This window comes from Peromyscus californicus, unplaced genomic scaffold (genome assembly GCF_007827085.1).
Source record: "Peromyscus californicus insignis strain IS unplaced genomic scaffold, ASM782708v3 Scaffold_7__1_contigs__length_154581171, whole genome shotgun sequence".
Taxonomy (NCBI): domain Eukaryota; kingdom Metazoa; phylum Chordata; class Mammalia; order Rodentia; family Cricetidae; genus Peromyscus; species Peromyscus californicus.
The window spans coordinates 60,593,717-60,737,895 of record NW_026294595.1 but is presented as its reverse complement, the minus strand read 5'-3'; the positions used below and the strand labels follow the sequence as shown (position 1 = coordinate 60,737,895).

General features: G+C 39.7%; 2 protein-coding genes, 2 long non-coding RNA genes, 1 other non-coding gene and 1 pseudogene across 5 annotated transcripts in view; 2 read left to right on the top strand and 4 right to left on the bottom strand.

Annotated features, from left to right (window-relative positions):
* Positions 1–470, bottom strand: part of LOC128102304 (uncharacterized) — a 22,783-nt gene extending 22,313 nt beyond the window's left edge. The window contains exon 1 of the long non-coding RNA XR_008215379.1: positions 1–470. This exon is cut by the window's left edge and continues 431 nt beyond it. This is a non-coding gene — a long non-coding RNA (uncharacterized LOC128102304).
* Positions 471–43,237: 42,767 nt separating this feature from the next.
* On the bottom strand, positions 43,238–52,908 carry LOC128102192 (uncharacterized). Its single transcript, XR_008215345.1, has 2 exons — positions 52,802–52,908; positions 43,238–43,281 (listed from the first exon to the last, which is right to left on the bottom strand). It is a non-coding gene; the product is annotated as an uncharacterized LOC128102192 (long non-coding RNA).
* A 225-nt stretch (positions 52,909–53,133) lies between these two features.
* On the top strand, positions 53,134–70,828 carry Zswim2 (zinc finger SWIM-type containing 2). Its single transcript, XM_052725755.1, has 9 exons — positions 53,134–53,368; positions 54,542–54,618; positions 56,415–56,455; positions 60,638–60,848; positions 62,123–62,374; positions 65,077–65,161; positions 66,539–66,648; positions 67,565–67,718; positions 68,675–70,828. Exons 1-9 carry the CDS (start codon positions 53,204–53,206, stop codon positions 69,482–69,484), a joined length of 1,905 nt encoding a protein of 634 aa, XP_052581715.1. The 5' UTR covers positions 53,134–53,203; the 3' UTR covers positions 69,485–70,828.
* A 20,122-nt stretch (positions 70,829–90,950) lies between these two features.
* On the bottom strand, positions 90,951–143,281 carry Fam171b (family with sequence similarity 171 member B). Its single transcript, XM_052723008.1, has 8 exons — positions 142,936–143,281; positions 109,258–109,491; positions 107,306–107,398; positions 104,082–104,240; positions 101,372–101,542; positions 98,683–98,799; positions 96,140–96,263; positions 90,951–95,284 (listed from the first exon to the last, which is right to left on the bottom strand). Exons 1-8 carry the CDS (start codon positions 143,162–143,164, stop codon positions 93,937–93,939), a joined length of 2,475 nt encoding a protein of 824 aa, XP_052578968.1. The 5' UTR covers positions 143,165–143,281; the 3' UTR covers positions 90,951–93,936.
* Positions 98,806–101,365, top strand: LOC128100613 (prohibitin 1-like; annotated as a pseudogene).
* LOC128102741 (small nucleolar RNA SNORD60) lies at positions 99,325–99,400 on the bottom strand. The gene has a single exon (XR_008215505.1). It is a non-coding gene; the product is annotated as a small nucleolar RNA SNORD60 (small nucleolar RNA).
* Positions 143,282–144,179: the final 898 nt, after the last annotated feature.

The following is a 144,179-nucleotide window of genomic DNA, read 5'->3' as shown; positions in this document are numbered from 1 at the left end:
CTCAAATTATCCTCCAAGTATTTATTGAAAGCTGTGAGCCAATTTTGTGTTAAACATTAGAGATATCATGAACCAGTCCTTAGAGTTTCTAACTGTGGAGTCCTAACAGCAGATTGGAGATGTAATGGGCTAAGCATCATGGTATAAAACAAGGAAGATGTCTTCAGTGTTTTTGATCTTAGCCATTCTGACAGGCGTAAGGTGGTATCTGAGAGTTGTTTTGATTTGCATTTCCCTGATGATTAGGGATGTTGAGCAATTCCTTAAATGTCTTTCAGCCATTTGAGTTTCCTCTGTTGAGAATTCTCTGTTTAGTTCTATAGCCCATTTCTTAATTAGACTGTTGGGCATTTTGATGTCTAATTTCTTGAGTTCCTTATATATTCTGGATATTAGTCCTCTGTCAGATGTGGGGTTGGTGAAGATCTTTTCCCATTCTGTAGGCTGTCGCTCTGCCTTGTTGACCGTATCCTTTGCTCTACAAAAGCCAAACAAATGGAAACACATGAACTATGAACCAATGGCTGAGGGGTCCCCAACTGGATCAGGCCATCTGAATGGGTGAGACAGTTGATTGGCTTGATCTGTTTGGGAGGCATCCAGGCAGTAGGACCGGGTCCTGTGCTCATTGCATGAGTTGGCTGTTTGAAACCTGGGGCCTATGCAGGATCGCTTGGCTCGGCCTGGGAGGAGGGGACTGGACCTACCTGGACTGAGTCTACCAGGTTGATCTCAGTCCGCGGGGGAGGCTTTGCCCTGGAAGAGGTAGGAATGGGGGGTGGGCAGGGGGGAAGGTGAGGGGGGCAGGAGCGGGGAGAACAAGGGAATCCGTGGCTGATATGTAGAACTGAATTGTATTGCAAAATAAAAACAAAATTTAAAAAAAAAAAAAAAAGGAAGAGGGAAGCAGAGCAGGCAGAACGGAGACTTGTCCCAGGAAATGTGATCCCAATGAAAGAAGTTCCATGCAAAGAAAACAGTACAGGGAATTGGACAAATTCAAAATAAGTTAGCCACAGGACTCTGTAAGATATTTGATATGAGAAACAGGAGGAAGGTGGACAAGACCTTAAGTTAAGTTGAGGAACTGAAGCTTTGTTATGAGTAAATCTGATACAGTGATTACAGGAAAATGAAATATCTTGTGAATTTTACCAGTAGCTCCATAGAACTGCATGGAAAGAGGCCACAATGTGGGTAAGATACTTACAATGACTGCTTCAGTACCTAGTGTAGAAGCAGTGAGCTGGTTAAAGGACACAGGTGTAGTGGTACTTGAAAAATAGAACTGTTAAAATGGATAAGTAATAGGATTGTATATGTCATATATATGTATATACATATATGATAAAAGGATGAGTCAAAACCCAGCTAGATAAAATATCATCTATAAGATACAAAATAATAAAGAAGAGGGTCTAAGTAAATGAATGAAACATAAGTACATTTGATATTTCAGGAGAAACTGTGTTAGTCCTAATCTTAAATCCAGATATTTTGTAGTTTGACTAAAGATAAGGCTGTTTTCAACAGCACTGTGGAGAATGAGTGAATGGAATGACTATTGTAAAGACAGTGTGATATTCCCAAGGACTGGAGTGCAAGTAAGAATGAGGAAACGGCCTTTCGAACTTGGGCCTGGCAGAAGGCTCGCTCAAATAAAGGTAGGGAGAATTAGAAGGACCTTTCTGCCAGAGGAGATGGAGGACACCAGGAGAACAAGGCCCTCTAAATCAACATGAGCAAAGCTCATATGAACTCGCAGAGACTGAAGCAGCATGTCCAGGACCTGCCTACATCTGCACTGGGTTCTCTGTGCATATATGATGGCTTCCAGTTCAGTGTTTTTATGGGATTCCTCAGTGTGCAAATGAGTGAGTCCCTGATCCTCGTGCCTTCTCTTGGGCTCATTTCCTTCTGTTGGTTTGTCTTGCACAACTTTGATGTGATCGTTTTTTTTTTTTTTTTTTACCTTATTGTATTTTATCTTATTATATGTTTTAAACAACTAGTAATTAAAACCTAGCCACTAGGGTAAAGGTTAACAAATTAGCTGTCACTTATACGTGCTGAGAGAGAGAGAAATAGTTTTCTCCAATACAGTGATACTGAGTAGGCATATCAACCACTCCAGGATGGGCCTCATGTTCAGGAGTAGTTGACCAACACATAACTGACTCCACAGGAGTTTTCACGCTTTTGTTTAGTTACAGTTTAGGGTCTTAGTGGGAGTAGGTTTTTTTTTTTTTTTCCTTTTTGGATGTGGTTTTATTTTGTTATCTTGGTTTTTGGAGGTTTTGTTGCTGTATTGGGTTTTTTTTGTTGTTGTTTTTTGAACAAGGACTTAAAGTTAAGTGGGCAGAGACAAGGAGAGGATCTGGAGGGACTTGGGGGAGGGCAAGAATATAATAAAAATGTATTTGAATTTGAAATTGTTTTAAATAATAAAAAATATAATATACAATTACATATTTCAGATTTTTATCCATACATTATAAAAATAAGATCATTTACAGTGGCAAACCTATAGTATTTATAAAATTAAAATAATTGGTGACTTCTTATAATTCCTTGGGGAAGAGAGTATCAAATCAGTAACCTATAAAATATATTATATATAAAAAGCAGTCTTCAGACTAAATAAAGAATCATTTGTGAACTTTGACATGATTGACACATAAGTTTCTTTTCAGGCTCTATATACACTTTGTAGACACTGTCTAGGAAGCTGCCATTCATCTTTCCCACTTCATCTTCCCCAGCATTTACTTACCTGAAGCCAGTTTATCAAGATTTACAATGGGAAGTGGCAAATATCTAGAAGTTTGTACCTGGTTCCAAATATCCACTGTTGGTTCCCACTAGTCAGTCCACAAGAGAAAAACAAAATCTAACATAATATTACCAGACAGCTCTAAAGAGAAACCGCTTATGATTACATGAAAATGCTGGTGTGTGGCTCCGAAGGACCCTTCCTTGCATTGAACAAGATGGGCAGAATGAGGTCCCTGGGTTTTCAGTAGATGAACAGATGAATCCTGTGTCTGGGACTCATCTTACATAAAAGCTTTTAAGTAGTTGACATAACTAAGGAATTTTTATCTTTACTTTTAACATGGGATATACTTGGAAATTGTATGTTATGCATGGTTTTAGGGGCTTCAGGGCATTCTTGCTCTTCGATTCTGTTTGTTTTGCTTTTACGACCTCTCTCCAGACGTTTTTGGTAATTTTCTCAAATGTGATATGTAGCTAGAGTTTTTCTGCCTGGCCCACAGTCAGGATAAATCTCTCTCACCTGCCAGTCCCACAGCCGCTCAGACCCGACCAAGTAAACACAGAGACTTACATTGCTTACAAACTGTATGGCCATGGCAGGCTTCTTGCTAACTGTTCTTCCAGCTTAAATTAATCCATTTCCATTAATCTATACCTTGCCACATGGCTCGTGGCTTACCGGCATCTTCACATGCTGTTTCTCATCTTGGCAGCTGGCAGTGTCTCTCTGACTCAGTCTTCCACTTCCCAGCTTTATTCTCCTCCTTGTCCCGCCTACACTTCCTGCATAGCCAATGGCCAATCAGTGTTTTATTTATTGACTAATCAGCAACACATTTGCCATACAGAATATCCCACAGCAGTGATATACTTATAAATTCCCACATACCCTGTAAACATGATTAGCTGAAAAAAAACTGCAGAATTCAATTTCCAAAGTATGTTTAGCTAACAACCTAAACCAAAGTAACCAATAAAACTTTGTACTTATAATCACAATAATTTAAATTCAACTTAAAGTGGGTTAAAAATTAGATTGTGACTACAAGATACATTTATAAGTGCAAGGGGAGGATGGATTAATCATGGTGTGAGTATGATAAACCAAAAAGGCAATTTTTGACCCATCCAAGCAATGTCGAATAGATAGGTTTACTAGCCAAGACAATCCTATTGTATAGAGGCTGTTAAATCCTCAAGTCAAATACGTAACCTATTCTGATATCAAGTGCCCCAAGTCTGTTCCTGATTGTTTAGATGAAGAATGCTCTGGTGAGAAGAAAAGAGTGTTGGTTTACATTGTGTGGCTTTATACTGGCTGTTGCATTCTTCATGTAAAATGATACAAAGCCGTTCTTGTTTCTGTATTTCAGTCTTGTACGAATTCAATCAATGTAAGTGGTCTAACACATTTGACTAACTGTAAGTTATTGACATGATTAAATCTTTGGTTCTATTAAGCTAGGCTGGAGAAAAAGAGTCAACATTTTACTTATACTCCCTGCTGCTTTTTGACTTTTTGGAATTTGACCATTTGACTGGGTAGCCTTCCTAGCTGAAACAATCGTAACTTCTATAACAAAAATTGTGTTTATAAGAAGAGATTATATACAACATTAACAGTCAATAGGTTCCTCTTGGCCAGTGAAGATGCTTCAGTGTGACCAACAGAACATTATAATTTGAATCTTTGAATCTTTGCTTCAAGATTTTCTCCTTACATCATCACTATGAAATTCTTTTTATCGTAGCAATGCCATTATGAAACCTAAATCCTTGTGTTTTCTACAAGTCAAACTTTCTTGGGCATGATGGAGAAAAGTAGAGACATGTGGTATGTCCGAAGTAAAACATTTTGAGATAGTTTACTGCTATGGCACACAACCAGGAATGGGTAAAACTTGCAGCCCGACCTCCTTCCTCCCTTGTTTGGGTGGCAGGATGGAGACATGGAAACAGACACCAGGGCCACGAGCAGAGTGAGACTGGAAGGATGACTTTGTTAGAGAAGGCCCAGGTCACCCAGGGTGGGTCTTTGCTTAGATTATCAGGAGTGTGACTAGCAGACCCATGGCAGTCCCTACTATCTCCTCCTCCCTTCAGCTTCACTGTCTACTCACACAAACAGGCCTGAGTATAAAAATCGAAATCTCAGGACTTTCTGAGTTACAGCATGTATACAAATTTTTCAAAGTTAGAAAAAACAATTGTCCCAGACAAAATTACCAGGCAAGTTTTTAAAGTGAAAGTAGAGAGGGAGCAGAGCTTAAACACATGCCTTTCAAGGATTAGAAGCCCTGTTCATTTCACTGTGTCCAAACAAGGTGCACAAGTGATGAGTAGTCAAGAGGGAGCTTGCAGAAGCAGAATTGGCACAGGGTTGGTGAGCTGAAGATCTCCCTAATGTAAAATGTAAAGTCAAACTCTCACAACTCAGACCCAGGTAGACCTGATTTCATCTACAATTAGCTCTATGGCCTCTAATTGGTTTTTAATTTTCTAATTTATGAAATGTATGCAGATATGTCTATGAAAAATGTTATAAGTAAATAAGTATCCCAAACTCCACATTAGCTGGCATAAAGTAGGTCCTCTGTAAATTTGCTTTTAAACCATACACTCTTGGTTGAACTGAGAATTTATCCGACCTGCACTATTCACAATAATCATATTGTATAATCATTCTAGGTGCACACCAAGAGATGAATGGTCTAAAATAGATGTATGTTGTGCATTGGGATATTTATTGGCTGTAAAAACAAAATTATGTCACCTACAGAAAAAGTGGGTGCAAATGGAGCATGTCATGATAAACAGCATTAGCCAGTAAAGAACTAATTCATGTTTGTCTCAATGTGTAGAATAGAAAGAGTAAAAAGAGGGATGGGGAAGGGCAGAAAGAAAGAGGAGAAACACACCTTAAAACAGAGGACAAAAGTCTAAGGAAATGGAAAGGAACTCATAGGAGGAGAGAGAGTGAGGACACAGTAAGGAGAACAGATGAATGCTACCAAAATGCTCAAGATACACAGCACACACACAGAAAGTCACAGTGAAATCCATTAATTTGTGCAATTAATTTCAATAAAGAAAAAAGAAGAGTTTATCTAAAAGTAACCCAGATCTCTTCATGCTTGGTAATGGTTTACTTTGCATTTTAATCTGTACTATTTTATGTAAGAATAATTTCATTCTTTATTAGTTACTTACTAAAAGGTCACCCTGCTGAGAACTTAATTTCTCCATAGCAACCTAAAACTGGGTAACTTTCACATTTACCCCTTACTATCAAAACTTATGAGTTCCTAAGAACATTCATTTGGGATCAATCTAGTAATCAATGTGTACTAAACCATCTGTCCTGAGGTAAATATTCTTGCTCCTGGTCACTAGATCAGTTATTTCTTTGTCATGAAATATACACAAGATTCTCTTGTTGTCTAAATATTAATTTTATTCAACATCACCATCCCTTTACAACTAAGCTCGCGCCAAAGGTTACACAGCATTGGATTATCTCATCAGAGAATTGTGAAATGAGGAATTGTCCTGCCAGCAGTTCCTTGTAGGCAGCAAGTCCAACACTTGGCTAGTGACGTCGTGTCCTCAGCAGCTTTCTTTTAAGACACCAGTAGAGAAAGCCACTCAGCAAAACTTGACTCACATGACATTTTAGCTAGCCGTCATTCCGAATAATTACTATTTTCTCACATTCACATGAACATACAGACAGTTCGTGAAAGAAAAATCACTATGATAAGAAAAACTTCACAAGAATTATCATTAGAAAATGTGAGGTTCATTCTGATTTAATAAATTCTAAATTGTGGCTTGTAAGTTACTCAACCAATTTCTTCTCTGTGGATTATACCTACGTTCTAGTGTGGTGGAGAAAATAGGGTACAGTGTCTAGAGGAGACTGGCCTCTCATAACTACTCAAAAAATGCTACTGCACTTTTGACTTCTCTTTCTTTTTAATACTAATGACTGCCTAACTAACCTGCTTGATAGATGCTGTGAGACTAGGAAGAATCTGACCAAAGGAAACCCTACATGAAAAGCTCAGTGTTGTTCATATGCCATTGATTACATTCATTTGGCTATCTGATATTAGTCTTACTCGTAGAGAATATTTATACATCTCAAAGAGCTATGAGGAGGAGAACAGAGTGATTTTCCAAAAACGTTTTTTGTGCGTGTGTGTGTGTGTGTGTGTGTGTGTGTGTGTGTGTGTGCGCATAATACATAGGTGTCTATGTGGGTATGTCCACAACTATGTGTGGATGTATATGCATGAGTGTGCAAGTGCATATAGTGACCAGAAGACAATATCAAGTGTATTCCTTGATTGTTCTCCACCTTATTTTTTGAGATCTCTCATTGAACCTGTAGCTCATGGAGATAGCTAATCTGGCTAACTAATGAGCTACAGAGACCCTACCACCTCCCTCTACCCCACACCATAGCACCAAGGTTGTAGACACATCCCATCATGTCTGATTTTATGTGGGTGCTACAAATCCAAATTTAGGATAAATGCCTCATGCAGCAGGCATTTACCAACTGAGCAATTTCCCTAGCCCCTACCCCCAAGACTGTTTTGTTTTTTTTTTTTTTCAAGCATTTCTATGGCTGGAATTTAAACAGAGAAATGAGTTTTCATGTAAATATTGCTCACTAAAATTTAATTAGTATGTGAAAAACGCATGTGCTTAGTAAATTGAATTACACATACACCCCACAGATATTCTTAAAATCTAAGTAAATCTCTTTGGTTGAATCTCTCACATCATATTTTTATCCTTTGGTTTGATTTGAACAGATTTATCAAAACTGAAGCCTCTTGTTTCAAATCAGAAGATATCATTAATGGAATAAAATTTTATGCACCAGTATGAAAACACAATAGTGGCTATTAATTTTTCCACTTATCAATACAAGAATACGCTAATGGAATAATTGCTAAGCTATCTTATCATTTGGCTTAAAGTTTTCTATGAAAATCTATATTTGTAGAAACCTCATAAATGGCCTCAGAGTTTCTGTTCTTTTAGTATTCTGTTGCCATTCTTCCATTTCTTCTGGTGAAAGGCTTTAGAAATGCAGTCCATCATCACTGTGGGCGAAACTTCTGATGTCATGTGCAAGCTCTTCCCCAGGGGAGACTGAGGGAGGAGAAAGAGAGGAAGAGGAGGAGGGGGAGGTGACCCAAAGTAGACTGAGCAATAATAAAATGTAATTAATGTCCTTGGATCCACAAGAACATGGACTAATAATGTTTCTGCAGAGCGTAACAAATACTGTCTAACAAACTGCTCTTTGAGCTTGCACAAGGACCAAGTCCTTAGGATGCTGAAACATCTGCTCGACAGTTCACAGAAAACTAGGCTAAGTTCAGTGAGGGCTTCAAAGGTGTTCCTAAGGAATTATATAGGAGGACTACCGTGTATTCATGAAACTCAACACTTGGATTAATAAAACATCTGTGGAACTTTAAACTGACAGCTAAGTTTGGGATCCTTTTCAGAAACAAAAGGTAAGTGTTTCAGTTTTTGTTGGTTGTGAGGATCCTGCAAGTTCCTGGAAGATTTTTCACCCTATCTGACAGCTTCTAGCTGCATACACAGGATCCCAGCGAGAAGCAAAGCCTCTTTTGACATCAGGGTAAACACAGCAGGTTACCAGCAGATCTCAAGAGATTGCTCCTCAAGCTTCTCAGGGTTGGAGCGGGAAGCAGAAATAATGTACCCTTGACCTGCACCCACAAACCAAGAGCTCCAGTATAAGCACTCCACCCACACACAGCTGCATGGCCCAATTTTAAGCATGTGATCTTGAGAGGAAAAAGCTGGGGAGAAGAAACAGTGTGGTTGCACAATTCCCCAAATTGTTGCCAAAGTGCTCTACGGCTAGCCCTAGACACCCTCAATCTGGCTCTAGACAGGCCAGAGGGCTTCCCTTGATCTCCACAAGGCCAGAAGGAGGGCAGTGCTGGAAGCCAAATGACTCTCCTGGGTCAGTCAGACTCAAGTTCAGCAGCTTTGTAACATCTGGATGCAGCAAAGACTCTTTGTTGCTTGTGTGGTATCAGCCCAACACAAAGCTGAATGAACTAAGTAATAGTCGGCCTTTTGATTGTTCCACGTGTACTCTTCCCGCGTAAAAAATGGCTTATTTTCAATCAAACTGGAACAACAGGCTTCTCTCCTATAATTGTGTCTCTTCAAAAAATAATTAGCTGGGAAAAAGCATTAAACTATATGTAGTCAATGGAAAACTCTTGTAAATATGGCCTTAAATGCAAAAACATTGATTTTACCTGCACTGGGGAATGATAAAACCCTGAGGTCAGCATAAATTTAGTCATAATAAAATTAATGAGTATGTCATTATATCTATGGGGATAAAAAAATACTTCTTTGTTTCATATTTTCCCTGTGACATTGTATGTGTGTGTGTGTGTGTGTGTGTGTGTGTGTGTGTGTGTGTGTGTGTATGAATAGCTTCAAATCCTTTTTTAAAGCTGGTTTTGAAGTCTTCACCCTTAAACAAATAAATATATGGGAAGAGATGGAAGAAACAAACAAGTGGTAGAGAAGTCAGAGGGCTAGGAGTGGAGCCCAGAGACAGAGCACTTGATTAGCGTGCACAAGACCCTGAGCACAAGACCGCAAAGGGGAAACAGAGAAAAGAGGAAGAATAAAATAAAGATCACATTTACTTTCTAGGTATCAGAGGGTACATAATAATGCTCCTGAGATGAGAGCAACCACTCACCGATGAAGATAAAGTGGGCATAAGATATTTGGTGCATCATGTCAGATTATGGTGATCGATGTGCGACTATGACAATTCTACTTGGGCCCTAACAGGACAGGATGTCTTAGGTTTCTATTGCCTTGATAAAACATGGACCAAAACCAACTTGGGAAGGAAAGGTTTCTTTCCTCTCGAAGATTATAGTCAGACATCAAAGGAAGTCAGGGCGGGAACTCAAGGCAGGAACCTGAATGCAGGAACTGAAGAAGCAGCCGTGGAGAAATGCTGCTTACTGGCTTACTTCCAAGGCTGGCTCAGCTACCTTTTCAACACAATCAAGGACCACATCCTCAGGGTGGCTCCACCCACAGTGGGCTGGTCCTCCATATCAATCATTAATCAAGAAAATGCCCCACAGACTTTCCTACAGGCCAATCAGATGGAGGTTATTTTCTTGATTGAAGTTCTCTCTTCCCAGATGTCCTTGGCTTATGTCAGGTTGAGAAAAAAAAAAAAAAAAACTAACCAGCACACTACACAAATGGCATTCTTCCCATACAATTAGACACGCGGAGATTATATTTAGCCCAGGTAAGGATGTAACATGACCAAACAGGAAGGTACTCTTCAAGGACTTGGGAGTAATATTAGCACCTTTGGTAAAGTGCTAGACTTGCAAAGACAAGGGCCTGAGCTCAAGTCCCGGGACTCACATAAAAATGCAGGCTATGGTGGTATTTATTTATAAACTCAGCTATAAGGACTCAGCAACTGGAAGATCCCTGGGACTTCCTTCTCAACCAGTCTAGCCTAATTGGTGAGCTCCAACTAGAAACTCCAATTAGAAATAAAGGAGGTTAGGTGGTATTTTTTTTTTAAATGACAACCAAGTCATTTTTAATCTTTTCAATGGAAAGGATTTGAAAAGGATCCTTCACACTTCAACAAGTTGTAAAACTATATTGATAGTTCACTCTACCTATACCCACTACAGTCCAAATAACAGTTTCAAACAAGGTGACTGTCCTTAAGCAAACATATGCACCCCCGAGGAAAGCAAGCTCTTCTGTTTTCAAAAGGCACACTTTTTTATTCAACAGCAAAAGCAAAACCGCACTGTGGAAATCCCTTCACTATTTTTGAAAGAAGTGGTTTTTATCATACAAAACAAAAGGGGACAATTTCAGTTATTAAGAGCATTGTAATTGTATTTTTGGAGGAATCTTAGCACGTCATAATGTTTTTAATCTTGCTGTTATTTTTGTATTTTAATGTCTGCGATCATCGTTCTAGAGAGAGAAGGATAGGGGCACTTGCATTTCCTCGGTGTCTGCAGATTTCTAGGTACTCAATGCTGAACTCTGATTGCCTATCTCCATTCTGTGTGCTATATTATTAGCAGAATATTCTCCGAGCACAGCTCCGCCAACTCTGAACCTGTGGACACTTTTCCTGTATTTGTGCTTAGCTTCACACAGCCAGCTGCAGCTTCCTGTGCGATGGTGATAATGCATGCCAGGCTTTGTTGTTGGCTGCTGGGGTGAAGGGGAAGGCAGTGCCCTTTGACCTGAGAGAAGTACAATACGACTTATCAGATTCTCACCAGATATCATTAAAGGAAGTGAGTGGAGGAGGCCCCCTCAGCGGGAAGCATATATTTCAGAAAGCTGTCACTGCTAATCTTCTGTGTTGTGGCACTAGACAATTGTCTCTGCAAATATCAGTCTTTGCAGACAATGAAACCCTCCTAAGGTAAGCTACAGAAAGCAGCAAGGAAAGCCTAGCAGGCCGTAAATTACTCTCGCCAAAACAATATTCTCTTCATTATTGGAAATTAAGTCTGAAGTCCATTAAGTAAAAAGGTCAATGCCTAATGTAAATTTTATAAACTTTAAAAAGAAGGGTTCAGTGTGTGTGTGTGTGTGTGTGTGTGTGTGTGTGTAAGGATGTTTTGCCTGTATGTATGTCTGTGTACCACATGTGTGCCTGGTGCTGTGGAGGCCAGAAGAGGGCGTTGGATCCCGTGGAGCTACAGACAATTGTGAGCAGCCATATTGGCGCTGGGAATCTTTCTCTGGAAGAGCAACGAGCTCCCCTAACTCCTGAATCATCTCTCCAGGCATCTACTCAATTTCAAACTGTTGTTACCTTAGACCGGTTCAATCCACTCCTACAGATTTTCAACTTATTAGGACAATTCCCGAAACAGGTTTCTGTACAAAACAACACAATTTTTGAAATATTAACAATAAATTAAATTTTTTATTTTTACAAACATTGAACTAAACAAATGAAACAGACAGCTGATTTTGTTCCCAGGGCACTATTATGTACCTTCTAGTCTAGGACAACCCCAAACAACACCACACAACCCTCCAGCATCACATGTAGTTCATTTGGGGGTGTAAACTGTGTCTCCCTTTTTAAGAAGTTTTTTAAAATACTGTGAGAAAAACTGGATCAATAGCTGCAGAGCTTCCTTGTACCTGCCCTGAAACCAAACAAGAGCAGATCTCTAGACTCAGTTCTGCACCTCAGGGTCATCTATTGGTGATTACCGAAGCCTCAAGGGGGGTTGGAACTTCCAGACCAAAGCTGGAATGGCTACCCACTACAGTGATCACTAAGTGCTCCTGAGAGTGCACTAAGTTCTAGTTTTACTCTCATGAAATGAGTCAAATTTATAAGGATTTGGGCAGAAAATCATGACCATAGAAGGGATTTGTATTTGTTAAATGTATATACAAGCATGAGCCTTTCTACTCCCAAGTCTGGTAACTGAATCGGGATTTGTGTTTCAAGTTTAAATTTGGACAGAATTCTTTAAAGATTCTCTATTAAAACCTTAAAGTTTAGAGAACTAGAAACTCTAGGGAGTCATGCTGGTTACTTCAGAAGATCCCTAATATAGCAAACAGAGGCCAAGTGAACTCAAAACCTTTCCCACATGAGAGGAAGAAAAGAGCAGGGAATTTGTTCCGACTTGATGGTTGGTAGACTTTCTGAAGAGCTGCTGTATTTCTCCATCTGGGCAAATATGCAGGAGGTCCTGGCATAACCTGGATACTTAGAGCCCACTGAAAGCAAAGGACAAGAGCTGATATGCTACTGTTCTCAAGGATCCAGACAGAGGCCTACAGGCCTTTCAGGCAGGAAAAAGATGTTCTAGCTTTGGGGAAAGATCCATGAAAGATGTGTTTCTATCAAGCCTAATTCACAATGCTAGTAAGACCCTGCATGTTCTGGAGGCCTGAAAGCCACAGAGAACAACAAAGTTGGGTAGCATGCCACTTCCTGAGGGGACTTGTGGTAAAGCAAACCAGTACAAGAGAGGAAGTCATTCAGAACATCTAAGAAAAACAGGCAGCTAACTCTAGCGAGAAATATACATGAACCAATTCTGAGCAGGGCACAGAAATCTGCAACATCTCTAGCCAACCTCAAGGCTATAAAATCCAAAGACCAGCCAATCTAAAAATCTATAAAAACTAGTAAAAGATACTGTATTTTCAAATCAACAGAAAATTACAAGGAAAGTGAATAAAAACAGTAAATGACTGATCAAAAAATATAGACTATTGTAATTATTCAGAAACTCAATATAAAAGAATTTAAGAATCTTAATCACCAGCAAACACTTCTAAATAAGCTTTATAAGGCTGCTCAGTAAAGGCCGATGACATGGTTCAACAGGTAATAGTACTTGCCAGGTCACACAAGCTTGACTATCTGAGCTTGCTGGCCAGAATCTATGGTATAAGAAGAGAACCTAGTCCTGAAAATGCTTCTCTAAGCTTCACACATGTACTGTGGCACTTGAGTAACACACACACAAAAATAAAATAAAATAAAAATTCTTAATGAGATGAAGAAAAATTACGCGTTGACAAATGAGAATTTTAAGAGAGAGAATGTTTTATTTTCTTAATTGGAGCTACAGAATGTAGTAAGTGAATAGAAATTTCTCTAAAGAATCCCAGCAGCAAACCTAGTAAAGCACTTTTTAAAAAACAAACAAAAAAAAAATCCAGGATGAGCCATTTTAAATTACCCAGTCAATGGAACAAAGAAAAAACAAAACAGTAAAGGAGATGTAAGTGGGTCATAAAAGTCCATCATGTGGACAATACACACACCATAGAGGTTGCAGAGGAAGAAAGAGAAAACAATGAGCATGAAGTTCTGTTTATTTTTAATGGCTGAAAACTTTCCAAATCTAGGGAAAGGGATGAATATTCAAGTTCAATAAGTTTTGTGCATCCACATAAAGATGATGCAAACAGGTGCACACCAAACCACACAATACCCTAAGTGAAAATTCAAAGATAAAGGGAAAAGAGACTTATCACATGAAGTGAGAACTCAGACTGTCAGGGGAGCTCTCTATAAAACCCTTGCAGAGCAACAGGGAGTGTGAAGATATATACAATGGGAGTGGGGGACCAAAGACCAATACTGAATCTACAGAATGATCTTTCAGAAGTAAAGGAGACATAAGACTTTCTCAGAAAAACAAAAGCTGAGCATATCCACTTGCATCAGATCTGCTTTGTCAGATGTGGTTAAAAAGAGTCCTTCAGGTGGACATAGAAAGATGAAGAATAATAAGAAAGCATGTGACCATATAAATGGTGAAAAGGTTAACTACTTACACAAATATGGGATACCATAATGTGCTTACAAGGGTACATGGAGGATTTTTAAACTCTGGGATAGAGCTAAAAGACATAAGTATTAAAATGTTTAAAAAAATACGCAGCAAAACAAGATGTAATTTGGAACCTCAAAAAACATAAAGTGGGGACTGGAGAAATGGCTCAGTGCTAAGAGCTCTTATTGCTCTTGCAAAGGACTCAGTTTGGCTTTCATAACCCACATGGTTGATCACAACTACCTGTAAGACCATCCCTAGGGATCCAACAACCTCTTCCTGCCTCTTTAAACAGCTGACATCATCATCATCATCATCATCATCATCATCATCATCATCATCAAAGACAGTAATATAAAGTAGAAAAGAGCAAAAGTATGGTTTCTATATAATTGAACTCAAGTTGTTATCAACTTAAACTTGATTGTTATAAATATAAGAAATTTTAGGGTAGTTTCATGGTAACCAAAAAGAAAACAAGAAAAACAAAGGACTTATAAAGGTATTAACTCATGACCCTACCAAAAAAAATATCAGTGGGAAAAGCAAAAGAAAAACAAAAGAACCTTATACAACAGAAACAATTTAACTGTGGTGATATATTGTGTACCCTAATAAAATTTACCTGAAGATCAGAGAACAGAACAAGCCACTAGATTTTGAGGCCAGACAGTGGTGGCACACACCTTTTATGCTGGCTTTCAGGAGCAGAGATCCATCTGGATCTCTGTGAGTTCAAAGCCACCTTGAACTATATGAGATTGACTCAGTCTAGGAGAGAAATAGAGCCAGACAGTGGTAGCAAACACCTTTAATCCCAGTACTTGAAAGTCACATGCCTTTAATCCCAGCACTAGAAAGGTTGAGACAGGAAATTACATGGCTGGGCAGAGAAAGGCGTGAGGAGACAGGAACTAAAGTCTTTTAGCTGAGGGAAGCTTTTCAGGCTGAGGAGTTCTAGAGGTAAGAGGTGACTTGTTCCTTTGTCTCTCTGATCTTTCAGCATTTACCCCAATATCTGGTTCCAGGTTTTTTATTAAAAGATCATTTAGCAATTTGTATTACATTTAAGAAATAGAAATAAGTCATTCTCTGTCAATAATTAGGTTGGGAAACATAAGTAGAAGTTTCTGTCCACCAGCAACTTCCAAATAACTAGCAGAGGCTTCCCAAATTACCATAGGGAGGCTTATATTAATTATAAATGCTCAGCTGGTAGCTCAGGCTTATTACTAGCCAGCTCTTACACTTAAATTAACCCATAACTCTTACCTATGTTTAACCATGTGGCTTGGTACCTTTTCTCAGTATGACATTCTCATCTTGCTTCCTCTGTGTCTGGCTGGTGATTCCTGACTCTGCCCTTCTTCTCATCCTTCTTAGTTTGGTCATCCACCTATACTTCCTGCCTGGCTACTAGCCAACCAACATTTTATTAAACCAATTCAAGTGACAAATCCTTACAGCATACAAGAGGATTATTCCACAGCAGGTGGACTAAAGAGGTAGCTCAGCAGTTAAAAGCACATATTGCTCTTACAGGGGACCTGAGTTGGTTCCTAGTACCCAGGTGGGATAGCTCACAACCTCCTATAACTCCAGCTCCAGGGGATCAGAAGCTCTGGCCCCTGCACCTGCACATACACCAACATAGACACACACATACACAGAACTGGAATAAGATCCAGAGCAGCTGGATGCTCCTAAGGAAATAGTATCTTCCAGGCACAACAGGAGTGATGCACATATGCGTTCACAGAGACTATAGCAGTACACACAGGTCCTGTACAGGTTCAAGATAGAGGAGGTCCCAGCTCTCAGAGCAGGAAGCAGACACAAGCTTCCACCACTAACCAAGACACAATTTGCAATTGACATTCACTTGTAAGGGAAATAGTTTTCTCCAATGGAGTCTCACTTGGTATATTACCAACATTTAAGAGTAGGCCCCATGCTCAGCAATAGATGGCCAACAAAAAAAGGAATTCAGTGGTATTTGGGGAATTTTTGTCTCATATTTCTTTCATTTTTTTTATGTGGTTTCTGCTTTCGTGTTTTTATGGTGTGTGTGTGTGTGTGTGTGTGTTTCTAGCATTTTTTCTTTTATTTTTCTTTAATTCAGTTTGTTTACCAGTTTATTTGCTAAAGAGAAAGAAAGGGCATGGAATCAGATGGATAGGAAGGTAGGGAGGATTTGGGAGGAGTTGGGGTAGGGGAAAGGGTGATCAGAATATATTTTCTGAAGAAATAATTTTAATTAAAAAAAGAAGTTGTTAATACAATTGTAGTTATATAAGAAAAAATGGAAAAATAAAAATAAAGGGAAAAATTAAAATAAATCTCTAAAATATAAGTATAACTGTTTTAAATATTTAAATGTATATTAACTAAACTCACTAGAGAGTAATCTTACTGTTTTTAAAACTGAAACAAATTCAACTAGAAGCTGTCTACAAAAGAGTCACTTTAGAGTTAAAGACATATGCTGAAAATTGAAGAAAAGAATTCTAGGCATACAGAAGCAAAAGGAGACTAAAAATGGTCAAACTTACAGCAGACAAAAGAGACAAGTCAAAAACTATCTCAAGAGACAAAGAAGAGCAGTTGTAATGACAGCAGGGTCAACCCACGAGGAAGAGGCAGTGGGGGCAGCATGTGTAGCAGCATCAGAACACCTGAGCTTATGAACCACACTGCTGGGACCCTAGGGAAAGTCAAACAACAGCACAGACGTGCAGGACTTCGACGCCTCGCCTTCAAAACTGGCAGAAGAAGATAAAGAGAAGTCCTGAAAACCAGTGCAAACCAAATGCTGCCAATCTCTCTCTCTCTCTCTCTCTCTCTCTCTCTCTCTCTCTCTCTCTCTCTCTCTCTCTCTCTCTCTCTCTCTGTAACAAACATATGAATATGTCACACAATTCTACCAGAACATACAATCTTTGCAACTTGAACCATTCTCCAACATAGGACACACATGAGGACCCGAAACAGTTTCTGAACAAAGTAAAAAAAAAAATTGAAATTATTCCAAAATCATTTCCAGTTATAATGGAGTGAAATCAGATATCAATTGCAGAAGGAAAATAGAAAATTCGCAGATATATGGGATTACACATACTACAGAATGAGTGCTTCAAACAAGAAATCAAAAGTAAAGTTAGAAAATACTTCACAATGGTTGAAAATGGAAGTAGAGAATAGGAAAATTTACAATACACACACACAATGAAACAATACTAAAGTGGAAGTTTACAGCAATAAATGCCTACATCAAAAAGATGAAGTATATGAGTGCAATCCCATTCAATGATGGGACTGTAAAATGAACAAATTAGGTCCTAAATTAGGAAAGAGTAAGATAGATAGATAGATAGATAGATAGATAGATAGATAGATAGATACATAGATACATAGATAGATTCATAGATAGATAGATACATAGATAAATACATAGATAGATACATAGATAGATAGATAATAAGATCAGATGCAGAACTTATAGAATAGAAAAAGACAATAATAAAAATTAACATTTTGAAAAAAACATCAAACCTTTAGATCAACTAGAAAAAAAAGATAAAAGTGTCAAATAATAAAATCAGACATGTGAGAAGCAGACAACTGGTACCACCAAAATTTCTAGGGCATAATGAACTACTATGAAGAACAATGTGTTAAAGCTTTGAATAACTTAGTAGAAATGATTTCATTCTAGACACAGCATCCTAAAAAGACAGGTCACCAACAAAGAGATTGAATCTGTTAAAAAAACATCTGTCCTCCTATAATACATGACGGCAATCCTAGTGAAGTCTTTAAACGAAGTAGATTGAACCCCAACTGGCTGTCTCTTGTCACCAAAGGAAGCTTCCAGTACCAGGACTGAGTTTCATCCAGTTGAGTTTTTGGCCAAAAAGGGTCCCATGAAAATCCCCAAACAACCCAGGCTGTTGCCAAGACAATAGGTTGCTCTCCACAAACTGATAACAAAGCCCCAATGCTGAAGACAACATGAACGCAATTCATTGAACATGGAGAGTTTGAGCTGGTGCCCACATAGACCCTTCACCCCCATGTTGTAGTGTCTATGACATGGAAACAAACTCTGCAGGATACCAAAAGATAAAGGTAACTACCAACCCAAACACAAAACCTTTTATCTACAATCTGTCCTTCCTGCAAAATATGCTAGGACTATGGTGGCATAAATTTTGTACGAATAACCAGCCAATGTCTGATTTGACTTAAGGCCTACTCTATGAGATTGAACCCATATCTGACACTGCTTGCTTGGGTGACCAAGAACTAGATAGCTCAGAGACATAGGGTAAAGCCAAATACTACTGGTCTAAAAAAACAGTAACAATAAAAAGACTTCTAATAATATTCTGCTGTACTCATAGATTATGAGTACCTATTTTGCCATCATCAGAGAAGCTTCCTCCTGCAGCAAATGGGAACAAATATAGAGATCCACAGCCAGACATTACAGAGAAGACCTGGGAACACACAGCTCTAAATGAGATGTCTTTATCAAGTCCCTTCCCTCAGAGCTCAGGGAACCCTACAGAAGAGGAGGCAGAAGGAGTGGGGAGATAGAGAGGATGGCAGACACCAAGAGAACAAGGCAGTCTAAATCAACTGAGCATTTGGCACATATGAACTCCCAGAGACCAAAGCAGCAATCACAGGTCCTACATTGGTCTGTTGCAGGTCCTCCGCATATGTACTATAGCTTTCAGTTTAGTGCTTTTATGAGACTCCTAAATGTGTAAACGAGTGGGTCTCTGATTCTTGTGCCTTCTCTTGGGGCTCTTTTGTTTTCCTGTTGGCTTAGCTTGTCCAACTTCAATATGATGGCTTTTATTTTATCTTACATTTTATTTTGTTATCTCTTAGAAGCCTGTTCTCTTCTAATGAGAGAGAGAAAGGAAGTGATTCCAGATGAGAGAAGAGATGAGGAAGAACTTCGAAGAATAAAGGGAGGGCTGTATGCAGGTTATATTGTATGAGAAATAATCTGTGTTTAATAAAAGGGCGAAAGAAAGAACAGTACTAGAAAAAGCTTTAATTGTCCATTTAGGATTTTCTTCACAACATCTCTAGAGAAATTTGAAAAATAATCTGTGAAAGAAAAGTCAGGACCTGATGATTTCACAGCTGACCTTATGCAAGCCTGTAAAATACTGAATGCAACCCTTCTAAGGGGTTCTGAAAAGAAGGAAGTCTAACTCTCTAACTCACACTGTGGGGCCAGCATAAAAGAATAGTACATTCATTTCTACAGAGAAGGGAAATCTGCTATATGCAACCACAGAGATGAATCTTAAGGAGAGTATGCCAAATAAAACACACTGATCTCAGAACAAATATTGATTAATTCCATTTATATGAGGTTCTCAAAATAGTGAAATCCATCAATGTGAAAAGCATACTGACTTTTGTTAAGAATAGGAGAGTAGAGATAAATGCAGAGTTGCTACTCAATGGATGCAAATTTTTGGTCACGCAATATGGAAACACTCTAGAAGTCAGTTCCCAACAAGAGTTGAATGTGTGCTTGAGAAGGTGAAAACAAGCCACAGTGGTTACATAGCACGTGCGTCACTTGGATGATTTAGCCACAAGCCAACAACATAATCAAAAAACTAATCTTTGGAACATTTGTGTGAAATGTCTAGTTTTCTTAGAGTCAGATGAAATGCAGTTCTTCCTCTGACGTGTATCCTGCAGGACTTGATGTATTTTGACATCTTACAAGCAACCAATTAGAAGACAGCATCTTTCACCTGGGAACTCCCAACAATTGACACCCCACTCCCAACTCTTGGGTTCTAGAATAGCTTTAAAATTCTGAGCATAAATCTAGCACTATACTCCAAATTTCTGGATTTACATATGCTTGTACTATTAGATCTCCATTCTCTTCATTTTTTTCTTTTCCCTATAAACCATCTTTTAAATCTCTAACACAGTGCTACCATGTCAGCTACTCCATATGCATCTTGTGGACATAGCTTCAATAACCTATAAAAACCTTCCTGCAATCTCTACTCTTGATACCAATCTCCCAACATTTAATAAAAAGCTCTTTTTGTTTAAGGAACAAACAAACTCAATTTATGCAAAAAGGTTCAGACATTCTATGGTAAATTGCATAGAAACTACAAGTACAAAAATTGTGTTCTTATAGAAAACCAAACCTAGACACTGGCAGCTGTCGATATTAGCTATTTCTCTTTCTTCCAGGAGATATGAGTCCAGCTGTCACTATCAAAGTCCAAATAAATCATTATTCCACCCCCTTATGAGCTATGTGACTTTAAATAAACTATTTATTTTAGCTAGGCTTTATTTTGAGTGAAATGAAATGAAAAAAAAATGTCAAAATTTTACCTCCAAATAATGCTGTTAGGATATTGGGAATGCAAAGTTCTTAGAATGGTGCCTGTGGGCAGTAGGTGTTCAAAGATATCAGCTATTGGAATGGCCCTGCTTCTTCCTGTGTGTGTTTCCAGCCACTCCAGCTGACCATGGCTTCCATTCCATAGTTTGCCATCACAATACTCAGTCCTCCTCCTTGAGTGGCTCCTTCTATTTGCACCATGAAAAAACATTAATACATCTGACATTGGATTAGCTCTCCTTAGTAGCTGAAATGATCAATGGCTAAAGCAAGGCTTGTGAGGTACAGAGTATGAGCCACTTCCATACACTGGACCTTACAAACACGAAGTTCTGAATCTACACACTACGTGTTTGTGATCAGTTACTGGATGTAGTTACTGTCATTTTTCTGCTGATGTTTCCAACAGTTTGGTGGCGCAGACAGAGCTAGATACAGAATGACTCATTTCTGTTTGATAGCCCATTTTGCTTATGCATCAATGCAGCTAGCTATTCTACATCAGGCAAGTTATTTCTCCTCTCTAGTCATTGGTTTCTCTAATGTGTAATGTGATTTAATACAAATCAGTGTTTATCAAACCATTTCTTCATATGTCAGACATAAACAGCAGAGATATAGCAGACATTCTCTCATGAACTGTAGAAAACAATAAGGACAAAAGAATATCTACAAATTCTTTTGTTTTCAACTTCAGAAAAGAGTATACACATTAGTGGGTGAATCAGCCTCTTTGTTTCTGATTGATATGATGTGGAAGGCCTCTTTCATTCAGACAGAACTCAAGTTCTGGGAGACCCCTTCAGGCATGCTCAAAACCTTTGGCATTACAACACTTTGCTATCTAAACAGTGCACTTTCAAGAACCTGCAATTGTGTTACCAAAAAAAATGCAAAATTTTCATGTTTTAACTAAGTTTGTGATTTGGTGTTGGGTTGAATGCTAGCTCTCTTCAGCCCCATGAGGTGCCATCTGTCATCTGGCTGCAGGTTGAACACTCCTGCTAGATAATCTAATCACAGATAGCAACTGAGATTCTCCATTGTTATAACACTCATTCACATGGAGGAAGCAAAGATTTGGAGTAAGTACTGTCAAGAATGAGCCTTTCATATGCACTAGAAAAAAAACCATGATGACTGTTCTGTGGGCTATCTGAAGGACTAATAACACAAAACTGTTGCTTAGTTATTTATAGTTGCTGAATATATGGACAAAGATATGTGGAGGTAATTACTCAATTTCAAACCCAGGCTACATTTGCACTGTTAACAGTAACTTTTAAAATATCATGAGTATCTCAATTATATAACAATTATTCATTTCTGACAGCACTGAAGTTCACTTTGGGGTAATAGCTGAATATGGACCCTTCTTGAGTTAAAAAAAAAACAAACAAACAACTTTCAGTCTCTTTACAGTGATTTTGGCATAAAACAGACTTAACGCTAAAGCTATTTTCAATCTAAATCACTAGGATAAAAATGTTTTATTAACAAAAACATTTCATGTCTTATCTTATTGCACTATGTGTGCGGGGCCAGTTACCCTCCTGGGCTATTCCCGGGGAAACATGCCTACATTAATGGCAAAGAGAACAATTCTTTAAGCGCAGGATTTCCTGTTGAGTGCCTGCAAATTCACAAGGACCTTGATTTGGAATAACTTTGAGCCAAGTACCAAATAACAAGTAATAATAGCATATATTTGACAGACTCCAAATAAATATGCAGGCCTACGTACAAAAATAGTTTCCATTCATTTCAATTTGTTTTAAACACATTCACTGATATTTCCTCAGTTCCACAGAGTAAATGATACATCATATTCTCTTTTAAATGCATATTCCTTCTTTCTTCTCTCTCTCTCTCTCTCTCTCTCTCTCTCTCTCTCTCTCTCTCTCGTTCTTTCTTTTCTTCAAGTATCAGGAACCAAATCTGGGGCTGTTTTCCTGCTAGACAAGTACTGTACCACAGATTGAGATAACTTCACAACCCCTTAATGGTATATATTCATATATCCTTTTTTATGATAGGCTAGACCTCAGGCTGGTCTCAAAGATCATATGTATCCAAGAATTACCTTGAGCTACTGATCTTCTTGCTAGTTACATGCTGAGATTGCAGGCATATATCACCACATTTGTTTTTTGTTTGTTCATTTTCCTTTATTTATTAATTATTATTATTATTATTATTATTATTATTATTTACATCCTAACCACAGTTTCTCCTCCCTCCTCTCCTCCCTCTACCCCCTCCTTCCCTCTGCCCCCCACATCCACTCCTCCTCCATTTCTCTCCAGAAAAGGGCAGGCCTCCCATGGATATCAACTGAACATGCCATATCAAGTTGCAGTAAGACTAGGCACCTCCCATCATATTAAGGCTGGACAAGGCAACCCAGTATGAGGAAAACGGTCCCTAAAGCAGTCAGAGAGTCAGAGGCAGCCCTGGCTCCCACTGTTAGGAGTCCCACAAGACCATGCTACACAACCATAACATATATGCAGAGAGCCTAGGTCAATCCCATTCAGGCTTCCTAGTTATTGGTTCAGTCTCTGTGGGCCCTTAGGAGCCCATGTTAGTTGATTCTGCCCTACACTTGTTTTATATGGTGCTAGAGATCAAACCAAGACCCCTTGCATTCTAGGCAAGTACTCTATTAAATGGGTTACATCTTGAGCCAAAGAGTAGATATTCTTAACCTAAGATAAAAAATATAACCATTGACTAAGTCAATTGTTAGACTATAAAGATAGTATGGCTAGTGTGCTCTTGTTCATTGAATTTTCTAGTTAACGCTTCTTTTTTACAAAATGATATGAAAATCATGCTTAAATTTAATTTTAAAAGAATGATGTCACATCTTGACCAGTGAACATTATGATTTTCATAGATTTGAAACCAGTCTAGAAACACTAAGAGGGTCCAGGGGTGGGGGAATTCTTTAAAAGTGATGGATTGGGATTCTCCCAGGAAAGTGCTAGGGACCAACTCATGCCAAGTACAACATGAAGCTACTCTAGAAAGTACAGGTAGCGACTGTCTAACTAAGGCACACAGAATGTTAAAACTGTGAGCCCCAAATTCTGTAAAGCAACTCAAATGAAAGCTACTTCCAACTGTTACCTAGGAAGACATCGTGAAACAAGCTGTTCTAAGGTTTGCTAGTTAATAATGACAAGCTCGCAGGACTTTCTACGGCTCTTTTTTTTTTTCTTGCATCCTTTTCTTTTTCAAAATACCATCCAAGTTATTAGATATAGTTAGGACAGTTTTTAGCCAAGTAGTCTTTCTAGATCTCTGGCCCTCATTCCCTCCACTTTCTGCCACCCCTGATGAGTTATTTTTAGTCTTTTATATTCTGTATGTCCTTGGCCTCTCTCCTATCATTTTTCATCTAGTTTTGCCCTTTCTCGGCCACCTTTCTAGCTTTTAAGGCTCAGCACACATTTACATCCAGCCATACACATACATGTATGCATTGCCGGGTAGAATCAACACATAAGAAAGGACGTGCAGCTTTTGTCTTCATGAGCTTTGATCACCTTGCTTGTGCTCTGCACTTCCAATAACTTTCTTGCAAATTGCATAGTTCCATTTATTCTTTATAATTGAAAAAAGCCCCATTGTGTATATGCACCACATTCTCACTGTCCATTCATCTGTTGATGGACAGCTCTGTTGATTCCATTTCCTTACTATTGTGAATGGGGAAGTCATGAGCATAGACATGCAAGTGTTTCTGTGGTAGAATCTGGAATCTTTGGGGTTTATGCTCAGGAGTGCTATATCTGGGTCATACAGTATTTTTAATTTTGAGGAACTTATATATGGATTTTCATAAAAGCTGTACTAATGTACAATCCAATCATCAGTCAATAAGTGTTCTTCTTTCCCCACACCCACACAAGCATTTGTGATCAAGTTCTTGATGACTGCCATTCTGACAGGGTGAGGTAGTATCACCAACTAGCTTTAATTTGCACTTCCCTAGTGGCTAGGAATGTTAAACACTTCTGTAAATATTCATTGACCATTTGTGTTTATTCTTTTGAATTCAGTTCATTAGCCCATTTGTTAATTAGCAGTTTCAAGGATTTTGGTGTTGAATTTTAACAAATCTTGGTAAATTCTGATATTAGCACCTCTGTGTGAAATACAGTTGATAAAGATTCTTCCCCATTCTGTGGAAAAGAAATACTAAGGATAGAGAACACAGAATATGTATCACAATGCCTGAACACAAAATACACTACAGAGCTATTGTGACAAAGACAGCCTGGTGTTGGCCTAAAAACAGACAGAAAAAATCACTGAAACAGAGTACAAGGTCCAGTGATAAATCAACAAAGCTATGGCCATCTAACTGTTCTAAGGTACCAAAAACTTATGGGGGAGCTGGAGAGACGGCTCAGCAGTTAAGAGCACTCGCTGCTCTCCCAGAGGTCTTGAGTTCAGCTCCCAGTAACCACATGGTGGTTTATAGTCATCTACAGCGGGATCCAATGCTCCCTTCTGGTGTACAGATGTACACACAGACAGAGCACTCATACATTAAAAACAAAAACACATGGTGGACAAAAAGACAGCCTACTAAACAAAGAGTGCTGGCCAAACTGGACATCCACCTACGAAGAGTAAAATTAGATCCATATCTTTCACCCTGTAGAAAGTCAAGTTGAATAGATTAAAATTTTTAATTTAAAATCAGAGATTCTGAAGCTTCTAGGGGAACATATATGGAATGCACTTAAAACTGTAGGTTTAGACAAGAACTTTCTAAACAGAACCCCTGCAGCACAAGAGCAGGCCATGAGGACCAACAGGAGTGAATACATGGAATTTAAAAGCTTTTGCATAGCCAAAGAAACTATCCTCTGAGCAAACAAAGTGTGTGTTTGACATAAAACAAATGTAACTCTAAAATAATTTTTAATCTGTTACTAGACTAAACTGTTCTATTAACAAAATATTTCATGTCTTATCTTATTCCACTGTTTGTGTATGACTAGTTACCCTCTTGGGCTATTTCTAGTGGATGTATCCCAATGTTGATGGCAAAGAGAACAAAGCTTTGAGTACAGGTTTTCCCTTGGGTGTATGCTGAGCCATTCAGCTGGACCTCCATAGCTCTCTAGACACTTCCTCCATAGTGGCAGTAGGACATCTTTATCTCCAGATGCCCCTGATCTAAAGTTAGGAACCTGGAAGTGAGCAATTAATGGGAGCATAATTTGTGTCCCCCTGCAGCCTCTCTACAACAGATGAAACCTCTATGCTAAATATTCTCCAGCAAAGTCACCCTTACTTCATACTTGCTTAAACAGTCACATGGCTGTTTCTGGTTGTACAGGAATAAAGGAAATAGACTACTTGCCTAAGGAAAGTAATTGCCCTGAATTGTCTCAGAACACTTTTAAGTCTTGGATCCCATAAGCATTAAAAGGGGTAAGTCTCTGCAAAAGGGAAAAAAATAACTATTAGTATAGGCAATAACATACATAATATTCAGAAGCACCATGCTATATGAAAGAAACCAGACATAAAATCCACTGACTATATAATCTAAGTTAGGATATTCAGAGAAAAGCAAATCTGGAGGTCTTGTTATCTGACATCACATCGGGTTTGGGGAAGAAGGCTGGCCTCAAAGCAACGTGGAGGAGAATATTTCTGATACTATAAGTGCTTTCCATCCAGATCAATCACACTTACCCACTACAAACATCACAATAGTCATAAAATTGCACCCCTAAAAACTGTACCCTATATTATGTAAATCACACTAAAATAGACTAAAACAACAATTGATCTTTCTCTTGTTAAGTTAAGCAGCAGCATGTTACAGCTCCCTCTTTCTCCCTGGTATCCTCACTGTATTTATTTTGAAACTGTCTTGGGATCTAGAATGAAGTCTTTTTGCTTAAAGATACTCCCAGAAAAGTAGCCTCATTCTGGAAAATCATGTCAACAGAGACCAATTAGTTTAGAAGACATCCAGGTGCTCCAGAAAGCTCCTGGAATAATCTTAGCATTTGTGTCATCCAAAATCTGTTTCCCATGGCCAGCATCGAAGTGCAGAGCCAGAGTTGGCCAGAAAAACGGTCCCCTGGCTGTGTTCTCTGTACAGAGCATCCAGAATCTTGTGTGCCTGTGGAGGATGGCTAATTAATACAAAATGGTGATCTAATGCACATAATAGCAGTGGTATTTCAGTAAGAAACCCTTCAGAAATGTTAGCCTTACATAATTTTATTGCATGGAAATTTCTTGCTTAAAACACTGTATTTTAATTCTAAGTTCTGAGACTTTTTATGCTGCTTAAATTATATTAATGTTCTAGATCAAGAAAGTGAGATACTAAGTGTTTTCTTGTAATGAAGACATCCCACTACTTCCTCTCATTGACAAGGATATCTTGTTTTTGGTGTAAAGAATACTTCCTCATTGACACCTAAGACACACTACTGGATAAATTCTATGTGTATTTCTGAATGAGCATAGCCACTGAGGTAATGGCACAAGGTTGATAAATAAAACGCTGATTGGCCAGTAGCCAGGCAGGAAGTATAGTATAGGTGGGATAAGCAGAGAGGAGAATTGGGGGAACAGGAAGGCTGAGTCAGGAGATGCCAGCCTGCCGTCCAGGGAGCAGCATGTAGTGGCACAAGGTAAAGCCACAGAACACGTGGCAACATATAGATTTACAGAAATGGGCTGAGTTTAAATATAAGAGCTAGTCAGTGGCAGGACTGGCGGGTGAGAGAGATTTGTCCTGACCATGGGCCAGGTGGGACACAGGATTAGTGTTTAAGTGAAAGCTGTGTTGGCTTGATGAGAAATGTACAAAGTAACCACAGAAATCAGACCACAGTCCTAGGGCTGATGAGTGACTGTCTCTGTAACATGGAAGTACTTGTTTCCCTGTTTGGTTTGTTTTCATTTTTTGTTTTTAAAAGCCACAACAGTAAATGTGAACACAATCACAACTTTTATCCCCTTTTCAATCTCAAAAATCTTAAATATTCGATTTGTAGAATTTTTTTTGTTACTTTATACAGATAGTTTGAAATGTTAGAGAAAAATTAGGGATGAGAAATAATGAGACCAAAATAATCTGAGTGGAATTTTTATTTTAAGGCAGTTTTGAGACAGTTGTTAGACATCTGAATGAGTATTTGTCCTTATTGAAACAATGGACAATCTCTGTGTCTACTTCCACAATTTAAGTAGTGACTTGCTACGGGCGTCCACCCGTTCTTTAAATGTAATTAATCTTGGGAGGTCAGAGAGGGAGCACTCAGTGAGTACTTTTTTGGAAGATCATATAGAGAGCACCCAATGGGTGCTTTGACTTTCAAAATGTGCAGCAGCTCCTGTGTCCCACCAGCTTCCCTCGTGAAGATCACCCATGAAACCCTGAGAAACACAGTGGTTCTGCTGAGTAACCCAACTTAAACTCTCAAAACCAAGCATTTCTATTAAAATAACTTGTTTGGCACATCATTAGGGTTGTGCTATTATTAGTTTTAGCAAACAGATGTCTTCCTGGATAAAATCCAAGCCAGGACTTTTTTTTTTTTTTTTTGGCAAGAGTATAACATGTTAAATTATACTTTTTTTCCAGAACTTACTAACTTTTTAGCAAAAAAAAAAAGTTACAAGGAGGTTAAAGAGACGCTTTCGCAGACAAAACAATTTCAGAAAAGTATTTAGCTTACTAATGTTACAAAAGCTGTTAATATTTATGCTCGTGTTTTTGATTTAGAAAATAAAAGTAATTTTAATTCAAAAAAGGGATGCAACCGTGCAATTCCGTTGGAATCAAATTTTCATACACCCCTTTGTAACAGATGTCAATAATTTTATTAAAATAATATAATTTAATTCTTTATAAAAGCGATATAGTGAATAGTAGTAACTTTTCTTAAAAGTTAGACAACTATAATCACTTAATAGCATGATTTTCACTCCTTAAAACCTGACAAACAGCCGGGCGGTGGTGGTGTTGCATGCCTTTAATTCCAGCACTCGGGAGGCAGAGGCACAGGAGGGTCTCTATGAGTTTGATACCAGCCTGGTCTACAAATCAAGCTCCAGAACATCCAGGATTATTAACACAAAGAAATCCTGTCTCATAAACAAACAAACAGAAAACTGACAAATGTGTGTTAACATTATTCCTAAAACGTGCATACTAATGTCAAAAAAATAAAGCAACTCCCAAGAGAATCACCATGTACAAAGGCTTCTAGACATGAGACATGCTGAAATGTCCTAATACAAGCAAATTTCCTTTTCCATTTTTCCACACAAAAACACAATTTAACATGTTTTCCAGAGTAAAAGTAATTTTTAACATTTACTCAATAAATGTTTGTGAAACTAAAAGAAGTGTAGGGACGAAGTATCCAGACTACTATAAGCTCCTCCTTCCTTTTGAAAAGAGTGCTCCTAAATTTGCATCAATACATGATTACCCAAATAAATGCCACTGTCCCATCACCAACAGCCACATTCCAGCCTATGGAATACAAAAGGAAGGATGGGGACACATTCCAGATCATTTCTTTAAATTTCTTATTTAAAAAAAAAAAAAAAAGATCCTCTATTTCTCTTCTTCCCTTCCCCAGGGTTCCTGCCAATGAGCCAGTTCACCCTTGGCAGACAGGAGAGACAAAGCAGAAGGGACTTGAAATCCTGGTTGACCTTAAAGAGAAGAGCCACTTAAATCCCCTAAATTGCTTGCCTACATCTAGAGAGTTCCTAGGGAGACAAGATAATCCCAGTCACTGTGCATTTTGTTGTGTTTTTTAATGTCTGCTTCACCTATTTGATGCAACAGAACTGACAGTGTGGTTAATTTATGTATAGAGTATGTGAAATGTTTGGGGGGTTACATTACTTTGCTTATTAATCAACTGGGGAGGATTTTTTAAAATAAATAGTAAATTTATTTGTTGATTTATTTATTGTTTGTTTGTTTGTTTATTTATTTATTTATTTATTTATTTATTTTACATCCTGGCTTCAGTTTGCCTTGCCTCTTCTTCAGTCTCTCCCACCTTCCCCCTCTATTCCCACTCCCCAAACCACTCCTCCTCTGTTTCTGTTTAAGAAAGTGCAGGTCCCCCATAAGTATCAACAAAACATGGCATATCAAGTTGCAGTGAGACTAAGCACTTCCTCATGTATTAAGGCTGAGCAAGGAGACCCAGTATAAGGAGTAGGGCCATAAAAGCCTGTAAAAGAGTCAAGTTGGAGACAGTCCCTGTCTAGGAAGGATCTTTAATTTGTAGTTCAACTACAAATACCTCTATCACTAATAGCTATGGTTTGGAAGGGTGCACTCCATAATTCATGTTGAAGCTCAATTCTCCAAACCATAGTAGTAAAGGCACAGGCCTTGGGAGATTACTAGGTCATGAAGTCTACTTTTGTGAGTAGGATTAGCATCGTGTAAAGAGATTCAAGGTAGAAGGAATCAAGCACTTGCAGTTTTCTCCCTTCTGAGAAATGAACACACACATTCCTCCCTTCCGGACGAAATAGAAAATAAGAACTATTTAGGAAGCATAGATAAAAAGCAGTCCTTACCAGATACCAAACTGCTAACACTTGATCTCCGACTTCCCAGTCTCCAGAAGGTGTTTCTATCATTTGTAAGTTTTCCTTCTGTAGTCATTGTTAGGGCAGTACCAATGAACTAACACACTGTTCCATGAAAATAAAGAGAGCCCCACTATGTCAACTTAGCAACGTCGTGTGTGTGTGTGTGTGTGTGTGTGTGTGTGTGTGTGTGTGTGTGTGTGTGTGTATGTGTGTATGTTTTACTTGGCATCACATCCAATGCCCTACATATGTCATACAGAAGATTCTACCTCTAAGCTACATCTCAGCCTCTAAGTAACTCGGCTAAAATAACTGTGAATTATAATCACTTAATGAAAAAACATTAAGCTAAAAATAGTTCTTAACTTCAGCATCATCCCCATGTTTCCAAGGACAGCAGCTGAAGACTACTGTTAATCTTATGTTACAGGATCTTTCAGTCTTACTCCAGAGGCTTAATCCATGACAATTTTATCTCTGTCATACCAAGTCACATTAACTCTTTTTGTTTGTTAACATCTATGTTGTTATTCAAAGAAACAGTCTTTCCTTTTATACATGGTTTAATTCCAGTGTATAGAAATGTGATTAATGATATTAATTTGAAATTATAATTTTTGTTTTTTGATAGTATACGGAAACTTTCAAATGAAATAATCCTCACCAAAAGTTAGACAGCTGAGCTGAGGATATGTTTCAGGTTGGTGAAGTGTTTGCCTACTGCCCTAGCCCCAGATTTGATTCCCAGCACTATATAAACAGGCATGGTGGTACACACCTGTAATCCAAAAAAAGCTGTGGACACGAAAGCAGGAGGATCAGAAGTTCAAGGCTGGCCGGGCTGTGGTGGCGCACGCCTTTAATCCCAGCACTGGGGGGGGGGGGGGGGGGACACAGAGCCAGGCAGATCTCTGTGAGTTCAAGGCCAGCCTGGTCTACAGAGCAAGATCCAGGACAGGCACCAAAGTTACACAAAGAAACCCTGCCTCGAGGAAAAAATAAATAAATAAATAAAAATAAAAAGTTCAAGGTCATTCCCAGCTATATGACAAGTTCTAAGCCAGCCTAAGTTACATAAGACCCTGTTGTAGTAGGTAGCCATTCCAGCTTTGACCTGGAAGTTCCAACCCCCACTGAGGGTTCGGTAATGGTCACGCCTACAAGGCCGGGCTGAGAGAGGATGCTGAAGACCCAGATCTGGATGCACAGGCTCGCTTGGTTCCTGGACCCTGGACGCTGAAGGTAGACTGAGCACAGTTCTCCAGAGAACACCACCGGACTGCGCTACACCTTTCCCAGACCCTGCAACCTATCCCTTCACTTGTAAGTTACCCCACAAAATAAACCTCCCTTTTAACTACATGGAGTGGCCTTAACTGGCGGATCTCTGTGAGTTCGAGGCCAGCCTGGTCTACAAAGCGAGTTCCAGGAAAGGCGCAAAGCTACACAGAGAAACCCTGTCTCAAAAAAAAACCAAAATAATAATAATAATAATAATAATAATAATAATAATAATAATAATAATAATTTCACCAATACCGTTTCAAAAATAACAACAACAATAGTTAGCCAAACTGGGTCTACTAAGTGAAGACTTGGAAATCTTGTCTCCCCTCTACCTACTTCCATTTCACCGCCGATTCATTCAACAAAAAACATTGAGTACCCTAAGCCATTCAAAGTTCTCAACAAAGATAATGATACACTGAGGACATCAAACAAACTGCTATCCCTCATGAGAGACATGTACTGAAACCTGTTAACACTGCAACTATACAATAGCAGGGTTCGGCAGGATCCATCCATCACATGTCTTGTGGCGAATCCCAGGGAGTCTTCATTCTCGCAGAAAAACTAGTCACGGGATATTTGGTTTCTCTGGACAGTTGACATCACTTGATGACTCCTATTCTATCTACATCATAAGACTTCTCAGTTCCTGAAGATATTAATGCCATTCTCATGATTTGGCCATTTCAGTACAAAAATGCAGGTCCCCCAGTGGTCTCACTTCTTCTGTGTTCTCATTCTCATACCTCCCAACCCATCCAGCTGCTTAGCTCCTTCTTATCATTTTCCCCTTGTACTCTGTGAGGTTTTTTTCCTCTTAATTTATTCTATGTAACAATTAATAAGCCTTATAGTGGATGGCAGTGTTCAGCCTGAATTTAATGACTAGGCTGGACATAGCAATCCTTGCTCTGTGAGTTAAATCCGGCCTAGTCTAAATTGAGAGCTCCAAGCCAGCCAGGTCTACATAATGAGATCTTTTTTCAAAACAAAACAGGTGAACTAATTATTATTTCCTTGTTTTTATGCAACTGAGAAAAGTGTAACAGTGTAGGACGGGACAGATGGGAATCAAAGTTTGGGTTCTACCAATATAATTCAACTATTGACCTCAGTTCAGGTTATAAGCCAAAAATCACAGTCATATTATGGGAAAAGTGAATCATAATGACCTATCAGTTCCTTCAACTGTTTTGAAAACAAAGAATTAGAAAATCCCTTTTTCAGTTGCTTTTTTTATTTGTTTCTGTGACAGTTGCAGCCAGAGCCTGAAGTGGCGGTCACATTACAGCTGTCGTCAGGAAACAGAGAGGGATAAATACCCATCTTCAACTAGCTTTGTCTTTCATAGTTAGTCTGCAATTGCAGCCTATAGGTGGGTGCTGCCTATATTCAGCCTAAGTCTTCCCTGTTCAGTTAAAGCTCTCTAGAGAGAGCCACACAGACAAACCCAGAGTTGTCCCCCGCATGTTTCTAAATCTGTCAGGTTGACAGTGTAGATTAACCGTCACAACACCTAATTTCACTTTCAGAAAGACTTCTTTCTGGAAACTTGGAGGCATTCACTTTATTATAATCATTACAAGTTTTTCTTTTGATCAATGTCCCCGGAGTACATTTTGTCAACCAGTTTTGAATCATTATGACAAAAATACCAGAATTTGCATAATCTGAGGAAAAGTTTATTTTGTTCATAGTGTCAGGGGCTTGGGTTGCCTGGCTCTACTGTGTTTGGTCCTATGGATGGCACGTGATGGAACAAAACTCCTCACCTCATGATGCTTGTAAAGCATCAAAAGATGTAAGAGATACTGAAGTTCCGATTTCCCCAGAGGGACCCCACTTCCCTCCACTAGGCCCCACTTTCAAAGATTCCACCTGCTATAAATAGTGTCACCCACAATCTGGGACCCAAGCTTTTAGCTCCTGTGCCTTCAAGAACTGAAGATACAAACTGTAAGAAATATGAAATCTAACTTTGCTTCATGAAATGATAAAACTGTGATTGCAAGTCAAAGTGTGGGAAAAAAATAAAAAGTTTTTAACTTGAATTCTCAGACTGATTCGTTTTAGGAAAGAGTGTGTATGGAAGTTGAGGAGCTAGACCCTTAGCCTTTTTATATTATCAAAGCCCATGCATTTGGTAAAATCTTGCTGGAGCTCAGCAATGCACATATGTATGTACAAAGATTGCTGATCCATTATCCCACTAAATCCCAGTTTGAACCAACTTGTTCCTCTTCTCCCTTTCTTTCACTACCCAGAATCGGACACGTCATAATGCACAATTAATATTCACTGTCATTGTTTCTCAGCTCTACTTTGTTCTTCATTATTTCCTTGACTTTGCAGAACCTACTCATGCATGGCTTATAGTTCAAAGGTTCAGTCCATTGTCATCATGGCAAGAAGCATGCTGGCAGATATGGAGCTGGAGAAGGAGCTGAGAGTTCTACATCTACATCTGGAAGAGAGTGAGCCACTGGGCCTTGCTTGAGCTTTTGGAACCTAAAAGCCTGCCCCCAGTGACACACTTCCTTCAACAAAGCCACATGTCCTAATCCTTTCAAATAATGGCACTTTCTATGAGCTAGTTTCATTCAAACCACCACAATCACCATTTCCACCTCAAACGTTCCCACTAAATGCACGTGTTGACAGTCAGCTTCTGTCAGAAAGTATGGCATGTCAGTCTCTATGTCACCTCAAAATCTCCAAATCTGAACTTACTGTCTTTCCTGCCAAATTTATATCCCTTCTTGACATCCCAATTGATTATGAATGTTACCACCATGGCTTCTAAGTTAGAAAGCACCAAAATTTCTTCTCAATTCCTCAAATTTCTGCTTCCATAAGTAATCAAGACTTACTGGTATTTGAATAAAACTTTTCTTTTCTCTTTGATTCATCCTTTTAGCAAATATTTATACATGTATTATGTTCCTTACACTGTTTTAATCATAATTAACAGAGACAAACATAAACCTACTCCTATTTTAGATATTTTTACATATATGTACATATATATTCTCCAGCTTACAATTCTCTTATAAAATATAGTCAGTATAAATTTGTTAAGATTGTTATGAAAAGAAAGGAAGGGCATGTAGACATACTAGTTTGTTGAACATTTCTCTGTCCTCTCTAATCTATGAAATAATCTAATATCCCCAATTTGTTATAATTTGTGTTGGTTGCTTTGTATTAAATATTGCCTTTTATTATGCAATTATTGTTGTGGGTATATTAACATTGAATAAAAATTCTTTTATTATAAAAATATAGCATAGTTGAATACATTTTTCCCACAATTTTAAGAAAGTTTAAAAGGAAAACTGCAAACACACACCTAACAATCATTGATTAATAAGTGTAAAATACCTAATGAAAATAAGAATATCTTGTCCTGACACTTATACCTCAAACTCAATAAAATATTAACTACATTGAAAGCAAATGTCCTGAAGTTTGCATTTTAATGCATTTTTATTTCCTATTATTTGGAAAAATAGGCATGCATTTTTTTTTCTGTTTAAAATATAGTGAGAGCTGATCATGCTGATGCATACCTTTAATTCCAGCACTTGGGAGGCAGAGACAAGTGGATCTCTGAGTTTATGTCCAGTCTGGTCTACAGAGTGAGATCAAAGCCAAGCAGAGCTACATAGTGAGACCCTATCTCAGAAAAAGAATTGTGGTAAGGGTTATACTAAGCAAAACAGCAAAGCTCTTATATGCATGAAGAAGATGAAAGTGTACAATAAAGGTTTTCACAGATATCCAGACATTGACTTTAGACATGTTTTCTGTGCTTAATATAAGATGAAGCTCGCATTCAGATGAGTCAGGGCCAAGCCAACACACAGCTAACACAAATGATGCTGCTTTAGTAGCTGGTGGGGGAAAGGTTAAACAATATCTAGCTTACATGTGTGTCTTCTAAGGAGTAAGCACATCAGTCCCCATGGCATTCAGCTACTCGAGGATGGCCCATGTCCTTTAAAGCATATTTATAAATGAGACAACAGAAAGGGGAAACGTTATCCGTTTGATCTTCCCATAGCTCAAATGTCTTTCATAACCTCCTGAAGAGAAAAGCCACCAACTGAAAACCCTGAGTGCAGAGACAGGAAGTGCACGCATGACTGTCTTTCCTGTGCTGTGTGAAGTCGGTTTCTTTTCCAGTTCCCTCGTTGGGAATCAGCGCCAAACTTTAACTCATTTAAATGGCTGACTCTAATAGGAATGGCTTTAAAAATGAGGAAAAGAAGGATGCTGCACTGCACCAGATAATGAAATTGTTGAGCTTCCGTTTGAGACCTCATCATTCAGGAGATAAGTAAAAGCTCTTTCCAGACAAGCAATGACTGACCAATGTTTGCCAAGATAACATTCAGGGCAGTGCTCTGCTGACACCTAGTGGAATAAACATAGGTTCCCAGTGCTGCCCGGAAATCTTTGTTTCCACCCTTCACCCTATAGAATCACAAAAACACACTCACATAAATATCTGCAAGACAGCGTCAGTGTCGATTTAATTTAAATTACTTGAAAAAAAATTGAAATCAGAGCCCATTGTGAAGTGTGAACCTAATTAGCCTTATCAATAAAAACCAGGAGTCAGATATTGGGGTAATAACCCGAAAGATCAGAGAAGCAGAGGAGCAGACCCCAGTGACTTCTTACCTCTCTGGATCCTCCCACCAAAAGGGTGGAGATCCTGTCTCTACCCTGCCTTAGCACTTTCTCTCTCTACCTCTGAGTGCTGGGATTAAAGGCATGAGCCACCTCCTGGCCTCCGTGGTTAACAAGGGACTAGCTCTGCCCTCTGATCTCCAGGCAAGCTTTGTGTTTATCAGAACACAAACAAAATATCACACAACACCACTGGATTTCAAACCACACTTCACCAAATTCCATGCAAATGAAAATTAAAATTAGCCTACTTAAAAAAAACAATCAGTAGATTTTATTTTTCACTAAAGTTCTAAATTAAAAATTCATTTGCTAAGACGAAATGGCCCCTCTTTTACCATATACTGTCAGCCACCCTCTGAAGACACATGCCAATCGGGTTATATTTTCATGTCTGTTCCCTATAATAACTCCTTAAATTGTTTTATTTGCTGCCCACAAGTAAGCTGAGGATTTAACTTTTTCAACTTTCAACTTTCAGCCCTGTCATTCCCATGAAAGAACTGCATCATACTTTTGGTATGTTGTCACAGATGAACATGTCCTGAACATGTCAATCGTATTCAGAGAATGCTACATGGTAAACTACAATTCCATTTTGCATCTCCCAACAACGTTCTCTCTTATCAATCTATTGTTATTGAAGACACAGTCTGTTTCCCTCTGAGCCCAGTTCTCTGGATAAGAGCCTAGAGTAAAACTTCAATGGCAGTATTTCAGGGGAAGATATATGTGTGTGGAATCCCAGGAGAGGAGAAGCGAAGAAGTGGGAGGAGGGGAGGAAGGGAAGGCAGAGAACGCAAGAAAAAATGAGAACACGCATTAATGAACTGATCTTTTGGCATCAATCAGAGCTGGTGCTCCATGCAGCAGGACCGTATTCAGAATTGTATTTGGGGACAGTCGGGAGTAGGGTATTAAAGCCCACAACCTTTTCAACTACGCCCCAAATTAGTACTGAAAGTCCTACTTCCTGATTACTAATCCCATGCTAGAGAAGTTACGATTGATCCTCTGAGCAACATCTCAGCCTTACAGTAACAAGTCAGCGTGGAAAACAAGAGCCCAGTGACATATGGCCAGATGTAAAATAAGACCCTGTCAGGTTGGGCTCATGTGAAGTCTGACAATCATATTGCTACTGGGTTGAAACCATGACCCAAAGATCACCAAAAGAGTTGCATCCAACACAGGCCCACCCAGCGCTCCAGGCCTGGACAGGAGGGAGCCTCTGTGTGGTGGAGACATGGGAGAAAAGGAGAAGCAGAGTGGTTCATGCAGTGTGGAGAAAAGTGGAACTGAAGACGAGATGGCGGTGAGGAACCAGCTTACACGGGTGGCCTATGCTGCCCCAACCTGGGGCCATGTGATGTCTGGGCCTGTGTTGCCACTGAGGGCCATGTCTGGGTCTGTGGCCCTACCCAGCTGGGATCTGTGTTGATGTCTGTGGCTCACATTACCACTGGGGGCCGTGGGATAGCTGGCCCTGGTAGCCTGGGCACCAGAGAACTGGTCCTGCCCCTTGCCAGCTGCCTCAACACAGGAGAGCTGCTGTCCCTCCAACACACACATTGGCCCCAGTAGCGTGGGCATAGGAGAGCTGGCCCTGGCCCTGCGAGAACTGTGCTCCCCCACCCCCATTACTGGCCACTGCAAAGGGCGAGCTGGCCCCACCCCTTACCATGCCTGTGGTAAAACTGGCCAGATGGTGTGGGTGCAGGAGAGATGGCCCTGAGTCTCACCTGAGTGGGGGCGGTCCCAGTGGAACCCAGACTAATCAGCTCAGTTACCACCCAGTCCCATGTCCAGGGCTTTGAGTTGGCCCACCTCAACATCTACCCGATCTGTGATCTGCTGGTGTGTGAAGAGATTGATCCTGTGGGACCAGAGCTGCAGGATCTCTATAACTCAGGGCAACATCAGGATACCCTAGAGGAATTTCACTGAGGATCCAGCATTGATGGTGTACCGGAAGCAAGAGGCCTTGAACCTGACCAACCAACTCATTGTAATGAACATTTACAAGTAAAGCTGTTTGGGCAAAAGGGTCTACTGGGTGACACACTGCAGTTTCCAAGGCCACTATGACAAACAAATATATGATGGAGAGGTGGGAAAGATGGAGGAGCAAAATTTCTCATTGTGATTGTTGTTTTTGTTTTGTACTATATTTGTTTTGTTGCTGTTTTCTTTTTGGGGGCCTATCAGGGTGGAGGGTGGCTATGGAAGGACTGGGAAATGAGTGTAATTGGGGTGCATGATGTGAAATTCACAAAGAATCAATAAAATATTAAAAAATGAGCAACTGACAAAAAAAATAGAGTTGTGTCTAAGACCTTCTCAGTTTGTTTCTTAACTTTCTGTCTCTATTACTAATTTAACAGGAAGCTCTGAAACTATCTTAAAAGGAAATCTGCTCAATACATTTAACACATCCTCTTTTCTACCAATATGTTCTTCTTGAAAATAACAAATCTGAAGATTTCTGAACTGCTTAGACACTTGTGTACGAGATATACCCTGGACATCCCTATCTCTTACAGGATTCCCTGTGGCTGTGAGACTCTCTTCATTTGATTCTATGATTGCAGAGAGCATGTACTCTAGTAGCTTCCAGAGTGCAGGCAAAAAATAAAGGTAGGAGGTAAATATTCAAAATTTGTGCCTATCTACAAAGTGTTTGTTTTCTTACCTGCATAATACTATGCCAGTTAACTTTCTATCTCTGTGACTAAATATCTGAAAAACTTAAACAGCTTCAGAGGTTTCTGTCTGTGACCTCTTGGCCTCATTGTTTCTGGTCCCATAACGAGGAATAAATCATGGTATTTACTGCTCTAGAGGTGGTGGGACCTGGGAGAATGGAGCTGATAAATGAGGCAGACTAAAGTCTCATGCAGTAGCCTACTTTCTTGAGAGCATCAGACAGTTTATACTCTGTGGGTTAAGCAGAGTCACATGCATAAAGTATATAATCACAAGGACAGGTCACACATCACAGGCAAGCTACACAGGCAAAAACATGTTTTTCCACGGAGGCATATAATGAACACTCTGAAGTACACCCACTCCTATCCTCTGCACCTGGGAGGAACACAAAGACACATTCCAAAAACGATTCTGTGTTTTGGAGAAACTGAGGTCACAAGACTCTTGGCTTAGTTTCTTGGAGTTTTCTCACAAGTACTCAGAAATCTTCTCATGCTACTCCATTCCTGGACCCTGTCCAACACCTCCACCTTTTTTATTTTTTAAAAGCAGGATATCCAAAGTGGTTTTTGTTTGAGACGCTGTATGTCAATCTAATTGTAATTTTGAAAATTTATTTATTTTTACATCCTGACCAGTTTCCCCTCCCTCTTCTCTTCCCATTCTCTCCCCCCACCTCCCCTCCACTCTACCTCCATCCATTCCTCCTCTGCTTCTGTTCAGAAAGGGGCAAGCCTCCCATGGGTATCAACAAATCATGGCACATCAAGTTTCAGTAAGAGTAAGCACCTCCCCTTGTATTAAGGCTGGGCAAGGTAATTCAGTATGAGGAGTAGGTTCCCAAGAGCCATCCAAAGCATCAGGGACAGCCCCTGTTCCAATTGTTATACACCAATATCCTATAAGCAAACTATAAACATAATGAATAATAGTAGAACAGTGAAAGCATTGGGCAGGATTCTCTGCCACCAAGAACAGGACTCAAACTATGTCCAGTACTACTGGTTACATTACTATATTCATCAAAAAATCTAGAGCAGTAGTTCTCAACATTCCTAATGCTGTGACCCTTTAATACAGTTCCTTATGTTGTGGTGACCTCTGACCATAAAATTATTTTCATTGCTATTTAATAACTGTACTTTTGCTACTGTTGTGAATCATAATGTAAATTTCTGTGTTTTCCAATGGTCTTAGGAGACCCCTGTGAAAGGGTCATTAGACATCCCCCCCAGAAAGGGTCGCAACCCACAGGCTGAGAACTGCTGGTCTAGAGACTAGCTTGAAAAGAGACCCGTATGATTAGTAATTCTGGTCTCTTGTAGAATATAAGCCCATATTTGTCCTTTAATAGGAATACAAATGTTATGATGTTGTTGGAAGTGATTTAAATTCCAAGGAAAAATTAAACACAGTCCCTTCTTCAGACGGATGAGTCTGTTACGATCTCAAGGTCTAGGCATAAACATGGAGTCATAAGTAAAGATAACAGGAGCTGAATCCATATGATCTACAAGCTGAAGCAAAGAAAGATGAGGTACATAAGGCCAATACACATGCTCAGAGGCACTCACTGCAGATGCACAGGTCAAAGCAGAACAGCGTCACCAGACTCTCAGGTGACATAGGACTCTGTGTGTTTCATAGAATAACTTCTCCCTTGGTTCATAGCGCCTTGACTTGGTCCAAGTGGACAAACTTGACTTCTGAAGATATGGTTGATAACTCCTTTTGCTCTTTAGCTGGAGGTTTGTTATTTCTGGAGACTGTCTCCTCATCCTCTGCAGCTGTTCTATGGCTTGGAGTCAGGGGAACTGAAGAGGAATCCGCAACGTTTCAGTGGATCCATCGACAAAGACAGATACATACCCCTTCCCAGTTTTCTTCTGGAGATGTAAAAACAGGACAGATTAATGCATCAGCTTGCTTATTTCTTTCTGTAATAAAACCAGGGAGGCCCGAGTGTGCACAAGTATGAGTCTACTGGAAATAATCCTACAACATAAGCCGAATCTGAAACTATATATAAGGATTTATGAATTAACCACAATAGATTAATTAAAATAGCCAGTTCTACCTGTTGAGCTGAAGAAAAAGAAGTTTTAATAGACTGATGACTATCTGGTCCATGAATCCCTCCTAAGGGTTTAGATGAACCACCAACAAAATAAATATGTATCTCTGGAATGGGAGAAGGTTGGACAGTGTAACCACAAATTTAGTTCGTATGAGGAAATCCCCAGCTGGAAAATGATTTCTTATCCTTCTACAGTAATCTGCAAATCAAATTTGAAAACTCATAGAGTTCTCTAGCTCTCTTAAAAATTGTTAGTTAGGGGTAATATAATGCATCAATGAGCAAGTCCATGTATATAAGATGAATTGCTAAATGGTCTCATTAATAAAAACCTGAAGCCAGATATTGGGGTTGAAACTGAGAGATCAGAGAAGCAGAAAGAAGCCAGCCATGTTCTTACCACTAGTAAATCCTCAGCCCAAGAGAGCCACTTCCTGTATACTCATGCCTATATCTTTTCTGTGCCTGCCACTCACTTCCTCTTTCCGCCCAGCTGCATCACTTTTCTCTTTCCACTTAGCTCTGTCATTTCCTGTCTGTCTGTACAGACCTCCAGACCTCTATGGTTAACTAGTGTTGGAATAAAGGTGTGTACCACCACACCTGGCTCTGTTCCCAGCGTGGCCTTGAACTCACAGAGATCCAGATGAATCTCTACCTCCTGAATGCTAGGATTAAAGGTGTGTGCTACCATTGCCTGACTTCTATGTTTAATACAGTGGCTGGCTTTTTCCTCTGATCTTAAGATAAGCTTTATTGGGGTGCACAAATAAAATATTACCGCATATACAATTGTTGACATCAGGTCCTCCCTGATTTACTAATTGAGCAAGAAGAGTAAGGTAAGCAGTTACTATTTTATGGTCCTTATGTTGTGAATAAATCCATTCCAAAGATTTGTCCCCTTGTGCTATAATACCTGCAGGAGACAGTTTAGTGGGGAAAACAAGCTGAAAGGGGGTGAAGGATCTACACAATACACAAATGTCTCTTTTAGTCTGAATCCTGAGAGCTGTAGTTCTTTTTGCCTCGGGAGACAATATTTGAGAACTCTCCAAGCTGTCTTTCCTCCTAGAGTTTGAAATAGATTGGTCACAGGTAAACATGTTGATTTTGCTGAAATTGCACTAGAAATACCAAGCATACCTCATGAGGCTGGGAAGGAATTGGGAAATTTCTTTGCCCTGCTGGGCCCTAGCTGCTTAGGTTGTAAACAGCTTTTTATAGGCTCTCCTACATCTTTATCAAGAAGTGGGGAGAATTCATGTTTAGAGGGATTATCTAATTCCTCACTCCATGCTTCAGGGTCAAGTTCAGGTAATGGAGGCTCCAGTGAAGGAGCTGAGGGAAGGGTCACCAGCAGAGTTAGTTATCTGTGGCACTGCTTTTACTTCCGATTTTGCCTGAACAGGGAAAATCTCCCTTTTTGCCTCTTTCACCAATTTTAAGCTTTGGTTATCCAGTTAATATTCCTTCAAGAAACTGCCCAGGCAAGCCACACTGACATGAGTGGAATGTGTAACCATCAGAGACCATGTTGAGGCCTGTGGTCCCTGTAGACGCTGAGGGCCATGAGTGAGTCTGTGGTCCTGATAAGGGCAAGGGCCCAGTTGAGGTCTGTAGCCCATGTTACCAACAAAGCCCATGCAGCTGACCATGGTCATGGCTGCCGCCTGAAGTCATGTTAAGTTCCTTGGTGCAGGAGAGCTGGCCTGGATCCTTGACAGCCAAACTGTGGAGAGCTGGTCCTCACCACCAGCCAAGGGGGGTTAGGAGGGACACCACAACAACGACTGCTCCGGCCACCACGAGGCTCTCTCAGCCGATGGCTTCTGGTGTGGATAAAGGCAGAGAAAGACTCATCCTCTCCTGGGGGCCTGGACACTAGGAACTCGACCTTGCTCCAGTGAATATGTGGATCACACAAAATGAACTTGTTTGTTTGTTTGTTTGCTTGCTTGCTTGCTTGCTTGCTTTGGGGGGAAGGAGATTGGGGAAAGGGGGAAGGGGAGCAGACATGGGAAGACTGGGAGGTGAGGCACAATTGGAGCACATGATGAGTGTGGTAGTTTGAAAGAAAATGGCCCCCAAAAGGAGTGGCACTATTAGGAGGTGTGGCCTTGTTGGAGGAAGTGTGTCACTGTGGGAGCAGGTTTTGAGGTCTTTTGCTCAAGCTTCCCTCAGCGTGACTGCCAATTGACTTCTTGTTGTCTCAAAGTCAAGATGTAAGACTCTCAGCTCCAGCACACCTACCTGCACACCACCATGCTCCCCATCCTGATGATAATGGACTGGACCTTTGAAATTGTAAGTAAAAAAAATAAAAGAAATTATCCATCTCTTCCTCATGATTAATATCCTCCTTATCTTCCTTAAGCATTTTGGTAACAATCCAAATCAATGCACAAAACTGACCAGGGATCTTTTCCTTTTGTTTATGTGCCTTTTCGATATTCTTTTGGACTCTATCCCACAATTCTTCACCTAAAGTTTCTTCTTCTGGAAACAACTTGCAAGCAATCTAATAGTTGTGATTTTAATGCTTGTGTTCCTCCTTTCATTAAAAAATGATGTACAAGCTTAACATAAGGCAAGCTATACATGGTGGACAAGTTCCATGTGGTGGACAAGCTGCGTGTGGTGGACAAGCTGTGTGTGGTGGACAAGCTGTGTGTGGTGGACAAGCTGCGTGTGGTGGACAAGCTGTGTGTGGCAAAAACATGTTTTTTCCACAGAGGCATATAATGAATGATCTAAAGTAAACTTACTCCTATCTGCTGCCCCTGGGAAGAGCAAGAAAATACGTTCCAAGAGCATTTCTGTGTTTTGAAGAAACAGAAGTCACATGACTCTTGGTTTCTTGGAGTTTTCTCACAAGCACTCAGATATCTTCTCATATGACTACATTCTTGGACTGTGTTTGGACGATGCTGTGTGGTGTGTGGTGGAGAAAAGCTGTTTCCATGACCTGGGCTAGGAAATAGATATCCCTAGCACCATGGCCCTAAAGGTCTGTTTCTTTCACTGAGCCCCACTCCTATGGTTTTATAACTTCCCCAAAGTCCTTCCATTAGCAACTAAGCTTTTAATTATGACCTGTGAAGGATAGGTTGTTTTAGATCTAAACCAAAGTGGATTATCCTTTGTCTTATAGTTTCATAGGTGTTTATGACAAATAAAAAACCCCGAACACATTTTTTACTCCAGACCATGTAATTAATCTCTCTTATCCTTTCTCTATTTCTGCAACCGTATCTCTCAATTTCTTCCTTCTCTTCTCCTCTTCCTCTTTCCCTTAACACACACACACACACACACACACACACACACACACACACACACACACACACACACTCAGAGAGAGAGAGAGAGGGAGAGAGAGAGAGGGAGGGAGGGAGGGAGGGAGGGAGAGAGAGAGAGAGAGAGAGAGAGAGAGAGAGAGAGAGAGAGAAAGAGAGAGAGAGAGAGAGTAGGCTCTTCTGTCCATCCCTAGAATTATGAACTTTCTCATTCAGTCTTGATACTGACCACTCAGGACCTGCCTGTCAATACACAGAGTTCCTGTTTATTTCTAGTACTGTATCCAAGAATGTATCCTCTCTCTGGGTTTGTTTGATACCCAGCCTAAACACACTCAACAGTGTGGTTGCACACCTTTTCAGTTACATTTGGCAATAATTTTGATTGCTTAATTCATCCCTTTTCTATTCTAACAAGGTTTTTGATTTTGGTTTTGGGTTTTTTGGGGGGGGGGTGTTTTTTTTTTTGTTTGTTTTTGAAACAGGGTCTCTCTGTGTAGATCCAGCTGTCCTGGAACTCAGTCTGTAGACCAGTCTGGCCTGAAACTCCCAAAGAAACACCCGCTGGGATTAAACGTATATGCCACCAGTGCCTGGCCATTTTAACAAGTATTATTTTGTTTTGTTTTAGATTTATTTTATGTGCTCTATCAGGGCATCACATCTCGGTATAGATGGTGATGAGCCACCATGTGGTTGCTGAGAATTGAACTTAGGACCTCCGGGAAAGCAGCCAGTGCTCCTAACCAGTAAGCCATCTCTCCAGCCCTCTAACAGGTTTTGAAAAATATTTCTTTACTGTTTTCATCCCCCTTTCTCTTCTCTCTTTTCAACTTTCTATTAATTAGATATAAAATCTCATATACATCTTCACAATGTTTTTATTTGAATTCTCTCAATTTCTCATTGTGTTGGGTGGTTACGGTTGGGTTTTGTTTCTCCTGCTTTATTTTGGGGGAGATTTCCTGAGCTCTCACATTCTTCTTGAGTCATCTTCTGCTTTGATTTAAACGCCCAAGTTCTTTGACATCCTCATATTTCTTTCTTGCAGCCTTCTGATTTTATAGGTTTAATTGACTTCTTTTTGAAAGACGTCACAACACCTTTCATGCTTTCATTTCGGCAGGAAGGTTCTTCCAAGGTTTTGGCTTTCAGCTACTTGACCTTTTCAATGTGCAGTTTCTTGGTTTCTAGCTTATATTTGATTTAGTTGTGGTGTAGATTAAGGGGCAGAAATCTAGGCTCTGTGCACACAGACAGCTTAGCATCTCTGTTTAATTACAGCACTACCATCTGCTTTTGTGCATAGGACCCTGTTATGGAAAGTCCTTCTCTGGTAAAATAAATCTCTGATAATGTTCCTGGGCTGACACAGTTGCCTAGATGTCAAAGTAAGGAAGGGGCAGCTTTCAATCAACTTTCCTTTTTTGGAATATTATCCTGTAGCACCCTCTGTAGCATTGACAGAGATGGCTGACCCCATAAATCCACTGGCTCTTTTGGAATTCTTCAAATTAAATGGGATTGGTCCTTACTTTTCCAGCACAAGTTCAACTTAGGCCTTCAACCAGTCTGCCATGGTGCCCACTACTCACCAATCATTACATTTTTTTCAAAATGATGTTGCTTTTGTCTCCATTCTAATTCCCCTTGTACTTGTAGGCATGTGCCATTCAAAACATTCCTTCACTGCAACCCAACAATGTTTGGGAAGACTGCTTAATTCAATTCCTATTTTTAATTATAAAAAAAAAACAACTTTGTATCTCTATCCAACTAATAAATACTTTTCGTCATCTGAGTCACTGACCAGGAAAGCCAAAACACAGTAAAGATATCTGCATATGCATATCTCAAAGCAGCACACTCAAAGATAGTATGTAGGGAGTTTAGCTACACATCTTTTCAGCTAATTATCTTGCAAACATCAAAAATCCAAATTTACATCTCCAAAAATGTAAGTTTTTGTTTGTGAGTTAGAACTAAGTGCTGGGTAGAGTGTCTTTAGAGTGCTTCACAGAAACAAGTTCCCATGGAGTGTGTGTCTTCCTCTTCCTGAACTAGTAAGCTGGAATCCATTCTGCCTGCACGAAAGACTACAGAATTATAACAGTTACAGGCAGAAATGGAGACAAAGCAACAAAACAACTTCTCCCATTTTGAGAATAAACACCAAATATAGAAGGAATCACCAAAATGGGTGACCAATTTTTCTGAAAGACAACCAGGAAAAAACATCTGTCTCAACCAAAGGCTCGCCTTCTGATTAGGCTTTTCTTTTAATGGCTTGGATTTGTGGCTGGCCAAGTTCTTTGAGCTTCTCAATCTCCTTACCCTCTTTGCTCTCTCTAATTTGATAGTACAAGCTCTCCCAGATTGCTGTTGTCATCGGTATTGAAACACACAGCTTAGTCCTGATGACTCTCCAAAGGCAGACCTGAAGCTCTGGGCTGTGGTGTAATGACAGTGATAATATAAAGTCCCTTGTTGCTGCTTCAGCAACACGCACAATGAGGGTGTGATGTCTAGTCCTCAGATTTTTGTGAATGTGTTGGAGATTTTTTCCATGATGCAGGTGAACCTCATGATGCAAGGAAACAATTTCCCTGAGTACCTCTTAGATCAAAGGTTGATCCTGTGGTTCTCCTAGACAACTTGAAAATTAGCTTATAAATTATAATAAATTCCTTTATACCTAAAACTAATGGAAGTAACTCTGCTGCCCAATCCAATGCTGGCAAATAATCGAGAGCACTGTTCCCTGCTCATGTAAGTGTTGTTCCCCTTCATCTATCGGCTCTTTTCCACCTATCTGTTCTTCTAACAGTTTTTTGAAACTATCCATTTGCCAGTATTTCCTTTTCTTTAAATCATAATTCCTTATTGATTCTTTGGAAATTTCACATCATGTACCACAAGCCTACCTACCTCCCAATCCCTCAATGTATGCACCCTAAAATTAATTAAAAATAAAACAAACAAAAAACCCACCTCGCTCATCCATCTTTTAACACCTCTTCTTATGTCCTAGTGGCATTCGGAGCTGCGGTGTGTCACGCAGTGTACCTCTTTTGTCCAATCAGCCCCACCCGTAAAATGTCCACTGCAGTGAGTCATTGGTCTGCTTTAGGGCCTCTAGTTTCTGGTGCACGATCATCACTGGGCCTTCATGGAAACTCCTCTCAGATATCCTGTTTTTGCCCTGAGTCATGGAGATCCTGAGGTCATCGTTCTGCAGGACCAGTCCCTTCACAGATTCCAGCAAGTCACAGATGCAGCAGCTGTTAAGGTGAGCCAACCCAAGGCCCAGGTCTGGGTGGTTGCTGAGCTGGCCAGTCCAGGCCTTTGGGACCACCCTCTCAGGTGACAGGCAGAGCCAGTTCTCCTAGTCCCATGCCATCGGGGCCAGCTCTCTCATGCCTGTGGTGAGGGGTGGGATCATCTTTCCTGAGTGCTGGCATCCGCTCTCTCATGGGGTGCCATGGCAGCTCTCCTGCTGCCTTGTCCAGCGAGGGATGGGGTCAGCTATCCCTGGACCAGTGAAGGACAGGGCTGGCTCAACACGACCCTCAGATTTCAACATATATGGTTCCTATGAACCCCTGTGGTAGAGAGCACAAGCCATGGACATCAGCCCGGACCCTGGCTGCTGTTGGGCCATGCACCCAGACATGTAAGACCTGTTCCTCACTGGCCCCGGGATAGCGGCGTAGGGCATTCAGGTTGGCATGGCCCCCACTGTTTTGTTGTTGCTGTTTTTTTTTTTCATTACCAGTATTTTCTACTGCTGTGAAGTAAATTATGAGAAACCTAGTGATTTAAAACAATATTCCCTGGCTCACAGGTCTCTAGGTCAGAAGCCCAGGCAGACTCAGCTAGGTCCTCTGTTTGTGTCTCACAAAACTGAATTCCATTTGCCAACCATGCTATGCTTTCATCTAGAAGTTCTGAGTCAGAATCTGCTTTCAACCCCATTTAGTTTGATGGGGAAAATCCAGTTTTCTTGATGTTGTAGGTTTAAGGGTTCTTACTTCCTTGACCACTGTCAGTCAAAAGCTAATCTTCCAGAGGCCCCAGGGGCCCTTCTCACGTCTTCCTTTCCATCTTCAAGATAGCAAGAGAACCATGCTTCCACTCTGATTTGTCCTTCTGCTACAGGTCAGAGATGATTCTGACTTTACAATGTTTAGAACACTCTAGTAGTCCACCACACATCATCTCCCTTTCAAATAGCCCAGTCACTTGATTAGTAACTAACCTCAACTGCAGTATCTTCTTTGATGTGTGGCAGCACATTATCACAAGAGAAAAAATATATATAAGGGCAACAGTCATTAGGGTTACTCTTAGATTTCTGTATATTTCAGCCATCTCTTGCTGTACTCATAATTTAATGTCAAAATCTATTTTTTATTATCTCACGTCTTCAACTGGAAAGAAACTGGTATTACTTATTCTGACATCTTTTTATAATTTTATATATTTACTTATTACTTAATGTGTATGGGTGTTTTGCTTACATGTATATTTGTACACCACATGCATGTCTGGTGTTCCTGGATACTGGAAGAGGATGCTCTATCCCCTGTAACTGGAGTGATAAACAGTTGTGAGCTGCCATATGGGTAGCAGGACCCAGGTTCCATTCCCATGGGCGCTGGGAATAGGACCCGGTCCTTTAGAAAAGCCAGTGCTCTTAACTGCTGAACCACTGCTCCAGTCCCCCAGTCTGGCATCTTGAATTAAAAGTCCTAATAATACTTACAGTGAGTTTCAAATTTATTTCTGTTATATCTTGATTGTGAAGCATGGAACTAGAGTTTCTTCATAAATGACTCATTGACCTTTGCTAGCCTCCATTTTCCTTCATTCAAGAAGAAGAAAACTCTTGCTAAATGTAATTTGGTGTGAGTTAACAATTAAACAATCTTAGCTAAATAATATCTATTGTCAAGGAAAATTGTGCTGGGTAGAGTTAAACAGGCACATAGACTTCATGAAATGCCATTGTAATAAGCAGAGAGATCAAACTCAATTACAGTGAGATAAGAACAGGAATTTGTGAGCATTTGGAAGAGCTAGTGGAAAAGCATCGCTATGTGGGAATAGGGACGTTAGCGACTGTGACTCAGCCATTGTATTTATTACTTGACATTTTACTAAATCGGGATTGCATTGCCGCAGAGGGTGGGGTTTAGGAGTCTTCTCTTTCTTGGTAATTCTTTATCAAAGGGGTGGTGCCCATATTCTTTAGAAGAATTTTACTGAATTTTGATACCATCAAAAGGCTGGAAGAATACTTGCATCTCAGAAAAGTGAGAATTTTCCACTGGAAATTTTCTGAAGTATTGTTCTAAGGCAAGGCAAGTTAGGGATCTGAAACCAGCAGGAAAAATGGTCTAAGATTTAGTTGAGTTAAATGGCTGCTAAGGCCAACTTAGTCAATAGGGAGAAAAAGTTTAGAATTTATGTTTTTTACTCTATTCCAGTTTCTGTTGCTGCGATGAAAATACCAAGACAAACAGCAACTAAAGAGAAAGCTTATTTTAGTTCAGAAGTCCAGGTAGAGTCCATCATAGAAGGGACTTCAAGCTGTTAGTCACACCACATCTACAATCAAGAAAGGGAAATAATTGCATGCCTGCTCACTCAGCTTGACCCTTTCACTCTTATATGATTCAGGGCCTGGCCCATGAAACATTGCCGCCAATATTGAGAATGGATCTTCCCACATCAATTAATACAATGAAGAAAAAGCCCTCATTGGCATATCCACAGGCAGCTTCATCCAGAAAATCCCTTATGGATGCTCTCACTCTGGGTGATTCTAGATTGTGTCAAGTTGACAGTCAAAACTATCGAGCACGCCACTCTCTGTTTTCCCCAAGAAGGTATAAAGGGCAGGAGGAAGCTAAAGTGTGTGTAAATTTGAGTCTAATAACAAAGGTGAGGGCCTTGAACTCATAAATGTCTTCTAGACTCTTACTAGTCACTTGGGCAGTGGGTTCCCTGTTGGTGTCCACTACATTTACACACATTTACTTTTTACACTACATTTAATCACATTTACTTTTTACACTACATTTACTTTTCTTAAGTTTAAGATACCACATTGGCACCTTCTATTAGAGTCCTTGGTTCTGCTTCTTCTCAGTCTTGAGATTAATGAATTCTGTATCTTCTCTTTTCTTTTGTGCATATTTACTAGAGGAAAACATCAACTCTAATATTCTCTGTACACCTTTACTCATTCTAAGCTGGCCTAGTCAGGATTACCATTACTGTAACGAAACACCATGACCAAAGCAACTTGGGGAGGAAAGGATTTCTTTGCCTTACACTTCCACATCACTGTTCACCATTGGAGGAAGTCAGGACAGTAGCTCAAACAGGGTAGGAACCTAGAGGCAGGAGCTGATGCAGAGACCATGGAGGGGTGCTGCTTACTGGCTTACTCCCTACGGTTAACTCAGCTTGCTTTGTTCTGGAACCCAGGACCATCAGCCCAGGTATGGCACCACCTGCAATGGACTAGACCCTCCTCCATCACTCACTAATTAAGAAAATGCTTTACAGCTAAATCTTATGGAGGCATCTTTTCCATGATTAAGGTTCCCTCCTTTAAGAAGACTCTAGCTTGTGTCAAGTTGACATAAAACCAGCCAGGACAGAAGACAAACATTATATCCAGTTCATTTATTTTTCCTCCTTCAATACCTCAGCATATTCCTATGTGTTAGATAAAGCAAAATAATTGAAGATTTCTGGTAGATTAGGCCTCCCTAGCTCTGTTCCTGAAGTATTTTCCCACACACACCAGTCCCAGTTACGCTCAGTCATCACAAACCTATTTCAATGTTCATCACTCCTAGACTAATTACACATATCCATGTTGAGATTAGCAACTGACTTCTCCCTCTGACTTTAATTAGTCTTTTTCCTTCTAGGCTAACACTGCAAGTCTAGCCCTTTTACATCTCGAGTTGGGGATACAGTAATTTATTGACACCTTTCTTCTACGGTCAATAGCATTAATAATTCATTCATTAAACAAACTTATCAATTCCTTAAGCTCAATCAGTTTTCCTGGGGAAAATATGCCTTGATATATAACATGAAGAATAATAGTGTAAATTCAAGGAGAAATTTTAATTCTCCAAGTTAAAACATTTGCAAATGTATTATTACTCTTGTCATCAAAATTTCAAAGATGAAGAAAGCATATGGGACAGTCACCTGACTCTGAAGCTGTTTCTAAAGTTTTAACTGTCAGTTATAAAAACAAATGTCATTCAGCTAGACTACAGTTCTGTTGAGCAATCTGCACTTCCTCCTTTCAACTCCCATGAGAACATGGATACTGTTACTTTTACTATTCCTCAAAATGGAATTAATGAACTATAGTATAAATTGTATAAATTTATACAATTTATAATTTAAGTATGGGACCTTTTTGAAAAAAAGTATTTATCACATATAAAGCAAATGTCATTCTAAATAAAATGCAATAGCTTAAATATTTGTTGATGTTTGATTTTTAAATTCTTAAATAGCTGTATGCATACACACACATTCAGGAACATGGAGGATGGGGGGAAAGAGTGACTACAGAAAGTATCTTCAACATGAAACCTGACTCGTTCTGTTACATAGAAAACATGAATTGACATTCATTAATTCTGAGTTGTTAAATTATAAATACTATTGTATAAAATGAATTTACAATTTATCTTGTTCTCTTAAAAATTTTAAAGGGATTTTCTTAATATGTAGTGTTTTTCTTTGCTAACACGTTTGACTGATGATAATGTTGGAATTATGGTGGTGTAACTGTTAGCCCTTCATTACTTAATAAGAAAACAAAACGAAATTGTCAGTTCAAACCTTGGACCTGAGGTCCCATGGTGTTTATGCAGATGGCTCATGTCTTGTCAAGCTGCCCTAACCATCATCTTTACACCGGGGTGGGACTTTCGCCTTTTTTTTTTTTTTTTTTTTTTTTTTTTTTTTTTTTTTTTGGTTTTTAACCTGATCTAGTTGTGGTTTCCTTCCCTGATAAGAGAATATCAGTGCCTTCCTTGTTCCTGTAACCCACCAAGTAGAGCTTTCTTCTGCTTTCAATTTCTTAGAGAGAATCCAGTGACATGATTTCTCAATCAGTAACTATGACTCAAACTGTTGACTAATATTTTAGGATAGCTCTCAACTCAGAAGATAGAAACGAAGTTCAGAAACAAATTGTAGATTGTTGGGTCAACCTTTTTGAAAAAAAAAAATCTAACTCTTTAAAATGGAGCTTTATAAGTTTAGAGGCTGTGGATACTGTGACAGCACATCAAATGTCCAACCCCAACATGCAATTTAAGTTTCCCCTAGGTTTAAGATACACACACACACACACACACACACACACACACACACACACACACACACACACCACACACACACACACACACACACCCCTAGCTGAGCTGCTTAAAGCTAGCCCTATTTTCTCCGTCTTCCCTCGGCGACTTACTCATTGTATGCTGTTGTGAGCCACTGGAAAACGTTTGTGGAATTCTGAACATCAACCATCATGCTGAGTTTTTTGATAATGGATGAGAAATACGCAGAGTAACTTTAGCCTCCGGAGCCACACTGTAACTGGGTCTGCGACTGCCCCAACGTACTGATCTCACCAGTTCTGCCTGTGAGCAAATCAGCAACAAGAGTAGGAGTTTGCCCCTGTGCCTGTGGCCCCGGGTTTTGAAAGTCTGCAGGTAGACTTCGGAAATCTCTCCCGCCCCAACTATAGCAAGGCACACTGGAGCGCCTAGGACAGAGCTACCATCGCCAAGACAACCGCGCTGCACGCTGTTGCCATAGAGACCCAAGGCGCTTCAGAAAGCCTAGCTCAGTGGCGCCTCGGCCGCTGGGGATGCTTCGGGGAGGCAATAAAGCCTCAGAAAGGCGAAGACACTTGAATGATAGCCTTAGCTGGCAGCAAGACCAGGCGCTGAGTAGCAGCATCTATCTCCTGCGACAGATCGGCCCTACCGGCTTTCTTCTGAGAGAGGAGGAGCCAGAAAAGGGGAATTTCCGAGTAAGGATGGCACTACCAATCTTCCTTGGGAATTTGGGGACAGGGAGGAGGGGAGGGGTACAGGGGAGGTGACCTAAGCCAACTTCCGCAACCCTGCACACACAGGGGCCTCACCCAAGGACGCATCCCCACAAATGCTCCCTAGAGTTTAAAAATATGCAAGTTATAAAAGGAGAGGGTGTTTACCAGAAAAGGTTCTTCCTTGATAGTTAGGAACTTGAACTGCGTCCAACTCCTGTAAGAAACAAATCTAAGAGAGGGTTATAGGAGTATTTGGCTTGTGGTACGTGTATTTCTGGATGCCTTGTTAGTGGTCACCAGCCCTGTAAATCAAATGAAAATCCTACTATCTTCTAAAAGTTTGCTTCTTAAAATCAGGTTCTCTGTAATGCTTTCTAACTATGCTCATTTTCTTTTTACTGGCTTTTAAAACTATAACAGCTCACTAAAGGGTAGTTTGAATGTTGATACTTTGAAAATTTGTGAGTGAATAAGAGTTCCATTTCATTTTTCTGAAAGAGAACAGATGTTTCATATTTACATGTCCTCTTGTCTGTCAAAGATGAGCTACTGAACACTTTTCAGTTGCTTTAGAAATTGAAACTTATTGCCTCGTAGTTGAGTACTGGATACAGTTTATCACTCTGTACTTTGTCCAAAGCATGCTTTCTTACTTTGCTGATCACACAATTTATTGAGTTTAAGGAACAACTTCAGATTATATAGTCTTGAATAAGTCGAATCCTCTCTAATGAAAGTAGCTCAGATGCCCACCCCCAAATTCAGAGTGAGCAAACCGTCTTACAAAAGACAAATGCCTTTAACTCTATACCTTAAAAATGTAATGGTTTGGGGTGAAAGCTTTTAATTTTAGATTTAATTCCATCTGAGTACAGATGACCTTTAAAAAAATGTGTTGATTCATAGCGATAGTTGTTGACCAAGGCAAAGAATACAGAAGTGGAAACTCAGCCTAGAAAGTCTAGAAAGGATATTCCTCAGAAAGTCCCAGTCAATCACAGATCCAGTTCAGAGTCACTAAATTAATGCTTTAGATCTTTTTAGATCTAAATTATATTTTTAGATAAAATAAAGTTATTTTATCAACTTAGTTTTATCCTAACTCTAAAAATTAACTGGGATTTTTTTTTCTGTCTTACTTTTCTTTTAAAGGTTTTGCTAGGAAACCCTCATGAATGCAACTGCCCTACATTTCTGAAGAGTGGGGAACTGTGTAAGCATATATGCTGGTGAGTGAGACTTAGCAATGATCTTCCACAAAGAAACACATCTTACCATTTTTCATGGTTTGAGTATAGCAAGAATAAAGAAGTTTGGTATTGGGGGATTAAAAGTTAAAACAGCCGGGCCGGGCGGTGGTGGCGCACGCCTTTAATCCCAGCACTCGGGAGGCAGAGGCAGGCGGATCTCTGTGAGTTCGAGGCCAGCCTGGTCTACAGAGTGAGTTCCAGGAAAGGCGCAAAGCTACACAGAGAAACCCTGTCTCGAAAAACCAAAAAAAAAAAAAACAAAAGTTAAAACAGCCACACATTACCAATGTATTTCTTAATATTCCAAGTATTCCAATTCAGTCTGAAAAGTGAGTAAATCAATAGAAAAAGTTTAATAATATAAAGTAGAAAAATATTGACACATAGCATGTGCACAAATGTAAAATCTAATGATCAAATCTGTGGTTACTCTTGAGACATTACTTTCTTCAACAACTTCCTGTCTCCTGAAATACACTATCATGAAAATCATGTTGCTTTCTATATTTCCGGTTTGAGACATTTTTCACTTTCAATATAAATATTTTGAGATAAAAATGAGGACTCTTAACTGAAGGTCGCTTCTCAAATCTGAAACTTCTACAGTGTTAGGGAAACCTATGTATTGGGTAATTATCTTCCATACATGGAAGACAGTCTCAGCATTTAGTAGGCCCAACTTAAGTTTGCTTCGCCTTCCTATACTCACACCAACAAATCAGTAAATATACCTCTTTAAAATTATTTTCAAAATTTTAGATGTATTTTATCGTGTGTGTGTGTGTGTGTGTGTGTGTGTGTGTGTGTGTGTGTGTGCCTGCCTGCCTGTTTGTATGTGTATGCACCATGTGAGTGCCTGGTGCCAACAGAGGTCAAAAGAGGATGTTGGATCCCGTGGAACTGAAGTTACAGATGGTTGTGAACTTTCATGTGGGTGTGGAGAATTGAACCCAGGTCTTCTGAAAGAACAAAGGCTCTTAACCACTTGAGCCCTTGTATTCTTTGCAGCCCCAGTAGATACATTCTTATAATTTATAACCAGTCATGATAGCACATACCTGTGTATCTTGCTTTCTAAGGCCTTGACTTACCAGGTTTGAGACTGTTCCATTTTGGTCACTTTTATTAAATCTCTGCTAACATAGGTTATATTGGCTGTATCTGAGAGAAAGATAAAGATATTGTCCTTTCAAATGTAGTGTATCACTATAACATTTACAATAGGCGTCTCCAATATTATTTTATGACAAGGCACGGTATGGTCATTGTTTTATTTTAACCATAAACTAAATGCAAATATTATCCAAGTATATAGTGTATATTAATGTTAATGTAATTAACTGATGCATTAATTAAAGTATATATTTCCTCCCTCTTTAAAAGTCACAGTTTTAGTGAGAATTGAAAGTTTTCTATTGTACACTAAAATGGTAGACATAGAAAAACAATTAATTGTCACTCACTTGCAAGGTAATTAAAGAAAGTATTGTGAATAACTGGACTTCTTCACTATCCTTGGAAGGACTGTGTCTTAAGAAATCAATGCACTCTCTCTGATCAAACTCGTTAGCACAGACATAATTTGCTTGTCAATTTCAATATCAACTTATTTTAAAACACAACTATGATTAACATAAAATTAAGTTGAACTTTATTCATAACATTTTTTGCATTTCAAGTCAAATAATTCTCTTTATAGTCTACATGTTTAAACAAAGTGTCTTGAGATTGTATCAAAGTTAATGTTTTAATTTTTTTCTACTTGTGAATATTAGGGTGTTGTTGAAAAAATTCAAGCTTCCCAGGGACCATGAATGTAAGTTTCTAGCTTTTTATTTTCTAATCTTGTACTAATTTGAAATTAACAAAAAATAAGAACTTTCTATTTAAACATATTCTAAACTCAAATGCCTATTTTCCTAAAGAACCTGGAAACTATCTCTCCCCAAACAGGTTCTTCTTAAATAAAAATGCTAGTTTTACATATTACATTCAAACTCAAATCCTTAATAAAAACGGGGATGAGGACCGTGGAGATGGCTCAGCGGGTGGAATTCCTTGCAGCACAAGCCCAAGGACCTGGAGTCCCTGAACCCACATGTTGGAAGGAAAGACAGGACTCCTGAAATGTCCTCTGAATGTCACACGTACAATGTGGTGCTTGCTCAACTGAAGGTGCATGCCCATATTAATAAAGAAAGTATATAAAAACTAACATGGAATAACAAATGCTCCCTTGAAAGTTTGCTCAAAATTTAAATTAGAAAAGCAGAGATGAAACAATGGCATTATTTGGAGGAAAATAATTTACTTTGTCCTAAGCAAAGATTCATAGTGGTTTAATATACAAATTTTGTATAGAACAAATAAAAATTTTCAGGTACCAGTATTACCATGACACATAATTGCATTTAAAACTACTTTGGCTAAACCAGACATGATGGTGCCCTCCTTTAATCCCAACACTCAGGAGGACTATCTGGTGATTAAGCATTCAAATATATTCAAATATATTCTTCTTCAAACCACCACACGTACTGACTTCCCCTTCTATTTCCTCTCTAAACCTAGAAATCACGCAAGTCTTTACTCTTCCATGTCTAGTCATTCTGCAGATCCTGTTTATTCTACACCCTACCTATTTCTAAGTGTTCCTATCTGTGGAATTTGTACCATAGTTCAACCACCGTAAGCCCTTATTCCTCATCTCTACAGCTTCTCTGTTTTCACAGCGTGCCCTTTGCGCCTCCTTCAAATTCTTTCTTGCATGATCTCATACATATTTTCTTTTCTATTTCCACATTAAATGTTTGACTCCCTACAAAAGTCTCATTCTTGCAATTCTTCATACTGTTTTTCCTTGTCATTTCACAAGCTTCTATATTTCAGTTGAAGAACAGAAATAAACAGCATTTATATATGGATCATTCTAATAATTCTTGTGGGGTTTTTTTTTCATTTCTTAAAGGCAGAAGCCATTGTTTTTCTAACTATCAATTCAGGAAGTATAAAATTATTTAGATTGACTATATATTAACTGAAATTTTATTCTTCCTAATGAAAGAAATATTTTGAACATTGAACCTGTTTCTCCCAAAAGTATATTCCTAATCAAACTTAAATATATCATCTAGTGGTTTTTTTAATGCAATGATGTACAAAATCATCTGTCATTCTATTAAATTGTTTATAGATAAATAAAAAACACATTAAAACTTTCAAATTACCACCATAGAATATATGGAACTTTATTTTCTATGTTGCTTTTATGATTTTATATATGTGCATATAAACATACACATTTATATATACAGAAACCTGTTTTGTTGGAATTCTGTATTCTGCTTTTCCCACACAATTTCTCTCACTTCCTATCTTCAAGTCTATGTATTTGTCATAAATTCACCAAATGACTAATGTTCCACTGAATATGGTATATCAAAATGAACCTCCTATTATTCAAAATTTATTTCATTTTTACTTTTTATAGTCTTTTAGATGAAGCTTTCTTGTTTTGATCTTTCTAGCCTAACAGATCATTATTTTAATAGACATGTTAAAACTTTTGTTTGCTTCTCCTGCAAATTGCTCTTTTAAGCACTTTTTACTGATTTACATCGAGTTCAGAAGTGTATCAATATTTTTCTGTGTTTTTAGGTTCCTGTTTAATAGAACTTAAAGATACTAACTACATATTTAAGTCTCTAATAAAAATAAAGATACATAGAAACATTTTGACATGTTAATATTACTGTGATTTTAGACAAACAGGCTAAGTCATGCAAAATGAAAAGAACGGCAGATGCAAATTCCTAGCCAATTATTCATGACTACTAAATTACGCAGGAGAATTGTTTTCACTCAACCACATGTCAAACAATGCTATACAGAAAATCCAAAAATGCCTCCAAATAGCTTTTTAAATATAGAAAATTTACACTTACATTTATTATTATTTATTTAATAGATTTCATTTAATATCTCTGCCTTATTCTTGGTTTAATTCACTTGAAAGAAGGATGAAAGAGTTTTCTCTCAATTTACTGAGGCAACTGTGTGGTGATACAGAGATGTTTAATTCAAGCCAAACAGTGTCCTCCAACCTGCACCAACACAACCACATGTGGATTCCATAATAACAAAAACAATAGAAGAGCCAGCAAAAGAAATTTGAAAGACTATTGCCATTATTTAAAAAAAGATAACTTTGAAAGGATTGAAACAATGCACACATATGAAAAGAAAAAAGAAAGAGTTTTAACAGCACAAAGAAACCATATGTTTAAAAAAATTAATAAAGCCACGGAGAAAACATAAGGAGCACATTTGCAAAAGAAGTGTAATCTCTGAAATGTTTTGAAAGAATTTTCAGTTTCATTCCAATAATCAGTCAAAGGATAATTTATACATAGAGAAGTCCAAATAGCAAATGGAGATGGGTGATAGCCTCGCAAATTTCATTAGAGTCGGAAAAGAAGAGAGTTAAAAATAAGGGAGGAGCACACACTAAATAAAACTTCATAAATATGCAAACGCTCTATTGGCCTCATGCTCACAAGACCACAGGAACATTAAATAAGTGATATTTTATTTGTGTAATAAATTGAGGTTGGTCAACAAGGCTAGCCTCCTGTTCTTATCTTGCAGAATATTCTTGTTGGTCTCCCACATTACTTTTTCCATATGATCGCAAGTGTTTCTGTTATTTTCTAATATGTGTTATACCACACAGAACAATTCCTGGGCAGCTGCTTCTGTGAAATTCTTCTTTTTTTTAAAGGAAAGCAGATGTTGTTGTTTCTCTATGACAAACAACCCTCCTCCAAGTCCTGGGTAATTAAAGTTGATTTCCTCCCACAGACCACCTGCACCTGCCACGACACCTCAGATAAGAAACGAGGTTTCTTTATTGAAACAAAAATATCATATTTTTTTCTGTTCCTTTTTTGGTGTTTAATTGGAGAGGAATCTTTCCAGGAAAACAGAGCTTTCACGTTCCTGCACAGAATATTTAACTTACATGTATTCAAAGTATACAAAATAAACAGAACTCGGAGGGGACTAACAACTGGAGTTTAAATTGTGCTTTGTTAGGGATAGGGGGCAAGCAGGGGAAGGACCCACAGACGGGGAGAAGGAATCTCGGGTTCCAAGATTAAAACTATATACAATCAGCAACACAGTGGATTGTAAGAACAGCAGGGTGGAGAAAATTCCTAACTCAAGAATGTACACCTGTAGGGTACAGGCAGAGCAGAGCCTAATGGGCTGTCCTACAGAATACTGTCCACATCTGACATGAACTTGATAACCAAAGCACTCTTTTCTATGGATACAAAACTAAAACAGGAAAACAGGCACAACTAATCTACCTCTGTATTATCCGCTCACTTAACAAACAGCCAAACATACCTACTCACATGCTCCTGTTTTCCTTTTCTGTATTCTCACTAATGTTCATTTTAATGCATTTAAACGTGTATGTGTTTGTGTCTCTGTGTGTGTACCCTGTGGGGGTGGGGGGTGGGGAGTGTTCACCAAGGCCAAAAGAGAATATTGGAATCCCTGGAGCTGTAATTGCAAGGGTCTGGGAACTGAACCTCTGTCCTCTGCAAATGTAATATGTGCTCTTAACTAATGAGTCATTTCCCCGGCCCTTATTTTAATACTCTTGTATATTGATGAGGTATTTGTTTACAGGTACATGAAAAGACCAAAATGTCACCATGATGTCAAAACCAGGGTTACCATTGTCACATCTCAAGCCTGTGATACATCCTGGACTATTTTGAGAACTAAGTGGGGGAGGCAATAAATTACTCTTTTCTAACCATTTTTCTTCCAAACAGAACACAAAGAAGTGGTCAGTGTGACCCTGATAATCCAACTAGTACTATCTTTCCTGCATTTGAAAAAAAAAATATGACTCACTCTGCTATTACATCTTTGTGTTTCCTTTCTTGCCACCAAATTCTAAGGCTTTGATATTTTTCACTAGCTGCTTTCCAGTTGGGTCTTGTGGAAGGAGAAATAAATAACTTGCTACGGGGGATCCATCAGGTTCAAACTCCCCAGCTTGGAGCAAGTGGTGAGAACGCACGTGTGGAAGAAGATGGTTGCCTTAAACAGAAGGACATCAGTGCAGAGGACATCTGCCCCATTTGTCAAGAGGTGCTGTTGGAGAAAAAACTCCCCGTCACCTTCTGCAGGTGATGGATTGATCTTTGAATTCTACAGTCTTAGGAAAATTCTAGTCTAATATTCATAGGAAGTTACATTATGAGTTTCCTTGAGAGACAAAATAAAGCTTCCTCTGTGTCTAATTCCTATTTCCTTTGTGTTCTTTTGTTTCCTAATATGTGTCTCATGAGACGTACTGCTCTAAATATTTCTAGGCTGTGTCTTAAGGGTGAAAATTAAAAGTATCACTCCACATTTATGCATCCCTTTGCTCTAAGTAATGAAGAGTAGGAAGACTTTTCTGGTTTTTTAAAAAGCCCTTAAAGGTTTATTTTACATTGATTGATTGATTGATTGACTGACTGATTGATTGATTGGGGGAGGTAGGGACACATACATGCCTTGGCATGTTTGTAGGTCAGAGGACAACTTGCAAACATTTCTTTTCTCCTTCCCCCTTGTGTGTTCCAGGGATCAGTGTGAACTCAGGTCACTGGGCGCCAAGTACCTTTACTCACGTGGCCTTCTCACCAGCCCCTGTTTTTTTCTTTATAGAGGGGAGGGGAATGATATATGACTGCAACAATATTTTCCGAGTGTAAATATTATTTTATATTGAAGTTGTAAATGTTCTTTTCAAATTTTAAGAAATTCTGTCTTCTAACTTAAATTGTTCAAATTTTTACTTAGTAAAGTCTTTACTGAGAGAATGTCACTCACGCTATTTTCCATGACACTCTGAAGTTGGACTTTAAGAATTGAAGCAGCCATTGGCTACTGGAAAACTTTTCATTTTTTCTCTTGCGTGCTTGCCAAATAGTTTACACCTATTTTGCACGTTTCCACGTGGTTGCTTCCATTGAATATTGAAAAACTACTCACTAGTTCCCCAACATAATTTCTCCCAGCTGAGGTTGCTCAAGTGTTTAAGGTGCTACATGATTTCTCAAAAAAAGGCAAGAAAGAGAGAAGGAGAGTAGGACGCCACCCTCTATTTAAAATTGCAGCTTTAATTTTCCTTTGTGTGGAGGCTGCTCTCACTCTGGCCTTATGAATGAAACGTCATTTTATGATGTAAAACTTTTTACCATTCCCTTTAAATGGGAAAAATCTTATATTTGGAATTCTGATAAAGATGACAAATTATATTTTTGTCTCTTTGTAATCCAGCTGTATCTATAAATCAGTCCAAAGTACATTTTTATAAGGAAAAAAGATGGTCCCAGAGAGACTTTTAATTTAAATGAGTGTTTCTAACAAATACATACAATGAGTGATAAACTTGAATTTTTATTTCTGATAGATTTGGCTGCGGCAATAACGTTCATATAAAATGCATGAAGATCTTAGCTAGTTATCAAGACATGGTGTTGAGCAGCTCCATGTTAAAATGCCCGCTGTGCAGGGAAGAGTTTGCACCGCTAAAAGTTATCTTGGAGGAATTCAAAAACTCTAACAAACTGATGACTATGTCTGAGAAAGAACGACCAGACAGACACCTGGGAATTCCCTGTAATAACTGCAGACAGCTACCCATCGAGGGGAAGTGCTACAGGTAAGTCCCCAGCGGAGTCATAATCAGCGTTAGAGCGTCTTTAAGCTGCCCCCCTTTCTCTCCTCCATATTTGCCTTGTGCAATGACAGCTGGTTTGGGACTTCATTTTTCTTCCCTCACTTTCGCAGGAGCATTGGCTTTGCATTCTCATATGGGTTGACGGTGAAGCAGCATCTGGAAGCTCCAACATTATTCTCATGTCTTTGGCCCAGCTGAGTTTCCATGTTCAGGGTCCTGTTAGATATCTCACGTCCTATAATACTATGGACTATGGATGAGGGGGGGTCATTGCCAAAGTCTCCTAATAGTAATAGAATAGTAATTGATTAGATTGGCTGAATTTTTCATCCATTTCCACCTGCCACAAATTACAGACTGTGTACCATCTACTTTGAGTATTGGCTTTGTTTCCATTCATATTTACCTCAGTGATAACAAAAGCAATGCTATTAGTAGAGAAAAAAGTTTGACTCTTTTATGTACAACCCCCAAACCTTCCTATAATTGCCACTACTACACAACTGCTATGCCTTGGTAACTATGTTTTCTTGAACAACATTTTAAGTTATATATTTTTTTTAAAATGTTTTGTTTCAATCTTCATTACAATTTTTCTGAAATATATCAATGTACTTACTATGTTGAGCCAAATTAAATATTTTTTTAACTTTCCGATAAAACCAGAATGGTTTTTTTTTTCATACCAATAGTACTTTATACCTTTTTTTCTTCAATTTTAATCCTGTTTTCTATGCGACACAGAAGGAAATTAATCATTTGAATGGACATCAGTATGGGAAAATGGCTGTCCTGAGAGGGCCCCAGAGAGCCATCTAACTTGAGCAAGAGGAGGACAGAACTTGTACAGACATTTAGCATGAGGTGGGCTAGCTCCAGAATGTTGGTCTTTGGCAGCTGTTTGTTGTGTGGACAGTTCCATCATTTTCACGAAAAGTGAACTGGAACAGTTAGGGACCAAATACCGAATGTGAGAGAGAAGGCTGTGAAGAGCAGCCATGGGACAAAGCAGGAAATTCCTGGCCCGTGTACTCGGGTGTCCCTCAAAGGGTTAATGTGTGGCTCAGCTGATTCTATGAGAGATGGTCAAACACTGCTGTCGTGGATTTGTGGAGGGTGGTCAACTCCTCTGCAGGGTGTTGTCTGTTTTCTGCCCTGGTGGACTGTCCTTTCAGAAACAGCTAAGGTAACTCTGTATCATGCTTCCCTGCTCCACGCTCAGTCTCATCTGAGGATGGCTTCTCATGACTTGTCCATGGATTTGGCTAACAACTACTAGTAACAACTTATTCTTCGATTACAAATAAAAGCTGCATGTGTGACACGTGTGACTCCATCTTCCACTCTTTGTTCAAGTAATCAAAGGTTTCAGACAATCCAAAAAGCTAATTCTGTGAAATATAAGCAATAGTTGCCTCCCCATCAGTGTGTCATGATGCAGCTGACTCATCTTTTAGGCTAGTTCGTAAAACATTGGAAGTATGTTGAAGTGCAGAGTTCTTAAGTTTTTATCCCAGCCTACTCTGATGTATCAAGAGAACTGCAGCATTGCTGGCTTGTGATATTAATTACTAAGGAACTATACATATGAGTAGTAACAATAAATAAATTAATACTTGGGTCTTCTGAAACATCTGAGGACATATTTTTCTTATTTCTCAGGGAAATAGCTTTCTAAACATTAGAAAAATTGAATTTAAAAATAAACCTGTTTGGCTAATGCCCACAATATTTATTTGGTGAATTTTGTAGCAAGTAAACTGAAATCCTATGTGGTAAAATTTTTGCTAATAGTATAAGCTTGAAAATGGGCTTCTGTGAAAAACTACATTTTAAAATTATGTTAATAGCTTTTGTTGAGACTTCATACATTTATCTTTTTGTGGGGAGGAAAAAAGAATATGATTCTGTGGTCAAAGATTCCTGCTAAATGTAACCCTATCCTTCATGAAACAACTGGAAGTCAATGCTGCATTGACATATGACAAATCATAGGTTTATGAGCTTAGGTCCCACGGAACGCTAGAGAAAGAAATCAGTGGGGCCTAAATTGATCTGGAAAAGTATCATAGAAAGGACTTGGAGGAGGCAAAATAGTAAGTCTCCAAGCGTATCCACAGGCTTATCACAGAATTTGAATGTCTGGCTACATTTTAGGGGGAATTAAAGTTGCAACATAGTTAACGTTTCTTATTAATTAACCTTTAAATAAGATGACTCCAACCTGGATAAGCCCAATATAATCACAAGGGCTCTTGAAAGTTGAAGAGAGCACAGAAAGTGACAAGGAAATATGGCTATGGAAGAATGGCAGACAGTGCCATTAATTACATAAAAAATGGAGTCAGGACCACAAGCTAGGAAGTGTAAGCCGCCTTTAGAATGTGGTACAGCCAAGGAAACAATGCTCCTCCGAAGCTTCAGAAAGTGACACAGCCAGCCCAGCACCTTATTTTTATTCTTTTGAGACTCAGCAAACTTCCATTCTACAGAACTGTCTGATAATAAATGAGTGTTATTTAAGCTAACAAACTTATAGACAGTCCTACAGAAGCAATAGGAAATGAACTTACAGTGTAACCAGAGTGGATTTTGCCATGTGTGGATCATTCACAGGAAGATGAGTCAACACCATGGCAATGACTGGGGTTTTCTCTCTCGTGTTCTGATGTGCTGTATTTCAGGTGCACTGAGTGTGTGGAGTATCACTTATGCCAAGAATGCTTCGACAGCTGCTGCCATCTTGCCCACACTTTCGCATTTCGTGAGGTAAGGTGCGCACTTAAACTGAATGTGGCATTTGTCGTGCTGTAAAGATCAGTAAATCTAGGAGCACGAAAAGTACATGACACTCTGGAATGAACTAATTGACTTTTAATTTAAAAATTGCTTTTAGAATTCTCTTGTGTGCACAAAACAACCAATTTTTGTACTGATGCTTTATAAAATAACAAGAAACCTTCACAAAGAAACCTTAAGAACAAGGCACTGTAGCCCTCAGCCTGAAAATGAATTATAGAACCCCCAGTCTGTGGGCAGGCTTATCATAACATTTCTGATAACCATTATGATTGTCAATTAAAATTTCTCATGCCCACAATAATAATACATAGAACTTCCAGGCATCCTTTGAACTATACATTTTAAAAGCATCTCCGGAAGTCAGGTGTGATTGCACAGACCTTCATCTCAGCATTCAGGAGGCTAAGGCAGGACAGTCATATGTTTGAGGCTAGTCTGAACTACTTAGTGAAACCTAGCATGATATAGCATATATATATCCTGATGCTGAATAATGCTACCTTTTTCTTACCATAAAATAGAACACCTGTGATTATAATTGATATTTTTTATATTAAGAAGAACTGGGCAAGCCTGCAAAATATCTCAGTGGGTAAAGGTATTTGCTGTCAAGCCTAGTGATTCAAGTTTAATCCCTGGGACCTACATGGTAGACAGAGAGGATCTCTTCCTGCAATTTAATGCCTGTCTTCAATGCAAGTGCCATTGCATGTACATGCATGGCAGGGGGCAGGGTTGGGGGTTGGAAGGAGAGAAAAGGAGAAGGAGAGAGGGAGAGAGATGGGGAGACAGAGATAGAGAGAACACTAGATAAAATAAGGAAAATAGGAAGAGGAGCAGTAGTAATGTTGGGCATGGTAGTACATGCTTATAATCCTAGCTACTCAGAAGGCTGGGTATTACAAATTTGAAGCCAGCCTGCACAATTTAGGAAATCCTGCCTCAGAACTTATAAAATAAAAGACGAGAGAGATTTTTTAGTGGTTAAGATCTGAATACTTGCTGCTCTTCTGGAGGACCCATACGGTGACTCAGAACATTCCTGTAACTCCAGTTCCAAGGGATCCAGTGTCCTGCTCTGTCCTCCATAGATACCAGGCATGTATGTGGCACACAGAAATACGTGTAGGCAAAGCACTCATACACATAAAAGTCATTCTAGTAGCCTCACAGTAGGACAGGAGATAGACTAGTAATTTATAATTTTAATGTGGTAAAGTAGATATTCTTATAATGAGCATTTTACAATATTATATTATCAATATGCAACCTTGATAATTTAATCAGAAAACAATTTTTTATGGCTTTCAAAATAACATCTACTCATTTTTCCACCTATTTCAGAAGAGAAACCAAAGATGGAGATTAGTAGAAAAAAAATCAGATGTTGTAAAATATTTAGATATTAAAAATGAGGGAGAAGAAAATACACCTTCTCTTCAGGAAAAGCAAGGGTGAGAGTCTCAGCTTTACACTTCTTACGTCACAGGGTCTTTGAATAATTTTTTATTTGAATGGATTATATGTGTTCCTTGGTTCCATATTTGTTGAGCAACTGCATATGTATCCCAAGTAACATTTCACACCCCACGGAAGAGCAAGAGACTTGAGTCAGCCTGCTCGAATCCAGTCCTGGTCAAGTACAGGCTGTCAGATGGCTTTGGGGATACAAACTTTACTTCTCTCTGCATGTTCTCTCATCTTTGAAACAGGAATAATTTTATACCGTTGTGGGCATTTATCTGTAGATAACACAAAATGTTAACTTTTCTGTAGACTATGTGAATATGATCCAAAACATCTCCTTTAAACGTGCTATTGTTTTTAAATACCATTTTATCTGTTTTATTGCTTGCTAACAGCACTGAATACCTTGATGTTAGCCAGTACTTTTAAAGTTGCACTGTTATTCTGAGAATGTTGGAGTAAGCATGTACCCCCCCCCAATGAATTTTCTCACAAATTGTCATCTACCAATTGACGTCCGTACCCTTGAATATTTGAGCTTACTCTTGTCCACTTCACCAGTTGACAAGTAAATTAGTTTGTATTTTCTAAACATATGTCTAACTATATACTCAGAAGTGAAATAATTTCAGCTTTTGACCCTCAGATTTTTGTCCTTTTATTGAATTTAAAGTATAAACAAAAATCTCATTAATATTTCTGCTTGATGTGGCTAAATTACAATGTGTCCTTCATGAAGTCGGCTCTATTAGATTCAAGATCTGTACAACAGACTTCTTATCTCTGACTCAAGAAAACCTTGGGTTCCATTGTATTATGTATGTAGAAAATTTGTGCTCTGAATTGCGTCCTCATCTGTTATCACACGTGGGCACTCAGGTGTCTCTATCTGTCTTCATTCAGTCAGTTTTGCACACCAAAACACGCTGTAAAGGCACTGCCTCTCCTGCTGATTACAAAGAACAGCAAGCTGCTTGCTCCAGGGTACCAGTGTCGACTTTGTTTGAAGTCATTTTGTCTTGGTCAATATACAAGACTGCTACCATGTACTCACAAGGTAAAAGCTATGTCCTTCTCCTTTTACTTTTGCTAAAGGGCCATTTCTCATGAATGAAGTGGCCGTTGAGGTTTCCCCTTTCATTTTTCGCTTGTGCTCTGTGCCGAGATGCTTTCTCACTGCCACAGCACATATGGACAAGATGTTGCAGAGAATGTAGCTTGTCCCTCATGACAAATTTGCACCGAGGAAGACTTGCTTCTTTATATATTGTCTAGTTAGGATAAACGGCATTTTAGCTGCATTCTTTTATGTACTTTCATTACATGTGACACGAAAAAAAGCCTATAGAATCTTAGAATTGCACCATGTGGTTTTATAGTTCTCTAGATGAAATCAAAGTGCCATAATTGAAAATTATTCACAAGGACTCACTAGACTTATTATCTCTGACTCAAGAAAACCTTGGGTTCTATTGTACTATTGAAAATTATTCATATGGACTCACTAGAATTGAAGTCCAATGTCACTTGTCAGCCATAGTTAATAATCATATTTTTCCTGAAATAACATCGCTTAAATAAACATGTAGAGCTTTAAAGTCACACTTCAACTTTCTGATAGTGTTTTTTGTAACCAAAACTATGTGTGTTATTTTGCATTCATAACTGTTAGACTCATTTTTTTCAATTCTAGTTGGTTATAACTTTTTAATTTTTAAGGGTTTTCTTTCATTAGAAGTAATTAGCATGAAAAAATACCTTAAATGGTGAGTTTCTAACCAAGTTATGAAGATAATATATATAAAGGGCTTAGCATTTTACTGTGGAAATGGAAATCAGTCAGTATAGGCATTATATTTATTAATGAACTTGTTCAAAAATATTTTCATTAAACTTGATAAGTTAGGATTATCTTCCTCTTTGCTCAATAGTTTCAATATACAACTAGGCTGGAAATTTTTATGTAAGTTGTGTTACTGTAGATCTGATTAACTTGCAACATTTTGTTTCAAGTTTCACAGGAAATGTATTGACAATTGGCTATTCTACAAGTGCAATGCATGCCCTATAGACAGACAAGTCATATACAACCCTCTGATCTGGAAAGGCGCCACCTTGGAAGGACAAACACATCAGTTGGCTTCAAACAAAGACATTACCTGTTTGTCAAAGCAGCAAGAGCCAAATCTTTTTATTCCTGGTACTGGGTTAGTTTTACAACAAAATAGAACTAGAATTTTACCTAGCATTCCTCAGTGTAATTCTCAAACACTGGCTACATTTCAAAGTCCATCAGACAACTATCAGAATTTAACAATAGATGACCTATGCTCAGTCAAATTAGATAATTCAGATTCAAGAAAATTAGTCTATGGATATAAAGTTGGTCAACATTTCTCCACACATCTGCAAGATCCAGCCACTGGGTCATTGGGGCAAATATCATCTCAAACATTTTTTCCCTCCCTTGCTCATAAGGATAATATTTGTCTTACTGGAAGGGGAAGCCCACAAGTCTATGAAAACTACCACACTGGTCAGAGTCAAAAGACAACCAGAGGTTGTGAACATGTGAACTATAACGCAAAGAAATCTCTCGCTACTAACATAAAACAAGACAAAAGATCAAGTACCTTACCTACAGAAGATTTAAATCTTCCTATCAACTGGGGTACAGCAAAACTTAGTCTGTCTAAAAGACATAACAATCCCACAGGGAAAGTTAGACAAAAATACAGCCATCCACCCAGACGACCTGCACACCCCCCTTTACAAACAGAAAGTGCTGCTCTGTCTTTAATAATGAAAGGAATTCAACTATGAAAAAAGTATTTTTATTACATCATAAAATTTTAAATATTTAATGTGCAAAATATTTTACTTGTAGAACATAAGAAGTCATTTACACTCTTGACAGATGTATATAAAAAATTCTATTGCCATTTTTGCCTACCTGTCTCTGAGTACCTTACTGAGCTTATAGAAGTCACCCTGTTACATGGGAGACTACATAACATATGTTTTAATGAGAATACTTAAGATGTTACAAATTGTGAATAAGTAATAGAGCATTCATATCTTATTTTATGCTAATTAATTCTTTTCACGAAAGAAACAGATTCTCTCTGCTTTTTTTTTGAGTCACTGCTCTAAAAAGGCCAGAGGCTGACACTGCATGCAGGATTATTTGGGGAAACTACATAGATTTCTCATTTTTCTTACACAAACAATCACTACAAATCTATACAAAGATCGTAGTCGTGATTTTTTTATTAGGTTTCCTTAAAGGAGTTTTATTACACATGAAATGAAACATAATGCAATAAACAATGACACATTTATGGTGGTTTTGCCATTTTACTTTTAAGAAATATGTATTTTATTATTTCTTTTCTAAACCTGAGCTATTTTAAAATAATCCTTGCTTCTGAAAAAAATATAACTTTTAGATGCTTATTTTATTTTTATATTTCATGACTTGGTGGTTTTTTAAATACTTGATAGAAACTTTAGAATTGAGAGGGAGGGTTCACATGTGGACAGCAGGAACCAACGCAGTAGACATCGACTTTATCTTTTTAGTCAGGTCTCTCTCACTAAGACTAGGCTCGTGGATTCAGCTGCACTTGGCTGTCCACCAAGCCCCAGGGATTCCTATTCTGCCTTTGTGGTGCTGGGATTACAAACACTACAGGCAGCTTTTTTTTTAACATAGGTGCTGACGCTCGGGCTTGGGTTCTCATGCTTGTGTGTTAACTGAGTCATCTCCCGAGCCTCTCAAATAATACTCTTCATTTTATGTGTATATGTGTATGAATGCACACACGCAATGCCATGTGTATGGAATCAAAGGAGAACTTGTGGATGCTAATTAGCTCTTTCCTTCCAGCATGTGGGTTCCAGGGATCTAGCTTAAGTCATCAAACTTGTCAGCAAGTGCTTTAACCCACTAATCAATCTTGAAAGCCCTCAAATAGTACTTTTAAACATCATGATATTGTTGATTTTTATTATCTGTACCATGGAAGGAAACCTCCCATATTTTTGTCGTGATGATAATGGAACACATAGCTTTGTCAAACAGTTCTAAAAGTATAGATGTTCTTTGAAAATGGCATTTGAAGACTAGTATTTAATATTTTAAATGAACAACTGTGCTTCCATTAAAAAGCTAAGAATTAAAATCATTTATTTTGCACTAAAAAAAAAAGAAAGTGGCATTTGGTTGTTGTTGTTGTTTTTTTAATTGAAGATAGATTCTTCTCTCATACAGTTCCTCCTGACCATAGTTTCCCCTCCCTCCACTCCTTCCAGCTCCCCACCCACAGCTCCCCTCTCCCCCAGACCCACTCCCCCTTCGTTTCCTCTTCAGAAAAAAAGCAGGCCTCCAAGAGAAGACAACAGACCATGACAAAATAAGACAAGGCAAAGGCCCTCACATCGAGGCTGGACAAGGTGACCCAGTAAGAGGAGAAGAGTTCCAAGAGCAGGCAAAGGAGTCAGAGATACACCTGCCTGCAAGATGTGTTGGGGCAACGGTGATGAAGAACATGTGGGAGTGGCCAGATAATAGTTGGTTTAACTTGAGCTCCATGGCAAGAGAGGGAGTCCATGCCCTACACTGCCTGGATGGTCAGGAACCAGACGAAGGCTGGATAGCCCAGAGACCTAGGGTAGAACCAAACACAACTGGAAAAAAAATCAGTGAAATGATTGCTAATGATATTCTGCTGTGTTCATAGATCAGTGCCTTGTCCAGTCATCAAAGAGGCTTCCTCCAGCAGCAGGTGGGAGCAGGTGCAGACCCACAGCCAGACACTATGCAGAGAAGGAGTCTAAACTGAAAGTCTCCGTTAGGTCCCTCCCTCAGAGATCAGAGAACACTACTGAAGAGGGAAAGGAAAGAATGTAGGAGGCATTTGAATTTTTAAAACGTATTAATTAACTTGAGACTAATTAAAAAGAAGAAGTAATTACAAATATGTAGCAACAATGAATTTGAACATGAGCTGCATTTTAAAGCTGCATGAAAGTTTGGCTTGTTCTGGTATTCAAATAGATGGTCAAATATATTTGTCAGCAAACCCAGAATTTATCTAATTGTTTGAAACATAAGTTAAGGAAATGCCAAAGTAATTTTTCAGTTAGCCAAATACTATTTATTTTCTAACAAATATTTCGATCTTCTCAAAATCATCCCAAAGGATAAAATGTTTTAGAAAGCAAAACTGTGTAAGAGTTACAAAAGAACAGAATGACGTCCAGATGCCAGCCTGGAGAAATGATGCTGTAAAACAGTTTTGTACGGAAGATAAAGTGGTTCTAGTCTTACGCTAGTCAAACTTGTTTGTGAAGGTTTTAGAATGACTTTGGGTTTTATTACTGCCATAGTATGCTACATACAAAATACACCTGACCTAATTCCATACCAAGCCCAACACATTAGTCACAGTTTAGGATATGAATTTCAGTGACTCAAAGAGATGCTAGCTAATTTTCTTGTTACTTTGTTAGACACATTTCAGGCAGAGTATCTTCTTGCTCATGACAAAAGGAGAAATGCCCCCCATTAATGTAGTACAGTCTCATAGGCAGTGACTTTCCTACCAGGCTGGCCAGGTCCTGGAAGAATAGATAACCTAGTGTGTAATGAAGGGATGGCAACGACACATTGGTGAAGGTACTGCCATAACTCCACCCACTGGGAGAAAAAAAATCCCTTTTTCGATACCACTGCTAAGGCCATACCTAGTGACTAGCTGCCATGCACTTTCATTTTAACCTTCCTGCTCAGCTGACCCATTCAGAAACCAAGCGCGGGGTTTTTGCTTCTCACAGTCAACTCACAGTTGTAAGCTAAAGGGAGGTCAGTGGTCCAAAACTGGAGGATAACATGGGACTCTGAGCTCTTTGCTCAAGCAATTATCTTTTGACATTGCTAATGGCCAACACTGGATGTGTCGAGTCCATGTTGTAATGGATTGCAAATGAAACCAGCCCACTTTACAACTCTGTAACAGGGAAGTGTAAGCCAAATCTTTTCCTCCCAAAGTTGCTTTTGGCAATGATGTTTATTACAGCAACAGAAAGCATCCTGGGGTAAATAATCTCTTAGTTCAGACCTACATATTCTCTTCCAACACCTAATAACACACAATAGTAGGATTATCTCTTCTTGAAGATATTAGGCCTTATGAGGACCAGCACATCCCTGGCTGGGCTTACTGACTAAGAGTTAGCTGTAATTATACAAACCTATTGGCCATAATAAAAGATAAAGATAAGTCCTGAAGGAGCACATGAAGCCGTATGGAGAAATATTTTGCATTCGAACAAGGAGAGTGTCTGCTTCTGCATTTTCAGAGAGGGTCAGGGCTGCAAAACTTAAAGGGAGATCATTAAGATAATCTATGGCCATGTGCCTGGGTCCTACATTTTTTCTAACCATGCTGTGAGCCTGGCATAACCTGCCTGCACTGGTTGAACATATAACCTTTGCTGGAGCTCAGCCACACCACTAAGGCTGGACCCTCTGCTCTTTCTGCCTTCCTGACACACAGGAGTATTTATTAGTCATCAGGAAAGTCCTCTGGCTTTCACATTTGGTGTTTAATCACCCACAGTGTTTCATTTATTGCTTTCCAGGGTAACTGTGAGCCTAACAGTGCCCATCCATTCTCAATGTCATTGGAGTTCCTGTTTTTTCAAAGGACTCATAACTCCTACCAAGGAGTAAATACCAGTCTCATTCAGCAATTTACTTACTTTTTAAAAATATTTTTATTTAAATTTTTTTAAATTTTACATACCATCCCCAGTTCCTCCCCTTCTCCTACCTACCCTCACCTCCCCGTGTATCCCACCCCTCATCCACTCCTCAGAGAGAGTAAGGCCTCTCTTGAGTAGTCAACGAAGTCTGGCATACCAAGTTGAGTCAGGGCCTAGCCCCTCCCCTCTACATCAAGGCTGAGCAAGGTATCCTACCATAGGGGATGGGCTCCAAAAAACCAGTTCAGCCGGGTGGTGGCACACGCCTTTAATCCCAGCACTTGGGAGGCAGAGGCAGGCGGATCTCTGTGAGTTCAAGGCCAGCCTGGGCTACCAAGTGAGTCCCAGGAAAGGCGCAAAGCTACACAGAGAAACCCTGTCTCGAAAAACCAAAAGAAAAAAAAAAAAAGCCAGTTCATATACCTGGTACAAGTCCTGGTCCCACTGCCAGGGGCCCCACGAACAGATCAAGCCTCCCAACTGTTACCCACATTCAGAGGGCCTAGTTCGGTCCTATGCAGGTTCCCCAGCTGTCATTTCAGAGTCTGTGAGCTTCCACTAGCTTGGGTCAGCTGTCTCTGTAGTTTCCCCCATCATCATCTTGACTCCTCTTGCTAATAGAATCCCTCCTCCCTCTCTTCAACTTCTCTCCAGGAGCTCAACCCAGTGCTTGTCTGTGGATCACTCCATCTACTTCCATCAGCTACTGGATGTAGGTGTTACTGGATGTGGGTTCAGTTTTGACAATTAGGGTAGTCACTAATCTGATTACAGAGGAAAGCCAGTTCAGGCATTCTCTCCACTATTGCTAGGAATCTTAGCTGGGGCCATCCTTGTGGAATCCTGTGAATTTCCCTAGCACCAGGTTTCTCCCTTGCCCTTAATGGCTCCCTCTATCAAGGTATCTCTTTCATTGCTCTCCCACTCCATTCTTCCCCCAACTCAGCCATCTTGATCCCTCATGCTCCCCACTCCCATCCCTTCCTTTTTACCCCCTCTCTGTTTACCCATGAGATCTTGACTATTTCACCTTCCTGGGGCCCTCCATTCCTGTCCCTCTTAAGGTTCTTTTTACCTAGCTTCTCTGGACCTGTGGATTGCATCCTGGTTATTCTTTGCTTTGTATCTACTATCCACGTATGAGTGAGTACATACCATGTTTGTCTTTCTTGGTCTGGATTACCTCACTCAGGATGATTTTTTTCTAGTTCCATCCATTTGCCTACAAATTTCATGTTGTCATTGTTTTTTACCACTGACTAATACTCCATTATGTAAATGTACCACATTTTCTTCATCCATTCTTCAGTTGAGGGGCATCTAGGTTGTTTCCAGGTTCTGGCTATTACAAATAATGTTGCTATGAACACAGTTGAGCAAATGTCCTTGTGGTATGGTTGAACAAACATCCTTTGAATATATGCCTAAAAGTGGTATTGCTGGGTCTTGAGGTAGGTTGATTTCCAATTTTCTGATAAACCACCATACTGATTTCCAAAGTGGCTGTACAAGTTTGCACTCCCACCAGCAGTGGAGGAGTGTTCCCCTTACTCCACATCCTCTCCAATATAAGCTGTCCTCAGTGTTTTTGATCTTAGCCATTCCAGCAGCTTACTTTCAATGACTCACCAGTGAAGAATTTCAATAACTGGTCATCTACCTAATGTCAAAAGTTGCCTGTGTTCCATTTACTAGAGACAGGGACCTCATTGCCAACATGCTAAAAGTGATCCAGCTCACAAACCCTGAAGTCTCAACTGCTTTCTTGAATCACTTCCATTATCTGTTTCCAAAAACGATTCTTTAAATAGAATTTTGGTGGGCAGGCTCTGCACTCAGCAGTAATGCCAACAAAACAAAGGATCTGATTCCACCTGAGGGTTAATTTTAATTTGTCAACTTGGAAACAACCCAGACTCACCTGAGAAAAGAGTCTCAGTGAGGCACTGGCTACATTGGGCTGGCCTGTGTACTTGGCTATGGGGGATTGTCTCTGTTGCTTTCATTGATAAGGCAAGGGTTATCCTAAATATGTGTATCACCTTCCGGTAGTGGCCCAAATAAAAGGATACGGAAGACATGGAAGGCCTTTGCTTTTGCCGCAAGTTTGTCTAGGCTGCTGCTGCTGCTGCTGCTGCTGTTGCTAATTCCTTTGCTTCTTTGGACTCTGTGCTTACTAGTTTTATTTTAACTTGACACAAGCTGAAGTTATTTGAGAAGAGGGGACCTCGGCTGAGAAAGTGTCCCCACCAGATTAGCCCGTGGGCCAGCCAATGGTGCATTTTCTTGATGATTGACGTTGGAGGGCCCAGCTCGATGTTGGGACAGTGCTGCCCTGGTTGGTGGCCCTTGGTGCTAAAATCAGACCAAGAGAGCCATGAGACACAAGCTAGTAAGCAACACTGCTCTGTGATGTCTGTTTCAGTTCCTGCCTCCAGGTCCCTACCTTGAGCTATGCCCTGACTTCCCTTCATGGTGGATTGTGATGGGGATATATAATCTGAAATAAACCTTTTCCTCTTTTCTCTAAGTTGCTTAGTCAGAGTGTTCTAGCATGGCAACAGAAACCCAATTAAGACACACTATAATGTTGAATGAAGACTAGACACTCTGCAGGCCCTCCAGGCCTTCAGTGCCAGGCTGGAACTCTGAGGCACCCAGCCAAACAGAATAACTTACAGAGTCCCAGCTTTGACAGTGTAAGGCAGCCATGGTTGGAGCAGTCCACCCATATTGGAGAAGCCAATTTAATAAATTCCCTTTTAACACATCCATTCTATGAATTCTGTCTCTCTAGAGAACACTAACACACGACTTACTTAAAATGCTGATGTTTTGTTTAGCTTTCTTCACCTTTTCACCTGTAAACAAGATTTGGCAAGTTAAGCAGGGCTTACTGCTGTTAAGCCCTGACCATACTCCTGCCACGATCAATTATGGGCTCACCATTGTTGGAAGGGCTTGGTTAGGTAGGCTCTTCAACTGAGACAGAGCCTGAAGAAGCAAAAACCTTTCCATTAATTTGATTTTTAAAAAATGCTCTCCCATAAGCAGTGATGGAGAAAATTAGACCAAAATACCCTTTAGAATATTATTGATGTCTGGGAAGAAGGAAAATCCACGGTAATTCTTTTCTGATGTATACAATTTGTGCTCACCAATACCTGGCTCACTAGCTTCTTCCCTTCCTGACTCCATTGCAGTTACAAATTCATGTAACTAGCTCTGATTGATGCTATAGAGAGAAGGTAAAAATAGTTTCTTCCTGCCATAGATGGCACAAAGCTCCTGTATGTTCCAGTCTCTCCTCCACAGCCAGAGTAGCTAGGAAGCCATGTTTCTAGACAGTACTGGAGCAAACAGCCTCTGTCAGCCTCATCCTTGAAGTAAGCAAGTGTACAGCTCAAAATGGATGTTTTGTGAATTTAAAGTTATGGGTAATGAGTATGCAATATAAAATTACATAAATGGGTAATATCAACTAAGGGTGGGTACTGAGTAAACAGGGCTTTTGATAGAGCTCTCGAGGACGCCGACATTTACAAATCAGTAATAGATGCTTACTAAAGGGGCTAAGAGACAGGAATGTTCTAACTTGAGATTGAAGAACGCAGGTTTAATTGTGTGGTAGAAAAATATTGATGATTTTAGTGAGGACAGTTTAAGTGGACTGATGTGAGCAAAGGCCAAACTGTGTGGGTTTGAAGAAAGAATGGCTGGTGAGGACTTGGAAACAGGGTGTATACATAACTCAAGAATGAAGTTCACAGCTTGAATGAGAAAAATAGTCCACCTGGAAGGGGGTATCTGATGTCTTCAAGCTGGGACCTGACAATGTTTACAAGTTTATGATGTCACAGCTAGCAAGGATAAGTGATGTTCTGACATTCCTGAGGGAGAAATACAGAGGGTCTGGGATTCTTTCCTGTTGTCCTTTTAATTTTATATAGCCCTGCCTTCTCCCATCCTGTTCATAAAACTTAATACTTAGGGAAACATTAGAGATTCTTTCAACTTTATGAGGGAAATAAGTATTTGAAAGTATCACTTGAGGTTGTAGTAAGTTGAGAAAAATGACAGAAAGCTAGTTTTATTCCCTTCCCTGTGGTAGGACATGCTGAGTATTCCTAACTTTTTCACTGACAGAATGTTATCCCACTTAAGGCTTTTGTCGAGAGTTTTGCTGTAGTGCTCTCTGGGGCTCGTATGAGCAAATCACTCTAGTGGGAGTACATTAGCTTCTTCTTATCTGTGATACACTGAGTAAGTATTTTCAGGACTATTATAATTAGTAGTGTACACATGGCAAAAAAATAGTCTTTGTTCAAAGTAACCATTATAATGAAATACTAAGAGGTATATGCTTGCAGAGTTATATACTTGCAGAATCAAAGGGGCCAATTAGAGCATTAAATACTAAAGGCACCACTTTTTTCTACTGTGAAACAAGTTCTACCTCTACTGTCTTTTCCCAAGATGACCTTTTCTTTCACGGTTAAAATGTCATTGACCGATAAATAGTAAGTCTGCTGTTGTCATGGATTATTTAACCCCTGTCCACTTTTTAGATTAATTTATTTTTATGTTATGTGTATAAGTGTATTGCCTGTATGTATGAAATCATGAGCATACCTGGTGCTGGTGGAGGTCAGAAGAAGGCATCAGATTCCTTAGAACTAGAACTGAACTCAGGTCCTTTACAAGAACAACAAGTGTTCTTAACTGCTGAGCAATGTCTCCAGCTCCTGGTCATTCTTGTGAGTTGAAAAAACAGACATATAAACTCTTCTGTAAAAATGGATCCAGATCCACTACTGGTAGGCTCTTATTCAGAGTCCAGGGTTACTACGTTCCCCTGCTGGAGCTCAAACCCAGCTCAGTTGTCTCAGCAGCCTCCATACCAAAGATGATTGCATTTCAAATGGACAATCTGGGAAAGATGCAATTAAATTTGGAGGGTAATGAGAAAAGCATAAAGCAACAGCAAGATATACCCTCTCTATTCTTACAGCATGACTAGATCATCCAGTTAGCAACCAGGATTTCTAGCAGTCTGGAGTCCATTCAACACAGCTGTTCAAAGTTGCTGGTAAATTACATCCATTCAGTGATTTCCAATGGGTAGGCTGAGTCTGCAGCAACTGCCTATGAGGACGAACAAGAGTCTCTACAGCCAGGACCAGCCCTCTTTGAGCAAGAAGCTCTAAAGTCAGTTTACAGCTGAAATACCCATATAGAGTAGGCCACCTAAAGCCTGATGGCTGCATCCCTAACAGGAAATACCTTCTCAAACCCAGCATTACTCCTAAGCAGTCAAAATTCAATCACAGAGGGGCAAACTCAGACTGCAAGAGTATCTATCTGAAATCCTTGAGCCACAAATGTAGGTTGGTATGTGTGGTAGTTTGAAAGAAAATGACCCTCAGAGGAAATGGCACTATTAGGAGGTGTGACTTTTGGAGTAGGTGTGACTTTGCTTGAGGAAGTATGCCATGGTGGGGTGGCCTTTGAGGTCTCTTTTGCTCAAGTTTCCCTCAGTGTGACACTCACATCACTTCCTGTTGCCTTCAAGACAAGATGTAGGACTCTCAGCTACTTCTCCAGCACCATGTTACCTGCATGCCACCATGTTACACCATGATTACAATGGACTAAACCTGTGAAAATGTAAGCCACTTTAATTAAATGTTTTTCCTTTATAAGAATTGCCATGGTTATGGTGTCTCTTCATAGCAATAGAAACCCTAACTAAGACAGTAGACATCTACAAGACACCTACATGAACTGTAGGTGGGTGTGCATCTACAAGACAACTACCAATGATACATTGGGGCTTAAAATTTAATTCAAAGATGAAATCCAAGAGTGCAGAGAAGGGGGAGTTCTACCATAATAATGAGTGATAAACATGGAGCCATTTTTGATCCTTAATTATTTTGATCCTATAATTAAATTGCCAAAGGGCAAGGATCAATAAGGCAAAAAATATGTGATTAATATTATAATTTGCATGTGTGAATGATTTCCTGGAGATGAAGGGGGGTTTTTCAGGCTACACATGAAAAACATTGACTCATATAAAAGAGAATGTGGTAGATCATGGGTTTAGGCCACTGAGAGTCTCAGTGCTTGAAAGTCTATTTCAGTTTGTAAATAAACACTTTTGTAGCCATAGACTTTAGGAACTTTTTCCCCCCTGAGACAGGGTTTCTCTGCGTCATCCTGGCTGTCCTGGAACTCACTCTGTAGACCAGGCTTGCCTCGAACTTAGGATCAACCTGCCTCTGCCTCCCCGGTGCTGGGATAAAAGACGGGCACCACCACCTCCCAGCTGACTTTAGAACTGAAAAGCATTTCTGAGATGTTTACTTGCTCAACGTTTTGAAACCCTGGGAGTAAAGTGTAGAAGAGAGAACTCTGAAAGGGAAACTGACCCTCAGAGCAGTCTGTATAACAGTTCTATGCCAATTTTTTTTAAAAATATGCATCAAAGATAATTTGATTTTATTTGAAAAATCAAATCATAGACTATAGGTAATGCTTAACTGGTATTTCAATCATCCAAACAAAAAAACTCAGGATACCATAGGAAAACTTCTTTTCACCCAGGAGGTATAGCTGAGTTGGGAATTACAGATCTAGAAGTACTGGCTAAAAAAGACTCCCTGGGGCACAGGCTTAGTAAGTTACTGCAAGATGTAGCCTGGCTCTGGGAAAGGCCAATCTCAGCTCTGGTATCACACCTGTGGCTACAAGCACCACCCAACTGTGTCCCACCTTGAGCTTGTAGCCCTCCATGGCCAGCATAGCCCTAGGGAAGGAAGAGGGCCTGGTGGTCTCATCTAATCCACAGGCAGGGCTAGGAATGAGGCTATCAGGGGTCTGTGTGGCATTAGGTTTCACCAGTCCAGCGCTAAGATCCAGTACAAAGTCTTGCACATAGTGTACTGCCCTACCTCTGTTAACAGGGTCTTGTTTTGCCGTGTTGCTTGGGGCTGGGTGGTGTTTGAAAAGGCAGTCCTTCGGCCATCTACGCTGGCTCTAAAGGATATGTCTGAGTTTCACAAGAACAGAACCTGAGTTCTGTTGAGTGTTGAGGTGCACTGGGACCCAGGCCCTAGCTGGCAGTGATGTAGACCCATAGAGGACTCCATCCCATTGATATCCAGGCTTGGTGCCAAGGCAGCTGTGGAATCCTATCTACAAGTACTGGCATGATGATATTTTTACCACCCAGAGTTGGAGGAACAAGTGAAGAAGACAATCCCTTGGACACAAAGGCTATTATTAAGTTGCATCGTGACAGAATGTCACAGCCAGAGGCTTGCAGTCTCAGGAATATGGCAGATGCCTCCTACCTACTCCAAGACTGGAAATTACATAGGCTAAAGCTTGAGTCTGTTATACCACAACAAAGGGCTCAGCCTGATGGCAAGGCCTGTGAGGTTCCAAGTGTAAATTCTGGCTTGTATACGTGGCCTTCGGTGTCTACTATGCACTGTGTCTCATGGCAATAAGCCTGGCACTGTTCTCAGAGTCTTGCTCCCTGCTCTGCTGCCCATGGTTGTGAGGTAAGGTAACCAGGAACCACTTGGCTTAACAGTTTCAGCAGCTTCATCCATCAGTGTTGGCTGGGAGAGTAGTGTTTATGTGATTTTTCCCAAAATAGGATTTCGTTGTAGCAGTCCTGGTGGTGGATTTCAAATCCAAAGTCAAGATTGACTCTCCTTTTACTCCCCTAAAGGGGTACATCTGCTTCCATCTTGGACTGCTTTAAAACTGAATGAAGGCTTGGCACATTTCTAACCTGAGTGGGTGACCAAGCATCTGCCTCTGTCATCAGCATCACCTCTTTAAGTTTTTGTGCTAATGACAGACATTGTGGTTTCTCGAAAGAGTTTCCTTAGCTCTTGTAAAGATAGTTTGGTACATGAATAGCAGTTCATCTTGATGTGTTGGTGGGGTGGCAGTCAAGAATCTTACTGAATTACCATCATGATCTGCATTTGAGATCATTCTAGTATCCACACAGTTTTTTAGTATGTGATATTTTTTCCTGAATAATGTTCTACATATGCTATAGAAGATTGTATAATCTGCTGCTGTTGGAAGTGATGATCTATTTGTGAATGTTTATAACCATCTGGTCTAGAATGTCTTTAAGTCTACTGTTTCCATGTTGATCTAACTGTTTTTAATTTATTTAATTTTTATTTTGTGTATTGGTGTGAGGGTGTCAGATCCCCTGGAACTGGAGTTACAGACAGTTGTGAGCTGCCATGTGGGTACTGGGAATTGAATCCAGGTCCTTTGGAAGAGCAACCAGTGCTCTTAACCACTGAGCCATTGCTACAGCCCTGATCTAATTGTTTTTAGAGATATTGGTCTGTATTATCTACCCATTATTGAAAGTGAGTTATTGGAGACTTCAAATATTTTTGTATTCCTATAAAATTTTCCATGAAGATCTGTCAATATTTGTGGTATAGTAAATACTCCAATGTTCAGGACACACTTATTTATAAATATTGGATTCTCTTGATTGACTCATTGTCAAAGACATTGATGTTATTACATAGTTATGGACTTGAAGGCTATCTTGCCTGATATGCTCATAGGCAGCCCTGCTACAATAGTCTCTTGTATGCAACATATTTTTTGATCTTGAAGAAATAGTGAAGAATGATATTTGATTGATCATTTTTAATTGCAGGCACTGTGAATCATTTGGTTAGAGAATTTATTATTTTGCATTTAAAGTAATGATTAATTTATAAGGACTTCTTGTTGATGTTTTAACTTGTTTACTGATTATTTTGTAATTCCTTTGTTTTTTTCAATATTTCTATCTTCCTTTATGATTTTCTAAAATTTATAGTAGCAGATTTTAATTCCTTTGTTCTGATCTTTTGTGTGCATACTAGAGAAAGTTTTCCCTTTAATTAATCATGAGACTTTACATAAAACACACTTATAATATTCTATTTTAAGCAAATAATAATTTAAATTTAGCCATATGCAAAACTCTACACTTTACTCCCCTCCTCCAATATCTTTTATGCTCTTGATGTTATACATTACAGCCTTTTAATAATTTAATAATAAATTAACATTATTGGAACTACATTTTTAAATACACTTGCTTTCAGCTTTTGTACGAAAGAGGTAATTTCTATACTATTTCTGTATTAGTCAGACTATTTATTTACTTTAACCAGTGAGCTTTATATTTTCACATCTTATGTTGTTTCATGCAGAGAATCCCTTGATCCCTCCTCTTGAGGAAGATCTAATAACAGTGGATTCCATCAGCATTAGTTCATCTGGGAATGTTTCTCTCATTTTAGGGGAGCAGTTTTTCTGGATAAAACAGTCCTTATAGTTGTGGGAACTTTAAGCATTTTGAGTATATCGTCTCACCTCCCCTTTAAACTCACAAGGATCTGTTCAGAAGCCCACTGATGGCACCGTAGGTGCTCCTTGGTAGAAGTCGTCACTTTTCTCTTACTGCTAGGAAAAGTATTTATCTTCTTTTGATCATTTATTTATCATTAATTATAGTATTTTGTTTCAATGTTGCTTAAAATCCTTCTATTAATCTAGGTGTCCATGTATCTCCCAATATTTGTGGTTTCTCACATAGTATTTCTTTGAATAGACTTCCCCTCCCTGTCTCTCCTCTCCCTCCCTCTTCCCCTCTCTCTTCCTTCTTCCCCTTCTTCCCTCTCCTTTCATTTCCCTCTCTTCCTCTATCTTACTCTTCTTCCTTCTAAAATACCATAATTTATTTACTGAGATATCTGATGATATCACATCAGTCCTTTGCTTCTTCATTCTTTTATATTTCTTATTATTAATACACTAACCTTAAGCATTCGATCTAATTACTTCTTCTACAGGATGGACTCCATTGCTGAACGTCCTAACTGGATTTTTCAGTTCTCCTGTTTCCTTCTTCAGCTCTGGGATTTCAACTTGCTTCTGTTGTCCTCTTTCTATTTCTTTACTAAATCTCCAGGTTCATCATTCATTGTTACCCTGATCTTGTGTAGCTTTCTGTTGGTGTTTTCATGCTCTTAACTGAGCCTTAAGGGAATCACTGTGAATGACTTTTCAAGAACTTTGTGGGCCTCCTTTTTTTCAGGATTGGTTCCTGGATCTTTAATTTTCTCTGGTGTTTCATGTTTGCTAAATCGTCCATTACCTGCAAAGCCTTGAATTCTAGCATCTGAAAGTGAAAACACTTCTTCCCGTAATTACTAACTGGTTTTGTCAAGATAAGTCCTTGTCCTTTTTGGTCTCTGGGTTTATAAAAATGCTTCCAGGATTATAGCCAAGTAGGGCTGAAACCAGGTCATGCAGCTGCTACCATATCCATATTTGGTCTGAATGTTATTACCAGTGAAAGACCCTAGCCCTTCAGGCTTACACCCCCAAGCCTCAGGAAGAGAGAAACTTCAAGCACCAGGAAATGAGAAACTAAAAATCTAGTTCCAAGGGCCACCTGACTCAGCCACTACTCAATCACCCCTGGAACAATGTAACAATGTAAAAAAGATTTCTGTTAAGAGATGTGCTCAACTGTGACTGGGATAGTTGCAGGTGTTCCAGGAAGGACCACCGTGACCTGTGTGTAAACTCCACTCCCGCCCTGATACCCCCCTTGAGGTTTCAGGAAGAATGTGCATGCTGACATGACTGTACCCACTCTGTGATCACCTTGTGATCAGGCCATGAAATTGTATGGGAATTGTAATCTTGTGGGTTTTGTGGATTTTTCCTTTAAAAGCCCTTATGGGGCTGCAGTAAGATGTGACTCTTGCTCCTGGGAGCAGAGAAGCTCTTCTGTACAGAAGCCTTAATAAATTCCTCATGCTGTTGCATCAACTGGACTGGAGTCCGGGTTCTTGGGGTGCCCACTTGAGACCCTAAACCTTTGGGGTCCAACACCAGGGAATACATTCCTAGAAGTGGAGCCCTATTGGGATGAGGGCTTGCATTAAGGTCCTCAGATGACAGGCAAATCACTACCTATGCTAACTGGTGTGGCTTCCTATGGGTCCCTAGGACAGCTCCCACTAGGCTCCTGGGTAAGTCTCTGGGCCAGGAGTATTGGCCCTTGTCCATAGATAAGACATACTGGAATCAAATCATTAACCAAAATCAGCTCCACAGTGGAGACCATGGTCTGCAGCCCTGCCACTAGACAAGTGTGTTTCTACCCTCTGGGTTTCTAAAAGAGGACAACACTGCTTTCCACTGATAGCTAATATAGGCTGCAGTCACATATCAGGACCATTCCAGGGTCCACAACTAGGACCAAGTATGGTAGGCCTGTTATCTGAGACTTGGTGGCCATGACTCTTTCTGGCTCCCTTGTTTGATGTTTTTAAAGATGAGATTAAAATCAAACATGTTAGTAGCATTTACAAGTGGGCAGAGCCATTTCTGAACCTAGAGTCAGGCTGAAGTAGACTTCCAGCCTAACATCTGAAACCAATCCCTTCCTCTCAAAGCATCCCTTTTCCTTGTCATCTTGGGAAGCCATCACTCTGCATTCACCACTGTTTATTGTAGAGAGAAACTTCTCTGATTAAGGTTGAAAGCATCTTTTGCTTATCAGCATGTGGTAATTTGAATGAAAATGGCCCCATACACTTATAGGGAATGGCATTATTGGGAAGTGTGACCTTTTGGAGTAGGTGTTGCATTGTTAGAGAAAGTGTGTCACTAGGGGTGGGCTTTGAGGTCTCAGAAGCTCAAACTAGGCCTAATGTGTCACAGCCTCTTGCTGCTGCCTTTGGATTCAGATGTAGAACTCTGAGCTCTTCTCCAGCACCATGTCTGCCTATATTGCCATTATGCTTCCTGTCATAATGATAATGGATTAAATCTCTGACACTATAAGCCAGTCCCAATTAGTTTTCCTTTATAAGAGTTTGCCGTGGTCATGGTGTCTCATCACAGCAATAGAAACCCTAAGACACAGTGTATGCACAGATATTTAGAAGGAAGTTTGCTGCACTGTTATTTTAGTTAAAGATCAGTAGTAAATGACTTGCCTGAGTCTGTGACCTCATCAGCCCTGGGTTGTTAGCTGGACTTACAGTACCAGGAATGAGTCATGCCCCTGATGATCTCTTCTGACCAACCACGTGGACCAGGCCCAAACAAGACATTCATACCACAGTCTTTAAAACTTGGGGAACATTGTGGAAGACAGAACAGGAAGTATGTAAGAGTGGAAGACAGGGTGAAGGGCTACAAAGAGCTGTTCTCTTGGTATTGTGTTCCCCAAAAATATTGTGCACCCTAATAAACTTATCTGGGGTCAGAGACAGAACAGCCACTAGATACAAAGGCTAGAAAATGGTGGCACTCACACCTTTAATCCTAGCATTCCAGAGGTAGCAATCCCTCTGGATCTCTGTGAGTTCAAGGCCACATTGGAAACAGCCAGGCATGGTGACACACGCCTTTAATCCCACGAAGTGAGGCTTTAATCCCAGGGAGTGATGGCAAAAACAGAAAGATATATAAGGCGTGAGGACCAGAAACTAGAAGCATTTGGCTGGTTAAACTTTTAGGCTTCTAGCAGCACAGTTCAGCTAAGATCCATTTGGATGAGCACTCAGAAGCTTCCAGTCTCAGGAAACAGGATCAGCTGAGGAATTGGCCAGCTGTAAGGTAGCTGTGGCTTGTTCTGCTTCTCTGATCTTCCAGCATTTACCCCAATACCTGGCTTCAGGTTTTTTTTTATTAATAAGACCCTCTAAGATTCATGCTACACATTACAGCCATTAACTCATAGCTGTAACTGTTCTGGCTCCACACAAGACCCAGTATTAATACAAGGAAGGGCAGTGCTCAGGGGATCCTATTATTTATCTCTTAGGTATGGAATATTGGTAGATTCTAGCAGGAACACCACTGTCTTTAGTATTATACCTCCTGCTGAGCCCATCAGGCCCCAATGGATAGCTCCAGGGGATCACAAAATAAATAAAATAGACACGAACATGAGAGAGATTTGTGAAGAGGATGGTGTGGGGTTAGAGTGGACAGTATGTATTGCATACATGTATGAAACTGTCTTAAAACAATTTGATTTTTAAATATTAACAATATAAATAGACTTTTACAGTTTGGACCCTTAGCAGTGTTTTATAGCCTCCTACCTATATCCCAATGTTGCTATAAAGACTCTGGTTTGTAGAGAGGTATTAAATTATTGCTATTGTAGATGCAAGCAAGGAGGCTGTGTGTGTGTGTGTGTGTGTGTGTGTGTGTGTGTGTGTGTGTGTGTGTGATAGCACAAATATGTGTCTGGCATACGCATGTACCTGTCTCTGGGTACACACACAGAGGCCAGAAGAGTACAGTGGATATCTTGTTTTATGATTGAATCTCTTACTAAACCTGGGCCTAGGCTGGCAGCCAGTGAGCACCTCCTATTTCTGTCTCCCACTACAGCACAGGGGTCACAGGAACGTGCCCCCAGCTTTTTACATTAGTGCTGAGATTCAAACTCAGATCGTCATGCTGTGCAGCAAGCACTATTGTCCCCTAGACCATCTCTCCAGACCACAGGAGCTCTACCATCTTGCTAACACCACTCCCCCTACGTCTTAGAACACTTCAGATTGAACAAAATCCATTCATTAATCAATTTATTGGATATTATTGGAAATTAAGGGTATTAAGGGTATTAAAGCACAGTTCACGTTCACAAGGATCCTGTGGTCTTAGCTGGCAAAATATAAGTTATCAGTACAGTATAAGAACCTAGAACATCTTGTATAGTGGGACATACATAATTAACATGCCAGCTTTCTTTTCTTTAGAAGTGAATTGAGCAGTATGTCTTGGACAGATGAGTTTTTAGAACTTTTTTTTTTTTCATGTGTTACATTAGCTAAATTTATTCTTTTTTTTTAATTTATTTTAATTTATTTTGCAATACAATTCAGTTCTACATATCAGCCACGGATTCCCTTGTTCTCCCCCCTCCCGTCCCCCTCACCTTCCCCCCAACCCCCCCCCCCATTCCCATCTCCTCCAGGGCAAAGCCTTCCCCACAGACTGAGGTCAACCTGGTAGACTCAGTCCAGGTAGGTCTAGTCCCCTCCTCCCAGGCCAAGCCAAACAATCCTGCATAGGCCCCAGGTTTCAAACAGCCCACTCATGCAATGAGCACAAGATCTGGTCCCACTGCCTGGATGCCTCCCAAACAGATCAAGCCAATCAACTATCTCACCCATTCGGAGGGCCTGATCCAGTGGGGACCCCTCAGCCATTGGTTCATAGTTCATGTGTTTCCATTCATTTGGCTATTTGTCCCTGTGCTTTATCCAACCTTGGTCTCAACAATTCTCGCTCATATAAACCCTCCTCATTCTCGCTAATTGGACTCCCAGAGATCCACCCGGGGCCTAGTCATGGATCTCTGCATCCAGATCCCTTAGTAGTTGGATGAGGTTTCTAGCACAACAATTAGGGTGTTTGGCCATCCCATCACCAGAGTAGGTCAGATCGGGCTGTCTCTCGACCATTGCCAGCAGTCTGTTGTGTGGGTATCTTTGTGGATTTCTGTGGGCCTCTCTAGCACTTTGCTTCTTCCTATTCTCATGTGGTCTTCATTTACCATGGTCTCCTATTCCTTGTTCTCCCTCTCTGTTGTTGATCCAGCTTATCTGACTTACACTGAAATTGTTTTACTAAAATTAATTTTAATAGTACTAAATTTCACCTTGACTCCTGAAAGAAAGCAGGATGAGATAGGTGCGTCTCAAAAAGAAGAGAGACAAGTACAGTTCTGTTGTAAATAATTTAGAACTTGTTCTTTGATTGTAAGGAAAATAACAGACCACAGGCAGGAATACTTTTTGAGAAACAAGAGTTTAGAAAATGAGTATGTGTATTAGTAATCATTAGTATAAAATTGACTTTTAGAGTCGGGCGGTGGTGGCGCACGCCTTTAATCCCAGCACTTGGGAGGCAGAGACAGGCAGATCTCTGTGAATTCGAGGCCATCCTGGTCTCCAAAGTGAGTTCCAGGAAAGGCGCAAAGCTACACAGAGAAACCCTGTCTCAAAAAAGAAAAAAAAAAACAAAAAAAAAAAACAAAAAAAAAGAAAAGAAAACAAAAAAAAGAAATAATTTGTCATTTTTATCAACACAGAAAGAAAGCAAAATATCTGCCTAGGCCAGTAATTGTTTTTCCTACTCTTCCTTTGTTATTATAACTGTAAGTGCTCCCTAAAAAAAAAAGAAAGTCTTGAGTTACAAACCCCACTTTCTCACATCTACCTTAACAGTCAGTATCCAAATAAATAATATTTATTAAATAGTTCAAAATATATTGTGTAAATATATAAAATAGCTAATGAATCATACATGGAATTAAAATACTTAAAAATTAGAAATAAACACTAAATGGAAAAAATGAGCAACAGGAAAAATTGAAAAAGTCCATGTTAACAATTAAATTTATTTCTATTTAATGGATACAAATATTTCAGGGATTATCTAAGTTAGAAATTAAGGTTTCAAAATACACTTAATACAAAGTGCTAATTAGTAGAGATAAACTTGTATATAACTTTTTAACAAGCACTTTTTGCATATGACAAAGATATATTTTCTGAGCTAAAAGATGGAAACACAAAATAAAAAGTAGTCTGAGACAGTGTTTCACCTTTCCTAGTAGCCACAATTGTCCTCTTCGGTGCTGTATTTTTGAAAGATTTTTTAATGAAGTCATCGAAGTATAACAAGCTGAGAGACTCCTGGGGCTGTAATTATCTAGTTTGTTTTGAATCACTGTCTGGAGTTAGTCTAGTATTTTAATAAGGTCTACAGGGATTAGAAACAGTGAACACATGAATTATGAAACCCAGTGTTAACCTGAACAAAAGAAGGAAAAGAGCCAACTCATGAAAAAATTAGGCTATCCCTACAAAATTATGGAATACTATTTAGCAATACACCTAGTTTAGCTATAAAGACCAGGAAATGCAGGTTTCAACTAAGAAATGTTCCATCAGCATATATTTCATCATGTGACCAGAAATGCCAAGGTGTTTACTTGTTATAGCAAGCAAAGTGGAGAGATTGTGTCATTGCAATATTTTGACAAGGGTCACAGGGAGTAAAAAATGTGATCTTTAAGCAGAGCTATTTCAGGAAGAAAAGTTATTTCCCCTCCCAGAAATTTCCTGTGCATGTATAGTAATGAGTTTATAATAATGGTATGTGATTTTACCAATATATTTTACATTTAGCATTATAAACTGTTACCGAGTTCTTGACTACTTTTCTGGCATTAAACTATTAAGAATCTGAATTCAATAAAGATAAAAATACCAAGGAAAGAAAGAATCTTCATTTTGGTGGACAGGCAAATCCAAATCTCATACAGTAAAGCACTTTTCTCTACCCTTCCCTTGGTGTGAGATCATACTCCTGGAAGGAAGCTATCTTGTCATGTATCCTGACAAAGGAATCTCTCATTAAAGATGCAGAGGAAAGGTGCTAATTATGGAGCTAAGATAAAACAACGCTGAGGCCTAGTTTCATATTTTCCAATATGTAGTCGAAGGGGCAGGGCCCTGGTTATCTGTTCCAACCATTAAGTATATGAGAAGAATCACTTTCCATAACATTAAAATATCCCTGTCTCTACCCAGCTTCTTTTTCTGCAGCTCTTTACATTTCCCATCATTCTTCCCATACTGTTTTTCTTTCTGAGATCAGAGTGTCATGATCAGCTCATGAATCTCATTGCTCTGGCAGCTATACTTCTGGTCATGACTTAGCCACATCATTTCTTAGAATCCGATAGCCTTCAGGCACCCAGGCTCTGACACACAAGCAGCCTCAACCATGCTGGAGCTTGCAGAGCTCCAGGTGGAAGGTTCTAGCATAGTGCTAGTGGAGTCAGTGTGTCTGCAGTACTGCATGCCAAGTGACTTCAGGGTCCAACCCCCAGTAGATCTATTAAAAAGTGTATCTGGTCACATAATGATTAAAAGGTATTTGGGAGGTCTGAAAACATGGCAGCCAGGATAATTCTCAAAAGTATTCTAAAACCCCCCAACTACCACCTGCCTGAACCCAAATGTTGTCCAACAAGCTAAGAGACAACTTTGGATATCTGAGTGTGAAGGGCCTTTGAGTCATCACTTAGTCTGAGGTCAAAAGCCCAAAGAGTATTTTTGAAAAGAGGTATGGGGGCTTTATATCATTTTTTCACTTAGAATTTAAAATAAATTATAATCTTAAAAATGTCTATGAGATTAATGAATCCCATTCAATGGAAAACTAGTTGTCTATACTCAGCTTCAACAGTAAAACTGGGAACTCCGGAGACATAAAAATAGTTATCGAGTTCATTATATACAGGGGGTTCATTTTACTATGAGACATAATGAACAAAAAGTAGTCATTATTTACTAGATTAAATAATAATATAGGGAGGAAGCTTTTGCTTGTTACTTTAAATTAAACACTGCAACAAGTATATATTTAGATTGTTTTTATTATCCTTAAAGAACTGTTTGTAACATTTTACAAATCTTCAGACTGTTCAAGAAATACAGCAACGTCAATAAATACACCAAAACATGAGATTTCTCTAATGAAAGAATACAAAGAAGAAGAAAAAAATTAGAAACACCTGAGAACAAGAGGGCAAGACGTCAACTCTAGATCTGAAGTGGAAACCAAGTCAGGTCTCTCTATGATGTCAGCACACAATAATAAGTAACTCAAGCCGTAGAAATTAATGTGTAGTTTTGAGCTTCACCTTTCTGGGAAGTTTGGAAGGACAATATTTGAACCCAAAACCTCTAAAACCCTATAATATATGTATATATCAATAGCAGAGGATCCAAATACATAGAAACTGGCCTGACAGTAACTGCCAAAGCAAAGCAGAGCTCTTATTCCTCAGCATTTGTGACCTTCGTGGCATACTGTGAACTATAAAAGGGCATGATCCCTCTTCAACTGCAGAAAGTCATAAAAATGGATTTTATAAAGTTTCAAGGTCATCTGTATTCAAAACTGCATACAGCTGTGCTTTAGGAAATGAATCTATTGGTTAATTGATAGCTTTGCCTTCAAGATATATCCAAACTATGTACAAAGGATCCACAAATGTCAGCAATTTGTAACCAAAATTTGCTAGTTTACATATGCAAAAGTCTGCATTGACTTTCAATTTAAAAATTTAAGAAAGTAGTGAATAGTGTTGGTTTATCATGTGGGTTAAGAAAAAGTAGATGGCTTCAGCTTTTTAACAGGGAATTGTGAACTGCTCACAAATGAGAAGTCACATTCTTCTGATTAGAAAAGATAAGCTGCCTAAAATTCCCAATCAAAAACAGCACATGCAGTATTTTTTGAAGTGAGTTTGTGAAATTAAAGTTCTACAAAAGCCCTTAGGATGCATCATCTCATTTCCCTTAGACAAGAATGAGTGAAGTCACTGGCGTACTTGGGCGATATACTCATATGTTTATATGTGTATTTCATTGCCCAGTTGAGACACAAAACCTTTTTAAAGGTGAGGCTATACACTTACAGTGTTAAGGAGATGCAGCACTTTACTATGTAGTTCCTAACCTCATTCCAATATAAACAATTTGTCAATATGTTGTGAATTCAAGAAACAGCACGCAAAAGAAAATGTTACATGCAAAATTCATTGTTCCAACGTGAAACACTAGGGCTCTATAGTTTTTAATACCTGCACATCTGTTTAATTTGGCTAACAAGATGTACACTGAAGAAAGATGTTATCAATCCTCCTAACACAAGTCCGAGTCAAAGGCACTTCCACAGAGCACTAACTCCTTAAATTTCTCCAAGTCATTCCATGCTGTTTATGATCTATTTCTGTGTGAGACCAATAAAAGCCCCCTTGTCTAAATGTGAGCCTTGTCACTCTACCCCCAAAAGCAAGCCTATGTGTCACCCAAACACATATGGAGGGTAGTAATATACAAGAAACATAGGCAAAGGTCTTTGCATTCTTTGGGTTAAATTCATAAAGCCAGGAGAGTTCCAACAGGTAAGATATTTCAGAAGGGATTGCAGGAAAAACTGGCTGAAGTCTATTGTCTTGATGGGGGGGGGGGGACTGCTGACTTCCATTGAATAACTATCTACAATTTTACAAAGTTGGGGTGTCTATTTTAGTTTCCTTAAATTGTTTAGGTGGCTTGAATCTCCTCTGCTGTCATACATTGAATGGTAGAGGGTGAGAAGAACCATTTCTTCACACCAAAAGGAAAGGGAGAGCTGCTGGACAAATGTGTCCTCGAAAGAATTTTTAAGTAGAACAGGATGGGTCAATTGGATCAAAGAGCTTTTATTTGTAGAAGAGTTGAGGACACATAACTGAAAACAGCTCGTGAGTTCACGCTGAGGAAAGGACACTGATAAATGCCTGGAACTGACCAGTGAGGCTGTACGGATACAAGCGACAAGGCAAGCTCCCCCTTGAAACCCAGAATGTTTTCCTCAAACATCTAACAGTGTCAACATGAAGAAACCTAACTCATACCCTGGAGATTGTTTGAATATCAGGAAAATGGCCTTTCCTTTCCTGCCCAATTACATGGAATATTCACTTCCTTTATCTCCACAGTCTTCATTTTTTAGCATTCACAAGAATTTTTTTTATTCTTTAATCAACTGTAATAGTCACTAAATGACTGAATTTGAATTGGGGTTCTGACAAGAGTATTAAAAACAGATTTCAGCCTATGCGGATAAGTGAACCTCAAAGCAAACCATAGCCTCCTCTCACCTGGCAACTAAGGTCACTTCATTTGAAAATAAAAAGACAACAGCAGAGTTTTCACTTCTCAAATTTCTACCTAAGTCAATGCCTTATTTTCTCCGCAAACCTACATCCCCAAATAACCAGAGTTGGGTCTCCTCTGATGAACTGGGGACTTCCTGCCTGTGTCATAGGAGCACAGGATTTACTTTGGTGTTGACAATCCACAAACCATGAATCTTAAGAAGGAAAGTGTCGTTTGGTCTTTAACATCGGTCCAAACATTTATCAAGCTGTTTTTAAGCATAGGCAGGAAGAGACACCATAGTCACACTGCAGGAAGATGAGGCCCGAAGAAGACACCTGCCTTCGCGTCCCACGAGACCAAGGCAGAGGTAAGATTTTAAAAAGCAGCTTTAGCACACTTTTCACTACTGTAGTCTTAAGAGTCGGTACCAATTGGCAAACTGAGCAACGTTTTCCGATAACGTATTTTACATTTTGAAAACTTGGATATCTTCATCACTCAAAAGCAAAAGAAAAGAACAGGCCAGAGAAAGCATTTCTGATTTTTGAATTATTATTTTACCATCTACTTTGCTTGAGATGTGTCTAAGGCCCATGAGATTGCTCAGTCTCAGCTTCCTAAATTCATACTGCAATTTACAAGAAGCAAGAATACACACCATGAAACGACAGACATACATGGCTCTCACAATTAGTTTATGGGAATCAGTGGACGCTCCTCTCGTTTCTTCCAGATGTTAGTCTTGCTATCTCTTTTGGCTAGTGGTGGTGGTCGGCCTCTTTTTTTAGTGGGAGATGTGTTGGCTTCAAAATCTTCCATGGTGCTTTTCCTTCCTGGAGACTCTTCCCCAGGATGCTCTATAATAACTCCACTACCCCCATCTAAGATGTGCCTCAATGCAGGATCCTCAGGGGAGCAGACTGTGGTTCCACTCTCACTGCTGCTCAGGTCTAAATCTTCCAGGTAAAGGATCTTGGGCTGATGCATGCTTTTGATGAATGTTTTCTCCCTCTCCAGCTTTCTGCTTGAATGATGTTCATTCATATCCACCCCAGAGTCTAGACTTGTATCATTGCTCTGGGTTCTCTTGCCTTTTTTCAGGTCTATAAAGGAGTGTCTCACTTGTGCCACAGGCTTTCCATCAAGAGACACAAACCATGCCCTGGGATGGGGAGAGGGCTTGCCTTTGGACAGCTCGAGGAGGGTCTGCTCTGAAATTCCTTGGAGTTCTGATGAAAAAGGAGTCATCACAACAGCTTCATTTAGAGTTCCAGGAACAGACACAGACTCCAACAAGCTATTGGAATATCGGCTCCAGTCGGAAGTCTGGGATGGCAAGCTCTGCTGACCTTCAAGTACAATGTCTTCCTCTCTGGCATCTGGGGCCTGGATGTGAGAATGCATTGGCATTTTGGGCAATGTTTGTGTAAAGTTTTCTCTGTTCACTGGTTCCATCAGTTGGCCATAGACTAACTGTCCCTTTCGTGGCAAAGTGGCAGACTTAGCAGCATGTAACTGCTCTGGTGTGGAAAAAAGGTCTGATGTCTGAAGGATGGCAATGGGCTGGCTGTAGATGTGCATAAGCTGCTCGGGAATGTGGGAACGCCCATATACCTCCTCACTTCCTGTGAGATACCTCTTGTCCTCTTGAGCATCACCTAGTGATGGAGAGAGATTGTTGTTAATATGCTTAAGTTGTTTGCTTCCTATACTTGGCTCCAAAGACTGTGTTGGATTTCTTGAGTAGTTATTGTGATTGCCTGACAGAAAGGAAACATCTTCATTGTAGATTTTAAAATTGTCCCGAGTTTTCACCATGGAAATTCTTTCTTCTGCTTCCTTCTTGGTGGTTTCCTTTTTCTGGGGGCTGTAGGATGAGGTTTGGGCATTAAATAACTGTGCCTTGTCCTCAGCTTTTAATGCAACTTTGACTGAACTGATATGATTTATGTGTGTTGTTGATGTTGTCTGGTCTCTCTTGAGGATCTCAAGTTTAGTGATATTTCTTTCTCTTTTCTGTGGTGTTCCACATTTACCCCTAGAGGAGAAAAAGCAAAAAGTAAAGGATACTTAAAAGTTACAATCTATAAGGTTCACCAAAGAAAAATATACCAAAACATACAAATATATATCTAATGATTATTAGAATACATTTGTTTTGGTTTCCAATCTAAATATATTAAAGGCTAAGCGATTTCTTTGTAATTTTTTAATTTTTATTTATGTGTATGTATGTGCATGTGAGAGCCCCTAGAACTGGAGTTATAGGCAGATATGAGTGCTGGGCACAGAACTCAGGTTCTTTGGAAGAGCAAGTGTTTTTTTTTTGTTGTTGTTGTTTGTTTGCTTGTTTTTGGTTATTTGTTTTGTTTTTAAATAGATTCTTCTTGCATACAGTACACCTGGACCACAGTTTCCCCTCCCTCCACTTCTTCCAGCTCCTTGCCACCTCTTCTCTCCCCTAGATCGACTTCCTCTCTGTTTCCCTTCATAAAAGAGCAAGCCTCCAAGAGACAACAACCAAACACAGCAAAACAAGATACAATAAGACAAGGGAAAAGCCCTCATATGGAGGCTGGACAAGGCAACACAATGGGAGGAAAAGAGTCTCAAGAGCAGGCAAAAGAAACAGAGACACACCGGCTCCCACTGTTAGGAGTCCCACAAAAACGCCAATCTAACAGCTACAACATATATGCAGAGGACCTGGTTCATACCCTTGCCAGCCTCATATTTGCTGCCTCAGTAGAAAAAAGTGTTTTTAACCACTAAGTCATCTCTCCAGCCCCTAATAATTATTTCTATAAATGAACTCTATAATGCACACAACATACTGAAATTATACTATAATATGAAAACTCTGTCTATACACATAGATTAGTGCTGTTCTCACCTGCAATAACAAAGTAGTACAGCAAAAAATCCAATGATAATAACTATTGTTCCCCCTAATATGGCTGTAAGGAACACCGTGTGGTAGGCAGTTATGTCTTTAGAATCTTCATTTATACCGGAACCTGTATGATTCAACATAAACACAGAAAAACGTATTATTTGGGGTTAGACTTTTAGTTTTGTTCTATCCTGGATAAGGCAGACTGAGTATATGTGTTCAATTCTATTGGTTTGCTTCCTTCAAAGCAGTGGTAGACTGCTGTGGGTGAAGCACATCTTTCGTGCCCTGTGGGATTAGTCAACTGACTTGCTTTGACCAATGAATTTTGAACTCTTGGAATGAGGTTGCGTGACTATGGGAATAGCTTTTTCCAAAATACCACTTGCCTTCAGAAACTGAACTTCTTGCTTAATATTGCAACCCTAGTTAATAACATGCATCCAGATCATCTAAATTTTTGTATTCAATCTGTTTCCCTACTGTGTATTCAGCCTATTCAGTTTAACTTACCTTTAAGAAAACAATGTAACAAACCTTACTATGCCTTGGAATTCCCATGTAATTCACTCTTACAAAATACACTGAATGCATAGCTTTAATCTAAAACCATTTTCCCCGTCTCTCCTTTGGGACTCTTCCATGCCCCCGAGCCAGAATAATGGATAAGCATTGTGGTATTCTTTTTCAGAAAGTAGTCAGTATGTTGAAAGCAACTTAAAGAAAACAAACATTCGCCATAAATGTTGGAAGCGACAGGTGGATACAGGTTGATAGCATCTGTTTGCAGTTTTGAGTGCTGCTTGGGGGTCAGTAAATTCTTCCTTTGTAAATGCTGGTAAAAAAAAAAAATTAAGAGATTCCTCATTTCCTTCCTATACCATATTTTCTGTGCTATTTGATAAATACGGAACAAAGCCCTTTGTTAGAAGCAGACAGAAAGATACAGGGAGAGAAGTGCAGAATCCACATTTGGGATCACTCTTGGTTTAAACTGCTCCAAGAAGAACAGCCTTTTTCTTTAATGTGGCACCAAAGCATGTGATGTGGCTCGGCCATCTTGCCAAGGCACTCTGACATGGGAAGAGTATGTCCCAGAAAGTCACTGTGCCTTCAACCTGAGTTCTGAAATGAGAAAACATGTTGAGTTGAACCACGCCAAGCCCAAGAGCAGAGCAGCCAACCCCAAACACTCACATGCTTCAAAGGTAATAAATAATTATATCAGCTAAAATGGCTGACTGCTGCACAACAGCTTGCTCTTACAGAACTGGTATCCTGCTGCTGAGATGCTGAGAAAACAAAATCCTAAAATATGTGGCTTCCGAGCCCTAAAGAGAACTTTGAAGGAAATTGTTTAAGGAAGTTGTAAAAATGGAAACAAATTATGCAGTAGCAAAATATAGAACTATGGGGTTCTTATTTAATTTGAGTTAGAATGATGGGTAACAGAACCCATCCAGCCTCCAGCATGTGAAAGGATGTTTCTGTATTCAGGAAGGTTTTGGGGGGGGGTTGTTTTGTTTTTTGTTTTATTGTTGTTTTGTTGCTTGTTTTGTGGGGATGTGTTGTTGTTTTTGTTTTGTTTTGTTTTGTTTTCTTACAGCTTTATCCAGACAGGATCTCACTATGTAGCTCAGGCTGTCCTGGAACTCTCTATGTAGACCAGGCTGGCCTCAGACTCACAGAGATCTGCCTACCTCTACCTCCCAAGTGCATCACTATGCCCAGTTCTATTAAGGAAGATTTAATAGATTGAATATATAATGATTTTTTTTAATTTTTGATAAATTTACTGGATGTGATAAATGTGGGGTTTCCTTAGGTTCAGATTCCCTGCATAATTTGGTACTGTGTTAAATACTTTGTGTTAAATCAGCATGGATTATCCCTAGTGAAGAATTCTTGATGTGTGGCCACCAGCTTCCAGCCACCTTCTGTTCAAACTGCCAGGTCAATGATCGTGTTTTATATCATCTATCTGATCTTTCAAAAACAATCTGGAGACACTATCCAACATCCTTTCCCCTCATGTCCCCCAGAGTCTTCCTCCTCAGAAAGATCAGGCACTGTGTTCGGAAAGACTGGGAAGGACTGGAGTCAGTGGCAGCCACCTGGTGAGGAGTTGAGCAAGCTCTGGTCTGCTCTCTGGAGCTGCAGAGATGTCTGCCTTCCCCAGGAACCTGTAAACTACACACATTCTTCACCTTTTAAAAAATTACTCAAAATGTCCCTGTTTCTTAAAGCCAGAGGATCTAACTGTGCTGGGCAGAATTTATTCATGAAAACATAAACTTAGAAAATACTGGAAGCAACTTTAGTCTTCATAGATTCATTAGAGGTGACAGGAAGACACTTAAAGTTCATGGAGCTCAATCCTTTGGTCCTGTATACAAGAAAAGGGGAGGGGGAGGAGTTGTCTAGTTTCATTCACCTGCTATTCACATGGCAATGCTTAGGCTAAGCTGGAGGCCAGCTGATATTAACTCCAGCATGCTATGTGCATTATTCTTTAAAATTATTTTGTTTCGTTTTTACAGTACCTCTAGCTCCTGGGAATGGAGCTGCTATCCAGTAGCCCAAGTGTGGTGCATCGTAGGTCCAAATCAAATGACTGTTGTGCTCCTTGACTATTCCCCAGCCATGATGCACCCAAGCACCTAAAACATATGGTAAGTGAAAAATAATAATTAGGTATAGTTCTAAACCTGAAACTGAAGGTATAAAAACAGTTTGTTGGTAGTCAAGTAAAGAATTCAGAACATTTCAGAAATTATAAATACCATGATACTAAATATCTAGGATGATAAATCTTAAATATCACACCATACTCATTAGAATGTATACATGATGACATAATGTGAATGATTTGTCATGACTAAAGGAGACAAATTCATTGTAACAAAACTCAACTTATGTACCCTGAGAATGTGAAGAAAAAAATTCTAATTTAAAGGCTAGCTAAGATGTAAAGTGCTTGAATCCCAGAGTTCAGTCTCCAGCACCAGACACTTAATAAGAGAGGAATAAATCCCAATTCATCAACAGGTAGTTATTTGTCACTTGTCCTGAGATTGTGATTAAACATATGTACAACATATGTTCTGTGACCTTATCACTTTAAGAACCATTGTTCTAATGCTACTGATTGTTTTTCCAGAACAATTTATTTTCCATCCAGAGCTGCACCTATGAATGAGTCAGACTTCACATGCAGTTTTCATCTGAGGTGTTAGAAATTAAAGCAGTTCACTACAGGCGTGCTGCTGTAGCTGGGAAGCAAGCCCAGATCTGGTCTTCTTTGCAATGGAGAATGAAGTCAGAAGATCCAGGAGGAAATGATTAAATGACCAAAGTGGAACTCAGATCACTGCAACATCTGTAACGAGGTGAGTCCCTAAAGGGGGACCATCACTCCTTCCATCTCTTGTGGAATTTATTGTCAAGATATTCACACATATTTTTAATGGTCCTAACTACGATTTTAGATACTCTCATACTGCCTACTTAACATTTCCTGAGGGAAATTCATGTGGCGGTCAGAGTGGAAGCAGGTGTGAGAGGGTGCAACAGAAGGGATCATGGCTGCCAAAGTGTTTGAGTCCATCGGAAAGTTTGGCCTAACGCTAGCCGTTGCAGGAGGCGTGGTGAACTCTGCCTTATACAATGTGGATGCTGGGCACAAAGCTGTCATCTTTGACCGATTCTGTGGAGTGCAGGACATTGTGGTAGGGGAAGGGACTCACTTTCTCATCCCTTGAGTACAGAAACCCATTATCTTTGACTGCCGCTCGTGACCCCGGAATGTACCAGTCATCACTGGTAGCAAAGATTTGCAGAATGTCAACATCACACTATGCATCCTCTTCCAGCCGGTGGCCAGCCATCTTCCTCATATCTACACCAGCATCGGTGAGGACTATGATGAGCGGGTGCTGCCATCCATCACCACAGAGATCCTCAAGTCAGTAGTGGCTCGCTTTGATGCTGGAGAATTGATCACCCAGTGAGAGCTGGTCTCGAGGCAGGTGAGTGATGACCTCACAGAGAGAGCAGCAACGTTTGGGCTCATCCTGGATGACGTGTCCCTGACACATCTGACCTTCGGGAAGGAGTTCACAGAGGCAGTGGAAGCCAAACAGGTGGCTCAGCAGGAAGCGAAGAGGGCCAGATTTGTGGTGGAAAAGGCTGAGCAGCAGAAGAAGGCAGCCATCATCTCTGCTGAGGGTGACTCCAAGGCAGCCAAGCTGATCGCCAACTCCCTGGCCACCGCAGGTGATGGCCTGATCGAGCTGCACAAGCTGGAGGCTGCTGAGGACATTGCTTACCAGTTCTCCCGCTCTCGGAACATCACCTACCTGCCAGCCGGGCAGTCGGTGCTCCTCCAGCTTCCCCAGTGAGACCTCCCCTGCTTGCACCTTCTCGGGTCAACCAGGCCAGGGCCTCCATCATTCTGAATACACTTTCCTTCTGCCCCACCCCAGAAATCACTGTGAAATTTCATGATTGACTTAACATGAAGGAAATAAAAGCAAAATCACTCAAAAAAGAAAAAATTCCTGAGGGAATATTTTTTAATCTTAAATTATTTCTTCCTCAAAATGTTAGAGGAACACAAGACAACGTAGGTGAATAATGTTCAAATTTTTGTTTGTTTGTTTTTACATAATGTGTACGATGGTTAACTTCAGTTGTCAGCTTGATGAGAGCTACAATCACCTTAAGAAATGGGCCTCCTCTGGCACGCCTGTGGAGAATTATCTTGAGAAGGTCAATTGAAGTAGGAAGACACTCACACTGTGAGTGGCACCAGCCACTGGGCCATGATCCGGAACAGTGTGAAAGGAGAAAACCAGCTGAGTACCAGCCTTCATCACTCTCTGCTTCTTGACGATGGATGCAGCATGACCAGCTACCTCAACCCCTCCTCTACTGTAGCTTCCCCACCACCATTAGACTACAACCATCACAGTTATAAGTCAAAATAAATCATATCTCTCTCTTAAGTTGCCTTTGTCAGGGCATTTTATTATAGCAATTGGAAAAGCAATCAAGACAATGAATCAGCATCATTTCCCCTCACAAACATATGCACCAGTGAGGTCAATCATGGTCCTTAACAAAGTGTACAAAGTGGTAATGTTAGTGAAAGCCTAGATGAGTATAAAGCTCTAAGATTAAATATCCAAATATCCAAAAGAAAAACATTCTATTTTATCTTAGCTACCATACCTGTGTTCATATCAAAAGTCCAAGCAGGTATGCGATCTCCCACGTTTACATGATTTGTATGTAGAAGAGGAAGAGATATATGAATAGAGCCATCCACCTTTAGTTCTTTTCCTCCAGAATATATTTTCACACATATTGCAGCAAGAGGAGTCAACTCAATGTTTTCCAAACCTAAAAGAGAGTATAATTTATTAAGATTATACTCAGAAGTTGCATATACATAATAAATTGTCATGACTCTAAAACTCATTTTACTCTATTATTTCATCATTGTTACCCATTCTAATGCATACTCTATTGGCTGTACATTAAAGTTTTTTTAAATATAATTTCAATATATTTCATAAATAGCTACTGGCTAAGAATGTAACATTGGCCAATAGGTGTAAGCTTCAGTTAGTCTAATTCTCTCAGAGTCATCTGATTTAAGGACACTGGAATCCAACCAAATGTTTTTGAAGATGTAATCCCAGGCCATGAGATGGCTCAGTGGGTAAAGGTACTTGCTGTATAAGCCTGACAACCTGAGTTTGATTCCTGCTTGGAAGGAGAGCACTGGCTCCTAGAAGTAGTCTTCTCGCCCCCACAGGCATGCTGCATCGAGTGCACACACTCTATGCCCTAAGCGCTAATCCTAACTTTCAACTTAAAAAAAACAAAAAACACCTGTAGATTCACAGGGCTCTAGAACTGTGTAATCCAATAGATGGGCTGCCAGCTGCACGTGGCTTTTATACAAAACCTAGACCTTTGGGGCTCTGACGACATCTCAAACTCGGTAAGCACGTGTGACCAGTGGCACCAGGCTAGACAAAGCAGAGAGATCTCCTTATAAGACTCGGCATCTTTAAAGCAGGATTTTGAGAGGAAAACTCATTGTGACCCTGCCCAAGTCTCATGAGCTTTGTCTTGAACACCCTCCAGCACAGCGTGAGCTCACCTGTGACAGACAGTGGTGTAGCATTCATGTGTCTTTACTTTGCACATCTTCTAACTTACATCTAGAAAAACCTCGTCAGATATCTTAGACCAACTTCCTCAAGAATCAGGCTTTGGGATAATTTGAGCAGGAACTGACCAGGGAAGTAATCGCCGGAAACAACCACTCATGAAGTGGAAGGTTAATACACAAGAAAAGAAGCCAACACAGGACATGGTAAAGAAGGAGAATCAGGGAGATAACTCCAGAACAAGCCCACTAGCCAAAGCAAGGAAATAGGAGTATTAATGTGTCAACTCCGGTATGCTCCATGTAAGGACAAAGCCTGCTTCATGAACCAGGCAGTGCCCTCAGCAGTGATTGATGTGTGTGGTAGCGAACAGGCTTGACAGAAGACTGGGCTTCGTCTGGCTGCAACACTGGAAATATCAGTTTTATTTATAATTTATAGCATATTTTATTTATATAATATACTCTTTTTACTCTCATTTCTAGATGTACCCAAATGAACCAAAATTTGACACAACCAAAATACTCAAAATTATAAATTGTCTGAGGTAATTTTTTTATATAATTTAATTTAATTTTACATATCAGCCACGGATTCCCCTGTCCTCCCTCCTCCCGCCCTCCCCCCGCCCCCAGGTAATTTTAGACAGTGGTGTTTCAATTAGATTCACAAATAGGAGAAATGGTGTGACAAATGTGGTTGTGTTTTAAATTTTGTTTTAAAAGTGAAATTCCATTCATCCCTTAACTTTTTTTTTTTTTTTTTTTAAAGATTTATTTATTTATTTATTTATTATGTATACAGCATGTATGACTGCAGGCCAGAAGAGGGCACCAGATCTTATTACAGATGGTTGTGAGCCACCATGTGGTTGCTGGGAATTGAACTCAGGACCTCTGGAAGAGCAGTCAGTGCTCTTAACCTCTGAGCCATCTCTCCAGCCCCATCCCTTAACTTTTAAATCACAAGATCCTAACAACAAAGCTGCGGACTGTGGACTAGTTTCTTTCCTAGCTAAGACAGATCAAGTAGAAATTACGATCACTGACTCAGCTCTGTCACCGTGGTAAACATAACTCAGAGACCAGCTGATAGCATACTTTCTCTGGCTATTTAACTGACACTTCTCATCAGTTTGCTAAAGACTAACTGCATAGGAAGTCAAACCGGGATATACGTATTTAAGTCAAAGTTGCTAAATGTATCATATTGTAAATTTTACAATAATCACAGCTTTTTCTGTATTTTGCCTACTTACTTTGGTTCAAATGAAATTTAATGAATTAAAATGAAAAGACATTTTGATTAGTTTGACATAATAGATACCAAAGACTTTGGTATAATTATTCTTTTTTTTGTTTTGTTTATTTGTTTGTTTGTTTGTTGTGGGAGACAAGGTTTCTCTGTGTAACAGTCCTGGCTGTCCTAGAACCCTCTTTGTACCCAGGCTGGCCTCAAACTCACAGATATCTGCCTGCCTCTTTGCCTCTCAGGGGCTGGGTCACCACACCTGGCTTAACTATTCTCTCTTGGATAAAAAGAAATTGCTTATAAACAATTAATACTTAGATATTTCAAAAGCAACATGTATTTTGCAAAGCTTTAGTGAGAATCAAATGTGTAATACTATGCACATAAATAAATGGTATTTGATGAAAAATTTATGTGCTGATATTTTTTAGAACTATGATTACATATTTAAAAACTAGAAAATAAAAAAAAAAAAAAAAAAAAAAAAAAAAAAAAAAACTAGAAAATACCTGGTTTGTTAAGAGTGATTCCGGTCGTATACAGAAAATTGTCCACCTTTAAAAACTGCTGTAGAACTGTTAGATAGCCAGTCACGTTGCTAATATGGTGGTTGTCAGGAAGTTTAATGAAGGCTTTTGAAAACTGAACACTCGGTTGAGATTTGGCATCTGGACAAAGGAAATTCCATTAACAAATGGACAAAAACATACGCATATTAAAAACAGCATCACTGGTCAGGACATTTTCTTCTACAGGATGTGGTTATAATGATTTCTGAGTGTCATCAACATCTCACATAATTACTTTAAATTCAGAACCAAGAAGCTTCCTTCTTTATCTATTTATATAAAGAGTACTTTCATTCCACAATAGTATCAATCTGTGAACCGCAAATGAGCCGCTGATGCTTACATGGATACACATAAGAAACTTGAGTACAAAGCAGAAGTTGTGGGGAAAGATGTCAGTAGTAATAATAATAATAATAATAATAATAATAATAATAATAATTATAATAATAATAATTATAATAATTATAATAATGTAAAGTTCTGGAATAGAAAAGATAGCATTCAGCATTCACATTACATGTGGTTCTTTTAGCTCATAAAGCACCTCCAGACCAGAACTGTTTGATTCTGCCCAGAATTTCTTCATGGCTCTTTCAGATCTCACTTTAGGGAACCATATGCTGACCATCCTCAGCTTGCGTGCTTCTGTAACAGGAGTGAGGTTGATGGTGTGTGTCAGAATGGGCCAAGACCAATCAAGCATCTTGTTCATGCTTAACAATAGGTCTAGTCCCAAGCACAACTACCAAGGTGTGTGCTTGCCTGGATACAGAATGGAAGGCTTGTTTTGTTTCCCACAGGGTCCCTTTTTGTAACCCAAAATGAGAGCTTGTTTGAAAATGGAGGCAGTGTTTACAGGGTGGAATTGAGAAATGGAGAGAGGAAAAACTATTTTTCAGTTATTCCAACTTGAGTCCTTCAGATTAAACCTTGCCTAAAGTAGACCCTGCTTTGTAAAAGATAAATGGTTCCTTTGGGGTTATGCTAGTTTAGGATAGGTTTCCAGCAACGTTCAATAATAACCACCCTTCGGGACATCCAGCCACATACTGAAGTGGGTAGGTTTCTCCATCAGATAGGTACACAGTAATTTTAAAGTCTTCCAAATGCCAGATTTCAGATGCATGTGTGTATTACTTCATTTCAATGGTGTTGAATGGACTCTCTTCTGATGTTTATCAGTTGAGAACGCAGTGACATGTTGATATTTCTATAACCAACATAATTTAACAAGCCAAGGATCAATTCCAAAATTAAAATTGTAAGTTATCAGATACATTACCTTTGGCCTTGGACTTAAATAAGATAACAGATAAATGCAGAAGAAATCATTTAAGTTATTAGGATGAAAAATGTATCAAATTTTAAAGATGTGTGTGATATTAAAAGATAGTGTCAGATAATTCTTAAAATCAGTTTCTAGGATTTTTTTCATAAAGGGAGAAAAATAACACCTGCAAGACACTGGAGTAAAATAGCATAATTATATCTTCATTATTATTTAGCTATTTGAGGAAACAATCTGGTATTTTCGGATCACTCAAAATATTATCTAATGCATTTTACTTTAAAATATGTGACCTTTATATATGGAGATATCATGATGAAATACACATTTTCGTATGCTAACCTAAATAATAAAATTTTTAAAAGATGTGGCTTAATAATGCTGAATATACAAATTTCTTACAAGTAAAAATACGCATCCTATGTAAATTACCTGCATTTCCTAAGAAAAGTTTTCATTTTTTTCTATTCCCCGTCTACAAATATATATATACTGAATGCACTTCTATTTTATAAACCAAATGTCTTCTTTAAAAAAAAAAAAAAGGATTTATTTATTATGTATACATTGTTCTGCCTGCATGTATCCCTGCAGGCCAGAAGAGGGCACCAGATCTCATTACCGATGCTCGTGAGCCACCATGTGGTTGCTGGGAATTGAACTCAGGACCTCTGGAAGAGCAGTCAGTGCTCTTAACCTCTGAGCCATTTCTCTAGGCCCGTCCCCCCACCCCCCACCCAAAATCCCTTCTTGACAAAATATTTTATGAGCATTAAGAAAAGAAGCAGGTACTTTATGGAGCGATGTAGCAACGTTAGAAACATCCGTATCTAATTTCATTGAAGCCCCAGCAGCATGAACCCAGGACTCTCTGTGGCTATGTGGCTCCTTTTCACTTTCTAATCTCCACACAAAACTCCCCATTCTAGTCTGCTGGGTGCTAGCAAAATGAGCACCAAATGCTCTAACACCTAGGGAAAGAGGGTCTACAGCCTTACTTAGTAAGTCACTCCAAGATTAATCAAGCCCAAGCTCAACTTTTAACTTGAGTACTCTTGAGTGTTCCTATTTAATACTTCAGAAATGCATAGGTTAGCTTCTAAATGTGAGTTTTCGCAAGCAATTCGTTAGGCCATGCCCCTCTTGACTGACTCATTCGTGAGGATTTTCTGCCTTGTAGTCATCTCCATTATGTTAGCGCTGAACATTAATAGACCAATACAAATCAAACAAATAGTTGTAATTTATAAAGGCATTATGCATTGTGTATCAAAAGAGAAGCAAAATGTCTATCTTTCTCTTAAGAATCAATTAAGGGACACATGGAGGTAAAGAAAGGGTCAAACTGTCATCTTCATAGTTGGTAAATCGGGGAGGACAACTGCCTGAACCAATACCCCCAAATGAGGCTTTTCACACTCTTTCTTGTGGACTTGCAAGTAACAAATACCACTAGTGAAGGCTGCCTAGACGATCGGAACTTCCCAGTGACAGGCCTCTCCCACATTAGCATCCAGATCCACACTGGAGGCACAGAAGGAAACAGAAACAGTTAGGGAGCCCAAAGATCTGGGAAACATGTCTGTCCTTGTCACTGTTTCATCAGCTATAAAAGCCCCACTAAGAGATGAGACAGAGAGGACAGACAGACAGCAATTTCTATTTCCTCATATCATATATTCCCATGTGAAGTGGATACTGAAGATAGTTATTTTCAATACACAAAAATACAATTTTATGATAAGATAAGAACTTGTTCAGATCAACTTATCATCAATACCCAACTTGAACTTTTGTCAAGTTATAATCAACCCTGATTCTCTTATAAAATAATCATTCTAAGAACTTCGTTAGTAAGAAGTAGTGTACTTACCAGCTAATTTTCCAGTAATCAAAACAGTGTCTTCAAAGAGCCATATATTTGCTTGGCTTTGAGGGAACAGTGAAAGTGTAACTGAAGAATATACTGTGAAATAGGACAAAACAATCAAAATATTTAATGTAGGGGAAACTGATGCAGGCATAGTTCTGTCATAGTGTGCCTCAAAAGATTCTTGATATACCCAAAAGACTCTACATTCTACTACAGAGATACTTGCTCATTAATGTTCATTGCAGCTCCATTCATAATAGCCAGAAATTGGAAATAGCTTAGATTCATCAATTGATGAATGGATAATGAAAAAGTGGTACATTGACACAATGAAATATTATTCAGCTGTTAAGGAAAATGAAATTTGCAGGTAAACTGATAGAGGGAGCTAGAAACAATCATCCCAAGTGAGGTAACCCAGAGCAAAAAGACAAATATTGCATGTTTTCTCTTGATGTTAACTTTAAAGCTTTAGATATGTGTGTGTTTCGATTAAAATAATCACCGAGGATAGGTACCTAGTAAGGGTCCAAGGCAGGGGAGGGGACCTTCCAAGGAAAGGGAAATATAATGTAGTTATAAAGAAATAAAGAGGAATTAGAACAGGAAGAATAAATGGGGAGGAGTGGAAGAGCAGAGGAAAGGAGGGAATATGGGAAGGAGGGACATTCACATGCTACTACTGTAGAAGCTTCCTAAAATATATACAGATTTGAGAGAAATTTAAATTGAATCATTATATAATGGGAAAGAACGCCCCACCTAGACATCTTATGCCTCTAAATAAATCCCTCAGTGCCGGGAATGGGTTACATCTTGTTGAATCATTGGACAGAGAGGTCCCATAGGTTCCTAACCCCAAACATCACAGACAATTGCCAAGGCTACTGATTACTCTAATATCCTGATGATAAAGGCCCTATTGCTGAAGACATCACACACTTATATCATCGAACATGTAGGAATTGAGTGAGGACTAACTGGAAGCTTTATCCCTACTGACTATCATGCGTGGTGCTGGAAAGTACTCTACACACTACCAGAGGGGAGGGGTAATCATCACTATCACTCAGCTACAAACCCTGAGACCTACAACAGTGACTTGTCTGGAAGATAGCCAGGTATAATAGTGGCACAAATATTATGGGACTAACTAACCACTTCATCGAACTTAAGACTCATTTCATGCGATGGAACCCATACCTGACACTGCTAAAGTGACCAAGAACCTGATACTAAATAGGTCATGGGGAAACCTATTATGATTATTCTGATAATGGAACATAGCAATAAAATGACTGCCAATGATTTATTGCTACACCCATAGATCAGTGCCTCACTCAACCTTCATCAGCGAAGTTACTTAGCAGGAAAGGGTAATTACCAAAGGCATCCACAACCGGGTAATGTACAAGTCTCTGTGGAAGATAAAGTGCCTTCACGATTTGCTATGGTGCCAGTATTTTTGTCAACCTAAATTTCACCACCAAAGAAAGCTGTTGGTGTTTTAAAAAATGGGGCTTCCAGAGTAATTAAGTTAAGAGAGCAGAAGCTTCATTAATGGAATTGGATTGCCTTAAAAAAAGAGCACCACAGGCTCTTTCTTTTATGTCAGGACAAAGTGAGAAGAAGACATCTATAAAATGGAAAGTAGCTGTCTAAATCAGAAAGCAGGCCTTCACCAGACAGTAGAAAACCCAGTGCCATTTCAACCTTGGTCTTCCTCACCTCCAGAACTGTGTTAAATACCTCTGTTGTTTACAAGCTACCTGGTTTGTGGTGTTTTGTTTTACCATCCCAAATAGGCAAAGAGTGTTTTCTGCAAATTTTCCTTGCCTTCTAAACATATGGGATTCTTGTAGGTATTCTCAATTTCAGCTCAACAGATTTTCCTCCAACACAGAGAGAAATCATTTACATTGGTGAATGCAAAATACCGCTGAAGTACTTACTTGGCATCCTTCCGGTTTTCCAAGGCAGAGGTGTCAAGACGTAGCCATCTTTGTAAGCAAGGATGGTTAAGCTGAGTCCTAATTGGTAGGGCACTTTTATCAATACTGCTCCATTGTTTCTAGTTACCGTAGAATTTGTCTTCGTGTAGTTAACAAATACCTCCACAACTGCTTGACTCAAGTACTGGCGACTGATGATGTCATTCACCTGGACTTTTAGCGTAAATACAGACACTGGAAGAAAAAAAAAGCCAGAAACTGAATCAGGTCGAGCCCTAGAATGTATGGCATTGCACATTAAATGTCATTCAATACTTCTGAATAACAAGACAGAACTTTTTTTTTTTTAGGAGGTATATATTAACGGTTGTACAAAAAGGTAAAAACATTCCATCCAATTCATTATTCTTTGTAAAACAAGGTAAATTAGAATACTTATTATTAATATGGCACAGTATTATTATTGTAATTTTTGTCATTTAAAAGGAGAGCAGTGAACTGATTTTGAGGAAAACACATTTTTTACTTTGTCTATTTTCAACTTACAGAATTTTAACTCTAATTGAATACACTCCATTTTCTGTTGGCTAGAAGGCAAGAAATGAGTTTCTGTTTCAACTACATGAAATATCACACAGAAACCTTTCTCCAAAATCTAAAAAAAAAAAAAAATCTTCCTTACCCACATAAGATGTTATACTAATCTAAAGTGAAGACAATGAGAATTAAAGCCAGCATTGCTGAACCCTCTGGCCTTATTTCTCAAGTGTAGATCTTGACTGTATGCTCACTGGGGTTTACCTCCTGTGATTTCTGGCAAAAAATAAAGAATGTGCAACATAGAGATGCCTTTGGAAGGAAGTACCACAGCATCCTGTATGTGGGCTCTGTAGTGAGTAGAGACCCACTGTGCTATTCCTTAGCTATATGACCACAGGTCTGTCACCCTGAAGTCCAAATGCTCCTCTGGAACGCTGGGAGAATGGTGATTACTTAAGGAAACAAAATGAAGTTAACGCAAATATGTTTGGTTGTTAACATGATTATTAGTAATAATTTTTTTCTACAGTTGGAAAACCACATCACAGCCATTCCAGCACTTTCGTAAACACCTCATTAAGGACTAATGATGATGCTCTGTATTTGCAAAAACAAATCCATTCTTACTTAGCATCATTTTATCAGGAAAAGCATATGTGATAAAAAGAGAAATCCTACTTAATGTTGACTAAGCCACACTACTGTTAACAAATCACTATCAGGCCTGTTTATTCCAACTTTGTTAACCATACCCGAATTGCTATTGGATCATTTTAAATATAAATAGAACTAATTAACAATCACTCCATCCTTGAGAAGGTGCATTTCAGCAGACTGAAAAACAAAAAAGTTCTGATCCTCTCCAGAGCCTAAAGATGAGCTTACATGTCACATGACTATATCTCAAAGAACACATCATTACAATCATTATCGAGACCTTTAATTCTTTTTTTTTTTTTTTTTTTTTTTTTTGGTTTTTCGAGACAGGGTTTCTCTGTGTAGCTTTGCGCCTTTCCTGGAACTCACTTGGTAGCCCAGGCTGGCCTCGAACTCACAGAGATCCGCCTGGCTCTGCCTCCCGAGTGCTGGGATTAAAGGCGTGCGCCACCACCGCCCGGCGAGACCTTTAATTCTTAATACCAACTAAAAGGGAAAAAAAAGTCCCCCCGACCACGCGTATGCATGCATACACATACACACACCCTAAATCATGGCTCCCAACTTTTAAAAAATTATTTTTTTTTTATTTTTTGATATTATAATACGAATACATCATTTCTCCTTTCCCTTTCCTACCTCCAAACTTTCAGAGATACCCCTCCTCTCTTTCAACTTCATGACCCTTTTTTATCAATTGTGTGTGCGCGTATGTATGTGTGTGTGTGTGTGCGTGCGCGCGTGTGTGTGTGTGTGTGTGTGTGTGCACGCGTATATGTGTGTGTGTGTGTGTGTTCCTAAGTACGACCCACTCTGTCTGCATAATGATATCTGTATGTGTTTCAGGGATGACGAATTGGTATTAAATAACCAGTCAGTGTGCTTTTTCCTGGGAAGACCAACCCCTCCCCCTTGCAGCATTCTTTACTTGCCTGTAGTTCTTTGTATAGGTTTGATGCCTTCTGGGCTGACGCCTTCCAGCTTAAATGGGAACTATAACTCTTGCATAAGCAAAATATTGTCATGTAAATGGCACAGTGGATTTCTATACAAAATGTAGTTGAATGGGTCCAGCTAGTTGCTGTGGGATGTTCTGTATGTTAAATGTGTTGCTCTGATTGGTTAATAAATAAAACTCTGATTGGCCAGTAGCAAGGCAGGAAGGATAGGGTAGGCAGTACAAGGAGGAGAAGAATTCTGGGAGGTAGAAAGCTGAGGCAGAGAGATGCTGTCAGCCGCTGCCATAAGAATTGAGATGGAAGGTACCGGTAAGCCACGAGCCACACGGCAACTTATAGACTAATAGATATGGGTTAATTTAAGATAGACGAACTAGATAACAAGAAGCCTGCTGTGGCCATACAGTTTGTAAGCAATATAAGTCTCTGTGTGTTTACTTGGTTGGGTCTGAGCAGCTGCAGGACTGGCGGGTGAGAGCTATTTGTCCTGACTGTGGGCCAGGCAGGACTGGAGAAAACTTCAGCTACAGCTAGTACTTAAAAAAAAATCTAAGTGGGGAGGTGGAGGGGACCAGCAGCTGCTACTCCATCAGCCACCTCACCCACTGGGGTCAAACCTCCAGTACCCTGAAAGGAAATAAAGGCACAGAGGCTTAACAGCTCTAGAACTAAACTGTCTAGAAAACCTATGAGCTCTAATCCATACTGTTTCAGCACTGTCCCCAAGTTTCCTTTCAGACTATGAGCATATTCATAATCCCTCCTATGAGCTCCCTGCATTTATTATAGCCAGAGGTAGTGTTGTTTGCTTCACAAACATAAACCTTAAATGCTACAGGGTACAACTACAAATACATGAGCTTAATTGATAGGCCACTCTATTGTATAAGAGAAAGTAAAGGAAGAAAGAATATTTTAAATACAAAAAGAAGAAGAAGAAGAAGAAGAAGAAGAAGAAGAAGAAGAAGAAGAAGAAGAAGAAGAAGAAGAAGAAGAAGAAGAAGAAAGGAAAAAAGATGAACCAAAAACCTGGGTAAAACCAAAAGTTAAATGAATTTCCTATTAAAATTTTGTAAAGTATTTGTAGCAACAAAATGTACTTAAAGTAGTTCCTTCCAGACTGCACTAAGAAATAAAACCTAAGGCTGGGCGGTGGTGGTGCACGCCTTTAATCCCAGTTCTGGGGAGGTAGAAGCAGGTGGATCTCTGTGAGTTCGAGGCCAGCCTGGTCTACAGAGCGAGATCCAGGACAGGAACCAAAACTACACAGAGAAACCCTGTCTCAAAAAACCAAAAAGAAAAAAAGAAAGAAAGAAAACCTAAAGAGGGTTTTATTAATTCATGTGCTTCAAACATCAGTTTAAACAATTCTCAGAGCCTTTTTATCAAAAAAAATTCCTAATGGGTGGATAAGATCCTAAAGGAAATTCACAAAATAATTGAAAATTCCATTTGCTCTAAGCTTAGGAAAGAACAGAAATCAAAATAAAGAACACTGGCTCCAGATGACCCAAAGCTGGGCTCGACTAATAAAGTGATTTAAAACAATCCCTCCTCCAGAATGTGCCACAAATTTGATCAGAAGACGTACATGGGGGGAAAAAATTACCAACACTACAGTGTCGCCCCAATGACATCCCTGTAGCTACACTTTCAGTCACCTAATAAGCTTACGGTACAAGGAGGCCTTGCTAGCAAATTCTTCTCTAGTCCAACTTGGAAAAAGACTAACCATCTTTGCTCTTGTAGTTGTTACCTCCCCACCTCCACCTAATGAAGCTGGCATCCTAAAACACGGGCATTTTCTGATACACACACACACACACACACACACACACACACACACACACACACACTGGGTTCATGGCTGGAACTCCATGTCATCCTATTCATCAAACCTAAAAGGTATCTGCTAATGTTAAGGCAAGGAGAAATGAAGCCAGTAAGTCCCTCTGATACCACCTCCCAGGTTCTTTGTGCCCCATTATCCCTTAGTTGTGACCCTCATCACATTTACTGATCTGTTTCCTCCTCACCAATCCTTAAAAGCAAACACTCAATTGTTATCTCTGGCTTCTTTCCCCAGTCCTTGAGCATGATTTGTCTCTCACCCCAGTATAAGCTACAGCAAAAACATTTTGGAGAAAAAAAAAAAAAGGCTGAAAGCTTGAAAGTCTGGTCAAAACAATTTAAAAGACACAAGCTATAAAGAATGACCTGCTCATCACTTAAACAGAATGCTCTGACTTCTACGGGGCAGCAGTGGATGAAGCAGGCGGCGCTGGCAGCCAGAGGCACTACATACCACATCACCCACCCACCCTCACCCCTACCATCAAAAATACTTTGCCACTACATGAAGCAGATCCCATGATTAAACATACATAATTTCAACCAGGAATGCAATTGTCTCCATGATCTACCTACTTTTCTCCATTGTTTATTCAGCTTTCTGTGAACATATTATTTTCTCTGTCACTTAATTATAATCATTATTTCATGCCCACATAATCTTCTTTTCAATATGTCACCATTGGTTTAAAAATGGTGCAATAACAAATGATTTCAACCACACTAAGAAACATATAATTTAAAAGCTGAAAAAAAAAACCCTAAAATAAAGCACATATTGATGAGCTAGGTCCTGTGATTACTGATTATCACTTATCACGTGTATTAATTGGTGTGAATCACCAAAATTCAATGAATATTAAATTAGCATAAAGAAACATCCTTTTAAAAGAACAATTTCCTATGTTATAGGGTGGGTAAGTCAAATTTTGGAAAGAATTTCTAAAAATACTTACAGGCACATATTTGGGTGACAACATCGTCATGTGGGATAGGTGAAAAAAATTACAAGCCTACTTCTTTCTGAGAGAATCTGGCAACATCTCATGGTGTTGCATCCAACATGTAGGTTACAACTGCACAAAGCTGGCACCACCGAAGGTCCAGATTTCTTGGTGTAAAAACCAGCCTAAAGTTTCCCCAGTACGCTGGAGCAACCACAATAATTTCATTTAATACACTGCAACGCCTTCCTAGAACTATAATGCCAAAATAGAAGCCTTCATAAACTGAGCAGTACATACTTTAAGGAAATAAATTCAAAAGACTTCAGGAGAAGATGTAATCCTCAATGAAAAATAGGCAGCAATGGAGAACACAGCAATATAGTTTTTGAAACGTTTGTTATGAATAAGGACAAGTGTTTACCACTACGAATTCATTCAGTGAGTGCTCACTAACTGTCCATTTCAGGTTGCATCAGCACTGGGGTAGTGGTGGGCATTCAAACATTAATAGAGCCTTGGGGAAGGTTGGCTAGAGGGGACACACCATGTGGGGAGGAGAGGACTGCAGAATTTCTGATGATGGTGGAAGGGACAGCAATACTGAAACAGACAAAGCACCTTCTGTATCACCTAACGCGGTGTTCAGTGAAATGAGGCAGAGGCTGCTTCAGAGCTGATATGCTAACAATTCCTATAAACAGCCAAGATGCAGAGTCAATATCTACTTTGGGATCAGTTCACACTGGTATTTTAAACAAGGGGCATTTTGACATTTTGAGTTTAGAGAGTCTAGAGGGCCTGGTCAAGCAATCTCTGGTTTTCTCTACAAGCTGACTTTTTGGTCCCTTCCTAAGGAGCAATCATAGTAAGAAGTCTAAAGACTCCACACTTCTGCCTCTGACCCAACTCAGATTTTAGTGGGGGCATTCAGAGGCCACGTTTGCTCTCCATGTACCACCTAAATACATTTAATATTCAGTCGCAGATATGTCTTAATTAATAGCTGGGCATGTAGCTATCTTAAGCTATAAATAGAAAACATCTGGTTCTAATTTAAAGGTCTGTGTACTTATAACTTTAAGGAGAGATAGACCAGGCTTGGTTTTCATTAAAGAGAATATCGATTCTCAGCTCAAGGCTAGCATCCAAAATCCTCTGGCATCTGCCACCATTATGCAACCTACTTCTCTCTAATCCTGCTCTTCCATCATGGACTGTCAAACCACAGCCTGCACACCAACTCTGACCCACCGCCTGATTTTATAAAAATGTTTTCTGGTAACACAGTCAAGTTCATTCATCTATGAATCTATGGCTACTTTTCCTACACTGACAAAGTTGACAGTTGTGTCAGCCACCATACGGCCTGCAAGGACTAACTACTTAGTTAGTAACATATCTACTATGTTACAGAAAAAGGCTGCAGAATTCTCCTCTGTGTTGATACTTAAATGGATCACTAGTCACTATCCAAGACCAACCCACTTGTTGGCTATGATATAATTATCCATTTCTTACTTCCATCTCAAATACACACCATCCTGGCTGGTTTTATGTCAGTTCGATACAATCTGAGTCATTGGAGAGGAAGAAGCCTTGACTAAGAAAACGCCTCCAAAATATAGGGCTGCAGACAAAGCTGTAGGATGTTTTCTTAATTAGTGATTGATGGGAGAGGGCCCAGTCCATTGTGGATGGGGCTACCCTAAAGTGATAGTCCTGGGTTCTATAAGAAAGCAGTCTGAGCAAGCCATAGAGAGCAAGCTAGTAAGCAGCATCCTTCATGGCCTCTGCATCAGCTTCTGCCTCCAGGCTCCTATCTTGAGTTTGAGTTCCTATTGCCTTCTTTCAATGATAAACAGTGATGTGGAAGCATAAGCCAAATAAACATTTTCCTCTTCAAGTTGCTCTGGTCATGGTATTTTATCACAGCGATAGTATCCCTAACTAAGACAAACAACTTTGATAAAAAAAAAAAAAAAAAAAAAAAAACCTCTGCTATGCAAATCTCAATTTACTCTGGTTTAAGTCAAACACCCCCTTTCAAATATACATCTTTTCTCCATGACATCTATATATTCTGACAGGTCCCAGAGCACGTGGTTATCTGCTGGTGTTTGCTTGACTTTTCTACAGATCTGTCTTCTCGCTCTACAAGGCTAGACATCTCAATAACCAACAGTTTCCCACACAGCCTCATGCTGTTATGGGGCTTGATAAGGATTGCCATTTGGGCATACACTGGTTGGAAAAAGTATGGAGCAAGGAAAGGACAGAGGAGAAGATGAGGAAAGGAGAGCTACAGAGCAAGGAGGAGAATGGAGAAGACCCAAGTGGCCAAGCTCCTGGGAGAAGCAGGGAGCGCTTCTGAAACCGCTGCCTGATGCAAGCTTCAGAACTAAGTACAAAGTTTTAATCCCACAGTTGCCAGGGAAGAATACATTGCTAAAACAACAACAATAAATATTAAGGTTCCTTTTGTTTTGGAAGCTAAAGCGACATTGCATGAAAACATTTAACCTGAAAAGTTCACTACAGAAGGCAAGGGCAGCGCTTCCTAAATGTTAAGACAATGGGTCACAGAAAAGATTAAACCTTTTATTATCACAGTTACAAACAAGCACCAAGAGGGTGGTTTTGCAAGCCTTTCTTCCAGGATGTGAGTTCAGTTTCCCTATTTAACTGAAACAGGAGTTGAAAGCTTAGAAAGGAGCCAAGGGCCAGCCAAGGAGCTTAGAAAGAGAAAGGACATGTAATTACGCATTCTGTAAGGCAGCGTGGAGAGGGCTTACACAGCTTAATCTTTACAGCATTTCAAATGGACACACTAACCACCTTCTTTAAAGGCACAAAATGGCATGCAATTAAAAAAAAAAAAACTCGGTAAAATAGAAAAACCACCTTTTCATTGCTTAATTCCCAGAATTGGATGGATAAACATTATGGGCTGTGGAGAAGGAAGGCAAGGGAAGGAAGGGGGAGAAGACAGGAGGGAAGGGAGGAAAGAAAAAAAGGAAGAGAGAGAGAAAGAAAATGCTGTTTATCTTGGAAACAAACTCATTTGCAATAAACTATAAACTAGTGTTTATTACAGAGAAAATGTCAAATCTAAGAAATTAAAGAGCTACCACAAGGGCATGGTCTTCAAAGATGAAAAAAAAAATAATGTTACAGAACAAATAAAATCCTGGCTGGTCCCAGTAGGACTGAAGACTTGAAGTGTGGTTCGCCAAAGCTAACAAAATAGATCACACACAGAGTCTTTACAATTCAAGAACAAGGAACTCAGCTGGGGAGGAAATGAGAGCCCTGAGCTATCAGCATTTGACTTAGCTCCTGCCCACAGAGCCCTTTTCCTCAGTGGAAATGAATTAGCTTTACCCGAGCTCCTAAACACACTGTCCAAAAGTCATCCTGGCTTTTTTTTTTTTTGGTCTCAATTTTTTATACTGCCTGTCTTAGTAAAGGCTTTTATTGCTGTGAAGAGATACCATGACCATGGCAACTCTTACAAATAAAAGCATTTAATGGAGGGGGGGGCTCACTTACAATTTTAGAAGTTCAATCCATTATCATCATGGCAGAAAACATGGCAGCATGAGAGTCCTACATCTTGCAGGCAACAGGAAGTGGAATGAGACACTGGGCTGTATCCTGAGCATAGGAAACCTCCAAGCCAAGCCCCACAGTGACACGCTTCCTCCAACAAGGCCATACCTACTCCAACAAAGCCACACCTTCTAATAATGCCACTCCCTATGAGACTATGGGATTATGGGGGACAATAACATTCAAACTACATACCACCTTAGAGTCACTCACAAAAATCACTCCATACATGTAATACAGGCTTATTATGTAGGATATCTGAGAAGACGTGAAGTATAAAGAATCTATAGCCCACTGGGAGAAAGTTAAAGAGCACATTACTAATTTAAGGGCTTAAAAACCATTGGTTGAGGTTGTCCTGGAAGGACTGGGCGTCCAGCTCAGAGTAAGGTTAGAAGAAGTCTCCTGTGTAGAGGTCAACTCAGAAGCGAGTGTTAAAGATGTATTAGGAGAAGCTGTGAGCGTGGAGATGTTTCTGTGGTTGTTTTACCAGTGAGGGTCTTTGTTATTCCCACAATTATCTCCACCAGCTTCTAGAGACAGACCCTGCTACCCTGCGCCAGACCCGTCCTGAGACTGGCTTCAGCCCTAAGGTCTCCAGAGTGAGCAACCTCAAGATCTACAAGAAGAGAAGCTGACAGAGACACCTACAAGGACACCTACAGAGACACCTACAGAAGGATTGTTGTGCGCCCTAGTACTGACAAGAAAGCTGAGGCTGAGGACTGGCGGAGCAACACAATTCCAGTTCAGAGGCCTCTTTGGTGAAGGATATGGTCAACCACCTCAGTGAAGTTGAAGAAGATTGGTCTGTGTTGGGTAAACTACAGTCCACAAATAAATAAATAAATAGATAAATAAATAAATAAATAAATTTTTTAAAAAGAAAAGAAAGAAAGCAAACATGAATCACCCATTGTTTCTTACACAGCTTAAAAAAAATACTGGAACAAGGCTGGAGAGATGGCTCAGTGGTTAAGAGCACTCACTGCTCTTCCAAAGGTCCTGAGTTCAATTCCCAGAACCCACATGGCAGCTCACAACTGTCATATACCCTCTTCTGGTGTGCAGATGTACAAGCAGACAAAGTACCCACATACGTAAAATATATAAATAAATAAATCTTTTAAAAAAAACACTGTATCTGAGCAGTGATGGCGCATGCCTTTAATCCCAGCACTCAGGAGGCAGAGGCAGGCGGATCTCTGTGAATTCGAGGCCAGCCTGGTCTACAGCGCGAGATCCAGGACAGGCTCCAAAGCTACACAGAGAAACCCTGTCTTGAAAAAAACAAACAAATAAATAAATAAATACTGGAACAAAAATGGAAGCTAGTGATAAAAATGAGAATATAAGTAGGGGACTGTTAGGAAAAAAGACAAATTCATAAAAATGATTTAAGAACTTTTTGAATGCAGTTGCTCCAAAATCTGTTTTACAACAAAAAAAAATGAGCTTCTTAATAACTGCTACTTAAAATAGAACAATCCACATGAAGTCAGGAGGGAAATGAGATGGGATCCTGAGGGGAAGGAACTGAAGGTGGGCAGTGATGGATAGATGTGACCAAGATACATTGTATATATGCATGAAAATTTCAAAGAGTATGTAAAAATAATGTTAATCTAAAAAAGAGCTACAGATACAGCCGAGTGGTAGAGCATCTATCATGCACCAGGCTTGAGGTTCAATCTCCAGTACCAGGGACAAAAATGTTATGCCAATAGACTCATTTGGGACATGACTGTTGCACTGCTGTATGAATGTGAACTGTCTCCCACAAGCTCATGTGTTTGAATACTTGGTCCCCAGCTTAGGGTGCTGTTTCAGAAGCTTATAGAAACCTCTTGGATTGGGGTCTGCTCGATGAAGTTGAGTCAGTCTGTGTATAACCTTTGAAGATTATAGCCCAGACTAGCTTCAGTCTGGTTCTCTGGAACCTTCCCACCAAGTTTCAAAAGACTGTTGCCACGCACTCCTGCCCACACAGCTGTCCCTGCCACCACACCTTTGCTCCCGTGATGGATTCTATCCTCCAAGTGTGAGCCCAAAGAAAGCCTTCCTCCCTTACGTTTCTTCTATTGAGTATTTTGTCACAGCAATGAGAAAGGTCCCTAATACAACCACTTTTTAAATGAGCTTGTCTTTTTTATTTAACATGAGCCCTTGAGATCCAAGTCGTAAGTATCAACAGTTCTTTTGTCTTTACGGTTCAATAATATTTCATGGTAGTGATGTACCAGAGCCAGGTTTAATCATTTACTAATTGTAAGATGTGTTTATGTCTAGTTGGTAAGTTTTTAATATAAATAAACCAGTTGTGAACATTTCTGATTATATATATATATATATATATATATATATATATATATATAGAGAGAGAGAGAGAGAGAGAGAGAGAGAGAGAGAGAGAGAGAGAGAGAGAGATCTACCAGCGACCTTTGAATAGCACTGATTTGTCCTCTAGGTCTTTCAAATATGTTGGTGGGAATAGATATGGGAAGGACAAAAATGCCTTCCAGGAAACCACAATTCCTCAGTGTTCTCTCTCATGAATGAACAGTGGAAATCAGGTTAGATTCATTAGCTAGGGCACAATGTCCCCTTGGAGACTGATTAGGTGTGAATTATTTGAGTTAGATACAGAGTGCTCTAGCTTTCCTTGAAATTTAATGACGTGATGTTCTTAAGTAGTCCCAATTTGATATAACTGATGGACAGAGACCAGATGAGATGATGTATTTCCCAGGCCAGTGGGTGAACTGTCCACTGATATACATATAGTTGATATTCTGAGAAGTACCACATCTAATACTGAAAATGTCCCCCCCAAAATCCCTCAAAATTTTTCCATCTTTCCACCACATACTTGCTTATCATAATAGCCCCTGCCAGGCTGGCAGCCACACAGTGGTGGGCCAGGGTTCTGGCTGTCCGTCGGCACGGCCCCAATGTACAAACTCTGAACACACACTTTACTAAAAACATTTGAGGAACACACCTTTTACTTTAAAAAGGCCCTGTATTGCAAATGCATGTGTCTACTTATCTTCTGCATCACGATTGATTGCTTGAGTATACGAAATGTTGAATGAGAATCCTGCAAGATCATATCATGAGGCCAGGGAAATGGTTCAGTCAGTAAAGCACTTGCTGTGCACCATGAGAACCTCAGTCTGACACCCCAGCACCAGTGTAAGAGCTGTGTGTGATGGCAAATGACAGTAATCCCAGCGCTGGGCAGACAGCAGACAGGAGGACCCCCCTAGGGCCTGATGAGCAGTCTAGCCTAACTGGTGAACTCCAAGTTCAATGTGAGACTCCGTGTCAAACTACAGAGTGAGCCAGCCAGGTGGTGGTGGTGCACGCCTTTAATCTCAGCACTCGGGAGGCAGAGCCAGGTGGATCTCTGTGAGTTCGAGGCCAGCCTGGTCTATAGAGTGAGATCCAGGACAGGCACCAAAACTACACAGAGAAACCATGTCTCGAAAAAAACAAAACAAAAAAGAGAACTAGAGTGAGTTCCAGGAAAGGCACAAAGCTACCCAGAGAAACCCTGTCTCGAAAAAATAAATAAATAAATATGGTGTAGAGCAATTGAAGAAGAGATCTGATGTCGATCTCTGGACTCCACATGTGCGCACACACAAACACATGTGTGCACACACAGACACGAACATGAACATATACTACACAAAAGGATTACACATGTGTGTAGCGCATTATCATTGTTACCTTTTCCAGAATACTTAACTCTTTTAACCTAGGATAGCAGTTCTCAACTCTGGTTAGAAGCAGATTCCCCTGGAGAAATATTGCTTATATTCTTGGCTCTATTCCAGCCCAAATTTATCAGAACCATTGAGACGGGGACCAATGAGTCATATTTTCAAAAGGTCCGAGATGTTTCTAAACTGCAAGCAAGGCTGAGAACCACTGAGCCAGGATGACAATCAGGTTTATGGAGAGCATAAGACCTGACTTGAAACCATCCCCTCACAACTTATATTTAATTGTTCTTTTAATATATCAATAAAAATTAAATTATATAACTTTGATTTTTTTTATGTTCTATCAGTTGTTCATGGTACTCTACTGTGTTCTCTTGGGGGAGTGAGCATCCCAGAGCCACAGATACAGGATGCTGAGAAAAGTCAAAGCTGACCTTGGCAGCAGCTAAGCCTTCTGATAGCTATTGCTGGGTTGTTGTTAGGGACAGGGGAGAATTGCCCACTGATTCCTAATAGTTTCTGGTCATTTGCTTCTGTGTCTTTCCCATATTAAATACCTGATAGTCTACACTTTTTACTCAATTCCTTTAATTTCTTTTTAAAAATATAATCTACATAGAAAATTTGGAATTTAGAAAAATCTAAGGAAAATAAAATTTTTCTTGCTTTATTTCCCAGAAGTAACTTGGTTAATATTCAATACTTTAAAAAAAACATACTGAGTAATACAGATCTGTAGAACTGACACTGCAGTGTGTGTGTATGTGTGTGTGTGTGTGTGTGTGTGTGTGTGTGTGTGTGTGTGTGTGTGTTTGAATAAGCATGGAGCAGATTGGAAAGAAACCCACTGAACTGTTCCCATTGACCATCTCAACAACCTCAGATCAGGATCTGACTCAATATAGCAAGTGTTTAAGGCAGGAGGAATAAAAAAAATCAACTAATAACCAATGTGCTGCTCCTAAGATCGTATCATATCTATGATATTCAATATTCTTCAAAATCATCATTATATTATTAAAGAAAACTCCACAGATTATTGAAATACCTATCTATTACAGTGTGGTTAATCATGTCCAATTTCTCACATTTGCAAGCAATGCTTTAATTAAAATCTAAGTACCTTGTCTGAGCCTTTGATTACTTCCTGGGGAGGAGAAATAATAGGTCAAAGGTATGGATGCTTCAAAGCTGCTTGATGAGAATTGCTAATATGCTTTCCAGAACGAGAAACCAATTTATATTTTCAGCAGGAGAATATTCCTATTTTATTTCATTATAGTCAATGTATCAATGTAATTGCCCATATCTCCCCAGGGAGCTAGCTAGCATAAGAGAGAATGTTCTATAAAGCTTTAAAATCAGTATGTTTCCTGGTAACTTATCCTTCCCTCCCTACATAGTCATTTGCTTTTGTTTTTCACAACACCTCTTTTGTGGGTTGAGAGAATTCTTAGCAGGAAAATTAAAGACACAAACTACAGACAGAGAACAGCAAGAGCTTTGCTGGTGTCCTTTCCTTGCTTTGCGGTTGCCCTGATGGGTTCACACCCTTTACTCACAGTAAAATAAAGTGGAAATGGCTTAATAAGACCCACTTCCCTCTTAAAGAGCGCTCCGTGCAAAGTCCGTTTCAATCGGAGAAGAGAAAATGGAGCTTACTTAGAAACCGCCAGGAGCACACTTCATTCAGTGTGTCTTTTAGAAATGGTTTGAAACCGCCTGTCAACACTCCATTTAACCAGATGAGACCACCAACCTGGAAGAGTGGTTAGGTTTAAATGGAGTGAGTCCCAGCATTTTTCTCCAAGGCTCCCTGAATACCTTAGAAAAATGCAGGATTTCCCTGTGATTTGGCATTTGAAAGGAGTATTTGGTAGCCAAAAAAAAAAAAAAATCAAGTACCAGAAGAACATGGTCTGCCCAAAACCTTAGCCAATATGAACTCGAAGCATGAATGGGGGAGGCAGAGTGTGGAATTTATAGGTAATGCCAGTCCTGAAAATCGCAAGCAATATAACCATTCATTAATTAATTCTTTTCAGTGCAAAGTAAATCAGAAGATTGTAAAGGATGAAACAGACATGACACAATGCAAACGCAATACATACTTGGCATGAAAGGGAAGTCCACATGTAGCACTTCAGTGTTGGAAGCCAGTTAAACTCCCCCCAGGAAACCGTACCGGGTGCTAACCAGGCATGACGAAGGTGTCAACGGCGTACGAAGGCCTGAGCAATGCTCACACCAGTTTCCGTCTAGTCAATGCACTATATGTCAGCAGCCATGTTACATTTTATGCATGCTGACCCTGTATCTGATGTTCCTCAACCTCACACTCAAGGCAGTCCAAGCTCTAGTGAGAGGATCATATAAAAATGGTATGGATATATGAATTATTGGTATACAGAAGAGGGAATATGAGTTCTAGTCCAGGATATTGAATGTTTTCACTTATGAATTGGTTAAGACTAAAACCAAAAGAGTCCATAAGTTCTAAATTTGAGGTGAAGACACATCTGGAAGAAAGGGAAGCATGAGGGGGGTGCAACCAAGGTTTTCTTTCAAAGGGAAGAAACACAGTGTTGAAGGGAAAGACAGAATGACAGTCACAGCAACCGAGACAGCAGGGAGCAGAAGGACAAGGGGATGTTGCCGTGGAAGGAAGGTCCAGACGCTCAGCAGAAAGCAGAGGGACAAGGGGATGTTGCCGTGGAAGGAAGGCCCAGACGCTCAGCAGAGAGCAGAGGGACAAGGGGATGTTGCCATGGAAGGAAGGTCCAGACGCTCAGCAGAGAGCAGAGGGACAAGGGGATGTTGCCCATGGAAGGAAGGTCCAGCCACTCAGCAAGACATTCTGGGTACTAAAAGGACCTCTCTGGGAGCAATCTGTAATAAGCAGCACAGTGAGAAACTGAAGACAGCTGCTGAAACGCCAGGATCAAAGAAAGAAAAATCAGAACCAGAGCAAAAGTCGGAGCATGGATCCAAAGCAAAAGCAAGCTGGCAAGTCATGAGTGCCGTGCTGGGTTTTTTTTAATGTGCTGAGATTTCTGTGCTTTGAAGGTAATATTTATTTAACAATTATTTATTAAGCAATAAGTGTCAATTGGGGTGATAGGCTGTCACTGATGACCAGCCGAACAGAACAAAATAACATTGATCCACGGTCTACGAACAGAAAGTCTGGGCAAGGCTGCAGACAGGTCAATAGGCCATTTCAACTGAGTGCAGGGAGCTCGGGTGAGGGGAACCCTGTGGAAATGCTTAGGCAGGACAGAAAGCCAGATCAAGGTCCACAGCAGTTCCTGACAGAAGGAAAGCTGTTGTCAGGAAGTCTCTTCACTTTAGCAAGCAGAGGCTATCCAGATGGGAGGGAACTTTAGGCAGGTGGGCAGAGACACCAGTCCTAATGAAGCCGAGGGCCAGGCTTCAGCCAGGAGCACTGAGCAGGTAATGGAAAGGGGGCTGAGAACTCGGCCCCTGTTATGGGAGCCTCAGAATACACTGTTTCTACAAAATTAAACAACCCCAATAAAACTTTGATATAAAGACAATTCACATAATAGTCGTGGTGATACTTACTAAATGTTATGGTAAATGCTGATCCATGAACCCCATTTGTGACTGAAACACTTGGTTTGCTTTCATTACCTCTATTAAGAGAATAAAATGAGCTGTTTGTTTAACATTCTTTGAATTGATCTAGGATGAAGTGGACAGAAAAAGTCTAATTTAAAGTGAAGATTTATTTAGTCAGTACACATTGACTAAGCAAGAAGCACCAACACCGGAAGTGTTCTAGGCAACTCACATTATCAGGTTATTGTAGATATTATTTCCAATTTTAACAAGACAAAAAATTGTCGGTATTGTTGTTCAGTAGCTCATCGCTACAGAGGTAGTGCATATAGTATTCCCCAGTTTCAGAAAATGTTGTTTTAAGCTGTGTGGTGGTGGCACACACCTTTAATTCCAGCATTCGGGAGGCAGACTCAGTCAGATCGCTGTGAATTCGAGGCCAGCCTGGCCTACATAGTGATAGTTCCAGGACAGCCAGTGCTATATAAAGAGACCCTGTCTGGAAAAACCAGTAAATGAATAAACAAATAAAATCTTATTTTTGTTTAAACATAAACAATTACAGTATCAAATGATATGATAATAGCTAGTAGATTATAGAATATTATATGAATGTAAACATAATTCCCCCAACTCAAACCATGCCAAAAGCTATATAGAGGCAAATCCACCCAGAACCAGACATACTGCCTTTTACTACCCCCAAATCTGAATAATAGTTTCTCTGCAGAAAATATAAAATAGTCAAATTTATGGATCAGTCAATTCTGGAAACAGATCATGCTACATAAAAGAAATCTTCACAGTACTAAGACAGAATGTTCTGTAACCATGGTAATAGGTAGGCACAAGAAGAAGCATGAAACATTAATCAATATGCCAGTTCTATGGGTTTAGAACCACAGCGCTGGTCTGAAACTTGGTTAACCTGCCAAGGGACCTGAGAATCAGTAAGTCAGGAATGGACCCACCCTGCCAACAGGCCTCTGACCACCCAGCCAAACTGAGAGAGTGGATTCTGATGTTCCCATCATACTTTCACCCCTCCAATAGGCATCCAGTCCCAGAATCCTAACACAATACTGTAAAGTCTGTTTCTTAACTGGCAAGAAAGACTGTGTGGGTCAGCATCGCACTCCACATCGGTATATAAGCAAATTTGGGAGTCTTGCTTGTTTTTCTGGTATTAAATAGTGATCTCTTCATTTAACAGACATCATCTTGTTTCAGGTCTTAGTGGATACTGCACACAGCATCCTTTCATTAATAGATGAGTTTACTAACCTTCTCTTGAGCTGAGTATTGAGTCTCTCACACTAATGTAATATATGGCATGAAATCGTTTGCCTCACAGATCATGCTCATGTTGAAGGCTTTTCTAAAGCAATAATTACTCCATAAATAATTTAAGAGATTAGAAAATATAGTTAAATAAAAATGATGACATACAAGGTAGAAACAACTAAATTCTGAAGAATTAAAAGGGATGGATACTTTTTAACTTTCCAGTGTTTCTTGAGGTTCACTGAAAATCAGAAATACAACATATAAAGGTTTAAAGATGCTTTAGAGTTTAAATCATTTTACTTTAATTCTACCCCATGCCTTACACAAAGTAAGTTCTGGATTGGCTAAGACTTACTTACTATGAACTTAAATGAACAGAAAATTTTGTAAGATTAAATGCAGGGTTGAGTTGTTTTGGTGGATGTTATTCTATGACATTATGTAAGGAATTACTAAGCAAGAACTCAGTGATTTGAGGGGGGCAGGAGGGGAGAGAACAAGGGAATCCGTGGCTGATATGTAGAACTGAATTGTATTGCAAAAAAAAAAAAATAGTGGAACAAAAAAAAAAAGAACGCAGTGATTAATAAATGTGACCCAAGTAAAATGCAACAGAATGCCACAAAAGAGTCTAAAAAACAGTGTTAAAAGCCTGATCAGACACTGGAAAAACCAATACGCAAAATACAGACACTCCAAAAGATTACTGTTGCGAAGAACAACAATGTCAGGAATAAAAGGGGAAAGTCCCAGAAGGAACAAACAAAGAATGCAGAAGGACAACTCACTAAAAAGGACAAAATGAAAGAAATCACGCAGTCACGATAACCAGGAAATGCAGGACTTGGGACTACTTTTTGATTACTAGTAGACAAAGGCCATTTTCATGATCTACAACTTCTTTTGAGAATTAAGTAAACAGCCTCAGACACACAAACATTATACAGACGACATAAGTCAGTGATTCCATTTCTTTCTATGAACTAAGATAGTCTTGCTCACAACTAAAAGGCACCCAGCATGACAGTGAACCAGAAAAAAATCCTTACTGTCTATCAGAATGATGGATTTATACAAAGGAATATCATACAGTTATTCAAATGAATTACTGAGATATAAATATATCCACAAGGGAAGCCCACCAAATAAGATGCTGAGTTAAAAAAAATAAACTTCAGAAGGATATGCCTAACATGTACATCTATTTCAGTTTTCAAACAGAAAAAGACTGATACAGTTTCATAATGGGGATTAATTCTGGGGAGAAGGGGAGATTAAATAAGAATGGAGCTTGACTCCATCTTTAAATTTCATTTCTTAAGAAATAGAGGAATGTAACCCAAATGCTGCAGCACAAAGCGAAGATTTGGTGGATGAGTACAGGGGTGCCCGTTACATACAGACTGCATGGCTGAAATCCTTCAGAGTTAAGGTAAGCTTTAAAGGAAAGCAGAAGTAGTAGAAATCATCACTATGGTGAGTGTGCGCATAAAATACAGAACATGGCTGAGTCACTCGTTTTCACTCGTAACCAAAATGAACTAAAAATGATTCCTAAATCCTGACACCCCTATTTGGTTTTGTCCTACCAACTTTCTAAGCTCACACTGGATTTATTCCTTGAATTTGGAAAACCCATATCATAAACAGTAACGTTTAATAAACTCCTGAGGAATCTTGTTTGGCCTTAATAACCCAAGGCTTTCTTTTGTTTCCTACTTATAGACATAGAATGAATGATAAATAAATTGTGAACACTTTTAACATGTGGTTTTTCATTTCAAGGAAAGTGGCTTAGCATGTTGCTTTGCTTGTGAATTTTGTTTTAAAAAATGGCATTTTTAAATTATTTAGATGCACCTGCCATAACAATTTTAGGATTCAATCAGCCTTAAATTTTACAGAACACAGTCTTCTCCATCTAATCAATATAGGAATCAATTGGCTGCCTCCATTAGGATGCTAATGCTCTTCTCTGTTGTAGAGTGACTACATTACTAGAGAGAAACATAATTTACTACTCCTTTGAGGTTAAGTATTCGGGGTGGGGGCGGGGGGAAAGATTTCATCTGCTTTCCAGCAGAATTGCTTTCTAAAGACAGGGTTTCAAGACTCAATTTTAGTGAACAAATGAAACTACCCAACAATGCCAAATCCAGAGAGACAAAGGAGAGCTGTTGAGCACTGGGGTTTTCTTATTTAAAACGCCATCTTTTTCAATAAGTTTTCCAAAGGACCAGGGCAGCTTTAATTGGCTTATTTGTATGCTGAAAATACTGTTGGCTCAAGCTAAGATTTCCTGGACGTGAAAAAAAGAAAGACAAGCTACCATTGTTTGACTCAGCCTTTCTTGTGAGCCAATTCATTCTCTCAGCAAAACAAAAGGGATCAATGGAATACTGAAAAACTGAAGCTCACAGACAAATACCTCACTAATTTTTTTGCTGCTCAATATATTTCCCTTGTTTGCTTTAGGTGATGTTTCAAAGACAATACTGTTTCTAGGTTGTTTTAAAAAGAAAAACAGAAATAATTTTATCTCATAAAATGCCTTAACACTTCTTAACAGAAGCATAGATTCACTTTTAGAATAGAAAAACAAAACCACATACACACACACACACACACACACACACACACACACACACACACACACACACAAAACCCCTAATATCACATAAGATGGGTACATTTCCTCTTTAGTTTATTCAACCCTTTCTAACAAAATATCATAGAATAAAAGTCAGTAAGATAAAATGGTCATATTTCTCTGATATATAATTTCCTAAAAATCATCCTTAGTATGTCTAGTGACAAGGGTGAGGACTCATTCCCACAGTCCAGGAGGGGGAGTACTGCTGCTAGTTCAAGGTCAGCCTGGGCTACAGCATGAACTCTCTTTAAAAAGAACAGGAGTAGTAATTACTTGATGAGTGTCCACTGAGTCCTGGATGTCAGACACGCCATCTCTACCACAATTCTGCCTACGAACTGTCATCATCCACATCTCCAATTCAATGACCTTTATTTGTAGTTTATGTAAAAACACCCTATAAAAGGGGACAGATAAGAATTTGAACTCCCTTAGTGTCTTAGTACCAAAATGCATGTTTGACCACCAAATCGCTTAGCCCTGAATGACTTCTCAGTCACCTCCATCAAACATGGAAGCTTACAGGAGTGTGCAAAGCCCAAGGTTGGCTCTGACCTTCGCAGAGCCCAGCCTCCTCACACCCCAAGCCCAGAGACTCTTCCTACCCTCAACTCATCTCACTCCTCCTACCCTCAAACTTCATAAAAGCTCAGATCTGCCTATTTCATCACTCTCTAGCCTTACAGCCCTAAAGTGTTGCATAATTAGCTACTTAGTTTCATAAAGTGCTCAAAAAAATAGCATAACCTTGTCATGTTTTTCGTGATACACACAAATACCAACCTTGCATTTGGTGATGATTGAGGACAAACTAGTACACCAATTGGCAGTGTATATTTAGAAATGTGACTTATGTGTCAGAGGCCCTTGAGCAGTATTTTGAGAGGAGGGAGAAAAATGCAAGGATTCCTGTTTAGAAGAAAGAGCCCTAAGGACATCTAAATTAATCCTGTAGAGTGAGGAAAAGCTGAAGGCGAGAACAAGGAGGGAACAGGAGTGAGGAGGCATGAGGTCACAGCTTGGACCAAAAGGTGAAAAACTAAGTGCTAATAAGAATAAAAAAATAGAAGTGAAAAGAAACAAAAAGAATGTAGAACAGAGGGGGGAAATCTTCCCCAAGGAGGGCTCTAGACTTGAGAACGGCACTTTGAGATATCGATATCAAAGGGACTGACAAGTCTCAATCTCAAACTGTTTCATGGGTTCAGTGAACTCGTCATCTCTCAGTTCATTATAATGCCATCAGCATTTGCCCTAAACTCATAAATCTGAAATAAACTCTGTTAATTAAAAAGCATTTTGCAGACGTTGGTGTGCTTCTCACGTAGCAGAGGACCATGGAAATACAGTTCAGAGCCTCACACTAACAAGGAGACAGACAATTACCAATAAATCCCACTCAGCATACTTCTCAGTCACCTAATGTTAGACATTGTTGGATACAAAATGGGTGAATAAATATATTTATGGTCTAAAGGAATTCACAAACTCTAAAGGAAGAATAATGAGACACTGAGAATGGGGACATTTAAACACCATGTTTCAGATACAGACTCATCCAATAAAGGGTCTAAGTGGTTTGTTGAGAGATAATCGCGAGTCGGCAAATGTGATGAAGGCAGACTTAGGTGGACTTCTGCTGGAGTCAGAGATGAGACAGAAGCAGGATAGTGCCGAAAGGAAGAGGAAGTCAACAGATCTTAAATCTGCCGGGCATGAAGACAGTGTGGGAAACAGCATAGAGCTAGTTAAGACTTTTTGGCCAACAGCTATACAAATCCCATCAGGATTTGCTGGTGCAAACATGAGAATCCATCCTCGTGTTGAATCCAAGAAGGTGTTTTACACAAACAAACCACAAGGATAGAAGTCATGTAGCCAGACATTAACTGATACGAGATGTCCATTTCTGTGTCTGACCTTCGTCTTTTCTGTTCACAGAATACCTGACTCTTTCAGGGTAAAGACCAAGGATGGGCTCGCCAATCTCCATCACAAACATGGAACGATGGGGACAGCATAGACAGAAGGGTGGGAAAGAAAAGAATTGTATAAGCGTGTATACATCCACCATGAGAGTTATACATAGGGTAGGGGACAATGACCAGAGACTGGTGAGACAGTGACCAAAGAAGAAAACAAATAGGAAGCGTGGCAGAGAGTAATACAGCCAGAATGCTACCTTAAATAACACTGTCCTACCATCCTGGGTGGGCATGTAGATATAAACGTGCCATCTTTACCATCGTAACATCAAAGTGAATCTTACGAATCCTCCACACCCACGGTCTATAAGACTCACTTATTCGTTTGTTGTATTTTATTCTTCACTGGTTTTTGCATAGTTCTTTTTTCAAAGTTTTTTAAATTGTTTCAATTATAAGCTTATCTGCTGAAAGTTAACTAGATATTAAGAAAGCAAGCTAAATATTTTCAGAATGAAACTCAGATGTGTTTTTCAGATGGCCCTGCGAAGCTGCACGAGTCAGAGAGAGAGAGAGAGAGAGAGAGAGAGAGAGAGAGAGAGAGAAAATAGGGGGTAATAGAGATAAGTAAATATGGTGACATCTTAACGTGTGCTCTACCTTGATAGTGTATGTGAATATCCATCACTCTGTCCCAATTTTCCCTCATATTTGCAAGTATTCATTATAAACAATAATGGGGAGCAGGTAGATGGGGACCTCTAACACAACATAGTATCAATATGGTAAAACTTCATTTTTATATTAGAAATTATATCCTTCAAGAAAAGAAAGGCAGGAAGTTGCACGGCACCAGGTTGTTTGAATTAGAAGGAAGAGACACAGGGAGACCCAATATATTATTACCAGAGTCCAAACAGATGGAACGGGATTTGGCCAGGGGCAATGGCTGAGCAAATAAAATAGCAGGAACAGACACAAAAGCCACAGTGACCATACATTTAAATTGCAGGGGAGAACCCAGACTTCATGATTTCTGAGTCTCTGGGAGGGTGATGAATGAAACAGTAGAAATAGAGGTCTAAGGGGGTTAAGATGGTGTCTTTCCATTGCATAGATTTATACTGATTCACTGCTATAAATAATAGTTCTCCCTGTCACTGGGGTGATGTGGTATAACCTTCCCCTCAGTCTCTGAAAGCCCAAAAAGACAACATACTATACATGTGCCCTGGGAATCCTGGGCCCCAGCCTGAGGGAGAACAGCCACAATCTGCCCATATGCTTCCCCAGGAAGCCACCTGCTTCATGTCTCAGCTCTCCCAGTCTGGAAGACTTACAGAATTTAATGGACTTTTTTTTTTTTTAATGTAGAAACTGCTTTACCAGGGGCCTGAAGTGGTAAAGAAAAACTATAAAACCTTTCTGTTCCTTTCTAAACTGTGAACCTCATAATAACAAAGTTCATCTGCCGTATTTTATCATCCAGACCCCAGATAGTCTTAAACGGATAACTGAATAAAATGCATGCTGTATATAGGGAAAAAAATATATCAAGGTATACAGCTTGCAGTCAGTTTGATACCTTTTCTTCAGAATTGGGAATTTCCAGCTATGTGCCCTCTGGCTGTGAACACACTTCTAGCCTCACCTGAAACCTGACTTCATGAATAGAGTCCTAATGCATCGTCGGCCTCAAGAGTTTCCTCATTCGGCAGAAAGAGGCGATCGCTATGCAGAAACTTGTATTTTGTAGAAGTCTCCATTCAGATACCACAACAACAAGAAGTAACGAAGTCTGGGGTTGCTGACTGGGAAAGGAGGCACGTTACATGCTTTCATGAGGGTCAGTAGGCTGGCACATGGCACAGAGGGACAAGAGAGGAAGGCTTTAACAGACGTCAAGACACAACCCATCTCTGTTAAGTTATGTAAAGAACTGACATGCTGAGTAAGAATAGAACATTTGGTCAAGGCCATGACACCCCCACGCTTTTAACAGCAAAGGGAAGTTTTCTACCGTATGTTAATGTGTTGGCTAGTTTTATGTCAACTTGACACAAACTGGAGTCATTTTGGAAGAAGGAACCCTCAAGTTTCTCATTTGAGGTTCACCCTTCTTGTAGTCCATCCTCTCTGCTCCCTGGTCTACAGGGACATAAGCAGGCTGTGCTGAAAGGTCCTGTGACCGTGAACTGGGCACCAGAGCAAGCCCTTCCCTCCTTATACTGTGTCTGTTATGACGAGACAAGTAAGCAATACAGGTAGCTCACACAGCACCTGGCAAATAGTAGCAACTTGGGAAGTTGGTTTCAAAATAAAAATATTTAGGGCTGGGGATATAGCTCAGTGTAGAGTACATATCTAGCGTGCATGAAGGCTCTAGGTTTGATCTCTAATACTGGTTTTGATCTTTGGTTTGGAGGTTGGATTGTTTGTTTGTTTGTTTGTTTGGTTGGTTGGTTGGTTGGTTGGTTGGTTGGTTTGGTTGGCTGGCTGGCTGGCTGGGACTTCTGTTTGTTTTTGAGACAAGACCTCATGTAGCCCAAACTCTTCTCAATCGCTTCTTTCTTCTGCCTCTGCCTCCCAAACGCTGTGATTACAGACATACGCCTCCATGCCAGCTCCAGCACTGGTTGTTTGTTTGGTTTGTTTTGTTGTAAGAAATGTGAGGCAGATGTCGATTCTGCATGGTGCGGTGGGGAACTTAAACTCCAGTCTTAGACATAATGAAGCAGAAATGCCCATTATATCTCCACGTGAAGAGCGCAGGGGAATCTTAGCATCTAGCTGGCATTTAAAGACACTGCAGTAGATGAAGTCATCTTATGACAGAAAAATTAAGAGCCAAAAATAGTAATTAAATGAAAAAAAAACACTAATTTTTGTTGTCAAATATAAATCTATTTAGTGAGCATATATGACAATACTCAGCAACTTTTTATGGTAATACTAATGTGTAAATGCAGTTTTTAATGTAATCATTAGGTTGTTGTTCAAGAATTACAGATTTTCTACTGCATTTCTGGTAAGGAGTGCTGATACGGGAAGAAGGGGAGAAACTGAGTCAAGACATTTTCCTCTGCCTTTGTCAAACCTGCGCCTGAGCCACCACATGCATGCTGGGCCCACACGGTCCCTGCAGGAGTCCTTACATACAGGAAGTGAAAAGGCCACAAGCCCTGAGGTTTGTCAGGGATAGATATCTCCATCCTTGCGACCTTCATGTCTGTCCTTCCACATTCTCCCCTGTAGCTGCAGTTTGAGGGGGTCTCAACATATACTTGTTGAATCTTCACATTTCCCTCTCTGGGTTTTCAAATGCAGGAATATTTCCTACAAGATAGATAAAGTCCTAAAAACAGAGGCAGCTGCCAGAGTCCTTTCATTCTTCACAGCACTAGCTTTTCCAAATCCCAAATCCATTAGTTATTCTTGAAAGCAGAAGAGGCGTGAATGAAAAAGTAAGAAAAATATGTTCCACTGAATTTAAAGATGGTATTAGTTCCAAAGCCTGGTGTGGTGTTGGCAATGAAAACTGCTAGTTAAATCACAAGATTTAAATCTTTGCAGGCTGAAGTTACTACTTTGACCTGTAAATTGTTTAAAGACCAAAGTTTAATACATTAAGTATTAAGTTTCATAAAAGCCTTCTTTGGGAACTTCTGACTCCCAGGGTCAGCCCTTATTTGCTAGAACAGCTTGAGGCTTAGACTCAGGTGTGGCAGAACCCAAAGATGAGAGCATCATCACAGCTTGGATGAAGGTCATTCCCTCCATCTCAGTGACTCCGTCCTCCTGTGGAATAGTCAAGTGATAGAGTTTATAGCTGTTTGCCAAAGTGACAGGTTTGGGGTATAAGGGGCTCTGCCAGCTTACTGCATAACAGAACCTATATGTAAAACAATTCAAAGTCCTGTGATTTATCAAAAGGGTATTATGTACTGGTAGTCACTGTGCAAACAGAATTGAAAAGCCAACCCTGAAAGAACTGGCCACAGAGCTATGTTCCAAGAAATTGCAGTTTTTAGGCTTTCTGGAAGAATTGCTTATATTTCTGTCAAGCATCATAATTTTCCCTACCATAATTTACCCAAAAATTAAAAGAAAAATCACGTGTTAAGAAAACACAAAAAAATCATTTCAATCTGAATAATTCCTTTGTTCTTTTCCCAATTAGTCCATTTAAAAATGTTTAACTAACCAGGGAAAGTTTTCTTAAACTTTAGGGACTAGGGATTTTCTTAAAAATCTCATAGACACTGAACGCTAGCTGATGATGATGATGTGTCTCTCTTAGGGTTCTCAGGAGCCCTCCATATCTTTCCACTGGCTCCCTAGAACCCCTGCAGGATGAGGTAGGAGGGGCAAGAACTCCTTCACATATACAAGGATTCATGATGGAGAGTGCTTTCCTGCTGGTGTGTGTGTGGGGGGGGGGGAGGTCACAGTGCATTGTATGACCTCTTCATGACCTCTCAGATATACACTTAGCTTACTTCCTACATTTGACAAGTTTCTTGAGTCTCGAGACCTCCTCCCTATTGGAAGTGCTATAGCAGAGAAACATTTTGAAATTCATGTTCTTCTGATTCACAAATTTGAACCAGGTGGCAATGAATGTTTAAATTACAATGAAAACTCATTCTCTCATATTTTCTAAGAATTAAATTAGATTATCATTAATTGACAGCTTTGTTGGATTTGGTAAATAGCCGGTGATAACAATTTCTTTGAATGACCTGTTTTAGCTCCTATTCACTTTTCAAACATCTCCAGAAAAAAACCTCTTAAGACAAGATCATTTTCATTCTAGTCTGAGAAGCCCTGGTTCCCAAAACACTTGTAAAGCACAGACCCAGGTACCACCTACAACGGCAACACTTCTGATTTTTTAATTATGTGTTTTAAAATTTAGACACTGCTTCACTGTAAATGAAATTTTAAAAGGATTAGTTATTTCATGCATTACTATAGTTTTCTCATATATAATTATAATAAAAGTTGAACTCTAATTAACACAAAGAAACACTGAGCCAGACATACAAGCCTTTACCTATAATCTCAGCTACTCGGGAGGCTAAAGTAGGAAGATTACAAATTCAAGGCCAGCCACCACAACTTAGTAGTACCTCACACATTTAATTACTCACAATTTTTATTTCACAGCACGCGTTTTATTATTAACCCAAACCCATATATAGTTTGTTGTGCTTTAGCTGAATGTGCTTGCCATGTGGGCTGCTGTTTCCTCCCCTTGCAGGGTCTCTCTCTATTTCACTTTCACAGTAAGTAGACACTCCTTTGATAAGCCTGCCCACCCTGCCTTGGTCACCCAGACATTTATAAACCAATCCTATTCGTGCAAATGTGGAAGACATGGAGCACGTACTTATGTTTTGGAAGAAACATAACCCATTTAACCATCCTGAGCCACATTGGGATAACTTAATTTGGACTGTTTCCCGAGAAACAAGGGAGCAGGCCGAAGTGGCATGCATCACAAGAGCCAGCGTGTCTGCATTCTCCGGCCAGCCTCTGAGTACAATCAACGAGGTAAGGAGAATAAATCGTCTGTTTAGCCCTCTGATTTGTTAGTCACATCCCTATTACAAAGCAAACAGACAAACAATCACAGCAACGGATCTTTGGAATAGCAACATAGACAGGTCGAAGCATGGAAGTCTGCGATACACCTAGAGCAGGAACCTTGGCTATAAGCCAGGCTTTCTCACCCTGAGCCCTGAGTGAAAGCTAGATACATCTACAGGCTTCCAGCTACCCAAGTGATCACCCAGCTTTGGGGGCCATACAAAGGGAGGAGAATTGGCTTGGCCCGGTAAGTACTCTAAATTTCAGCAGAACAAATGAATTTAAAATATGTCCATTAAGTCAAGGGTAGTGGTGCATGCACTAATAATCCCAGTACTAAAGAGGCTGAAGCAAGAAAATCATAAATCCAAAGCCAGCCTGAGGTACATAAACAGATACAATCTTTAATGAAGGGGAAATGAAATAAAAATAATAAAATGTATAAGCAGCATTTTTTACTGAAGTCTAAAAGTCTATATACTAAAGAATAGACATTGCTACTGACAAAAAAATTATCTAAATTTTAAGTGATTCACTCCAGGACTATAAAACGCAGAAATTTACTTGGGGGGACATGGTAAAAAGAAACTGAAATCTCATTTATAAATGAAATTAATTCCAAATCTGTGTAAGTTGTAAAACCTTAACGTAGAGACCTTGCTTTGTGAACTCGAGGTTCTGAAAGGCCTTATGCATTACTGGGGCTAGCTAGCTTTGGTTCATTAGGTACTGAGGAGAGTTTGACATGTTGGAAATGATGGAGAGTGACTGCTACTTCCTCAGCATCCACTGCTCTCCATGAAGCAGCATTTGGAATCCTTCACTCATTTTATGCCCAAGTGAATGTGCTTATTTTCTCAGGCATCATCTAGCAGGATTTAAGAATACAGCCTAAAAACAATATGAACAATCATGAAAAGCATTTAATATGTACAGAAATCTAATGTCTTGGACATACAGATTATGTCTTCACAAAAGACCAATTCAAAAGGCATCCCCAAACAGAAATCTTTTGTTTTGTTTTGTGTTTTTGAAGCAGGGTTTTTTCTGTGTATCCCTGGAACTCCTCTATAGACCAGGCTAGCCAAACTCAGAGAGCCACCTGCCTCTGCTTCCAGAGTCCTGGGATTAAAGGTGTGCACCATAACCACCCAAGGAGAAGCTGTTTGCCTAGCTTATGTATCAATTAAACACTTAAATGCTGAGCTTTCATGGTTTTTAGAATCTTCTAGGTAAGTAAGTGTTCCAAAACACAAATTCTATCGATTATAGATGGAAAACACGGCACTCATTTTCTAGCTAAGGCAATCTGGACAAAAGAAAATTAAACATCACACTAGGCCAAGCAAATGGATGACAATAATACTGTGGCTGACCCAGTCAGACAGAACTTTGAAAGAGAATCAAGTTCAATATTTGTATTCTTGAGGGAAGAGTTTTGTTTCAGAAAAATATTTGGTACAGTCACATTAAGAACACTGTAAAAAAAAAACACCACAAAACCAACTGGACTCAAATTCAACACAATGACATGTGTTTTTCAACCTGTAATCAGCATCCACTAAATGTTCCCTTTGGTTGTTAAAATCCTGGAAAGAAATCATAATCACCCATCTGGGAATATGGCCTCTAAAGCATGAGTACTTCCAAACGGAACGATTTCTAGTCTTTTCCTACTGATTTTTCAAATTCCTTGATCACAAAAAGTAAATAAACATGTTTTCACAGACAGCAGATAAAAATGAGGAGAAAAATAATGACTACCAAGACAAAGGAAAGGCACAGGACAAGGGTACAAAGTTGCAAATATATAGACTGAACAAGCCAACCAAATGTAGGTAATGAGGAGTTACAATGTTGAGAGTTACCACACTGTATTATATGGTGGAAATTTGCTAAGAATACATTTTTGGTAAGTTCAAGGTGAAGATGGACATTTACAGTGCTTTACTATAATAACTATTCCATTATGTGTGTCAGAATATCATACTGAGTACTGTAGATAGGCCCTGTACTCTTTTCATACAAAAATCATTTCAAGTCAAGAGAAAGTGTGAGTAATTCTGTAATTTAATTAATCGTTAGATTAAGTGATATAGGTCCCAGCTACGTAGAATATTGGGTAATATTCAAATGTTAAAGTACACCATTTGACCCAGCAATTCCACTCCCAGGCTCTTATGCACAATATATAAAAAGCATGTTCACACAAAGACTTAAGGATGGTAGCAGCCTCCGTCACCAGAAACAATCTAAACAATCATAACAAAAGAAGCACTAAACTGAACTGGTGCAATTCTCGATGTGGAACACTACTCATCAGTAAAGAGAAGTAAATTACTAATGTGCTAGAAAATTAATGAAGTCAATAAAAATTATTCTAAGCTAGAGAAGCTGAACACAAAGGGTCACATGGTATGGGCACCCACACTTGAAGTTCCAGAAAATGCATAACTAAACTGCAATGAAAACAATCAAAACAGCACTGAACTCTGGGTGAAGGGCAGGGATAGCCTGGGAAGGGGGTGAAGGAGAACTTCTCACCATGATATAAACATTGCATGGTTAGATATAAAAACCTGTCTATCAAAAGAACACAGTAACATGTACATTTACATATGTGCACATATCCCCACAAAAAAAAGAACTACACCAAAAAAAAAAAGAAGAAAGAAAAGAAATCCATGAATTGCAAATGGTTAGACGTATGAGTGAAAATAATGGCAGAATCATGAAACCAAGTGACTGGTACAGTCTATCATACTATCTGTTTATTTTATATATATTCAGCATTTTTCAAAATTATTTACATAGATATAAACACATGATTAAAATTTTTCAGACCATAAAAATTAAGCTTTTCATGACTCTATGTGCCCAAGACATTCTCCTGGGGAATTTTAACGCCACTCATTATTTTCTCAGTTCCCCGTGCCTCCAGCTCCACATGTCTCCTGCCTAACGGGCCATCAGAGTGAATATGATATCGCTGATTCAACTGCCACCAGCTCCCAAATTAATTCTTTGCTAGCCCCTCAAATATCTATTTCTAGCAAACACTAGCACAGATGGGGAGATCAGGACTTCTGCACATGCTAGAGAAACAAAGGGACCTGACAGATCCCAAATTTGGCCTTTCTCCTTATCACTCTCTAAAGACAATATTCTATAAGTTAATGAGAAAATAGAACCATACTTTTTTTAATCCTGATTTTTAAAAGTAATATATTCATTTTTTTAACCTTTCTTATTTCTCAACAACACAGAGAAATTTTCAGAAGAGTAAACTGTAGAGAATAACTACCAAGGCCGATGGTCAATTTCTCTGCTCAGTCATACATCACTAAATGTGTCTTAGTTTTCTAAATTTTGCCTGAGGAAAATTCTGTAGTTTTCATATGTCCAAGTTTCTCATGTCCAAGGCATGAGAAGTGTCACACAGAGGCAGAGAATAGATCAGGCTCAGCCACAACTATTTAAAGATGTAATACATTAATGCCACCTAGGTCACAAGAGGATTATAAGTGCACTCAGGTTCAGAATCTTCTTGACAGAGTCTAGTAATTGCCTCGAGTATCAGTATCAATTAGTTCCAGGTAGACAAACTAAAACAAACACTGGAATTAGCGAATGCTAAAGATCCAAGATATATCCTTTATCATCTATACTTACAAGTCTTTTCATAGAACATTTATTTTTATACAAATTCTAATGAAGAAATTCACAAGATGTTAAATATTCAACAAACACTTGGGAAATGAGTGTCCCCTAATGCCAGCCTCTTCATCCACCTCTTCACTCACTCATCCACAAACAGATGAGTGTCTAGACATACCAGTGCTCTCTAGGTGACAGAAATACATCAGTGACTGCAGCAAAGTCTATGCCCTCATGGGCTTACTGAGGATGGCCTGTGAGATGGCTAGGCAGGTCAAGGGATTGCCACCAAGCCTGATGACCTGAGTTCAAGCCCCAGGGCCCATGTGGTGGAAGGAGAACCAGTTCTTGCAAGTTGTCCCCTGGACTCCCCATACATGACACCTACACCCCCACACTCATAGACATACACGCATACACACAATAGTAAATAATAAATAAATAAATACTTTTAAAATGAAAAAGAAGGGTAGGTGTGGATGGGGATCAACCAAGGCAGAAGAGGTTGCAGATTAGGAGTTAGCATGCATGCCCACCCACTTAAGTTTCAGAACTCCGTGCAGAGAAAACAGGAAATGCAGAAGTCTGGCCCCTGAACCCACTACAAGTGAAAGAAACATTTGGGCAGTGTGGCTATCCTGGATAGTCAGGACAAGCGCTGCAGGAAGGTAGAAACCAAAGGGGCCAGATCCCTCCACACAACTGTATGAGCTGAGCAGAGGCCATTCTCCCACTTAATAGTTTTATAGAAATGTCTATCTGGGTAAAGAACAAAGGTTGAAATAGGACCCATTCACTGTGGAGATCACAATGAGCTCAGGGGACACTTTAACTTCATTTGTATATGGGCTAACTGACTGTAATCTACTGGGCTGCACTTGTTTGCTGCTGGACTGGGCTTTAGAGTGTTTGAGAAAGACAGAAGAGCCATGCTACTCTTCAGACCTCAGTGTGAACTGCTGGGCAGCAGATCCTTTATCTCAATAAAGCTAAATAAAACAGGGATTGCTAGCTTTCTAAATAAGCATCCTTTTCCAAATATCTCTCATAAATATCAGAAAAAAAAAAGTTTAACTTTCACTTTAAATACAAAGTTTTCAAATTATTGCAGTTATTCATAACCCTCATCAGACCACATTATGTTATGGTAATCAAACCCATTTCACTAATATTCCTAAAAGACCCAAACATCAGAAACCGTGAAACTCATCAATACTCTCCCAGACTTCTACTGCACTGCTGATGTAAGAACTCTCCCTTGTAATGAAAACACTATCTCCAACTTCTCCAGATTTACCATGTCTAACACCAGCCTTGTGCACTCCATGGTGTCAACACTTTCAGGTACTAAAAACTGAGTAAGATCCAAACACACTGCATGTCTTCCCATTTTAGCCACCTTTGAGTGCTATTAATCGTTTTAAGAGGGTGTCAGAAACACAAGCTTTCTCCTGCGCGCCATAGTGATTTCATCCTATACTCAAAGCACTCCAAGAAATTAAATCATCGGGGCTGTGTCATGAATCACAGCTGGCATGCCTCCGAACTGTTCTCTGATGATGAGCAAGCAAGATAAACTAAGATGCTGATTCCATTCTACAGAATTTCATTTTCAGCATCTTCTGTGATGTTACTAGGCAGATTTTAAAAGAAAAGTCAGTGTTAGAATAGCACTCATCTTCGGTTTGTGAAACCTCAGCCCACTAGTCAGAAAACTGGTGGCTTAAAAAAATAAAAATAAAAATCCCCATTGCTTTCCAAACCCAGGCAGAATCTACAGTGTAGAAGGTAACTAACTGGGTTGGGGGCTGGGTAAAGGCTATTTAAATGGATAGCCGAGCTCTTTGCTTACCCGGGAGCTTTAACTGGGGGGAGGGGAAGACAGAAAATAGGGGACTGAAATGGTCATATATACTACACCCATATTTCATCGCCCCTACCCAATGTGTCAAGAGAGGGCTCATTTAAGTTCCACTACAAGGAGATTCCCTTCAGGGGGAGGGGCAAAGCGTCACTCCATGCTTACCTATCTGTCTCCCTCCCTCGTCCCTTCCTTCAACTACAAACTCCTGTTTCATTGTTTTCTTTCACCTTATTGTAACAAATGCTTCCCCCCCCCCCCCTTTTTTTGCAAGCGGCTTTAAACCTTTCCTGGGATAAGAAGAGAAATAGAATAAAATAAATCGAGATTTCTTTTTCCGGTTCTAAATTTAAATACAGCAGGCAGGGAGAAACAGTGCAAAAGCTGTGTGGGTGTATATGGCAAAACTGCTCGGTATCTAGGAGAGGAAAGAGAACAGAATGCAAAAGGGATTTGAGAGCGTGTGTGTGTGTGTGTGTGTGTGTGTGTGTGTGTGTGTGTGTGTGTGTGTGTACAGAAAGAAGGGAGGGAAAAATAAAAATAAAAAAAAAAGAAAAGATCAGTGGAAGCAGGCACCCACCTTGACTCGCCCTGCCCCTCTCCTTTTACGGTCCCCGACCCTTCTCAAGCTCCTCGCAGTGCCCTGCGGGGAAGATTTCCCACCGGAGCAAAGAACCAAAGGCCGGACCGGCAACCTGGGAAGATGCGGAGGGATAGGGACCGGCAAGGATAGGCAAAGGGGAGATGGCAAAGGAGCTAAAAACCCCGCGAAGCCAGACGAGATCGCTGGCACAGATGCAAAGCAGGGCCCGGCTGCTGGAACCTACCTGGAACCGGCGAAGTAGAGGATGCCCCAGGCACCTCTGGCCTCTCCTCCTCCGCCTCCTCCCGCTGCTTTTGCTGTTGCTGCTGCTGCTGCTGTTGCTGCTGGATGAGGCTGAGGTCGGAGCGGCTGAGTTCGGCTCTGGCGGCCGCGGGGACCAGCCGCGCCTTCAGCAGCACCGCGGCCAGGCCGAGGAGCAGGGCGCAGGGGATGCGCCGGCAGAGCCTCGCCATGGCCGAGAGCCAGCGGGCCACGGAGGCATATTGCGGGGCTGCGGGCGGCGGCGGGCGCCAGGGCTGCGGAACCCGGCCGCGCCCGCTCGCTCGCTCCCCCTCGCGCTGTCTGTGGTGCACAGCTTCGGCGGGAGGAGGAGGAGGAGGAGGAGGAGCGGGTCGGCGGGAGGGTGGCGAGCGGGCTTCGCATCCTCGTGCACGTGACCGCCGGGAGGGGCGAGCGGGGACCGGGCCCCCGCCGCCGCCGCCGCCGCCGCCACCGGGCAAGTGCTCCGCAAGGTGATGCTGGTGCCCGGGCGCTTAGCTAGGTAGAGACTAACAGGAGAGACTTTCTCGGAGCTCAAGGACCTTTGGGTCCTCATTCTTTATCGAGGCAGCAGAGAAATGTGTGCAAAGTGGAATGAAATTCCTCCCACTTGACCCCGATGTAGACAAAGATTACCCTCAAGAAACCATGGGGTATCATTGGTTCAAAGGCCAGGCTCCTTTAACTGAATACTCTCTGCTGAGCCGTGGCCTGCTTACAAGATCAACTGATACTCTGCAGACTTTCAATAAACTATCCTTTTCTACTTAAAGAAGAATTTCTTTCTTCATCATAAAATATTCCTAATTATACTTTTACCTGTTGTAAGTTACACTTTTCATGTGTTTTGAGGTTTTTCGTTTGTTTGTTTTGAGACAGGGTTTCTCTGAGTAGTTCTAGGCCAGCCTGGTCTACAGAGCAAAATCCAGGGCAGGCACCAAAACTACACAGAGATCCTCCTGGCTCGGGCTCCTGAGTGCTGGGATTAAAGGCGTGTGCCACCGTGGCCTGGCCCATTTGTTTGTTTTTTTAAAGTCTTACCAGACTTTAATTTCAGCACTCCCGGCAGAGGCAGGCAGATAACTGTGAGTTTGAGGCTAGCCTGTTCTACATAGTGAATACCAGGACATCCAGGGCTATATATATAGAAAGACCCTGTCTAAAACTAAAACAAAAACAAACAAACAAAAGTCTTACTTAACAAATACT

Coding starts and splice junctions, on each gene's coding strand:
- Fam171b (XM_052723008.1), bottom strand. CDS start 143,164: ATGGCGAGGCTCTGCCGGCGCATCCCCTGCGCCCTGCTCCTCGGCCTG. Junction 109,492..142,935: donor CTCTACTTCGCCGGTTCCAG/GTAGGTTCCAGC, acceptor TTTTTCTTCCAG/TGTCTGTATTTACGCTAAAA. Junction 95,285..96,139: donor GTACTACTTTGTTATTGCAG/GTGAGAACAGCA, acceptor TTTCTCCTCTAG/GGGTAAATGTGGAACACCAC.
- Zswim2 (XM_052725755.1), top strand. CDS start 53,204: ATGCTTCGGGGAGGCAATAAAGCCTCAGAAAGGCGAAGACACTTGAAT. Junction 53,369..54,541: donor CAGAAAAGGGGAATTTCCGA/GTAAGGATGGCA, acceptor TTTCTTTTAAAG/GTTTTGCTAGGAAACCCTCA. Junction 56,456..60,637: donor GCTTCCCAGGGACCATGAAT/GTAAGTTTCTAG, acceptor ATTTTTCACTAG/CTGCTTTCCAGTTGGGTCTT.